The 126202-nt window shown below is 35.9% G+C and overlaps 3 protein-coding genes and 1 long non-coding RNA gene across 6 annotated transcripts; 2 read left to right on the top strand and 2 right to left on the bottom strand.

Moving 5' to 3' along the window:
- Positions 1-4781: 4781 nt before the first annotated feature.
- On the bottom strand, positions 4782-11637 carry CGGBP1 (CGG triplet repeat binding protein 1). The gene is made up of 3 exons (XM_059164433.1): positions 11438-11637; positions 10633-10836; positions 4782-8446 (listed from the first exon to the last, which is right to left on the bottom strand). Exon 3 carries the CDS (start codon positions 8425-8427, stop codon positions 7924-7926), a length of 504 nt encoding a protein of 167 aa, XP_059020416.1. The 5' UTR covers positions 8428-8446; positions 10633-10836; positions 11438-11637; the 3' UTR covers positions 4782-7923.
- A 193-nt stretch (positions 11638-11830) lies between these two features.
- ZNF654 (zinc finger protein 654) lies at positions 11831-92327 on the top strand. Of its 2 annotated transcripts, XM_059164424.1 has the most exons (9): positions 11831-12133; positions 35486-35631; positions 56679-56760; positions 69254-69389; positions 71988-72190; positions 72861-73000; positions 82342-82483; positions 86237-88583; positions 89171-92327. In XM_059164424.1, exons 1-9 carry the CDS (start codon positions 11945-11947, stop codon positions 89176-89178), a joined length of 3393 nt encoding a protein of 1130 aa, XP_059020407.1. In that variant the 5' UTR covers positions 11831-11944; the 3' UTR covers positions 89179-92327. The 2 variants fall into 2 exon arrangements, with proteins under 2 accessions (XP_059020407.1, XP_059020408.1); XM_059164425.1 differs by lacking the exons at positions 11831-12133; positions 35486-35631; positions 69254-69389.
- LOC131825237 (uncharacterized) lies at positions 82480-96593 on the bottom strand. The gene is made up of 4 exons (XR_009351163.1): positions 96455-96593; positions 95212-95322; positions 88532-88613; positions 82480-83685 (listed from the first exon to the last, which is right to left on the bottom strand). It is a non-coding gene; the product is annotated as an uncharacterized LOC131825237 (long non-coding RNA).
- Positions 96594-96823: 230 nt separating this feature from the next.
- On the top strand, positions 96824-110300 carry C2H3orf38 (chromosome 2 C3orf38 homolog). 2 transcript variants are annotated; one of them, XM_059164432.1, is made up of 3 exons: positions 96824-96955; positions 100358-100596; positions 102522-110300. In XM_059164432.1, the coding sequence occupies exons 1-3, from the start codon at positions 96829-96831 to the stop codon at positions 103191-103193; spliced, it is 1038 nt and encodes a 345-aa protein (XP_059020415.1). In that variant the 5' UTR covers positions 96824-96828; the 3' UTR covers positions 103194-110300. The 2 variants fall into 2 exon arrangements, with proteins under 2 accessions (XP_059020415.1, XP_059020414.1); XM_059164431.1 differs by having other exon boundaries at positions 102519-110300.
- The last annotated feature ends 15902 nt before the right edge of the window (positions 110301-126202 follow it).

The following is a 126202-nucleotide window of genomic DNA, read 5'->3' as shown; positions in this document are numbered from 1 at the left end:
AGGCAGGGATACTGATTATAAATCACTTACATTATTGGATTTTTAAATCTATATGTATGTGTTATTTTGAAGAAGATAATAAATTTTAAAAGAACAATACAGAAGCAAAGAATATACCAAAATATGCCGATTATAATTTGAAAACATATTCATGTCTTTCCCAGATGTGGTATGATGTTTGATACTCTACCTACAGTCCCAAGAAAACAATTAGATTCATCAGATATTTATATTATTAGCTTCATTGTTGATACAAGTTAACAAACACAAAAGTCAACGAGATGGGCACATTTACATATACTTAATGAGTTTAAGTTAAGTTTGTTTAACTTAACTTAGTTAAGTTTGCAATTAACTTAAGGTTAATTGCAAAGGCAGGGAATTTTATTGTAAAACCTATAGAAATGTAGAATTTAGTCATTTTTATGTATAGCTCTATGAGGATACATACCAGGATACTGGTTGCAGCATTTTGGCAGTATATGCTTTTTTTTAAAAAAAATTTACCATTTTGGGGCGCCTGGGTGGCTCAGTGGGTTAAGCCGCTGCCTTCGGCTCAGGTCATGATCTCAGGGTCCTGGGATCGAGTCCCGCATCGGGCTCTCTGCTCAGCAGGGAGCCTGCTTCCTTCTCTCTCTCTGCCTGCCTCTCAGTGTACTTGTAATTTCTCTCTGTCAAATAAATAAATAAAATCTTTAAAAAAAAAAAAAAAAAAATAAAAATAAAAAAAAAAAAAAAAAATAAAAAAAATTTACCATTTTAACCATTATTTATTTATTTATTATTTATTTATAATCTCCACCCAATGTGGGGCTTCTGCTCACAACCCTGAGATCAAGAGTCATGTGGTCTACTGAGTGAGCCAGCCAGGCACCCCAGTATTTGCAATTTGAATTACAAAAATCTGCTGCATTTTATGGGGATACCTAAAAAGTGTGGATTAATAACTACATGAATTGTAGACATGAATTTCCTACTTGTGACTCTTGTGATGTCAGTGAGTTGATAATATTTTGTGTTAGCCAAAGATGCTGCATTAAGAATCTACAAGAGGAAGAAATGAAGAAGCATTAGAGAAGAAAGAAGGAAAGAGAGATTAAGAACAGATGACCATTGGTATAAGGAAAGATTGCACCTTGATTATTCTATGCAACTGTGATACTAAATAGTAAAGAAATCACTATTGCGCCAATAAGCAAGGGGATGCTAGGCAATTCGCTGTTAGAAAGGGTTTTCCAAAGACTCTGAATTCCAGAATAACTACATTCATGGAGAGGAATAGAGATAAATTACCAGAAATAGAGTTTCAATCCTGATTTAGTGCTGGTTTTCTGAAACAGAAAAAGCATTTCACAGACATTATAAGTTATAAAGAACTACCTGATGATATATTATGACACTCCTCTTATTCCCATTAACTGACAGATTTTGAAACACATTGATGGGTTTTAGCAGTGATTAAATTAATGTTTATTATAGGCATTATTGAAACACAGTGGAGTAATGTATACAACTTTTGTGAACAACTAGAAAGTTTAGGCTATTTATAAAAGAAAAATAGAGGGATATTAGAGTTGTAGCTTTGAAATTAACTTCCCCAGAACATACATAGTAATGAATAACTTGGGAAAAAGAAAGATGACTTAACTTTGTAAATATGCAACAAAATTTTATGACAGGAAATTTTAAAGAATTGAACAAAAATAAGGTGTTTTAAAATATTTTTTCAATATTCTCATTAATAATCATGTGATATTGCTATTCTTTTTTTAAAAAATATTTTATTTATTTATTCAACAGACAAGAGATCACAAGCAGGCAGAGAGGCAGGCAGAGAAAGAGAAAGGGAAGCAGGCTCCCCACTGAGCAGAGAGCCTGACACATGGGGCTCGATCCCAGGACCCCGGGACCATGACCCCCGCCAAAGGCAGAGGCCTCAACCCACTGAGCCACCAAGGTGCCCATATTGCTATTCTTTAAAGTTGGATATAACTATTGTGTTTGCAGGTTTCAATAACAGTTCACTTCATATTTCTACACACATTTAAGTGTGTGACAAAGATAACTTTGCTTGTTGTAAGTCAGTCAATACACAAGGATGTACAAAAAGCAAGTATTCTCTCTCACTGGGTTCAATATCACCACGTTAGTAATCTTGGCATATGGTGGGTGCTGACCAACTCATATATAGCGCACTTCTACAGCCGTGTTTTTTTTTCTCAAAAGTGAAAAAGTACACTTTATAATTGTTTTTACTTAGTTAATATTATAGATATCTCTTCTGATCCGTACTTTTATATCACTTGAATAGCTCTGTAAAAAGATATGTCATGATTTTTTTCCCCTCTTGCTGGACATTTATAGTATTTGCATTTGTTACTATTATAATATTAAAATGAACTTCCTTTTCATATATCTTTACATATCAGCTATTTGTTCCATAGGATATATTCATAAAAGTGGAATTTGCTAGATCAAAAAGAATTCCTTCAATTATTATTATCATTGAATCGGTACATGAGCAATGTTAGAAAAAAATCAGAGAGGAAAAACGAATGAATATAAAAATAGTATCTTCCATTACACATTGATTCATATGATGCTTAAAAAGAAGTTTGGAGAATCTGTCATCTAATATACATACCAGCTGAAGGGACTGGATTATGATAATCATTTGTTAATATGTGGTTAGGTACACCTTTGAGTATTGATACCAGTATTCAATGGAGCTCTTGATTTCCCACACATATTGCATTAAAATGTGTGGCAGTTTTGTATTTTACAGGTATTTAACTTGGTTAATTCCATTGCTTAATAGATTTTAATCTGAAAATATGTATCACATATTTTCAATTGTATGGATTGCAAAAACTACCAGATTTTCAAAGGATATGCAGACCATTTCGTCCACAAATTTTCAATTTTTACTGCTCTTCTTGTACAAAATAAGACTTTGAGAATCAGAACAAACCAATGATAACGGTTTGGCTAACTAGTCTTATGACAAATGCTTAAAGGAGCTGCTTAGAAAACAGAACAATATGGTCCCTCCACCCCATCACAGTGTTAATGACAATGAATTATGAGACTGTATTATCACTAGAATGTATGCTCCTTGAAGGTATAAATTTATTTTCTCTGATGTGTCCCCAGTAGCGAGGGTAGAATTAGGTATAGGATAGGGAGGGACTCAATAAAACTAGTTGATTGCATATTATGCAAATTTAACTAAGAACTTAAGGACATGGGCTTTTAAATGATCTGATTCCAACATTTAAATGAAGAGAGGTAAGAGACATTCACTGTACAGAGTATGCATATAAAACAATTGAAAGCAAGTAACATATTGAGAAGGAGTCAGATGGAAATCATGCCCTGCATTATCAAATGCACCAGATCACAAGTAGTCCTTTTCTACCACCTAGTTTTAGCTTTCACAGGGCTAGGTTGGTTACTCTGATCCCAGGAGCATCTTTGCATCATGACATACTGTATTACAGGTACATAATGCAGCTCGACTTACACATAGACAGAAAAAAATAGGAAGTTAAGAGACCTAGAGGAACATATTTTCCATTTGTTTGCATTTAATAAGTTTTGATGAGATTCTTTAGGAAAAGTAAAGATAGGCCTTTGATGGTTTCTTTATTAAACTGTAAGCAGAAGTATTGACTGATTTTTTAAGGTTCTTTCTACCATTTTAGTCCCAGGAATTATAGTTAAATACTTTATAAATTCATTAATTTTTTGTCAGACAGAAGTGAATAGGAGAAATATGTGTCCTTAAAACTATTTAAAACTAGTAGAAGGCAAGACAATTTTCAACTTCTTTGCATTTTTTTCACCCCCAGTAGTGAATAAGTATATAGCAAATCTTTGAAAAACCCAATAAAACATATGAAGTACAAATTAGGCCCTGGTCTTTCATAAATATTTCTAGAAGTAGAAAATTAAAATGTTTCCAATTAAAAGCATTTATTAGGTCAATTTAACTATATCACCTATGTGGTTTTTAAGGAAAAAGAGCTATTTGTAGCCATAATGTGTATCTGATTTGACAAAATATATGCTTTTACATTGTCCATAAGGTCTAAGAATCCTATCGTGATATATATAGTTGAAAAATGAAACTCAAATAGTGAAATTCAATATTGGTATTTTGGAACTATGAAATATATGTTACTTTAAAAAATAAAATACAGGACGTTTGGCTGGCTCAGTTGGTAAAGCATGGGACTCCTGATCTTGGGGTCATGAGTTTGAGCCCCACGTTGGGTGCAGAGATTATGTAATTTAAAAAATACAAATGTTACTGACTCACAAAATGTACTTTCAAAAACTTTGAACAATTTTTTTGAAATTTATTTCTGAAAGTCACAGAGACAAAACTTTAAAAGTGACACATTTATACTAAGGATACATGCGTGAGCAAAAAAAAAAAAAAAAAGGTAAGCATGGGAATACAAAAATAAACATAGTAAATTTTAATCAATACAGTGTTCTGGATACAAGTAGAATACCACTAGGTAAGAGTTCTATTTACCTTCCAAGTCTAGGATAGTATGGATTGAGATAAATGGTTTAGGGCAGCTACTTCGCTATTCACAAGTTAATCAGTGCTGACCAGAAACTAAAGCAATTTAAGATTTTCAATGAAATTAGAGGATGGATCTTCTATTTAATGAATATGTTTTAAGGTGATCGGTACTCATTTAAAGGCAGTTGGGGCAAGTCAAACCACAGAGAGCCCTCACAAAGACTAAGCACCAAATGACGAAATGTTTGTGGCTTTCGTTTTGGGCCACTTTAAATTTTATTTTGTTTAAATGTGTTTTCCATTAACATTCACATACAAATTCTTTCAGGCAAAAGTTTTAACATGGAACTTTCTGCTTGGAGATCTTGCCAACTGTTACAATAGTTTTTAAGCAATGAATACTTCACAACAATCCCAAGCCGATACTCATTGGTTACAATTGTAAGATGCAGAGCTTTTTCTTTAAAGTTTTCTGGTCCCCCAAAATTCAGTAGGGCCAAATGCATTAACTGGAAGTAGCATTTGTTTAAAAAAAAAAAAAAAAGTCTTAAAGATGATAATGAATAAAATAACTATTTAGGTTCTCATACACAATCTTTCTAAATTTTCACCCTGTAAGAAATGATTACAATGTCCTTCAGGCTTGCTATATGCCCCACATTATTAAACAAAACAAAACAAAACAAAACAAAACAAGGAATTTAACATTTCAACAAGCTAGTTAACTATTTACTGTAAGCATATAGTGAAATTCTGGAAGACATACTACCATACTTCAAGAAAACACTATTAACAGGTAAGCATATGTTGAAGGCAGTTTATAAATGAAACATTACAAACCTTATGTTTATGCATACAACTTATAAAATAGAAAAAATTGCTATTTTTCCAATAGTATAGCATCACACTAACACTATATAGTTAAGATTGAAAGTTTCTGTACACATGTCCACTACAACTCCACAGCAGCATACGCCTTAGACATTTTCATTTGTTATCCAACATATGCCAGCCATGGTTTCACGGATTTGTACCAGTTTGAGCAGGCTAAAACAATCATTCTGCCTTGTCTATTTAACTATGAGACAAAGTTAACCAGTTTCAGGGAACAAAAAGTTTCATAATCAGTAAACAAACATATTAAACCTCCACAACAGGATGGAAATGCTTCTAAGGACATGATATAATCCTAACAGGAGGTTGGATTATGCCCCTAGATAAAGTGTATGTGGGAATAGTTAGGAGCCTGGAGAAATACATTAAGACATATGGGACCTAAATGATCATCAAATCAGTAATAACTACTAGAAACTCAAATATGAATTATTGGCTTTTCTTGTGCAACGTCATCCAGTTTACTGGTTAGGACTACTCAAAACTGGTCTGCCACTGGGTGTTTGTTGTTAGTGCAAATTAATATTGAAATAGGGAACAGTCTGAATCAATGGGATTTTGAAAAATTAGAATGATTGTATATCTAACCTTATTTTTGTATTCTGAAAAATGCTATAAAACTCAATTATTTTCCTAGCTTCTTACATCTTCTACCATCTTAGATAATTCAAATTAAACATGGTTGCCTGCAAATTCTTTACTAGGGAAAGTAAAAGCACAGTACATTTTGGTTATGTTTTGCTGCTGGTCTCATATATGTGCTTTAGCAATGACAGCACTACTCCAGGCATTTATTGTGCTACTTTACATAACTAAACATGAGGAAAAACTCGTAGTTCGAATTTTGACAAGCAATTTTTTTTTTTTTTTTTTGGTGGCAGGCTTATTTTAAAATAAAAACAAAACCCACATAAAAATCTAAAAATCAGATGGGCATTTTAACAACCTGAACTAGGAACTTAAAAGTCTGTAAAAGAAACAGACATGGGAAGCTGTTTCTAAAAAATATAACCTTTTTACTCACTTTGGCTTTTTTTTAAATGAAGATTTGTGGTAAAATGACCTCAAAGAAAATTCCAAGTCACATAGGGCATTCATGTCACTGCTTTGTAATAGAAATATATTTTATAAGTATTTTAAACTTGAATGTTTTCAAGGAATTTAAGATTCTTTTTTAAAGCTCTAGTCCAAGTCTTCAGCTGTTTAGTTTTTAAAAATAGAATTTGGGTCTCCAATGGGAGAGTACATAACTGGGCTAAGCTACTTTGATGACCTTACAGGACAGTGAGGTTCACACAGAGATCATTTCCTGAACATGGTTGACCTTTAACAGAACTGATTATTTCCTCACCCAAACAGTTATGCAGGATACTGCCAGATCTCCACTACAAAAATCTTGCCAGTCTTTCTGGACAATTGTTTACCATCCATGTTTAAAAACCTTGTACCACCAGAGGCAAAGCACATAAAAGTGAAAATAAGTAAACTTATTTCTAGTCTATTTATCTAAAGCCTTATAAATCATATGAAAAAATTAATGTATAGAAAGTAATTTCCTTATTATCTGATGTCAGCCAAAAAATAATTACTAGTTTTCTGTAAAAACAGGAAACTTAATCATAAAATGTCTGTTTAAATTAAAATGCCAATCTTGAAATCTTTTAACACCAAGACATTAAAAAAAAAAAAAGCTTGCAAATTCAAGAGGATGCTTGAAAAAAGTTATGGTTCAAAATTTGTTTATAGTAAGAGACTAAAATCAAGTCACTGCAAAATTCCCCAGGGCTTTTGGCACCGACACTGCAAGAAAGATTTTAGTCTTTTGGTCACTTGAAGCTGCTACTAAATACAATAACCCTTAAAAAAGGTGAAAAAAGACAGTGAGGAACTGAAGGATAGATAGGTAACTACATCATATACACGCATAGTTTGAAATAAAGACAGTCATTTCTTCAAGGGATCTGAAGATATAAGAACAGTTTCCCACCATCCCTTCCTTTTTGAAGAGGATCCTCTAATCAGAAATAATTCCTTTAAGTTACTGTGAGTGGTGTTGCCTGGCAGCAGCTTCAATTTCCTAGGCTAGTGTTCAATCCAAGTAATTAAGTAATCTCACAAGGAATAATCATATATGGCAACAGGGTAAAAAAGCAGGGCAGTTCTTCCATGCACAAACATTTCAGGAGAAAAACCATCAATTTTAAAGATAACCATCAGGTTTCAGGTATCCTAGCACACTCTAAACCCTAAGTTTTGCTTTACACCATTGGTGACTAAAATTAACAAGTTTTGCAGTGAGGTTTTTTTTTCTTTTTTTTTTTTTTGTTTTTTGTTTTTTTTTTCTTTTTTTTTGCCTGCAACTATATACACATTGCAAAACTATTCTGCATCACATGATTTTAAATGAAATAAATATAAAAATGAACCACACAATCAACACATAACTTTAATACTCCACATTTATCTTGATCACAATGGTGGTAACCTCCTTGTCAACAATCTTGTGAGTTGAGGAGTTGATTCTCATTCTCATATCCATCAGGCAGATATGCTCTCCTCAGCTGGTCTGACTTAGGTATGGAGCCTCCATTCTTTACGTGGCGAGACAGGAAAGCACGGACTGCTGGGTGATCAGCCTTCTCAAGTGGGATGTTGGCTTCCAGGCACATTTTCACAAAGTCCTGGATAACACTGACTTTCTCTGTTTGCGCAGTACTGTTGCACTGAAGGGATGCAGTTAGGGGCCTCTGCTTCTTTCTTACATTCTGCTCTTCAAATTCTGCCTTCCTCTTGGTGTGAGTCTTTGACTTAAGGTGGTCACTAATGGCAGACTTGCGAACATGATTCAGAACCACATTGCAAGAAGTGCAGAAGAGTTTTCCTCCATCTTCGTGCAGCTCACCTCCAAACTCAGTGACTCGATCCAGGGGAGTCACATACAAAGCAGTCTTAGAACGGTTTCGGGCAGGTGGTGCTGTCACTACAAATCTTTCCATTCTGACTCTGAATAAGGTTCTTTCAAGACAAGAGAAACAAAAGTAAGTGTTAGAACAATAGTTCATTTGGGAAGTAATTAAAAAAAAAAAAAAAAACAAACCAAACAGGTATAAACATTTCAAGATTTAAAGACATCAGAAAACTTAATTCAAATTTTGTCCATTAAGTCTTAACTAACTTGAAATATGTAAGGTACTCGTTATTAGTACCAGTAACTAGTTACTAGTAACAACTAGGTCCATTCCTTGAATTTGATGAAATTCAAATAAATTAGAACTATGAAAAATGAATTCCAACTAACTCCAATGTCACTCTCTTTTAGGAAAACCTAACCTGATGTCAATATTTAGGGTATTATATTATTCTCTTCAATTTACATGTGTATTGAAATTTAAAAGATTTTACCTTCACAGTTCTAGGGCAACTGATTTTAGGAACACAATTATAGGCAACTGGGTACAAAGTTAGTTCAAACAGGTGGGCCACTAAACTGGCCTAATTCTATATGAAGATTTGTTCTGAGAAGAAAAAAGGCAAAAACTGAAAAAGAACACAGACCAACTGCAATTAAAAAGCAGCAACAATCACATTAAATGTTAAAGCCAAGGTATAGAGTTCAAAGTCAGTCATTTTTTTATGTATATATGCCTTCACTGAGTTTTCCCAAGCATGATAATCAACATGCAAAGTACTTTTTCTAACTTTTCCCTTTTTTTCATCAAAGGCTAATACATTTGTTAATTATTTATTTCATTTTATTAACTAGTAAATTACAACAAATCTAAGAAGTTAACACAGTGCCTAGTATATATGATAGGCGCTCAATCACAATTTGTTGATGGAAAAAGTAAATGATTATGTTTACTATTTTTCCAAGTATTTAACTCAGAAGCAGCTTAATAATTTCTTAATTTACCCTAATAACAAATTTCTATGATCTTTGCCAAAATCATGACCTTACATTATGAACATTGAAAACTTGAGATACTCAACAAATGTTGTCAGTGACAACCATTTGTTCTCTGGAGCTGTGCCTTTGGGCTAAGCTCTCACATTAACCTCTGTATATGAAATTAAAATGAATTTGATACAATTCAAGATGGAATGCTGTTCTCTATAAATATGTTAGAGAAAAATTCCCAAGTACATTCTCAACAACAATGCTTTAAAAGTGTAATCAGCAATAATGGAGTATTCTTTCAACCCAAACTAGAGAATTCATAATTGGGTTATAGGAAATCTCTCTCAAAAGAACTCTAAATTGCCAAGGTGTTAAGACACCTGTGGACGTAACCTCAGAGACAGACTTAATGTTTCACAGAAATTCTGCAAAGTATGATAAAGTTTAAATACATTTCAATTGTATTTTCTTTTCATTAACAAATTGTTCAGTGCTTGACTCTCATGTGCCAAATACTGTATTAGGCTATAGGTTTTCCTTTTTTTTGAACATTTTATTTATTTATTTGACAGAGAGAGAGATCACAAGTAGGCAGAGAGGCAGGCAGAGAGAGAGAGAGGAGGAAGCAGGCTCCCTGCCAAGCAGAAAGCCCAATGCGGGACTCGATCCCAGGACCCTGAGAGCATGACCTGAGCGAAGGCAGCGGCTTAACCCACTGAGCCACCCAGGCGCCCAGGCTATAGGTTTTCAATAGCAGACAAGACAGGTATGATTCCTGCCCCCCAAATTGTCAGCAACGAATTAACACTACACATGCTTGTACTTTCACTCAATGGTACGAATTTTTTACTCCTATAGCAGAATCAGTCAAAATTATGATTATTTTGTTCTAAGCTAGTTACGAGAAACATTAAATATCTGTGCCCAGGAATACCTAAATCTTTCGATGTGAAAGTCGTCTCTCTTTAAATATTTAGATTTCAAACTTTAAAACAATAAACATGTTCATTATTCTCTGAAGCATAAAATGCTCAATCATTTGTGCTAATGTGAAAGGCCTATACATTCCAAGGTCCTGCAACTTCCAAAAATCTGTGTTACTGCAGAGGCGAATATCCACCCAGTAGAGGATGCTCAACTTTACGGAGACAGGAGTAACAAAAGTGTTTTCAACAGAATGTCAAAATATTTTAAACGAGGAAGTTAAAAAGTTAAGAGCAGGAATTAGTCACCAAAAACGAAGCAGCAAATTATTTACTAGATCGAAATACACCTCGGAAGTTTTCAAGTTTTAAGTGTTTACCCGATCAGTTTCCAGTTTTCTTCGTCTTGATACTCAGTAGTGAAGGGTCTCCAGCGCAAACCCAAAGACGCTTGAAATCCTGGCACTTTCGTTTGTTCACACCCGGAGATGCCTTCAAATCAGTTTTTCAACAAGTGGTGATGGGGAAATAGTTTCTGGGCTTGCACCCTATTTTCCCTGCGGTGCCGGGAAGTCATGCCTTTACTGTAAAACATGAAAAACAAATGGAAAGAAAAAAATGGGGGAGGGGGAGGGAACGAAGGGTAGATAAAAAGACGAGTAAGAACGACACAGCCACCACGGAGGTGTCTTTAAAACCGCTCCCTTTAGGTTAACTCCACACAACAAATCCGGGTTCCGACGTTTACCTCAACACTCAACCCAGTCCTTTCTCAGTTGTCCGCCCCGCTTTGCACCTCTCGCGCGCCCCAGGCCCCAGGGTTCGGGAGGGGGAGGGAAAGGCGGGGCGCGGGACGTTCCCGGCGTCTAGACTCCCTCCTCCCGCGCCCAGCTCAGCACGCTGGCGCCCCACAACCCCTGCCCCGCTAGCTGGGCAGGGCCGAGACCCAGCTGCCGGCCGTGGGCCTGAGAACTCGACAGCAGAGTTGGCGGCAGTCTCAGGGGAGGCGGCGGCAGGCGCCTGGCGGAGGCGTCTGCTGTCAGGCTTCCCGTCTCCTCCCTCTTCCTCCCGCCGACAACGGCGCCCCGGCCCCGCCCCCGGCTCCCGCTTCAGGACGGAAGGCCCCGGGCCCAAAGCCCGCACTAACGGCCGGGCCCACCCTCGGCCTCCCTAGCTCCTCGGTACCGTAGGATCGGGGCCGCCGTTAGGGGAAGTGGACGAGACCCGGCCGAAAAGGAAAGGAGGAGGAAGAAAAAAAGGAGCAAGGGGGTGAGGGAGGAGGAAGACCCGTCGCCGCCGCCGCCGCCGTCGTCGCCGTTGCCCGATCGAGCCCCGCGGCGGCCGCCGTGTCCCCCGCCGCGCCCCGTCCTCTTGCGCCGCCTACGGCAAAGCTCGTAGGCGGTCCCCAGCAACCGCCGAGCAGCATTGACCAACAGACCGCGAGTCTATCAAACCGACGGCTGATTTGGCCAATGGGAATGGAAGGGTGGGCATGTGTATGATTGGCGGCTAGACTTCTCCAATGAAAACTGGGGGCGTGGGTGGGCGGAGCCGGAAGTAGAGCCAGCCGAGAGGCCCCTGTCCGGCTGGGGCGGAGGGAAGGGGGAGGGAACTAGAGGAGGAGGAGGTTAGCCGAGGCAGCTACAGCGGCGGCGGCGTAGGGGCTGGTACGCGCTGGGCGGCGAGAGCCTCATGGCGGAGGAAGAGAGCGATCAAGAGGCCGAACGCCTCGGAGAAGAGCTCGTGGCCATTGTGGAGTCCCCGCCAGGCCCTGTTGGGTTTAGAGCTGCGGGCGACGGTAGAGGTGGCGCTGGCGGCGGCAGCTGCGGTGTCGGCGGCTTTGGGATCAGCAGTCGGGATTACTGCCGACGCTTCTGTCAGGTGAGGCTCCCGTCGGCCGCCCGGACTTGTCACCCGGGTCCTGGGCCTCCTTGCGTCTCCTGCCCTTCTTGTTCTCGAATCAGGGCTGTGTCCGGTGTTCGCTCCCCCAGACCAACAAGGAGAGAGAGTGAAGCTCCCTTCTCCACCTATCCGGCTTGGGGTGGGGGGCAGGGAGCGGGACTGGGATGACCCGCGGGTTTAGGGTTGCTGAGAAAGTGAGAGTTTGTCAGGGGTAGAGGGACTAGAGGGAAGGAGGGTCAGCTGGCAGGAAGGCTGTGTACTGACATGCCTCCTCTGCTCCGAACAGACCCCCCTCTCTGCCCGAGGGTCCCGCCTTCTTGGGTTTCCTACCCAGTTCCTTCTCACCTCATTTGGAATCTCTGGCAACATTTCCTGCCTTCCCTTCTCCGCCCCTTGCCCCCCGTATTCTCCCCTTTTTCGGAGATGGGTGGCATGCCATCTCTCTACCGCCCCCTCTCCTGTCATCGCCACCCCTCCCCCTCTGCCAGGGTCTCCTGTCATCCCCTCACGAGATCCCAGTGGGCCAGTTCTCCAGTCGGTTCAGGTGCTGACCCACTGTTACTTTTTTGGGAGGTGGGGTTAAGGCTGTGTGATTGTCATCTTACCTTGTCTTACCCTGGTTCCCCGACCTACGTACTCCCTTTTCTAATAAACGACTGGTAGAGAAAGTAGTTTTCCTTAAACTATTGCTCGGCTTACCTCACCACCCCCTTCCATGTTTTAAATTACAATGTATTTTATGTAGCTTGTAAAATACAATGTCCGGACGGTGACGGTAAATTATTTACTTGGTAATCTGCCACTACGATTTGATGTAGTTAGGAGTGTTTGACCGTAATCAAATATTAGAACAACAAAGTACTTGTCTAGGGGTAAAATTTGTGTAATTTACATTCACATCTACATGTATATATAGTTTAAAATTTTCGTTCTCGTTCACAACACTCTTGTTTTGCAAACTGTTTTGTAATTTTTTTTAACACTCCTTGAACACTCCATTCCTTTTTTAATTTGTTTGTTATCTTGGAGGTATAGGGTTCAAATCATGGCTCCACCACTTCCTAGTTTTGTTACCCCGTAACCTGAGTAACCTGCAAGTTACTTAATCATTTTGTGCCTTAGTTTCCTCTTCTTCCAAATAGGGAGAGTAATTAAATGAGGGAATATGTAAAGGATTTGAATCTTTTACATATTAATTGAATTTAGCTTCATTTCATTGTGGTAACAAGTAGGAATAAAGTTAACAAGAAGTGGTTATTGTGTTTGCTGAAATTTGATTTTATGCCTTTACAAGCATTGAAAGAAAAAGGACAGAGTTGACATTTTCAGGTAAGTTTTTAACATTTTAGCTTAAATAAAAAAATTTTTTTTTTTACTCCCTCCCACATCCATAGATAAGTTGGTTTGAAGGTGGAAATTGTCTTGGTATAAAGTGTGTCGATTTTCTTTGGCATTGTTCTCTATTTTTCTTGAAAAATTTTTTTCTTTTTTTTTTTTTTTTTTTTGGTATTGGCTTTCACTGGATTTAGAGATCAGTGTCTTTACAGTACTTATTGTCTAACTGTGTATTTTATATGTAGAAACCATGTTACAGGTAGACTTTGTATCTATGGTATTTAAAATTTCTGAAAATTAGGTTACATTTGATTTTTTTAATATATTCAATGGCAGAAGGTCTTTTCATTTTTTTCTGTTTTGCTTTTATATCATTAATGAGCAACTTGGTTTTGGTTACATTTAGCTTTGTTAATTTACTTGATCAGATAACTGTTAATTTCTGTAGAATTTGAAATTTTGAGGGCGAGACATTTTTGTAAAACTTTTAACTACTCTTCTGTATCTTGAAATCAGTTTTAAGAACAAATTAGTAAATTTAGCCTGTGAAATACAGCATCTGAACAATGAAAGTAAATTATTTTAAGAACAAATAAAGTTGATGGTTCTATAAAACTCTCCAGTACCTCCTAAATATCCAAGAAAATAAACTAAACAGGAAATACTTAACAAACTTTTATTTTATATTGCTAAGTTATGAGTTAAGTTATATTGAATACTTTCATGTTACCGACTTTTACCTGAAACCTCATTACATATTTTATAGTACTTCAGATTACCAGTAGATCTGTTCTTAGGGTTCCTGCCCTAGTTCTACCTTGCAGGTGAGCCTTGTGAAATTTTTTTTTGTATTAAGACTTTAAGATGGAATAAAGGATTATCTGTATTAAGTTGAATTTTATCTGTTGATTAATATGATCCTAGTGTAGTAGTTCTGTTTTATTTGCCAGTAAGAGAAGCAGTGGATCATATAACTAATTCCCAAAGATTGTTTCTTTTTAAGCATTTGGTTTCCTAATGTTTACTAAGAATAATATTAAGTAACATATATTCATTAGTAAATTACTTAATCATGGGTAATCTATGAAATGGATAATATACACTTGGGTGGTTGACAGTTAACTAAATACATGAATTATACACAGAGCCTTGTGGTGTTGAGAAGAAAGGCTCCAATTTATCTTCCTTTCAGAGAGAAATATGAATCAAAATGTCTTGGCAGTTAGTTGTGTGGGTGAAGGGAGAGAGGAAGGAGCACTTAAAAAGAGAGCTTCTTGTGTCTTTTACCACAAGGAGAAGTAAAACAGAAGACAGTAGATAATATATGTGATAAATTATGCCTACACTCAGTACTTTAATGATATACTTTTCTATTTGAGAAGCAATACCAGTAATTATAAAATTTTAAACTAAGGGAATAGCCCCTGAGATTTCAGCTAATTTTGAGATGATGAATTTGAGATACTGAAAGTGCTGGTTTCCAAATAGTTACATGGTCTAATGCTGGACTAACTTTTTGTCACATCTCCCTGGGCTCTTATCTGTAGATTCTGAACAAATGCTTAAATAGAATTGGCCCTTAACTGATACTTCATTTGCTTTAAGGAGGGAAGGAGGGGGGAATACAATTTATATCGAGGGCCCACTAACTATTAAATCCTTCATATTGGTCTTATTATGCAAGTTACAAAATAGAAATTGAGGCCTAAACAAGTTAGCTTGTCTTAAGTTCCAGTAAGTGGGCAAGCCAGGATTTGAACCCAGCCTCAATTTCTACTGAAGTGCAAACTGAAATTACAAATAAATCCTCAGGGGACGCCTGGGTGGCTCAATATGTTGTCTCTGCCTTCAGTTCAGGTCATGATCTCAGGGTACTGGGATTGAGCCCCACATGGGGCTCCCTGCTCAGCTTCTCCCTCTCCCACTGCTGCTCCCCTTGGGGCTCCCCCTGCTTCTACTCTCTGTCAAGTAAGTAAATCATCTAAAAATTTTTCAAATAATTATAAAAGGAATTTTTGGGGGCAAGTTGTGTAAAGGGGAAAAGTAGTTACTGAAAGTACTCAGGGAGCATGGATGAAAAATTTTAAAAGTTCTCTTTCATTATGCCACAGTATAAAAAATATTTGAAGAAATAGGTAATTATCATTTCTCTGACTTCTTTGGTACTGTGAATTATTTCTCTAATATATGATGGTTGTAATAATTCAACTTACCTTGTTGTAGGTATATTGAATTGTTTTCATCATAAATTTATATACTAGCAAGTTAAGGTACTTTGTTCTTAGTTTAGTGCCAGAAAGAATATAGTGAGTAATAAAGAAATATTTCTGGAAATACTTTGATATGTTGATTAAAATAGATTTTTTTTTAAAAGATTTTATTTATTTATTTGACAGACAAAGATCACAAGTAGGCAGAGAGGCAGGCAGAGAGAGAGGAGGAAGCAGTCTCCCCGCCTAGTTGAGAGCTCGATGCGGGGGCTCGATCCCAGCAGGACCCTGGGATCATGACCTGAGCTGAAGGCAGAGGCTTTAACCCACTGAGCCACCCAGGCGCTCCTAAAATAGATTTTAAATTGTTTTTTTTTTACTACATTAGGGTTACTAGCCATCCCATGAGGATGTCATGAGTAGAAAAGGAGAGAATGAACCTGAAGTGCTTAGTACTCTGTGTGGCATGTAGATAAGATTAAATAGGTAGAAGCTATTAATATTTCTGTAGTGCAAAATCCTCTGATGGTTTAAGAGGGACAGGAGAGATAATCTAATCTGTAGATCATTTATAGTTTGTATCCCACAATAAAATTTAGAGAAAATTTAGGAATGTTACATTTCTAAAATTCTGTTATTTAACTAGAAGACTCTGATGAAATACTAAATGATGTGCAGAAACAACTACATTTTCTCAGATTTTGTTTCTTCAGGGGACCTTCTTTAAGTCTAGAGTTATTTTTGTCTTCATTGGGGGTTGCTATTGGCATTATGTGGGTAGCGGCCAGGGAGGCTGTTGAACATGCACAGGGCAGCTCCAACAACGAAGAATTATCCGACCCAAAATACCAGTAGTGCCAATGTTGAGAAACCCCACTATAACCTTACTTTGAAACTCAGTGGATACTTTATGTCTGTAATACTGATACAAATGGCAAAAATACATTTTTAAAAATACATGCTAATGTCTCTTTAGAGAAATTAAAATTTAAGCTTTTTTTTTTAAAGTTTTATTTATTTAAGTAATCTCTACACACAACGTGGGGCTTAAACTCATCATGACCCTGAGATCAAGGGTTGTGTGCTCTTCCAACTGAACCAGCCAGGCGCCCCTAGAGAAATTAAAAAATTTAATTGTTTTTGGAAAATATGGTCTTTATTTTTTAGTCTTAATATAGAATTTACATAGTATTTATAGTTGAGTAGTTTCTTAGGGTATAAGAATACATTATTAACAATTCATGATATTAATTGGGATTATTTTTTATTTTGAATTTTTATAAATTTTTATATGTATTTATTTTAAAAGGTCTTAAATATCAGGAATTGAATTTTGCTTCTAATAGAAACCTGACTTAAAGAGCTTAAACAGTTGTATACATTTATTTTTTATGTGAAAAGTCTTGAATGGATAGTATGGAAATGATATGGTGGCTTTATCATCATAGTGCCATCATTTGCTTTTTCTTATCAGTCATTGTTGTCTTATCTCAAGTTTGCCTCGTGACTCTAGATAATTGCTGGAGTTCCAGCCATCACATCTGAGTTCTAAGTAGTAGGAACAGGGTGTGTCTGGGTAAGACATACATTGCCTAAATCCTACTCAGTGACTTCAATTTCTACCTTGTTAGCTATCCCCATTTGAAAAAAAAAAAGTTAGGAATTTTTAATATTTTTTCATATTATTTTTCCTGATAAACACATGTCTTTGATTCTGCTAGTAAGGGAGAAGAAAACAAGGATATTAGGATATTAGGCTACCAGTCGTGTCTTGTCTCCGTGCCCCCCCTCCCCCCCAGTTTATCATAAAAAGCTGCAGTCATACTCTGTCCCATTCTTAATCCACATATTCCCTGGAGGCAGTTACTTACAACTATTTTAGCTCTTAGGATTTTTACCTCCATGTTTATAATTTTTTTCCTCGTTAGGGATATGATCAGTTAGTCTAGTTAATGGTGAGGGTAGGGAGTACCTTACAGACTCACTCTTCAGTTTGTACACTTTGATTTTACTACCGCTCCCGACTTTCCTCTTTATTGCTTCCCTTCCTTCTAACCCCTTCCTCCTCTGCCCATTTCCCGAGCCTCTTAGAGTTCAGCCTCTTCAGAGAATCCCGAGTTTCCATTGATCTGGTAGGGGAAGGGATCTAGGGGGGACTTTGAACATACTGTTTTTCACTCTCACCTCCACTTTTGAAGATACATGGTATTTCAAATTCCTGAGATTTTCTGGTGTTCTTCAGTACAAATTAACTTGTTCCTGAATTCCCTCCCTCCTTTCTAAATAATAGCTATCTGAATGTTGTCATCTTTTCTCTTCATTGTTTTCCTCCTTGTGGGTTTAGGTCTTTTGAAACAAAAATATTTTTACTATTATTTCAGTGGATTTTTCAAGTGGGAACAGAAATAAATGTGTGTTCAATCTGCCATATTTAACTAGAAATCTCAAATTCATTTTTCAGCTCAATAAAGAATAATAGACATGAAAGATGATGAAAAGGGAAAGAACTGAAACTAATTCAAAGTGATTAACTTACTTTTGAAAAGGAGTATCCTACTTCCTGTTGTACTTTGTAGTGAATATTCGGAGCTAGAAATAGTTTCATCACACAGATTTACTTTGTGTGTTCTTTTTGGCAAAATAATTTATATTACTAAATTGCAAATTAAAACTTCAGCTTTTTAAAAATGGTTTTCAAAATTTGACACATTTGGGACATTTGCAGTGTTCATAAAAGGTGAATTCCATGGAAACACATTAATTTATTATAATTAGGAAAAACAAAGCAAAGTGAATCCTAAATCTTGATGGCTATATTTGGGGAGCTAAATGCTTTGGTGCTGTTTTTGTTTAATGTGTTTTAAATTGACTTTCAGAATTGAATGGTACTTATTGTTCCTTATGACATTATTTATGATAGCAAATCCTTGACAATAGCTTTAATGACCAAAGTTAGGGGAATAGTTACATGTAGTGGAATCCTATGTTCTCCTGAGAGACATATTTTTAAATATTTATTCAAATGGGAAACTGTTCATGCTGTAGTATCTACTGAAAAGGCATAGGAAAGGGTAATTCCATTTTTGAAAATAAAAAAGACTGAAAAGAAATATACCAAATTGTTAATAAATGGAGAACTTCTTCATGATAAATTTATAGCTGAATTTGATTATTTTATTTATACTTATTAATTTTTTTATATTTTCTTGATTAAACCAACTATCTTTATAATCAGAGGAAAAATAAAAGTATAAAAAACACTTTATTTTTTACTCTTCCTACCTTCCTGTCTTATTTTCTGTGAATAAATGCTGTAAATGCCAGATTACTTGAGTATGATAAAATGTGAACTCCTTGTTTACTAAGAGTATGTAACTTTAAAAAAAATGAATCGGTTATGTGAACTTACAAAGATCATTTTAGGTTAACCAATGAAACTAAATTTAAATAACTTCTTTTTACACAATCTTGCATTAAAAATATGTCCATATTGCTTTCTAATAACCACCCATCATACTGGCTTAAAAAAAGTTAATCTCAGTTTTAACTTTGTAGATAAAATGGTAGGAGAAAATATTTTTAAATGAAGTTCTTTGCTTTTAAGTATTTTAATGATACCATCATTTGTAGTTCTGCCAAACACAAGTGAGGCACCAGTTGTACTATTATTGTTGGCACTGAATCTTGATTTTTCTGCCAAAAAGTACTAAACTATACCTTAGTGATCACAAACAAAAAGAGAACTTTAATGAATTTAAGAAAGCTATGGTAAAATCAATGTAAGTTATTTGAAAACATAAATAAGATCAGTAAACTATGGTTAATTGGTATACTATTTTAAGTGCATTAATATGCAGTGGTAAGAATAGTAAAACATTTAAAATCTAAACTAGTTTACTTAACGAAATATTAATTCTGGTTACATTGTAGTTATAGTAGTACCTCATCTAAATTAGAGAGTATTTTTAAGTTTTGTAATTTCCAATAAATCTAATACTAGATAGGTTATCTTTAGCCTTCATATAATATATATCACATTGATTTCTTAGCTCCCTATTTCTCTGACAGGTCAGCTCATTATTTCAGCAGTATATTCTATTCACCGTGGGTCTATTCCTAGTATGAGACCCAATCAATGTCACCTGGTTAGAGCCGTGGTGGAATACCGCTGACAAACTCAACGTGAGAGGAGTTCTGTCTGTATAATTTGTCACATACTATCCTAAAGTCTAGTACCCCGCACCAAACACTGTATCAAACACTGGGTACACTCAACTCTTCAAAGCAGAAGTGAGTATGAAAATAGCTGAAAGGCTTTCACATCTAGGCAGTAGGAAAAAAAGTCATTGATATTATAGTTGAAGCTTGTCAGTTATATAAGGCACTAGGTCTGTAGAAGTAAGCAAACAGGCATTGTTTTTGTGTACAATTATAACTTTGATTAGTTCTTCAAAGAATAGGTATATAATACAATAAAATAGGGCTTAATAAGACGCTTGCCTATTTTTGGATTCTTGGGCAAGTTGAGGTTTGCTGGGAGTTTTTGGTTTAGTTGAACATGTTGAATTTAAGATGCCTTTGCCTTAGCCAAGAGGGATCTTAGAGATAGCTGAATTTATAGAATCCAGAGTGCTGAAGTGAGATCTGGTCATCCTAGCTATGTGGATGGATGGTATTTGAAGCCATGTGGATGAATGAATATGGGGAGACAATATGGAATGGCAAAAGAGGGAGGACTTAGAAATGAACCTTCAGCAACTCCACAGTTAAATTTCCTGTTAGAAAAGATTGAGTCTTCAAATGAAATCTGAGAAGGATTAGTTAAAGAGATTGGAGAATACCAAGTAACTATGGTATCAGAGAAGTCAATGGAAGAGAATGTTTCAGGATGGAGTGAATGGTACTTGACATTGAAAGCTATTGAGATCCAACCATTGAATTAACACAGAGAGGTCTTTGGTGATTTTAAGCAGAGCTGTTTTGACACAGTGATAGGAGCAGAAGTCAGAGTGGAGTAGTTTGAGGATGAGGTAAATCTACAAAAGAAAGAAGGGATAATCTATAAAATAAGATTCCAAAAGGGGAAGGAAGATTAAGATTCAAAGTACAAATGGAGGGTTTGCTTTATGTAGGAGCTTTGGGGTAGCAGGAAAAGTGTATCTGTTGAATGTACATGGTGCTGGTTGGAGGTTTAAGGCAAATGGGGGTCTAAAATGGTAGCTTCTTAGAGAGGTAGGTTGAATTGACCTACAGAACCATTTGAATTTGCTGATTATTAATGTGGAGTACCACTAGTCTACACTTTTGTTCAGCAGTGCTTATCTGCATAGGTGAAGGCATGACTAGTTACATGATTAGTTATATTCATTTGAGGTTGAGTGTTGTAATTGATCAGTTAATTAACTTTGAGAAAGAAGGACACAGGCTCATTTTCTGGCTTCATTTGGGGTAAAAAATGGTACAGAGAAGTCAAATGAGGAAAGAGAGAAGGTAGAGAAGCAGTTATGTCAGTATAGTAGCCCCTTTATCCATGGTTTCATTTTCTGTGTTTTCAGTTACCTGAGGTCAGCTGTGGTCCAGAAGCAGATGATCCTCCTTTTGACATATTGTCAAAAAGTCACATTGCCCTTGTCATTCGTCTCACTTCATTTCATGACGTAGGCATTTTATTACCTCACATCATCATAAGAATCCTTTCATTTGTCTTATCACCTAATCCATTACCCTATAGGTTGTGTGGCCCTGTTCCCATTTTACAGATCAGGAAACTTAAGACCGAGAGAGTTAATGGCTTGACTAAAGCACTGTAGATAGTATGTGATTGTCAGAGTGGAATCTGGCCAGCCTGACTGTCCAGAGCCTGTATGTTTTTAGCCATTTCAGTATACACTTACATTATACTGTACCTAGGAATATGCATTTGGTATCGTAACATCTCTGTATATGTATTTAATAAAGCAGTTGTGGACTGAGTAGAAATAGTGATTAAAAAGTCAAGGCAGCAGAAACTAAAGATGTTCATAAATGTAAAAGAGAAAAAAAAATCAAACTTAAGCTATCAGAAATTCCCGTTAAGAAGTGATTCTCAACCCTTTTATTTCTTTTGTTTTTCTAAACCCACCTAAATGGGATATACTTCTCTCAGAAGCAGTGGCTCACTATAGTATTTATTTTTAAAATGCAAGAGTTCTGACTTATTTTATGTTATCATGTTGTTGTTATTGTTTTTCTATTTGGATAATAGGGCATCTTATTTGTGTAACAACTAATACAACATTTTTTTTTATTAACATATAGTGTATTATTGGCCCCAGGGGTACAGGTCTGTGAATTGTCAGGCTTACACACTTCACAGCACTCACCATAGTACATAACCTCCCCAATGCCCTTAATCACCCTCTCTTTAACCCCCCACCCCTCAGTTTGTTTTGTGAGATTAAGAATCTCTTACAGTTTGTCTCCCTCCAGATCCCATATTGTTTCATTTTTTCCTTCCCTACCCCCCAAACCCCCAATGTTTCTTCTCAAATTCCTCATATCAGGGAGATCATATGATAATTGGCTTTCTCTGATTGACTTACTTCCCTCAGCATAATACCCTCTAGTTCCATCCATCTGTTCCATCTATCTTCTAGTTCTGCGTCATTGCAAATTATGTTATTGTGTTTTGAAGGCAGGAGAGTATGGAATGTGTTTCAGATACTTATCTTCAATGGTTAAAGTCTGTACATATTACTTAGCTATAACCTTGTGTAGATGTGGAATTCTTACTAATCTAGGATACAGTGGGTATGTATTTTAGAGCTTAATTATCTTTCCTTTTACCATGTTTTGAAAACTCTTGCCTAAAGGTCTCTCAGGTAAAAAGTTAAGTCTAAAATTCATATTTCATGTTTATGAGGGTTTAGTGAAATGGACAGCTCATTTTCAGCTGTGGGAGTAAATATCACCACAACCTTTCTGGACCACTATTCATCAAAATATATTACAAACATTAAAAATTATTTTTACCTGTTGGCTTAGTATTTTTCCTTAAGCATTAACTTTTGAGGAAATATAAATTTGGATATAAGACTATTTATCATAATATTAATTATAATTAATGAAAGGAATAAATTGAAAATACAAAAGCAGCCAGAACATCTAAAATAGTTGAAAACTTTTTAGCCCCCATAAACTGTTATTTAGCCTTAAAAAATGATGTGTTCGATGACTATATAATGACCTAGGAAAATATAATAATACAAAAAAATTTAGGTAGAAAATTTGTAATAGGATTATATAGCTTGAACGTAGGCTGGTGCGGTCTCACTGTGCTCATATGTATTTTTTAGAGAAGGCAGGAGTGGTGAAGATAATTGAGCCACTTCATTAGAAATAGGATTTTTTTTTTAAGATTTTATTTATTTGACACAGAGAGAGAGATCACAAGTAGAGCAGCAGGCAGAGAGAGAGAGAGAGAGGAAAGCAGGCTCCATGCTGAGCAGAAAGCCGGATGTGGGGCTCCATCCCAGGACCCTGAGATTATGACCTGAGCCGAAGGCAGAGGCTTAACCCACTGAGCCACCCAGGCGCCCCTAGAAATAGGATTTTTTGATGATATAATATAGGACCATTCGTATACTTCAGAAGGTCTGTGAACTCTCTGAAATTGTTTGCAAAAAGCTGTATTTGCCATTTCCTTGTTGAATAAGACTGAAGATATTTTTGGTCTGTTTTTTGTTTATGTCATATTCTCTTTAAGAATTTCAAAACTTGCTAAAAAAACACAACACATCTCAACAACAATCCCCAAACATCAAAAAGTTATGAACCTTTGCTGTAAGCCATTGTGACATAAGCAGTATTGCACATTCATTTTTACATTTCCTATGACTGCTTTCATGATACAACAGCAGGGTTGAGTAGTTGGGATAGAGCATGTATGGTCCATAAGCTGCTTTTTGGCTCTTTAAGAAAAAGTATGTCAGCCCATGTCCTAGATTCTCATTTATTCTTTGCAACAACCCTGTGAGATAGATACTATTTTTAATCTTCATTTTATGAATAGTGCAGGTGAGACTCAGAGAGATTAAGCAACTAACCCCAAGTCACACAGCTTGAAAAGGGAAATACACCATGATGTAGTGGTTATATGTGGACAGTATATATGTATGTGGATGATTTGCTTTCATACATAATCCAAACTCTTCTAGAAAGGAGAAAGTTGTAAAAAAGTAGGTAGAACTAAGTTATGAGGATCTTAAAATTCATTTATCCTTTTATTATTTTGATTTCCTGTGTCATCTTATGCTTATATACTTAGAGTGGATATGCAATTTTTGCTTCTTGGCACTTAGCTCTAACTATGCTGCTCCTTAACTTTTCTTGATTTTTTATGAAAAAAATTACTGTATTTATAGTTTCTTAATTTTCTATATTAGCGGAAGTCATTCTGTTCTTAAACTCTTTAAGAGTTTTTTAGATTCTTTTTTTCTCTTTTATCACTCCCATAAAGTCCCTATACTTTGTTTACAGCTAATCTGCAGTTTCACTGTAGGTCACTGATCTGTTTTCTGTTTTTCTAAATTTGTCTTTTCTGGACATTTCATACGAACGGGATTATCAGATATGTGGTCTTTTGGTCTGTTGTCTTTGATTCAGAATTTTTTTTTTAATTTATTTATTTTTATTTTTATTTATTTGACAGAGATCACAAGTAGGCAGAGAGAGAGGCAGGCAGAGAGAAGGGGGGAAGCAGGCTCCCTGCTTAGCAGAGAGCCCGATGTGGGGCTTGATCCCAAGACCTTGGGATCATGATCTGAGCCAAAGGCAGAGGCTTTATAAACACTGAGCCACCCAGGTGCCCTGTGTTCTCTCTTTTATACTTTGAATTTACTTTCAATTATTAAGTACTCATAAATTAATAGGTGCTTTTAAAATGCTGCATATGTGTCTTTCAGATAGTATATAACTTACTTTTTCTTAATACCAGTAGAATTATCCTTAATTATTTTAGGCATAGATCTAGATAAATAAAGTACCATTGAAGTGTTATAGAAAGTATTCTTAAAAAAATTGTCTGTAAACTATGTGAAAAGCTTCATTTTAATGATTATAGGGGATTTAAGAAGGAAAAAAGTCACAACTTTTGCCTTTAAGGAACTGAAACATCTGATAAGGGAGAAAAGACCTATCTGACAACGCACTGTTATGACCTGGATCTAAACCACAGTTATCTTTTCTCTGGATTATTTTATCTCCTGCTTCCAGTTTTTTTTGTTTATTTTCCACACAACCAAAGTGATCCCTTTAAAGATACGTGAGATCTCTTCTAAACCTTCCATGCTTTCTGTCTCAAAAAGCCAAAATTCTTATAGTGGACTATAGTGCTTCATGATCGGCTCTTGTCTATCTCTTTGACTAGTCTCATAATACTCTTTGCCTCCACTAATTACCTTCAACTGCACTAGCATTTTTGCCCTTCCTTTAACTTGAATACATATGCCCCTGCCCTTGGCCTTGGCAATTGGCTTTTGTTTTGTCTGTCAGAAACACTTTTCGTTTGGATTTCTATATGGTTTGCTCTAGGCCCCTCCTCAAATATCCTTTTATAAGAGATGGAAGCCTTCCTTGAACACCCCACTGAAAGTATAAGGTAGCATCCTATCTCTAGCATTCTCTTTTCCGTTTACCTAGAGTTTTGTTTTCCAAGGTACTTAACACCATCTAATGTATATTTGTGTACCAGTTTTCCTTCTACTAAAAATGAAAGCATGAGAGTACTTGGTACACAGTAAGTACTCAGTAAGTTTAGAATAAATGAATGAGTAAATATAAATAAACCTAAAACAGCGAAATGGTGGCTAGTCCCACTAACACAATGTATATTAAGTCCTCTCCAAGTTCAGCTGGAGAGACTATTTCTAATAGTCGTAATTTGAGAAAGTTTTAGTGGACGAGGTAACATTTGAATTGAGTCTTAAAAAATTGTTAGTATTAAAATGTAGACATGAAAAAGGAAGTGGTATGAGGAGGAGGAAAGTATAAGTAGAGGAGATAATTTGTTAAAAAGTAGATGATATTGATGTATTTATGAATGGGGGTAGTTAATTGTGTAGGGCTGTGGTTCTTGAAAGTGTGATTCCCTAGACCTGCAGTAGAGTGTGAAGACTTATTAGTAATGCACATTCTTGGCCCCACCCCAGACTTAGAGAATCTTGAAACTTGGGCTGGGGCCCAGCAGTCTGTTTTTTCACAAACCTCCCATGATTCTGATGCATACTAAAGTTTGAGAACCACTGGACTAAAACATATATTCAGAAAAGTATTGGTCCATATTAAGATTAAAGAAAAAATGGGTTGGTCTAGATCTTGGCTTAGAATTTGAATTTTAGGTTTAAGGGCACAGTGGTACCATTATTACTCATAAAATACTGTTTTAAAATAAACTTGATGAAGTAATGAATGAAAGCCTAGACAAAAGGAAGCTTTTGGAGTATTTCAGAAAAGGAGTGATTGAGGGCCTGACGTGGCAGTGAAAATGGAGAGACAAGAACAATTTCAGGAAATATGGAAATAAAGTGTTTAGCATCTGGTTAAATGTGGAGACAGGAACAAAGAATTTTATGAACTTGCATTGGGTTTCTAGTTTTAAGTCTCTAGTAATATGGTGGTAATATTAATAGTAAATGGTAGAAGGACCAATTAAGGGATCTAAATGATCAGTACAGTCTGACTACTGGGTCTGAAGAGTTAAGGAACAGAATTGTTAGTCACTAGCCAAAACAGATATTTTTTTTTAATGTTGAGGATATGCATTCTCATTTAAGAACAAGGCATTTTCAGGTAACCGATGATAAAGTTTATTGAAATACAGAACTCAAAATTTCTTTTCTCTTTTTAGTAATACTTTAGTATTTGGAGTAAAGGCTTTTTAATACAGGAGCCTTCTGTGTTTGAGAGTTAACTTACTTGTAGTCATTTTTAAGTTTAAAATTTCTTTCCAGGTTTTAATTTGGGGACAGGGGACCAAATGTCAACTAATAATGTATCAAATTTGATCAAATGAATTGTCTCCCATTATCCAGTTTACCAAGAATCTGAAGAGGGTAAGATCCCAAATTTGTTCCTTTCAGAATATTGCTTAATCAGAGCCAGTGGTATTTCATGTGCCCCTACAGTCAGAGGTGGGGATTTTTCAAGAGCTGTAGCTTGGGTGGTTTTTCTCTGATTGGGAGTAGCTTTTTTCACTTCCCTAAAAGAGGCTTATTTAACTCCCGGTTTCTTTTGTGTCTTAATTTTTTAAAGAATCCAGAAGGTCAGTAGGGCAAAATGTATTCCTCTACTCAGTCCAATATCCATTAAATTTAAAACAGTAATTCCTTCAACTTAGTATATAGTCCAGTTGACTTGCATTAGTTTTTGTTTTTTTAAGATTTTATTTTTTTATTTGACAGAGAGATCACAAGTAGGCAGAGAGGCAGGTGTGTGTGGGGGGTGTGGGGAGCAGGCTCCCTGCTGAGCGGAGAGCCCATGTGGGGCTGGATCCCAGGACTCAGATCATGAGCCAAAGGCAGAGGGTTAACCCACTGAGCCACCCAGGGGCCCTGACATGCATTACTTTTGCCAGTAGACTTAAGTGATATCACAGGAATGATGGGTGCACAGAAAACAGGATATCAAATCAATTTTGGTTTCAACCCTACTAGGGTGCCAGTGAGTTATGCCAACTGCCAGCACCTAGACCTTCTATCTAAGTTTTACTGGGAAAATTCACCAAGTGTTTGAATGTGCCATTTTATGTTTATCATATTTTGGGGGGAGGGTGCAGTGGGAACACTTAATCTGAACATTTCTGCTTCCTTGAAAGTGTATTTGAATTTCTGCCTTGCAAAGTTTGCAATTTCTGTGGAAGGCGGCCCGGGGCACTAGAGTATGTTTGATGTTTCCTCCTTTAAATTTTTTTCATATATTAAAAACTTTTAATTTCCATTTCTTTTGTGTAGTCCTGGTATTCCTGTGCTGTAATAAGTGTGCATTCTGTTTAGTGGCACAGCTTCTATACTATCTTTTGTAAATAGTGTGTCACTTACAGTGTGTAAAGTTCAAGGCACAGTCTCTACAGGACTCCAGCCCTACAATTTCCAAAGCCCAAGTGTTCTGTCCTTATCTCTGGATTTCTTTGTTCCCAGGCTTGTGCCAAGACATTTTTAGTCCCGGGCTACCTTCATCTTCCCTGAAATTCTCAGACCTATTGAGCTAGAACCTTTATAAAAGCACTCCTGATGTGCCCCACATTTTTATTAATTGGGTAATAACCATAAACAGGTACCAGAATGCAGCTGCTTTTGATGTTCCTGATGTCTGTGCTTGAAAGAGCCAGGTGAAAACAATCTCTTTTGCCATTTGCTCCTCTAGACCTTTAATTTACCCTGCTTTTAGCTGTTCTGGGCCTTGCATCATTTGTTCTGTTTCATTGACAGTATAAACATTCCTTTTTGTCACATTTCCTTTTAGCAACAGTAAGTTACACTCTTTCAGATAAACATACCTGGTTTTTGGTTTTGCTTACATTTTAGCCTTTAGTTGGCTTCTCTCGTCTACCTTTTCCTTTCTCTTTGCATTTGGGCTCAGGTTTGAATGTTCTACAATTACCTCTTTTAAGATCTCCCACGACATCCTAGATGAAAGTCAAGGAATTCTGAGTTCATTAAAAAACATTCATTATCGAACAAATTTTGCCCACTCTTCATCTCCCTCACTTAAAGAAAATTTTATCAGCGCAACCTCAGACCTAGGACTGACTTCCTGTTTTTCTTCAGTGTTGCTTTTCCTTATTCACTCTCTGATGCCTAACTTTGAGTCCCTTGGGCCCTTTCCATTGTGGCACCATGCCATACCATATATTACCCTCCATAATAACTAGTAATTTGAAATGTCCATGATGCTTCTGGTATTTTAAGGTAATTTTCCAGGTTTTTTTGTTTGTTTTGTTTTACCTTCAGATCTGTGCAAACTTTATGTTACCTTATGTAATGGCCTTCAAGGTGTGGTTTTTCACTTGCTCTTGTTATGGACTTTCTATTTCTTTAAAAGAACATCTTGCCATAGTTGAATTTCTAGTCTGGTTCACTTAGATTTCCATCCAAAGTTACTTTCCATTCCTCTGTTACGTACCTTTGGAACTAGTCACCCTTCCTCTCTAATGAGGAACAACTAAAATATCCTTTTCCGTTTAATTCTGCTTTTAAGAGCACATAGTTCTGGTATATATGTATTTTCTTTTCCTTTTTTCCTGTCTATCTAGTTGTCTTTTTTTTTTAAGATTTATTTATTTGAGAAAGTGAGAGAGGGAGCAAGGGAAGGAGCAGAGGGACAAGGGGAGGGAGAGAATTTCAAGCAGACTCTCCACTGAGCACAGAGCCTGAAGCAGGACTCCATCTCATGACTTTGAGATCATGACCTGAGCAGAAATCAAGAGTCAGACTGCTTAACTGACTGAACCATGCAGGTGCCCCTATCTAGCCTTTTCTAAGTGTGAACTTATTCTTAAGGTAGTACCTCTCTTTCATCTTTATCAACATAACCTACCTCCTTTTATTTTTTTTTTAACTCCACCACTGTTGTTTTAACTGTATTATTTTTAAGCATATTTAGTTCTTGAGAGTAGGCAAACCTGGTACCTAAAGTTAGTGTTTGATGCATGGACCTTTTAAATTTCTCTTTTGGCCTTTTGAATTTATAATCCATTGAATTTTTCTTCTGTCCCAGTCTAAGAAAATGATTTATGTACTATATAATAAGGAATCTGACTCTTCTTCATCTGTTCACTTGATAAAATCTACTGGTCATCTTTGTTGAACTCAGATAAAATCTTCATATCTGAATCCTTAATTAGATTTATGTACTTATCAATTCCAGAAGTTACTTGAGACCATACTGTGACACTGAGTTTAGAAGCCTTTGGACAAGGTACATGAATCTAAGAGCTGCTGTTTCAGAACAAAATTAAGAAGGAGAGGGACAGAGTTAGTTCAGCTGATCTAGGACTATTTATTTTTCAGTTTTTATCAAATTAAGAAATTTTTTTTTAACATACCATGTTATATTAGTTCTGGATGTACAGTATATGTGATTTGATGGTTCTATAACTTACCTGGTGCTCATCACAGCAAGGGCACGCTTTAATCTCCATTACCTATTTACCCCATCCTTCCAACCCTCTTCTTTTTGGTAACCATCATTTTGCTCTTTATAATTAAGAGTCTCTTTCTTGATTTTTTTTTTCCTTTCTCTTTTTGCCCTTTGTGCATCTTTTTTGTTTCTTAATTCCACATACGAGTGAAATTATACAGTTTTTGTCTTTCTCTGACTGACTTATTTTGCTTGGTTTATTACTCTAGCTCCATCCACCTCATTGCATATAGCAAAATAGCATTCTTTTTTATGGATCAGTAATATTCCACAGGACTAACAATTTAAAGGCTAGAAATTTACATACTAGTGTTGTAAGGTGCGTATGGAATTTAACCAGCTTCTCAGTTTAATCCTCTGGCTTGCAGTTGTTTGAGAAACCAGACAGAAAGAACAAAAAATTGTCAATCTGTTAATATATAAAACCCCTGTATAACTAAAGGGCATTTAAAAAAAATGCAATAATAAAATCACTGCCTCAGCCATACTTGCTAGGCCATGCTGAATTGAAGTCAGATGCAGAGCTCTGCTTAGCCCAAGACAGTTAAGTCATTATTATGTGCAAACATAATCTGTGTATACCACTGGCGTCCTGCATTCTGATTTGATGTTCATATGTGTTTGCTTGTGCATATATTTGGGGGTTCACTTGTTTATTTGCCAGTTATAATGTTTATGAGGGAAGCATTTAATATATTATTCTTCCTAGTGAGTTTGGAATCGAATGAAAAATTGACAAGGATCAAAGTTTGTCTAAAATATTTAAAATGAGGGACACCGGAGTGGTTCATTCAGTTAAGTGTCTGTCTGCCTTCAGCTTGGGTCATGATCCCAGAGTCCTGGAACTGAGTCCCACATCAGATTCCTTACTCAGCAAGAACCTGCTTCTCCCTCTGCCTGCCATTCGTTCTCCCTGCTTGCTTGCTTTCTCTGACAAATAAATAAAATCTTAAAAAAGAAAAAAAAAACTAATGGTGTAATAATCACTAAATTATAGACCTTATTAGAAATTTTAACAGTTTTTCCACTGATGATTTTTCTGTTCCAGGATGTTATTTCTGGATCTCATATTGTATTTAGTTGTTACTTACCCTTAGTCTCTTCCAGTGTGTAACAGTTCTTCAGTTTTTTATCTTTCATGACCTTGACACATTTGAAGAATACTGATTAGTTTTTTTGTAAGACATCCCTCAGTTTGGGTTTGTCTGATGGTTTTTCATGATTGGGATGAGTTTAGGCATTTTTGGCAAAAGTACCACAAAAATGCCATTGTTTCTTTCTTGGTATGCCATCTGAAGAGATTGATGATAATGATAAGTTATATTACTTACTGGTGGTATTTATTTTGATGATTTGGTTAACTTTGTGTCTGGGGGGGTTTCTGCACTCTCTTAAGTTAGTGTCTTTTTATTTTTAGTTGATAAATGTCTTGGGGGAGATAACTTGAGACTGCAAATTCTGCATTGCCTCAAACTTTTTTTTCCCCTAAGATTTTCTTTATTTATTTGAGAGAGAGAGTGAGCAAGAATGGGAGAGAACACATGAGCTTGAGGGGGAGGAGCAGAGGGAGAGAAAGCCGACTCCCTCCTGAGCAGGGAGCCCAACCTGGGGCTCCATTCCAGGACTCTGGGATCATAAGCTGAGCCAAACGCAGGTGGCCTTGCCTGAAACTTTACCCACAAATACTAGCATTGCTCTGTGGCTCTTGTCTGCAGCATTCATTACTGTGTATTTGTCTAATGCTGATTCTCTATCTCTCTTTTCTTCTCTGTTTATTAATTGGGACTTTTCTGTGAGGAAGTGCTGTCTCATCTGTAACATTTACTTAACTGATTATTTGTATCACTGTGGACTCCTCGATATTTATCTTGTTCTATGGATTTAAGTCCAATACTATCTTTTATTTTGTTGCTTAAATTGTTCCAGCTATAGCACTTAGGAGCTCCTTCAGGTTGGCTCCTGTGTTTCTGTACCCCATCATTTTCAGAATTTCATTACTTCGGCACCACAAAATGTTATAGTCTTATCTTGTGTTTTCCCTGCTTCAGGCCTGCTGGTGGAGACCTTGAGGAGTCCAAGTTTCTTTTATGGAGAATAGCGTTCAGAAACCAAGATTTGGTCCCTAAGTGTATGTATTGCTGCTGGGGTGTTACTGCTCTTATTGCCCTCTCAGTTAGTTAGGGGCTTACCCGCTCAGAGTTAGGGGATTACATATGTAGTAGCTATATTACAAATGAATAACATAATCCTACTGAAGGGATGGGGAAAAGACAATGTCTATTACAATGTTTATGTCAGGTATTTTGAAAGTTATTAAATTCATTCAATGCATAGACTGCATATGAATTTAAGGGGGATACTTTTCAGTCCATAGTGATTTGGATTATGTATTTTAATGTTCTTAAATAATGAATGTAATTTTAATTGAATGGGTTTACACTAAGTCTGTCTTTTGGCAGTTTTGCCAAAGAATGAATCTGCTCATTTGCACAACAATTTGCCTTTGTAAATTAAGATATGGCAGTGTATAGTTATATACTGTATCCCTCTTAGGTCAGGATATATGCTCCTGTACATGAGAATGCTGAGAAAGTGCTGTAGGATCATTGCACTATTCCAGCAGTAGCTGTGCCCTTTTCTTCAACTCCCTTTGTATCATGGCATGCTTTTGGCCTTCCTTAGCTGTAACTTCTTTCAGCGGTATTTATGTAGTTTCTATAAATTATAGTAAATTACATTGCAGTATGTTTGTTATGCCCTTCAAAAAAAAGGGGGGGGCTGGGTGGCTCAATGGGTTAAAGCCTCTGCCTACAGTTCAGGTCATGATCTCAGGGTCCTGGGATCCAGCCCGGAGTTGTGCTCTCTGCTCCGCAGGGAACCTGCTTCCTCCCTCTCTCTCTCTGCCTGCCTCTCTGCCTACTCATGATCTCTCTGCCAAGTAAATAAATAAAATCTTTAAAAAAATAATAAAAAAAGTTTTTACGAATCTCTAATGGATGGTTGATCTTGATCCTGTTTCTTAGACCATTTTCTTGAAGAATTTAGAACTATTGCAATGGTTTATTTTAAAGATCCAGGTAAATACTTTGCCTTTGTTTGGGCAACTTGAACATTATTTTGATCATTATGTTAAGATTGTTACTTACTAGAATGCAAAAGAAAAAGGAAAATGGAAGATGTGGTGTTTGCTGTACTTTGGCCTGGTACAGCACATTCAGATTATGATACCATGGTATGCACTCTCATTAACTGGTGCTTATGATAGCACAGGAGAAAAACTTCAAATTAAAGGGCAGTGTAATTTGCAATTTCACATGTTTTAAGGAAAATATTTAAAAGAGAAATAGTGTTATACTGAGTCTTAAAGTGTTAGGTTAATGTTACAGTGTATTAGCAGTGTCTGGTATGATGTTGAATAGTATAAGAAGATATGTAAGTTTCAGTAATTTTGTTTCTGTCCCATCATAGGTATTCTAACAAACCTATTGGAGATGTCCCCCACAAGGACTTTTGTTGTGTTAGGTTTGGGCTCAGCTAGATTAGGCAGAATATCAGTAGCAGAATCTTGTTGAATGAGGGAGGCTCTAAGAAGAACAGAAGCTGAGAAAATAGAAAATTTCCCTTCTAAGGAGATAAACTCATCCCATAAATAGGAAGTGAATAAGGTTATAAGTAGATATGGATTAGGGCAGACTGTTTGGGATGGAGGACAGGAAAATAGGAGACTGTCAGGTACCTATATTTTAGGTGTCATCAGAATGGTGTTACGGTGGCCAAAAAGAGATTAGTAAAGCTGATCAAACACTCTAGTGAAGAGAAAATTTAAAGACAAGTAACCACAGTTTATCCAACTTTTTTTTTCTTTTCTTTTTGCCTTTGGTAGTTTAGAAAAGTCCTATTTGGGGTCATCATAGCAGTAATTTTTACTTCCCAGTTAACTTTCTGGTAATGCAATTTAGAATTGTAAGAGAACCGTGTAAGGTGTAAAATTTTATCTAAGTTAGCCTGCCACAGTTTCATGGATACTGGCAGAAAACATGAAACTCCTGGGTCAGAAACAATGATCTCTATTACTCATGGCACAACAGGCATCATGATGGTGGATCCCTTTGTCCCTCAACTCTCATGAAGGTGATGTAAATGGCATAGGTGGATCCTGCACTCACAGTTCGTTTTCATCATAGCCGAGGAACCCCAAGCTTAGGGAACCCTAATCTTTTATAACGGTCTACAAGTGTAGACGTCTGCCTGTCATTTCTTCCAGAGGGAGATGACATTGCTAAATAGTAAACAGGCTCACTGCTATAGAAGGAAACATCACCTCTATTTTTCAAAGTTTTTGCCTATGAATATCTTTGAAAAGATGAAGGTAGTCAGGCCTTTTTGTTGTTGTTGTTGTTGAAAAACTGTAGAAGTACAAGAAACCATGCAAAATTTGTTTCCTAAGAGGAAGTGATGAGCGTGAAAAGTCCTTGAGCTCTGAGTGTTCTTGGCTTTTGTACTCTGTTCTATTTTTTTCCAGCTTTTAAAACAGAGTTGGCAAACTTTCTCTGTAGTGGGGCCGATATTAAATATTTTAGGCTTTGTGAGCCATATGATTTCTGTCATAACTATGTAACTGGTTGTTATAGCAGGAAAGCAGCCATAGATAGTAAGTAAATGGATGAATCTGGTTATGATCCAGTAAAGCTCTATGGACACTGAAATTTGAATTTCATATGATTTTTAGGCATCATAAAATACTTTTTTTCAACCATTTAAAAATGTAACATACATTCTTAGCTTGTGGGCTATACAGAAACAGGTGGCAGGCCAGATTTGGCCTGCAGGCCATAGTTTGGCAACCTCTGTAAATGAGGTATTTTAAAAATACAATACATTATTTTATTATAGCAGTCTTGTATATGAGAAATCATAAGTAATATTTTATAGCAATTGATGGTTCTAAAATGCTTACTCCTAAATTATTCTAATTTAGCTTCACAGTAAACCTGGAAGATAAGCATTATTATCTCTATTTATAGTGAGGAAACTAATGCATAGAGAAGGAAGATGACCTGTCCAAATTCATAAAGCTAGTAAAGTGTCACAGCCAAGACGAATTGTATTCTGGACTCTTCACTCCATCATATTGTGCAGTTTAAACTTTTATAATCGGAGCATCATGCCACTATAACTTTTTAATACCCATTGGTGCCAGAATGCTTAGAATTTAGTCTATAATAAATAGTAGTGATAATAATCATGTTCATTTCTAATTTTCTTTATTACTATATTCTGCTGCCTAGCTATTTTAATCTTTGATAATTGATGTTTTGACAAAGGCTGGATATGGGAGGTAAAGGACATTTGTTACAGTTTATTAAAGGTTTGGCAGTTGGACAGTATAATTATTCATATCCTATATTTCTTCTCTACATGTTCAAAGGTAATAGTTAATTTTATTTTCAGATGTACACTAGGAAAATAAACAATAAGGTTTTCTTCCCCTAAATCATTTGTATTCACACTAAACTAATGCTTTATTTAGTAGTGTCATCATAATTTTTAAACTCAAGATGTTGAGAACGTTTTCTATAATAATGTACTTCTTGGATTATTTCCTTACCAGGTGGTGGAAGATTATGCTGGAAGATGGCAGGTCCCTTTGCCACAACTTCAGGTTCTTCAGACTGCACTCTGCTGTTTTACATCAGCCAGTGCATCATTCCCAGATGAATGTGAGCACGTACAGTATGTTTTGAGTAGCCTTGCTTTGTAAGTACTTTTTACTTCTTATGAGAATTGGGTTTTGGTTATTTTCTCTGTGAAAGGAGCCTGTCCTAAAGTCTTCCCTCAGAAAGAAATTTCCCAAACCCTGGATGGTTATAAAGAAAAAAAAAGAGAAGCGAAAAAAGAAATTTCCATTTTTTCATTTAAGTATTTAGGTTTAACTTTGGACATATAGCCATTATTTACTTTTAATTTTAGAGTTAAATGGCATTTTTGCATAGATTCTTATGGTCACTACCATCACTTTCCTTTTTTAATTCCCTAGCTCTAATGGTAAGTCCCCAAATACAGCAATTGAGGCCATCAGAGTTAGCAGAGGGATCTTAAATCAGGCCAGAAAGAGCTTAGGAAACTCCTGGTTTTTGAAAATACTTTAGAAGAATTCAAAACCCAGGAGTTTCCAGTTTTTTTTTTTCCTTGAGTACTTGTATTTATTTATTTTTTTTGCTCTGGCAGATCCTACTAAAGTTATTGTAAAGACATAAAAGAGAGAAATACATTGAAAATAAAGTAGAGAAGAGCCACCAGTGAATGAAAGATTTCAAAAATTTTTTAGGGCACAGAACACAGAAGAGTGAGTGGTCACAAACATGACAGAACAAGTCACAACTTCACTTTTTGTTTTGTGCGCGTGCCTCTGATCACACATCACAGTAACATGTTGTAAAATCATTTATCAGCATTAGAAAATACAATAGAGAATATCAGAGAATGTCTTACAGGATCAGTATTACTTAGTGAAATTCTTGTTTTATATGTTTATTTTTATGTTTGTATGTATACTTGATTATTTGTAAAACATTTAAAAAACCTGTAGCAATTAAAACAGAGTTATCCTCTGTCTTATAAGATAGAAGGTCTAGTTTGTCCTGCGCTCCCCCTCCCCCACCAGCCCCCAGAATCCTAGAGAGGTGTAGAATTTGAATATGCAAGGCATGAAATAGAGAGCAGGGAATTAGATACTTTGGGAGAATGGAGATAAAGGAGTTAATTACAGTTTTTCCATTCTGGCCAATCACCAAACCCTAGGGCCAAGTTGGGGTAGGGAAACAGTTGCTTTTTTCCCCCCTCTAAAGAATTAAATGACTTTGGAGCAATGACCTTTGCATTCTGGCAGTTAAAGTTTCCTTTTTGAGAGAGCTAGTTAATCACTTAACTACTCTAAAGAAAAACTTGTCATTCACCAAAGTCTAGACATGCTACTAGACCTCCCAATTAATCTGTTAATGGCCTTATTCTTACATACTAGTGGGGATTTGGGAATCCTGAGACAGTTGAGGAATGCCTTCAATATTAAAAAAATACAGTGAAAAATTTGGAAGAAAATAAAAGAATAACAGAAAATAAATGAAAAATATAAAATCTATAACATACAATTTCAGGGAGAGTTAAGATGATATGTGTAACATTAAAACACCAACATACCAAGCTATGTGAATGGAATAATGAGATACCAAATATGAGTTTGTGTAAATTAAATCTGATGATGGTTAAAATTTAAAGTTCTGTAGGAGGAAATTTGGAGGGTAAAGTTGGAGAAATAATCCAGGATGTAAAATAGAACCAAAGAGAAGGAATGTATTTAAAAAAAAAAAATGATTTGGTGCCTTTATGTAGGAGGTTCATTATCTCACTAGTTGGAGTTCCAGAAAAAGAACTTAAAATATATTGGAGGAAAATTTTAAAGAAAAAAATAAAAGAATTTTCTAGAACTGAAAGTCATGAACTTCCAGACTGAAAGAGCTCAAGAAGTGCTCAAGACAGTAAATATAAAAGATTTTCAGCTAAATACATCATTTTATGATTTCAAAATACCAAGAATGAAAAAACAGATACAAACACCTTGTAACAAGGAAAAACTAGGTTACCTATAAAGGAACAAACATCAAATTGGTATCAGTCTTCGTACAACTCATACAACTAACTGTGGGTAGTAGAATATAATGAATCAATGTCTTGAAAGAATGGAGGAGAAATTATTTTCAATGTAGGATTTTATATTTATCCAAACTGTAAGTGAAGTGTGAGAGTTAGAACATTTCTAGGTATGTAAGGATATAGAATATTGACTTGTTGATATACCCTTTCTTTTAGGAAGTTATTAGAGAATGTGCTCTAGAAAATAATAGTGGATGTAGAAAATAGTGGCTTTTTTTACATGAGGTAGAGGGAAGAGAAGACCTAGGATCACTGTTAAGTAGTAGGTCTTAACTGATATATCACCTTGAAGAGGGAAATATTCAGTAAACATGGAGATTTGAGAGTAACCTTGAGAATTTAGAACCATTTAAGGTAGGGATAAAAGGCAAAGAATTAAATACTCCAGGAAAATTAAAAATAATATGAACGAGAAAAAACACAGAATTATAGCAAACTACTTTAATATGTAATGAATGTTATTTACACAGTTTTTTTTAATGTAAATGATGTTTACTGGCTTTAAACTTTTAGTAGAGTACAAAAATAATTATAGTTACAGATCAAAAAATTATTAACCATTCAATATAAGATTATTTGATGGAAGTTACAGTTGAAAGTAAAGAATACGGTCACTAAAAAATATCCTTTGATTCTTATTTTACAAAATGGAGTATCAGTAGTACATGAAACCATAAATAAATGTGTAAGTTACAAAGATCAATAATAGAGGAAACAATAACTAATGTGAATGTGGAATTGGTTGTGTGAGGAATTAAATTCTCTTCTCCCACAGTAGGAAGTTAAGAGGTAATATTTAAAATTGGTAAATAAGAAAGTACTGACAAAGCTTATTATCAACAGCTATTAAAAATTTGGAAAGCTGTTAATTCTAGGGTGTTGGACTAGTGAGAGAGAAGACTGAATTCTTTCTGTACAGTTAGCATTTTTAAATCTTGAAGATGTATTAATTTCATATATATGAACTATATAATTTTTGCTTTATATATGTATACAAAATTTAAAAGAGTGCATGTACATTGTGTATTTTTACAAGTTTATTTATAGATACTTAAAATTATAGGTGAGAACTGTGTGAGGTGATAGATATGTTAACTAGCTTGATTATAGTGATAATTTCACTGTTACTTGTATATCAAAACATGAAGTTGTATACCTTAAATACATACAATTTCTGTTTGTCAGTTATACCCCAATGAAGTTGAAAAAAAAAAATGGAGGAGGAAGGAGAGTTGAGAATATAACCTTATAGAATCAATTTGTAAGAGCAATGCAGTATTAAAAAAACCTGTATTATTTGAAAATATGTATTTCTTTTATTTATTTTTTTATGATACTCAAGTGAATATGGGAGATGTATTAGGACTTTTTGATTAAAACTGACAAACAGTCAAGCTAGCTTAAGCAAAAAAAGAAGGGTATGGGGGATTTATTAGATGACTATACACTGTGGAACAGCAAGGACTAGAACTAGTTTCAGGATTTTCTGAATCCAGAGAATAAAATATCACCTAGAACCGTTCTCCCCCTTTCTTATCCTCATTCACTCAGGGATCCTGACAGTTCTGCAGTTAAGCCTAATTAAAACCAAGAGGTTTGTCCCTACCCCATTTGTAATCCTCAAAATATTTTTGGAAACCTGAGGCCAGCCAACGTTATGTGCCTCCTGCTTTGACTAATAGCTGTGTTAAGGAGAGTATAGTAAGATTTTTGGCTCAGTCTGATGATCAGCTCACCCCATGGCTGGGGGGAATAAGGATAACTAAATTGACAGCCCAATGAGAACCATAGAAATGTTGGAGGGTTAAGGGGTTCCCTCAAGAAGTAAATGAGGTAGTGTGAAACAGAGCTGCTAGGTAAACAATCATAACAGATATCCACTACAAATAATTTTATGTGTCATTTTGAAAGCTACCAAAATAGTTTTAGTTATTTTCTAATGATTTCTGAGGAGAATAAAATAAGTATTAAAAGAAGTACATTATTTATAAACAAGATATATTAATCTTGTTTCACCTGTTTTCATCCCCCCCTTTCACCTGTACAAGCTTTGTTAATATTTTGTGTCATAATGGGAAATGCTTTTAAGGTTTTCAGAAGCACTTTATTATTTTTTAATTTAACTAATTTGTTAGTTTTTGTTTCATTGCTTCCTATCTTTTTTATTACTGCTAATGAAAAAATAATGTATTAAGCAGAAGCAAATCTTCTTGAGATGGACAGTGTTAGGGGGGAAAAAGTAAACTATCTTAGTAGTTTGTCAAAGAATAATGTTTCTTGTAAGGAAAACTTCCTGCATTATTAGAGTTTACTTTAACAGAAAAGTTATTTGTAATACCAGATACAAATACAAATACAAATACAAAAGTATTTGTAATACCAGAAGAAAAATGAGGAAATAAAAACATGGTGATACTAGTAAGAGAATAAAGAGTCTGTAACAGTGTTCAGCTTACTTAAATAAATATATAAACTGGAAAATTCTAATTCCATAATCATTCATTCATTCAGTAAATCTCTTGTGCTTGGTTCTAGGCTAAACATTTTAGAAAATAAGAGAGAACCCCTGGGGATAAAAATATATGTTTATAAAAAATAAAAAATTATTTTAAAAAAAGGAAAAGAAAATAAGAGAGAGAAACCCTTGTTATTAAAGACCTTACAAAGCTAAAAAATATTAAACAAGCAGTCACAAGTCACACTGTTATGTAATTATAATTATGAAGGAATTACAGGGTACCATGAGAGAGTATAACAGGGGCTTGACTTGGTTTGGGAGGTCAGGGAAAATTTGTTGGGTAAGCTAACAACTCGAGCTGAACTCCGAACAAATGATAACAATTAGATGAAGGAGCAGGAGAGCCTCCCAGGGATGGCAAATAGAATGTACAAGGTGACTGGACAAGATGTCAGAATATTAATGGATTTCATTATAATTCATATCTGTTTGTTGAATTCTTGTTTGTGATCTGTATCATGTACGTAATGTTTTTTATTCCCTTGACATACTAAAAAGTTATAGGTGAGCCAAAGAGTTAACTTAAGTAATACCTACGAGATTTTGTTTTATGTAAATATATATATTGTAAGAGTGTGTGTGTGTGTGTGTGTGTGTGTGTGTGTATAAAACATGTTAAACATATAAGTTACTATATTCTGTGACAGTATTATCTGGTCCATATATCCATCTTCATAAAAGCCTGTTCTATCTTATAAATTACACGTATGTGAAGATGTGCCTTCTATAAACTGGGAGACCACAAAAACTACAGTTTTATGAAGGTCTTATTTACAGGGAAGGAAGATGGATTCTGTTTTTATTTATATTTGAGGTTTTTTTCTTTTTTTTTTTAATTTTGTGGCAATGAATATAGTCCTGGAGAGAACGGTCTTAAGTTGGCTAATTATGATTTTACCTAGGTTGACTCTTTTTATAAGCATATTTTCTAAAGAAATGAAGATTTAGCTGTGTGTGTATGTATTTGCACTAAAAAGGACCTCAGGTTAAGTCTCTTTTATAGATAAGAAAACTTAGGCCTGAGCTGGTTTAGGGGACTTTTGTAAGTCTGAGTTAAGGTCCCCCCCTCCCCCGTTGTTTTCTTATTTTAAATTGGTTAAACACTGGTTTCTGTTTTACTGGTAAAACTGAGCCAAACACCCTGAAACTAAGTGGATCTTTAGGCAGAGAACTTAGACTTTACCAGTTTTATATAAAATAAAAGCAAACTTCAATGCTGCCTTCTCAGCCACCTTTAACCCAACAGAAAGTAAATGTTCATAGATTTTAGCATTCCACACAGGGTTCCATGATGGAAAGTGCATATTTGCCTGGGATCCATTAGGTCCACAAAAATCTGTATGATCCACTGGAGAGGGAACTAGTTCAGCTAGTAATGTTTATTATGTGTAGTGTCAAGTACTAAAAATGTATGCCCTAATATGCCAAGTTGCCTGTAAGAGAAGACCAAAAAGCCTTCTCTTTCATGGAATTAAATGGGAAATGGGTACAATCAGCATCTCATTTAGAGTGGCTAGACATCATATGTTAGGCCACACATGTAATGATAATCAGTAACCCTTTCTGACTATATTGCTGAGTTGGATTATATTTGAAACATAGAATTTGTGCCTATCTTCTATTCAAGTTTAATTGGTTGTATATAACTTGGGAATAGGCTTCAACTAACTTAGGAAATAGAAATAGCCTAGAAATTAAAGGAAGAAAGGATAATTATAAGGGCTGATTTTTGGGGTGGGGCCAAGCCCCACCAAATGTGTTTATCTTATGGCCCCATCCATATATTCTTTGTCTGCAACATGTAGCACTCTTTTTGCTTCTTGACTTTTTATTTATTATTTTGACCAACACTTACTCAAAACTTTCTCCAATTTTATATCTGTTATCTTTACTAATCATTTGTGGCAGGTGATCTCATTTATTTTTAATAGAGAAATCTAGGCTGGCTAGCCTGTTTCCTTGTTTTCGCTCTTTAAAGTAATGATTTCTGGAGCTCCTGGTTGGCTCAGTTGGTAGAGCATGTGACTCAGTCTCAGGGTCACGAGTTGAAGCCCCACACTGGGCATGGAGCCTACTTAAAAATTAATTAAATAGGGATGCCTGGGTGGCTCAGTTGGTTAAGCAGCTGCCTTCGGCTCAGGTCATGATCCAAGCATCCTGGGATTGAGTCCCACGTCGGGCTCCTTGCTCAGCAGGGAGCCTGCTTCTCCTTCTGCCTCTGCCTGCCATTCTGTCTGCCTGTGCTCGCTCTCTCTCCCCTCTCTCTCTGATAAATAAATAAAATCTTTAAAAAAAAATTAATCAAATAACTAAAAAAAGAAATAATTTCCTTTTTGTGGCAATTGGTGGTCTTAATTTAATTCCCATACTAAATTCCCTTGGCATTGCTTTTTCTTTACCTTTACATTAGAATACTTTGTTTTCAGGATTTGTTGTAGCTAAAGTCAACATTAGACAAACCTGCATGCATTTGTTTATACTGGCTATGTTTAGAAACTCAGCATTTCATTTGGTTCTAGTTAGTAGTGCCTACAATCATTTTTCCTTATAATTTTGGCCTGTATTGCTCCATTTGTTAATTTTGGGTTGAAGCAGTTGAGACTTGGCAGAGATAGAGAGGGATTATTAACTGGTATATTTATGTTGACAGAGATGAAAAGTGATCAGGTGATGACATACCCTATTCCCATCTGTGTTGGTATATATCAGAACCGAGAGGTATATATATGTATAGTTTTACAGCATGGTATTTATGGCTTTTTGAATATAATTGAAGGAAGACTTGATAATTCTTGGTCAGTTGAGATACACAAAAACTAAAGAGGAAAAGCAGTAGACTAAAAGCTGTTACTATTTCACTGCTATTAGGAAAGATTATTTATTCTTTAGAAGAAGATGTATATAGTCATTATGAATGGTGTAAATACATGTTTGAGTTTTTCTGAATTTGAATGTCTTTACTTTGGGCTAAGCCAGATTCCTGAAAAACTAGAGATTTGAACCTTTCAACTTTTCCTCCCTTCCTCCTGATAGCTTTGGTCTGTAAAACTGGATCATAATAGTGGAATAATACAAGAAGAAGAAGAAAAAAGAAATGCTTCTGAAATTGTTGGGAAAATGACAAAGTTTTGCCCATTGCTCCTTACACAGAAATCTTGAGAACATTCCTTTAGATGCACCTAAATTACATAAAAGCAAATATTAAGAGATCTAAAGGGAGAAATAGACAGCAATATAATAATAGTAGGAAACTTTAATATCCCACTTTTCATCAGTAGTTAAGATCATGCAGATAAAAATTAAGGAAACATTGGCCTTAACACATTAGACCTGATGGACTAAACAGACATATATAGAATATTCTCTCCAAAAGAAACAATATACATTCTTCTCATGTGCACAGGATAGATCATTTATTAAGCCACAAAAAGGTCTTAATACGTTTAAGAAGATTGAAATAATAGTAAGCATCTTTTCTGACCATAGAGGCATAAAAATAAATCCATTACAACAAGAAAACTAGAAAAACTACCAATATGTGAAGATTAAACAGCATTCTATTGAACAGATGGGTCAAAAAAGAAGTCAAAGAGAGACCAAAACAACCTTGAGACAAATGAAAATTGATATATATACAACATACCAAAACTTATAGGATGCAGCAAAAGCGGTACTAAAAGGAAAGTTCAGGAGGGTAAATGCCTACTTAAGAAGCAGGAAAGAGCTCAAATAAATAACCTAACTTTACATTCCAAGGAACTAGGGAAAAAAAAAACAAAAACAAATGAAGCCCAAAGTTAATAGAAGGAAATAAATAAAGATCAGAATGGAAATGAATGACTAACCAAAAGAAAAGATCGATAAAACTAAGAGCTGGTTCTTTGGAAAGAAAAGTAAAATTGAGAAACCTTTATTTAGATTCATCAATAGAAAAAGAAGACACAAAATCAGAAATACAAGATAGTACACCTGATACCACAGAAATACAAAAGGTAAGAGACAACTATGTATAGTTATACACCATTAAATTTGACAACCTAAAAGAAACAAATTCCTAGAAGCACACAATCTACCAAGACTGCATCATGAAGAAATAGAAACCTAAACAGGCTAATTACTAGAAAGGAGATCGACTCAGTAGTCAGAAAGAAACCTCCCAACAAACAAAAGTCCAGGACCAGACGACTTCACCTATGAATTCCAGCCAATATTCAAAGAAGAATTAATATCAATCCTTTTCAAACTCTTTGAAAAAATTGAAGAGGTGGGAATACTTTCCAAACTCATTTTAGAAGGCCAGCATTACTTGGATACCAAAACCAGACAGGGACACCACAATAAAAGAAAAACTACAGGTCGGTGTCCCTGAGGAGCATAGTTAGAAAAATAGTCAACAAAATATCAGTAAACTGTATACAACAGCCCATTAAAAGGATCATGCACTGTGATTAAGTGGGGTTTCTCAGGGGATGCAAAAATGGTTCAGGCATCCACAAATCAATGTGATATACTGCATTAACAAAATAAAGGATAAAAATCATTACGATTCTCTCAATAGATGCAGGAAATGATTTAAGAAAGTTGAATATCCATTTATGATAATAACTCTTTAACAAAGTGGGTATAGAGGGAGCATTCATCGGCATCATAAACATGACATTTATCACAGGCCCACAGCTAACTTACACTCAGTGGTGAAAAGCTGAAAGTTTTCCCTCTAAGGATGCCCATTCTTGCCACTTCTGTTCATATAGTAATGGAAGTCCTTGCCAGAGCAATCATGCAAAAAAAAAAAAAAAAAAAGTCTTCTAAATCAGAGAAGTAGTAAAACTGTTTTGGCAGATGATATGATATTTTGCATAGGAAACTATAAAGAAACCTGTTAGAACTACTAAAAAAAATATAAATAAATAAGTCAATAAATTTGCAAGACCCAAAATCAGTGTATGAAAATATTACATGTCTGTGTGCTAATAATGCACTGCCAGAGAAATTTAAAAAAAGTCCTATTTACAGCTGTATCAAAAAGAATAAAATATCTAGAAGTTTGTTTCACCAAGGAAATGAAAGACCTGTATACTGAAAACTACATGGCACTAATGAAAGAAATTGAAGAAGACAGAAATAAATGGAAAGATATTCCATGCTCATGGATTGGGAGAATTAGTGTTGTTAAAATGTCCATTACCACCCAAAGCAATTTACAGATTTAGTGCAATCTCTATCAAAAATCCAATGGCATTTTTCACAGAAATAGAACAGATAATTCCTAAGATTTGATTCTAACCACAGAAGATTCCATATAGCCAAGGTAATCTTGAGAAGGAAGAAAAAAGCTGGAGGCATCATGTGACCTGAATTCAAATTATATTACAAAGCTGTAGTAATCAAAACAGTATGGTATTTAAAACACAACAACAACAGTATGGTCTTGGTATAAAACCAAATACATAGATTAATGTAACAGAATAGAGAGCCCCCAAATAAATTCATGTATATGTGGTCAGTTAATTTACATCAAAGGAGCCAAGATTATATATTGGGAAATGGACTGGCTCTTTAATAAATGGTGCTGCGAAAACTGGATAGCTACATGTAAAGGAATGGAACTAGACCCCTCTCTTACACTATACACAAAAAAATCAACTCAAGATGGGTTGAAGACTTGACCTTAAGACTTAAAGCATAAAACTCCCAGTAGAAAATGTAGGTGCTAAGGTCCTTGACATTAGGCTTGGCAGTGATAGTTTTGGATTTGACACCAAAAGCAAAGTCATCAAAAGCACAATAAACAAGGGAGCTTACATCAAACTAAAAAGCTTACGCACAACAAAGGAAACCACCAACAAAATGAAAAGCAGCCTATTAGATGGGAGAAAATATTTGCAAATCATGTATCTGATGAGGTGGTTAAATACCCCAAAGATACGAAGAATTCATATAACTCAATAGTTTAAAAAAAAAAAAATCTAATTAAAAAATGGGCAGAGAATCTGAATAGACATTTTCCCAAAGAAGATAATACATTTGGCTAGCAGGTATATGAAAAGATGCTTATCACTAATCATCAGGGAAATGCAAATCAAATCACAGTGAGTCACCACCTCACACTTGTTAGAATGGCTAGTATCAAAAATACAATAGTAAGTGTTGGTAGGGGTGTGAGAAAATGGAACTCTTGTGCCCTGTTTGTGGAAATGTAAATTGTTGCAGCCACTATGAAAAAAGGTGTGTTGTACCTCAGAGAACTGAGAGTAGAAGTACTATATGATCTAGCAATTCTTCTGGGTATTTATCCAAAGAAAGTAAAACCAGTATCTTGCAAAGATATTGATACCCAAGTTCATTATAGTATTTCTTACAAAAGCTGAGACATGGAAAGAACCTCAGCATCCATAGATGGATAAATGGATAAAGAATATGTAATTGATATATATATATTACATAATATGTATGTATCTCATATATATACCACAAAAAAAGAAGATATCACGTTATTTGTGACAACATGGATGGACCTTGAAGGCATTTTGCTAACTGAAAGAAGTTAGAGAAAGGGTGCAGAGTTTGATAAGATCTTTATAGATCTTAGATACTAGCCCTTTATCTGATAAGACATTTGCAGATATTTTCTCCTGTTCTATAGATTGTCTTTTGGTTTCATCAACTGTCTCTTTTGCTGCCAGCAGTTTAAGAGTACCTTTTTCCCTATACCTTTGTCAATATGTGATTTAAAAATTTTTTTAATTAATGACCATTGTCAAACCTATTAACAAGTAGAAAGAATATTATAATGAACTGTCCTGCCCATCACCAGTTTCAACATTTATCAGCATATCATCAGTCTTGTTTTCTCTGTACATTCCCACTCCTTCCCATTTCTAGGTATCTGATCTTTTTTTTTTTTAATTTATAACTTTATTGAGATAAAATTTCATATTATTCATGCTTTGTTAGGTGTATAATTTGATAATTTTTAGTAAATGTATAGAGTTGTGCAGTTATCATCACAGTCCAGTTTTACATTTTCATCACACCAGAAAGTTCCCTCTTGCTCATTTACAGCCGATCCCCCGTCCCCTCCTCAGCCCAAGGCAACCCCTGATCTATTTAGTCTTTTTTATTATAGCCATTCTCATAGTTGTGTGGTGGTATCTCAATTTGGCTTTAATTTGTATTTTCTCAGTGCTGTTGATGGCAACCATCTTTTTGAGTACTTACTTGCTATTGCTTATCTTCTTTGGTAATGTGTCTATTCAGATCTTCTGTCCATTTTTCAGTTGGATTTTTTGCCTTATTGAGTTGTAGGATTTTTTTTTTTTTCTGTATTCTGTTTATACATTCAGTATCAGATAAGTGATAGTAAATACTTATACTCTATGGCCTGTCTTCATTTTCTTACTGGTACCTTTTGAAATTTATTCCTGGTTTTAAGAAATTTGATTATAATTTGCCTTGTATAGTTTCCTTCATGTTTATTGACCTTAAACTTTTTGGTTCTTTGGATTTATGATTTTAACCTAACTTGGGAAATTTCTTTATAAAAATAAAAAGATTTTTATTTTTGAGTAATCTTTATACCCAATGTGGGGCTCAAACCACAATCCTGAGATCAAGAATTGCATGTTCTACCGACTGAGCCAGCCAAGCATTCTCAAAAATTATTTTAGAAAGCATCATTATGTGTTCTTTTATTTTTTTATTTCTTTAAAATATTTTCTTTATTTATTTGACAGACAGAGAGACAGTGAAAGAAGGAACAAGCTGGGGGGCAGGGAGTGAGAGAGAGAGAAGCAGGGAGCCTGATTCGGGGCTCGATCCCAGAGGCTTTAACCCACTGAGCCACCCAGGTGCCCCAGGATAATTTTAAACATATACACCTTGGCCTACCACCCAGATCACCAAGATACATCAAATTCAAACTCTGAAAATCAGAGAGGAAATTTTGAAGGCCACCAGAGTAAGGCATTACCTGATTTAGAAGACTAAAGAAATACAGCAGACATCGCAGATACTATGCCAGTCAGAATACAATGAAGTGACATCTTTTAAGTGCTGAAAGAAAAAATAACTCTCCAATTAAGAAAGAAAATTAAATATGTTTTCAGGGAAGCAGAAGCTGAAACTACTCATTCTCAGAAGACCCGAACTATCAAAAGATAATAGTACTGATATGATGCCAGACAGAAAAATCTACCCCCAAAAATGAAGAGAGCTGGTAATGATAAAAACTGAAGATAAATATAAAAATGAACTTTCTTACTTTTAATGACTGTAAAATGTAACCATCTAAAGCAGAGGTTGGCAAATACTGTTTTAAAGGGCCTTTTTTTTTTTTTTTTTAAGATTTTATTTACTTACCTGACAGATCACAAGTAGGCAGAGAGAGGGGGAAGCAGGCTCCCCACTAAGCACAGAGCCCAACGCGGTGCTCCATCCCAGGACTCCAAGACCATGACCTAAGCAGAAGGGAGAGGCCCCAATCCACTGAGCCACCCAGGTGCCCCAGGGCTGGGTTTTTTTTTTTTAAGATCTGCAGACTGTAGGGTGTAGTAACTACTCAACTCTGCTCTTACAGCACCAATGCAGCCATAGACAGTACATAAAAGAATGCATGTAACTGTGTCTCAGTCCAACTTAACAGAAACTGGCAGCCAGTTTCTAAATGCCATTTTCTAAATGCCGAGACTTAAAACAAGAACTGTAGTGAAGCACTGTTGGTTTATAGCATATTTAAAATGAAAATGAATGACAAGAGTAGCACAAAGATTATTATATCATACCTAAAGCAGCATAATATTTGAAGGCATGCCGGGATTTGTTAAAGATACATATTGTAAATTCTGGGGTAATCATGAAAAACATTGAATATAGCATGGCTATATTAAGCCTAAGTAGAGATAAAATGGAATTACAAATGCACTCAATCCAAAAATAGATGGAAGAGGTCACTGCAATAGTGAACCAGACAGAACAAATAGAAAACAATTATGAAGAGAAGAGGTTTTAGTCCAAGCACATAAAAAATCATATTACATGTAAATGGTCTAAATCTATTAAAAAGACAAGTTGGTTGGGTTGGATAGAAAAACAAGATTCACTAACAGATACATAAACATACTCCTATGCACTTTTAATGTATACTTTGTTTACTCTTTACACACTTTACCCCCCCCCCCTTTTTTTTTAACTTAAAGAGATTACTCTTTGGAGATAAAGATTCAGTTCAAGGGGCGCCTGGGTGATTCAGTTGGTTAAGCTGCTGCTTTCTGCTGAGGTCATGATCCCAGGGTCCTGGGATTGAGCCCCATTTTGGGCTCCCTGTTCAGCAGGGAGCCTGCTTTTCCCTCTCCCTCTGCCTGCTGCTTTGCCTAGTTGTACTCCCTATCTCTGTGTCAAATAAATAAAAACCTTTAAAAAAAAATTTAATTCAAGTCCCTGTATTACCTCCTAGTATTCTATTGGGTAGATGTACCAGTTTATTCAATCATATCTTCTAATATATATTTGGATCGTTTCCTTTATTTTCCTGTTATAGTGCTATGATTAATATCCTTTTGCATGTACTTTGTTTTTGCTGGTAGATTTTTGGCGTGGATTCCTAGAATCTGTGTCAAAGAATAAATAGGTGAGGTAAATTTCCTAAGTAGTCCAAAGTTCTTTCTATAACAGCTCATACCATTTTGCATTCGTACCCACAAAATTAGTCCTTGTTTACGTTCGACCTCACCAATATTATTTTATCAATATTGTGTGAAATTTTCATTAATCTAACAAAGGAGAAATGGCGTTTTAGTATATTTTTTAAAAAGATTTATTTATTTTAGAAAGAGAGAGCACAGCAGGAGGGGCGAGGGAAAGAGAGAGTCTCCTTAGCAAACTACATGCTGAGTGTAGAGCCCAATGCAGGGCTTGATCTTACAACTCTGAGATCAGGACCTGAGCCCAAATCCAGAGTTGGATGCTCAACCAGCTTAACCTGGGACGCATCACCCAGACATCCTTCAGTGTAGTTTTAATTTGTATTTTTAACATGTGTTTTTTCTTTTCCCTTCCTTCCTTCCTTCCAAGATTTTTCATTTATTTGAGAGAGCAAGAGAGCAAGAGCAGAGGGAGGGATAGAGGGAGAGGGACAAGCAGACTCCACACTGAACAGAGCCCGACATGGGGCTCAGTCTCTCAACCCTGAGATCATGAACCGAGTGGAAACCAACAGTCGGTTGCTTAACTGACTGAGCCACCCACGTGCCCCTTAATCTGAATTTTTCTTATTGTGAGTGAAGTTGAACATCTGTTTGCATATCCTTACAAACCATTATTTTTTCATTTATCTTTTGATTTTGTTTATGTTGTTTGTATTGTTAGACATTCAAAAATGTAATTAAAATCTGTCATTATTCTCTATTGCTCTTGCTACTTGAATCATAGTTAAGAATAATTTAAAGGAAAATGATTTGTCTATAATCAGTCTGTATGGGAATTATTTCCTGATATTTGTAATGTTTAATTTTTTATATTTAAGTTTTGATCCACTTGGAATTTTTTCTTAATTTGGAAGCAAGAGAGAATCAGTTTTGTCTTATAACATTTGACTATTCAATTTGAAGAAATCAACTTTTTCCCTACTAATTTGAGATGCTGCTTTTGTCCTGTACGTGCTTTTCACATGCAATTTGTCTATTTTTGGATTTTTCATTTCATTAGGCTATTTGTTCACTTGTCAGTACAGTGATGGTTCAGTTATGGAGGCTTTACAAAATGTTTTCATATTGGCTAGCTCCTTTTCATTGCTCTTGCTGTTTCATGGTTTTTCTACCAGCTTTCTAGATAGTAAACTCGCCTACCTCCACAAAAATTTGCAAGTACTTTAATTGTATGTAAATTTTTAAATTAAGGAGAATTCAGTGCTGAACTTATTCAAGTGTATACTTTATGTGTTCTTTACCTTCCTCCAGTCCAAGGACACTGAACACTAATGCTAAAACTTCTCTTTCTAGCTTAAGTGCTGTGTATGTCATATTTTTTGCTGTATTTTAAAGCCCAGATGAGATTATTTCTTCATGGTGTCAAAATTTGTAACCTGTATATTTACTAATCTTCATCCTGATCCTTCTTGATAATTTAATTTCCTATCTGAAAGCAGTTTCTATTTTTCTGTGGCTGTTTATACTTTTTTTTTTTTTTGGTATTTGATGGTTTATAGTTTACTGTGATTAGCTAGGTATAGACTTATTTTTATTAATCCTTATGGGATTTCCTCAGCTTTCTAGATCTGAGGATTGGTATTTTTCATCAATTTGAAAAAGTCTTATCTTGTTTTTGTCTTTATCCCATTTCTCTCTTTTTGTGTGTGCAAGTATATAATTAGACATATACACATTCCATTCCTTGTATCTCCAGTTCTTGCTTTTGTTTTCTATTTCTTTGTCTTTCTACATTGTATTCTATATTAGTAAGTGGATTTCTTGCATTTGGAAAGTTAAGCATCATACTTAAATGGAATTTTCCTGTGGTAGATAAACACATAAATCCACATTTGTGTATTGCAGGATGAAAATTATGTACATGCTTTGGAGACCCAAAAAAGAACAGTAATTCTCATTATAACTCCCAGATAATCTACTATATATATCCTATTTTGAGGAAACCTGGTATCTTCTTATTACTATTTGTAATAGATGAGAAAATATAGTCTGACTTCCAAGCTCCTGATGGCAGAATAGTTTGTTTCATAAATAGGGACTGTACCAATACTCTAGTTATTTAAACTTGCATAATTCATAACAGTATACTGATTGATGCAAGTCAAGTAAGTATGATTATATATGGTATAATTTTTTAAATTCAGAGGCATGCAATTTATCATGTATTTGTCTCAGTATAATTTATGTTTTTATAGAAATCATTTCATTTAAGTGATTCTACTTTGAATAATAATTTTAATTTACGTAAATGAACTTTAGTTAACTCATAACTTGGACTAAGGTTAATTATAAATTGATTAGTATATAGACTGGTAATATTAAGTATTATATTAAATATATTATACAAACATTAAACATTGTATTAATCATATTCAAAATTAAAAATGGATATAGACATACAATGATAAATTTTTAGAAACCCTTCAATGATATTTAGCCAATATCTTGAAAATCTGCATAATCTAAGTGAAGAAAAAATTAATGTTTCAACAAAATTGACAGTACATACCAAAGAACGTATCTATGAAGATCTTATGTTTGCTCTTAGATTATTATTATTTTAAAAAAGATTTTATTTATTTATGACAGAGAGAAATAGCGAGAGAGGGAACACAAGCTCAGGAGAGCTGGAGAGGGAGAAGCAGTCTTCCTGCTGAGCAGGGAGTCTGATACAGGGCTCTATCCCAGGACACTGGGATCATGACCTGATGAGCCACCCAGGTGTCCCTCCTCTTAGATTATTGAAGGAAGAACTTTGATGGCAGTCTTAATAATAAAAATTAACAGTATTATATTATTAGCAAGCATCAGTAGCACTACCAGAGATTGTTCTAAGTGCTTTCCAAAAGGTAGTTATTATTATTGTTTCTGTTTTATAAACAAATAAATTGAGGCACTGAGCCATTAGGTGACTTGCCCAGGGTTACATATCAAGAAGGCGGTGGAACTGAGATTGAAACCCAAACACTGTGGCTGTAGACCATGGGCGAGTAAAGGGCCAGACAGTAAATATTTCAGGCTTAGCTCATAAGTTTTCTATTACTACTACTCAGTTCTGTCATTGTAGTATGCAAGCAGCCACAGCCAATATGTAAATGGATGGGTATGGTTGTTTTCTTATAATACCTTATTTATTGATAGGATATTTGAATTTCATATAATTTTTAGTTGTCACAAAAAGTTACTCCACATTTTTCTTTCCTTCTTTCCCTTCCCCTTCTTCCTCTTCCTCCTCCTCTTCTTCTTAACAATTTAAATATGGCTAACTATTCTTATCATGCATTATTCAGTAGGCTATCACTGGGTCAGATTTAGCCTGTGGGTGGACAGTCCTCTGCCAGCCCTCCTCTAGACTGCCACGTATATTTTCGGGTCCTCTGTTCTGTTCTAGACTCCTCCTCCACTATACAGTTCTTCCATGAGGGTTAGGTAACTTGATCTCTAAACATTTAGTTGATCCTTTATTCCAGTCAATGGGAAATACAACAGATTTAAAACTTGAAGTTTCTACTTCTATGTATAACTAGATTTTTTTCCCCTAGTGATTTCACTACCACATAAATACTTGTTTACTTCCCTGAAGCCCTAAGGCAGAGCTAGCTAGATTTGTTTTTATTTACTCTTACTTTGCATGTAATTTTAACATTTTAATATCATTATCATGGAGTTGGGCCTTGTTACTGAGGTAGCTGATAGTGGGGCATACACAGATCTCTCTTTTGTAATGTTGGCTCCTCTTTCATGTTCACATAATTCAGACATATAATTCTGCATATTTTTTTGGATTCTGTACAAGGTCACATTGCGTCTGCATACTGATATCTAAATATATTTCATAGCACATTTTATTTCTGCTAAAAGCCTTTATTATCTCTCTCCCTCTTTTGATATGACTAATTGCCCTACCAGTCAGTACTCTTCTACTCAACATAATGATACAATCCCTTTCCCTTCTACTTAGTGCAAATTTATAATGCCTCTGTTTCATCAGGTTATAATATGTATGTGAAGTACAATACTATGATAGTACAGAATTAGCTATATATTTGGAGAGAAGGAAGGGCATTTTAGACCAGATTCTTAGGTAAAATTGTGTAAATTGGTCTGGAGGAAGCAACAGATCCAAAGACCTTAAAAGCATAGAAGTTAAGGAAATGGGAAGAACCTTGCTGTGATTGGAGAGCATGAAATTTCTCATAAAAGCTCTGTGTGTAAGTATAGTTTTGAGTCAGACATAAAAGTTCTTATTTCATGACAAGGAATTTGTATTTCCTGTTGTAGATTAACAATCTCAAATACCTAAATGGAATGGGAAGGGAATGATAGTAAAAAAAAAAAAAAAGCAGCTAGTATGTGGGAGAGGTGGATGGAGACTGGTGGGTTGGAAAGGAGGTTCATGTTCTGTGTAAAGGCAGTTATTGCTCAGCTTATTTTATCATAGAGAGATGCAAACCCTGTGGTATAGGGGTTCCTGTTTGTTAGGAGCCCAGAGAAACCTAGATTTAATCTGAAGTAGCAAAGTTTTTATATATTAGCAACTAATTAAAATTTTTTTTCAAAATATTTTATCCATACAAATAAGTGTGTCAGTCCAAACAGCAGTTTGTGAAGTCTGTTAAGTAGTCAAACCATTCTGTGTTTTAGGATGATAACAATGGCAGCTGTATAAAACATGTACTTTTAAGTAAGTGTGGAATAGCAAGACTGGAGATAGGAAGAGTCTGTTAAAGTTTAAAGATGATGTAGATGTGAATTTTAATGGCTTAATACGGATAGAGAAGATTCCAGAGGTACATTGATGGGGCTTTTTTCATATTCATTGATAGTAAAATAAATAATTGCAGAAGGGTTAAAAATGACAAATAATTCTTTACATTCTTGGCTCCCAAGTTCTGTTTTACTCATGTGGACTCAACTGTTTTACCAGTTTATTGCATATCCATCTAGATAGTTTGACAATATGCATTGATATTCTTGTGTCCTCTATCCTTTCCATTCTATCACACAAATGATAATGTAATTAATATATTTCTGCATTTTTTCTTAACAGTATATCTTAGAGTTTTCCCATTATCTGTTCATATAGATTTAAGTGTATTCTAATATTCTCATTAACATTTGCATTATATTTCATTGTCTGGGTGTATTGTAATTTATTTTCCCAGTCCCCTGTGGTAGACAATTAGCATGTTTCTATTCTTTTGCTATTACAAATCATTTGTGGATGCATGTCCCTCAATGTCTTTGAGCTGATTTGTGTATATTTGGCTGATTTGCTTTTGTAAGTGGAATTGCTAAGTCAAATGATTATGTGCGTATTGTAAATTTTCTGATGACTACTACTGTGTTGCCCTTTAAGAGAGGTAGTACCTCTTACCATCCCTCCAACAAGATATCAGAGCCTGTTTCTCTACATCAGAGCCATTGTAAAATATATCAACATTTTCATTTTTGTAAATACGATAGAAAATGTATTTCATCACTTACTTGAGTAAAGTCGCACATCTTTTCATATTTGAAAAAAAAAATCACTTGTGGTTTTTTGTGTGTGTGTGTGAGGTAGTCTTCTCTTAGTATTTTACCAGGTGGTTAGCTTTTTAAAAAATTAATTCTTCAGGGGTGTCTGGGTGGCTTATTGGGTTGTGTCCAACTCTTGATCTTAGCGACTGTTGATCTTAGCTCAGGTCTTTTTCTCAGAGTCATGAGTTCAAGCCCTGCATTGGGCTCCATGCCCAGTATAGATCCTATTACTTGTTTTAGCTTTTAAACAGAGATTCTCACTGTATCATTTTGCTTTGATTGCTTTTGTAGTTTTTGGTCTGTTGACACTTAAAAATTTTAAGTAAAGTTTTATAAAATATGGGGCATGGTTATTATGTTATATTTAGAAGTCTTTCTAATTACTGTGTAATACTTGGGGCTCATACATAATTTTTAAAAACTATATAGTCTCATAATATGTTTGCATTCTAAAAAACTTCATTCTTAGAGATTAGTTTGGATTAAAGGCAAAAAGTGAGTAAAAAAATGGGTATTCCTAGTTGAAGATCTTGTAGGTAATTAAAATCTAAAGATTCCGAGTTATTTGTCACTTGTTCTACTTTAGGACTGCTAAGTAATACTAAATAATTTCCATAGTTTTTCATGTTCGTGGTTAGGAAATAAGTCATATATCTTCTTATATGAAGTATAAATTATTAAAAACACAAAGTATTTAGTAACAGTGTTTTCCAAAAACAATTATTTAAAAAGGAGGAACCACAGATTTTTGGGCAGTCTGTTATGAGTGGGATAATCAAGGTAAGCCCAGAATTTGAGAACCCATGTGTTGTTTATTAGATACCTAATTGGTGATACTACTATAATATAAATGTTGCATGAGTGACTTTCTAATTTTCTTATACTTTCATGTTAATTTTCCATCCTTTATATCCATCTGAAGAAAATTAGATTTTGAATTTTCTAAGGGGCCCATTGTACCAGGGTGAAACTGGACCCATTTAAAATCATCTTGACATGTGTAGCAACATTTTTGCCACCTGATACAACATTGCTTTTTTTCTTTTTTTTGCATTGTGAACACTGGTAGGCATGAGTAATGTAATTGTTCATTTTATAGTTCTAGAACTTCAGTATACTTCTTTGTATTTTCTTTGAGGACATTTAAAAGTTTACTAAAAACTTAACATGAATCTTAAATGATCAGTGTTATGATTCAAATCTGGCTATTTAAAAACTAAATATCTGATATTACATAGTTTTTAATCTCTTGAGAATATTTTAAATTGGGGCCAAACAAACAAACAAACAACAACAACAAAACCCAAACCGTAAAGAAACAATGGAAGTTATTATTCACTTGTTCTTTCTAGGAGCTTCTTTGAGTTGCTGCTGTTCTTTGGAAGAGATGAGTTTTATGAAGAGCCCTTAAAGGATATTCTTGGATCATTCCAGGTAAAAAAACTTAGCATTTTGTGTACATTTAACATATGCCTTATTCTTCCCCTAAACATGGTATATTGATTATTTATTGCTTTTAAGTTTTTATATTTACTAAGATGGCAATGGTTAGGATCCTATGTATTTTACTAGCAGAAAAAGAAGGTTCTTAAAATTAACTTTCAGCTCTATTTCTAAAAGCAGTTCAAATTAACATTCCAGTTCCACATTTGCTAGACCAGAGCTTGCTGCTACCACCCTAAGCACATCTTGCACATACACTCACGTGTTTTATTGCTATAGGCTTTGGTTTCAAAGCCCCATGTAGAACTCAGCCCTAGTAATAAAGGACTCTTCTTGCCTAGCCTAAAAGCAGGCTGCTTGTCCCATGTCCCTTTTCCCTTTGGATGTATCCTGATTTTCTCATATATTTATTTATTTTCTCAATAGCCTTCCCAAGATCGGAAGCATTTTTTTTTTTTTTTTTAAAACACATGCTATATGGGAGGAGAAAGTAAATCCGGAAGAGCATGACAAAGATCCAAAGACCTGTAGATGCAAAAAAGCAAAAACAAACAAAACAAATACCTGTAGATGCAAAAAAACAAAAACAAACAAAACAAATACCTGTAGATGCAAAAAAACAAAAACAAACAAAACAAAGACCTGTAGATGCAAGAACATTTGATATGTGATCTTTTTAATTTTAATTTTTGTTTTTATTTTTTTTTTTGGACAGACAGAGATCACAAGTAGGCAGAGAGGCAGGCTGGGGGTGGGGGGAAGCAGGCTCCCTGCCAAGCAGAGACCCAGTGTGGGACTCCATCCCAGGACCCTGTGATCAAGACCTGAGCCGAAGGCAGAGGCTTTAACCCACTGAGCCACTCAGGCGCCCTGATCATTTGATCTTTTTACCATATACTTGGGAAGCAGTATCTAGTACTCTGGCAACTAATATGTCCTTGTAATTCCATCATCATTCTCTGGGGTGGAATAAAGGAAGATGTAGTTTGAGCTCCCTCTAGGGGTGAAGTTTTTAGACATTTTAAACTTATTCCTGCCATGTGTTTAATAAGAGAGGCTTTAAGTCAACTAGGAGTATTGTCCATCTTTAGGAAGGAGATCAGCATAGTAACAGAAGAGTCATGCAGTGTTTTCTCTCATCTAGAATATTTATTTTGTACTTTTGAAATAAATCTTTTAGGCTGCATTAAAATAGATTTATGATTGCCCACTCTGGTGCATACATAGACATAGGAAAATTAGAAGCAGATTTAATTGGCTAAGATATATCTAAACTTCTTCACGTTCAGAATCTGACTCTAGATTTGTTTTTTCCACTCAGTCACTCTCTTTTTCTCTACCATTTTGTCTTCAGTGGCATCAAACGTGTTGATGAGGAAGCATTTCCGAAAATAGTTGATAAATGAGCTAAAAGCTATTGGCACTGGGCTTTTAAAAGCTTAAGCTGGTTTTATGGTTCTTTTAACCAGCCAGCTTTTGACTTCTGCTTCAGAGTATTGTTAAATTATATGAATTGCTCTATACCCTTCTCTTACTGTTTGCTTCCCACAAATTCAAAGAGTGCTAGTCCCTTGGATCTTATTGAGTCACCAGTATACCTTTTTGCCAGTTTTCAGGATGTCTCTTTGAATGTGCATGGATATAGAATGACAACAACATTGTGATCATTACCAGGCTGACTTGGATTCTAAGACAGCATTGACTATAAAGCATATTCTGATTTTAGAGTTGTAGAAATAGGGAAAAAATGTATCTTAGAATCAGTAAAACAAAGTATATTATATTAAACACTATACTTTATCCATTCTTATATTTAGCAAAAGAAGTAAAAATACCTATTTTCATGGAGCTTTTTTTTTTTAAGTTTATTTTTTTTCTTAGTAATCTCTATACTCTTGTGTGGGGCTTGAACTCATGACCTCAAGATCAAGAGTTCTGTGCTTTTCCAGCTGAACCATCCAGGTGCCCCATTATGAAGTTTACACTCTGAAGTCTATATTCAGTATTTAAAACTTTTGTAATTTTCCATTCCACTTTTCCTTGACACTTGTGTTTTTGGCATTCCATTCTTGAATTTTTACTAGGCAAATACTTACTTGGTTACCAGTATATAGGCATTAAGCCCTGGGAAAAATAGTAGTAAGCAAAACCAGAAAAAAACCCCTCCTATTGTGGAATTTAATTCTAGTATAAAGAGAGAAAGACAATAAATCAAATCTTCATATATTTGAGAGTATTTTGAAAGTGACAAATGACTCATAGGAAAATGAAGCAGGGCAGGGAGATAGGGAATGCTGGCAGGTTTTATTGGGGAAGGAAAATTTCAGTTTTAAATGAGATAGTCAAGAAATGCCTCATGAAGATGTTAACTGAGCACTGATAATGGGAACAGCTGAAGTGTTTGTAAAGTAGGTGAAAGACAATATTTGAATTATGTTTTAAATGTGTGAAATCATAACATCTGTGAAGGAATTTTTTTTTTTTTTTAAGCAGGGTTTTCAATTCATTTTCAGAATAATTCCTCAGGGAAGAGTTCTTGTTTTTGTACTGTTTCCTGTCTCCTACTCAATTGCTAAACCCACCCCTCCTTTTGTTCTCTTTCGTTTTTTAAAATCTTTGTGCCACTTCTGCCATGCTATGACTTCTTACTTCCACCTTCTTTCTTCCTATTCTGAATTTTCTTAAGCCTCTAACTCCTCCTTCCCAGGAGAGATTGCATCATCTTTCATCCTCCATTTTCTGAACTGAGCTGTGGCTACTTGGTGTTTTCTGGCCTGTGCCTTTAGCGATGCACAAAGGGCCAACATGTAGTTCATCATGTACACTTACTGAAACTTTTGCATTTGCTAAGCTCTGTAAATTCCCCACGCTTTTGACTTACCTCTGCTAGTCCAGTGATAATCCCAATGTCACTTTTTGGAATGTTTTTATATTTTCTAATGCAAACCCTATTTCCCCAAGGGGTTCATTACTGTCCATCTTTCATAAAGATTTGTACAAGCTTAAGAGCTTGCGCTTTCTCTTCTACTGTAAGTAGGACAAACATAATGTTGCTCCTACTTTAATATACCTGGGAATCTTGCTAAAATGCAGATACTGATTCAGTAGTTCTGGAGTGGGGAGCCTGAGAGTCTGCATTTCTATCACTCAGAAATGATGACTCTGGTGCTTATCCCCACACCACAATTTTGAGTTAACAAGGAATTAGCAATCTTTGCTGGATTTGAGTTAATTATCTCTCCTGTCAGGGTATGGGCTCTGAAGTCATACTACCTGGATTTCCGTTTTCACAGTAAAACCAAAACCTGGCCCTTAGTTTATTTTTAAGATACTCTTTTCTTTAATGAATTTCTGATCTCCTAAAATCTGAGTTTCTCAAGTAGAAATTTTAAATCTTGTTACTGATTGACTTTAAGTTTTCCTCTACCTTATTCCAAGAGAAAGTTTCATTCTTAGAGCCAGGTGTTCCATTTGCTAACTTCCTAAAACTTGATTTCTTAATTTTTATCTTCAGTAGTTTTTCTTTACCTCAAAGATGATGATACATTTCTTACATGGTGAGCCTACCAGCTTATTATCTTTAATCTGTTCATTGGTGAGCTTTCCATAGGCTTGTGATTGAATTCATACACTGGGTCTCCAAAACCCATTAATGTAATTAAATTTAGATTCCAAGTGAAATGACAAAAATAACATGAGAACAGAATTCCTAATGAATGTTGGAAACTAGGATCAGGATCTATATCAAGCCCTCAGGGATAAATCCATCTCAAGTGATAAACCAAACAGTACTTGTTTAACTGAATGTGATTAAAAAGGGGAGAGGGGAGGCCTTCTGAATGCTTTCCAGTAATGCCCCATACCCCTATCAGCTTGTAACAGTGGAAACTGAAGAAATATCAGATGGTGGGCCATTAGGTATATGGCCAATCTCATTCTTGTTGGTCCTTCCTAAAAGTGCACCAGGTATGCAGAAGAGCCCACAGGGCAGGAATACTGATACGTCTAAGCTATCAGTATTCAAAATAGGATGTATGGCTCTCCACGAAAGCATTCCTTCCATTGAGAAAATGACCCAAACTAAATGCAGCCTGCCCCAATACCCAGAGGTTAGAAAGTTTTTCAAAGAGCTATGGTTGTCTCCCATTGTAGCTTTCTCTTTACTGCCTGATGGGCCATTGATCTAACAAATAACAAAGTAAACTTAACCCTTTCTCTTCTGTCTTGGTTGAGCTTAAAGGAGTCAGAGAGACCTATTTACCCATGAGTAAAACAGCTCTCTGTTCTAGATATTCTAGGTAAAGATGAATAAAGAGATTAATGCCAGTTACCATCAGTACATGGTTTAGGTAATAAGACCATTAAAGGATCAATTTTGTTCTTTCTGTGGTTGAGTTCAGGGTACCCTCCATGAAACTGGAAGTGAAATTGTAAAGAAGAGACCATCCCAGAGAATGTATGGAGTTAAAATACTGTATGGAGATGAAACTTCTAAATTAAAAGTAGGTGATCAACAGCAGATTAGCTCCAGAAAAAAACTCAATCAGTGAAGGAAACAGATCTCTAAAAATATATTTTCATTCCATAGTTACATGCAGTCATATCTTATTGTACAATGTCTTCAATTTTTAGGATAAAGGAAAGTTCTACAAATGAGAACTCATGTAAAACAGGATTCTCACAAGGGAAAAAATAAAACGAGGCTGGCAGTGAACTTCTCCACTCTCCACTGTAACAAACACTGGAATAAATAAATAATGTCTGTGGAGTTTTTGAAGGGAAAAAATATTACATAATAATCTGCCAAGCCCTGTAGTTTATGAGAGAGGGCAACAGAAATAAATAGCTCAAATACTAGAAAAACAAAGCAACTGTAAGACTTTTATCAGGAAAAAAAAAAAAAGTATGCCAGCTGATTTAGAAATGGTCAAAACAAAGAATTTATAAATACAGTTGTTATAGAATTAAAAAAAATGGGACTGATGTGAGGAAACTAAACTTGTAGATTATTGTTAATATGGCTTTAATGAAAATTCTTTATGTTAGAAATGATTCTGGAAAAGAATATATAAGCACACACATGATAACAGAACCAAAATCTCAGATTATGGTATTGATTGGATAGAGGTAAGGAAGGTAGGAAGAATCAGGTATATTTGGGGGGCACTTAAGCTGATATAACCATATAGAGTAGTGCCATACACTAACTAGACTACTTGGAATAAATTGCCCAAAGACTTAATTTGGTTAAATCCTAATCCTGGTATTTAAACCATCTTTGTAGTACTGGTTAAAATGCTTTTAGAGAATATGATCATACCAACTTAATATCAAGACATTTTGAAGAGCAGTTTCAGAATTGTGTTCACATATTCTTCTCTTCTCTGATAGAAGTTCTCTCCTGTCTCTGCTTAATTCCATTTTGACTGCATATGATGCCACCCTACTCCCCCCACCACAAGCTTTTCTACTGTTACTGAAACACTAATCCCTTTCTATTCTGTTTTGGTTTGATAAGTCTCTCCAACTATGCTGTTAGAGCTCATGGGCAGCGGCTACTTTCACTCCTCTGTCTCCAGCATTTAGTAGTCGTAGCCCTTAGTATGAATATATTTGCCAGTACAAATGAAGGATAAATAAGTCCATAGGCATTTCTTTCTTTTAAAAAAAAATCCCTCTTAGACATGTATCATCATTGCTGAACTCTGAAAAACAAGAAACAATGAGGTGTATTTTCTGAAATTTACAACATGGTCCATTGATTACTACTATAAGTAAGATGGGGGACAGATCAACAAATGCATTCATGAGATGAAACCACTGAATATTTACTTGTGGATTCTACTTTAACAGTGTATAGAAAAATAAATTGAAGTCTGCTTAAGTGTGAGAAAGATATAAGGGAAAAGATTTCACTATCTGTGAGAGAAACATGCTTGACAAGTATTCCACATATTCAACACTGGGAATGAAAAAGACTGGTGTTAAAATTAAAGTTTCAGATTCTGAAATCATTTTATAAAAAATGTATTCCTTAGATAAATTTTGTGTTGAAATGGGTAAAGCGTTGATATTTTTTCACTGTCATTTATATGTTTGAAATTGTTACTCCTATTAATAATTCTTATATTTTACTACCTCAGAAATATTTTCACTTTCTCTATAATTTTTTTAATAATCTGAGAAGGAAACAATACATCAACTGTTGAAGTTCTGTGATCACTTTGAAGAGATTTAAGAGCCAGAGTTATTTCAAGCATAATACAATAAATAAACTTGAGACAGTTAAGCTCAAGGGACCAAGAGCAAGCCTCCAAAAGATAAGGCTGTCAGCATACATAAGTTGTGTATCTCAGGAAAGGCCAGTATACCCTGACACATGGAATGACAGTCATCTCAAAAGCAGGTACTAGACACTGCATTGATAGTTATTCATACCACAGGATGCAACTATAAACAAAGATCTTATATTCTGAGCATCTTAAAATTTTGTGTTGTCAGGAGCAGGCATGTAAGTGCCTTCAAAATCAATGATAAGATTAATAGTTTGAAAATAGCTCTGAAAGTGCATTAGGATCGTCAAAGCATTCATTGATCAGTGAAAGATGATTCTGTAGTGTCCGAATACATAACTAGAATTGTGAGCATATTAGTGCTTGAAGTACTAATTTTATGTTTTTCCATAGAAATCATAGAAAATTTAGCTGTAAAGAACTGTTAAAGGTCATTAAATCCAGTCTAACAAACACATGATGAAATGAAAGACACAGAGATTCATTCATTCATCCATCCATTCAGTAATGTTTATTGGAGATTAACTTGCCCAATTTGTAGCATTTCCAGTATTGTGACCTGTTCTTGACTAAGTCTGCTGGCTCTTTTCTGCTGACAGATTTTATATTTCTCTCTTTGTGTGAGAACCTGTACTCAAGGAAATCTTGCATACACCTTAATTCTGCATCAGGGTCTATCTTACAGGTTAGAATCATTACAGTAGCACTTCTCTGTTGGCCATATTAGTTTCTTACCAATTTAAAAATGTTAGTAGTAGTGTTGTGCTTTTATTAGCATGGCAGTCACCAATTCTGAAATTTGGTTATGCTCTCAGTTAAAGGTTGTGCTGTACTTACTATTGACTTCCCCTTCAGGTAAAACTCCCAATTGCTAATTTGTGACATTTACATTTACTACTTAAGATTTTTAAAATGTATAAAAATGTAATTATGTATTACACAGGGAACAATTACATACATTTAAATATCCATTTAAATTGAATTGATATAATCATGTATTTGCAGCAGTGTAGATGTCAAAACAACAGGTCTAAAGAAATTTTTTAAAAAATTTTATTTATTTAAGTAATCTCTGGACCAAACATGGGGCTTGAACTCATGACCCTGAGATCAAGGGTTATATGCTCTTCCAAATGAGCCAGCCATGTGCCCCTAAAGAAGTGTTTTATTTATACTGAACTGCTTTGTGACCTAACATTTTGAGACCTTCCAAAGATTTATTGAGAAGAGAGAAGAAGAAGAAATTAATGTGGTTATCTAAATGATAGCAGATAAAGGTCTACACTAGGGTGTAAACAGTAGAAATAACAGGAAGAAGTACATCAGATAATAAAGAAAATTGATATAATAGTAGGATCAGTAGAAGACAGTGAGTTTTATGTTAGATTCCAAACCCAATGTGAGAACAAATAATATGTAAAACCAGGACTCTCTAGACTTCTGATAGGACAGCCATCTAGGTTTTAAAAATATATATACATATCAGTACATGTGTTATTTGTTTTTTTGCATACATTTACTAACATTCTATACATTATGAAACAAACATTTTTAAAAGATAAAAGTAAAATAATGTTAGTGTAAAAACTAATGACAGAAGTGTGACTGAATATGTTTTTATTTTGAAAAATTTTAACACTTGGTCATATAATAATTCAGTCTGATTTTGGTTCAGTTTACTCTGATACTTGGTTTTAATAGCTGTCATAGGTGAAAAAGACACCTTTTGGTAGATCTAAGCAAAATCTTGTAAACTATGATACTCAGTTTTAAATTCGTTCCACTAAATTTAGAATTGTTGAAATGTGACTTAGTAAATTTCTGTTGTTATGGAAATCAGTGTTTTCTTGATACCATTTTTAACATATGAATTGAAAACCTATTAAAATGCTGCAGTTGAAAGATTTTTTAATTAAAAACTCTAGTTTAAGTTTTTTAAGGTCACATATACAAACATAGGTGACATGCTGATTTTTGGTAACAGCAAACATGTAAAAATGCAGACAACTTCCAAACATTCATTTTAAATCATTTTCTCCATATGAACTTTCTTTTGAAAAGCAGTAACCTTTCCACTGTTACACTGTCTTCTTTCTATGGACAAACTCAGAATGATTATTTTTTAAAAACATGAGGTAAATATTCCTTAGGAACTTACCACAGAAAAGAACAGCACATGTGTGACGTTGTCTTTTGCTGAAAGAAAACTACATAACATCTTTAAATTTTGCAACTTTTTAAAATGCTTTGCCATAAGATAACCAAATACAGTGTGATAAATAAAAGATATGATCATATCTTATTTCAAAGTATTGTAAAGATTTTACTTTATTTTAAAAGCTCTGTTTCTACAACATTGACCACATTGAAGACCTTTTTAATATATTTTTGCTTTTGATTTGCTATAATAGCTTATTTTATGAATGAATTTAACATGGTATTCTATAATTTTACTCTGGAACATGCATTTCATTCAAAATAAGACAAATACTGCAGAGTGCTTCTGATTCCATGGATTCCATAATTAAAAAGTTAATTATTGAGAATATATCTTCTCTGATATACCTTTCCTTTCTTGGCTCTGTTTGAAGATGCTTTTAATTACCTAAGAAGTAAGATGTCAACCTTTAATAATTCAGGGCCTCTTTTTACGTGGTAATTACTAGAAGAGTGGACTGGTACGCATTTTCAGTACCGCAGGAGAAGGAATTAAGTTTATTATGGATTGAGGTAGCTAGTAGAGGCTTCTCAGGGAAAAGTAGGACTATGAGAGGATAGGAAGGTATTTGGAATGGTTTATGGGAAGGTTTAGATAAGGTTTATAGGAAGTTGAAGGAGAAAGAGAATGATAATGAGAAAAAGTGTAAGCAAGACAGTGCATGATGAATCTAAGAGACATGGATGAGATGAAGCTGGAGGAAAGGATTCATATACAATATGTGAATGAGTTAGGAAGGTACATCCAGAGTTCCTTAATTATGAAGTTGGGCATTAAGAATTTTATGCTATTAAAAAAAAGGAATGTAATCACTATAAGCTGCCAGAGAAGAGTTCAGATCAGGTATATGGTATGGCCAGACAACTGCTGCCAGTTCTAAAGAGGCAGCAAGTTCAGGGAAGAAAATTCTTCTGAACAAAACATTAAGCCCATACATTAAGCAATAGATTCTGAAGGAAGAGTCAGGGAAGGAGTTGTGTTTTCTCTCTACCTTTGGCAAAAACAAGGTTGAAAGGAAGTTTCTGAGGGAATTACATTTAGCACTGTGTGGTGGATATCAACAATAGTAGACAGATGAATAAATAAAGGATTAGGTTAATATATAGGTGCACGTTTTTAATTAAACATTCTAAAAAATATATAATATGTATATATAGGAAAGATAAGTTGTGAATGCTATAGTGATTTAAGTGCTTCCTTTTTTTTTTTTTTTTTTTTTTACTTTCAAGGCTTTTAAATTACATTTCATCCATAGAAGCCACCGTATTATTTAAGGAATGGGGAGCCAAAAGATAGATACAGACTTACTTGTTCTCTTGTATTCCATGTCTTTTTAAATACACCAAAATGAAATCTTCATTTCATCCCTGTTTCCTGTCCAGAGCTATTTCTCATAAAAGTGGCCTCCAAAATATGGTGCACTTGACTTAAGATGTGCACATACACAAAGAAACAAAACTCTACCTTATAATCTTTATCTTAGAAAAATGAACTTAAGCTAATTGACTGATTTTTAATAGAAGGGTTGGTAGGAATACAAGTGTGTAATTTCTAGTATTAGCATTTATGAAAATATACTCTAAATGTAGGTACAATTAAAAAGTATGCCAAAGCTGATGTTGGGGTGGGGCTTTTTAAATATACAGTTTATCAGGACTTTCTCTAGAAATTTTGATTTAGTATGTTTGAATTGGTGCTTGGTAATCTGATTTTATTTTTTTTTTTTTAACAAGACCTCCAAGTATTTCTTACTTGTCAGCCATATGTAGGAAATTAGCAATAGACCTACTGTACCTTATCTTGACGTAGCCCAATTCCGGGTATAGGTCCCATAGTGCTAATGGCTGTATGATTGGTATCTTACCTACTATAAGATAGCTAGAAAGATGGGCTGTCCAAGAGCTCAGAAGCAAAGCTAAAGCTCAGCAGTGATACAGGGGCTAGCATCCAGCTCACCTTATCTCTTGTGCTTTTATCCCAAAGCCAGCTTAACAGTAATTGAATTTTAGGAGTAGCAATATGTGTGTCTAGAGTAATTTAGAAGTTTGTTTACCTTTAGGTTTGAAATTGATGATTGTTTTAAATTATAAATTGTTACCACAGATTTTTACTATGTTCCATGTGTTTAAAACATATCATTGCTGATCAAAAACTTCATACCTTATTTTTATGAATACTATAACATGCTGACACATGGAAATGCAGAAAATAATTTTATGCTAAGGCATTTGGGTATGCAGAATACTAGAAGAAATACTATTAAGTCCTTACTATGTGCCAGGCACTGTACTAAGCACTTATCAGTACTGTATATTTAAACCTCACAACAATCCTGTGAAGTAGGTGTTTTTAGTATATGTTCTGCAGATGAGTTAACTGAAGGAGCACAGAGAGGTTAAGTAACTTGCCCATTACTTACACAGTTTTTGTTTGCTTGCTTGCTTGCTCATTTTAATTTGGAAATACTCTAACTTTTAGAACATAAACTTACTTTCATGTTATGACTTAATGATCCTTTGACTTCTTTGACTAAATGATTCTTTATCTTGAAACTTGTTATTTCTTCTACTGCCTTATTGTCTTATAAAACATATAAAAGCTCTTTTTGTTTAGTTTAACAAGGAATAAAAAGTGGCATGTAGTTACCACTTTGTAACAGTCAGATGATGAAAGAACATGACATATAAAAGCAAAGTATTTATTGCCACTTTGAATATGTAGCCTGGTAAGATTTGTAATGTCGTATTGTTTTATACTGAAGCTTTGCTTTGTAACTGTTACTATGTTTTTAGCGTCTGAGGGATTTTTTGAGCACAGAAAGAAATTTTGGCAATTGTATTGTAATTGATGTGCAGTTTATTCGGATTTTAACATTGCCAATTTCAATATCTTATTCTTTTCTAAGGCTATAAGCCCAGTTTATGCACTTAAAAAAAAATAAATCTAGTCATACCTTCCTTAGGCTTTCAGTTAATCTTTTAAAATTATCGAATTAAATTCCTTGAAACATTTTCAAAAACAACAACCAGGGTGTATAATGAATTTAAAAAGCTTAATCAAACAATTAAATTTTATAAATCTAAATCTAATAAGTCATATTTTTAAATTCAGTTGGCCAAATTCTCCTAAATATTAAGATTTGTTTACAAATTAAACTTGTTACATAATTCATAATATAGTCATGAGTCTAATATAATGGATTCTCTAAAAATATTTCAAACATCTTTTTAAAAAATCCCAGAAAATGTATAGACAAATTATCAGTCAATGCCCAATTTATCAGTGCATCTTTATCGTAAAATGAATGCAAAGTTTTGTATTATATGTTGGATTCATTCCTTCAGTCTGCCATTTATTTGTTCATCCCAAGACTACAGATCTGCTAACACAACAAAATGCAATAGACTTTCCATCTTCCAGCCTTCCAGCATAACTCAAGAGTATACATTTGCGATCAGAGCAGGGGATCTGTGTCTACGTGCCAACCACAGTCTGTATTGCACAGGGACCCTCTACCTCCTTTTTATAGTCAGGCTCTTGCTTGCCATTGTTAACAGAAGCTTTAAGAGCCCTCACATAAGTTTAACTCAACATTTAAGTTTTACGTTTTTGCAACCTGGTTCTTTTCCTAGAAATGATGCATCCTGTAAGTTTTCCCCTTACATTTCGCAACCTGATTCTTTTCCCAGAAATGATGCATCCCTTAAGTTTTTCCCTTGGGTTACACTTCATCCCTATTATAATTGGATTTTCTAAGTCCAATTATGTAAAAACTCCCCGTAACCTTTGGCATTAAAGCCTATTTGTGTACTGATGGGGTTTTGACACCCTACTTAGGTTACTATAGCAACCCTTTCTCTTTTATAATTTAATAGTCGCCTCATTGACCATCAGTCATTTTATTGACAAGGATGATCAAGTTTAGTTTTTAACCCCTTAAATTCACAAAGCCAAAATGATTTTTCTCTCCTAGGAATGCCAGAATCACCTCCGCAGATATGGAAATGTGAATCTGGAACTGGTGACTCGAATCATTAGAGATGGTGGCCCATGGGAAGATCCAGTGTTGCAAGCTGTTCTTAAAGCCCAGCCAGCATCTCAGGAGATAGGTACTTCAGGAGACTCAAAATCCAAACCAACATTTGTGAGAAGCAAGCGCAACTTATTTCTAATTAGAGCAGTAATAGTGATTTTTCTTTATCTTCTAATACTGAATAAGAGTAATGTATTTTCACATGAAGTGTGTTTAAATTGTTACACTAACCTGGCCCAAGAATGACTTTTGACACCAGACTAGGTACATTTATTTCCAGTAGTTTCCCGTTTATTCTAATGGGAATTCAGAGTGTTAACACTTTTACTATCCAGATGTTACTTATAGTTTGTTTTTGCCACTTGTTATATTTTAAAAATCTATTTAAGTAGGAACAAACACCCTTAAAAAATCACCCTGCTTAATTAAGCACATGGAATCTCCCTTATACAGGAAACTCTGTGAGGGCTGGAACTCCACCAGTTTTTATCACCACTACTGCATATCCTCTACCCAGCCCAGAGTAGGTGGGACAGAGTAGGTGCTCAATATAAATATTTGTTAACTGAATGAATGACCACATGATGAATGCATTAAATGAATGCGTGACTATTTGAATGAATAAGTAAATTTCAATTCCAAACACTCTGGAGCAGTATTTCCCAAACTTCATCCATTAATTGAAGTTCCCCTTAATGCCCTGCATACTTCTTTGACATCACCTCCTCTTCAACCTAGATCCGCAGTATTTCCTGTGGGCCAAAATTTCCTTTGAGACAATAGGCTCTGTCAATTACTTCCAGTTTATTCTTTTTAAAAATGTTTGCCATATTATTCCTGAGCCCCAGAACATTTTGGTCACCAAATTTAGAATGTAAACTCAGCAGTAGTATAAGCAAAAATGTATGGAGAACATTTGAAGGCATGGAGAGCCCATGAAGTGCAATTATAAGATGGCCAGAGGGAAAAGACAAGACTTCCTAGCCTTGGAACCATTCAGACCTTGGTCTGGACCTTATTCCACATCACATTTTATGCTAAGCAGGTTAGGATCTTTCCATTTGTCTCAGGTTGGGGGGGTGGGGGAGAAGGGGCTATGCTTGTGCAGCTTAAGAGCAAGCCAACCCCAGATACAAATGTGGAGGACTGTGACAGATATGGGAGAAGATGAAGAAAGAGAGAAGACCAGAAATAGTGCAAAGTGGTGGGTAAGGAGGCTACGGTAGATATGATACTGGTTTAGTGGTAAATACCCAGGGGATACAAAGGAGACTGGAACTTGATGGGAGGGTTTCAGAAAGGAATAAAAAACTGAGGAGGGAAGAAGTTGGAACTGAAGAGAAAGAGTTGGACCACTGAGGAAAAGTATTGAGTCCATATAGGAAAGGCAAGGGTGACAGACTGAGGAAAACTATGAGGAGACTGGGAAATGTGGCCAGAGCAGACAGGAGCGAGACAGAGTTTCAAAAGGAGTGAGAACAGAGGAGAGGTTGTTTGGACTTTTAGGGTAGCTTTGAGGTTTCTCTGACAGAGCTGGAACATTTCTGTTGTTGGTTGGTATAAGGGCTTTTGGCATCTGTCTCTCTCTAGTCCTTATGTACATACTTCCATACTTTGTACATACCTTATGTACATACTTTCATACTTCCACTAACATACTTCACTTTGGGAAAAGCTGCTCTAGAGTCTGATAAATATGGATGACTCTCCTCTAGTTGGTGACTTTAGGGTAAAGACCAGTCTGAAATTTATCTTTGCATTAATTAGACAAATCACTGTCTGCTTATATCATATACAGTAAACAGAACTGCAAGGCAAATGTTGAAGCCCAAATAAAACATTACTCATAGGCATTTTAGGAGCTACTGATTAAACATCACGACTAATAAAAATACTTTGGATTTGAAATATGGATCCCTGTTCTACCCCTTATTCTTTGTCCTTGGGCAAGTCATTTGACCTCTCTGAGACTCAGTTTTGTGATCTGTTAAAGAAGTACTATGATATGATACCTGTCATAGGTTGTTGTTAGGTCTAAATAAACTTAGTTTATAGATTATAGATAAAAGGTGTTTATAGATTTTTAAATTGTGTAAAAAAAAAGTATTAGTAATTATTCTTAGTGACACATGAGCATATATTAATAAGCAGTTCTATTTGGCACTACTGTCGAGTTAATTTTTTGTTAAAAAGTAATAAAATATATTACATTTTCATTAATTCAAATTACTGTTCTCTGTAATTAATCTAAATCAATGTGGTTTTAATGATAGGAGTCAGCCTTTTAATCTTACAGTAGTGAAAATATTAGGCAGTAAAAAAAAATTAAGTACATAATAGACTTGAAATTCCAGATCCGATGTTATCTGAAACATTTTAACATATTAGTGAACTGAAAAAAGAATATTTCATTTTATTTTCTTTTTAATTTTTTTTTTTCACTTTTTAGACCGAAAAGAAATTAATAGTTCTTAAGCACTGTTTTGGTGTTCCTCTTCTTTCTGTTTTTCCAATTATATAACTGAGTATTCTTGTCACAAATAAACTCCTACTAAGGAATATGCTATTTAATTAAATAACTACTTACTACTTAGATACCACATGTTAGTGGTAAAGTTTCAGACAACCTTGAGAATCTCAAGAGTAATAAGTCTCTGTTTTCTTTTTAATATAGTGAACAAATATTTAAGTTCTGAAAATCCACTGTTCTTTGAACTACGTGCCAGATACCTAATTGCTTGTGAACGCATACCTGAAGCAATGGCTCTTATTAAATCTTGTATAAATCACCCAGAAATCAGCAAAGATTTGTACTTCCATCAAGCGCTCTTCACATGTCTGTTTATGTCACCTGTAGAAGATCAGCTATTCCGGGAGGTAATGTTTGAGATTATGTTTGCCTATTACTATTTTAACCTTATCAAAAATAAGAAAAGTAGCCCTTTCTTGTTAAATTCCTTTTGCAGTAACACCAGAGATTGTAAGATTATGTTATCTAGATGTGTTCTCATTGGCACCATTCTTTAAGCTCCTGTTGAATTAGATAATTTGATATTAACAAATGATGCAATTAACAAAACATTCATCAGTGCTTATTATTCATGGTGAGCTTCTTGTGATAGATAAGAGGTTAAATAAAAATCGAGGATTTTTAATAAAAATTTGTTAATCTTGTTTTTTTTTCAGCACTTTTAAAAATAATTTTTATGAAGTATTTTGCCTTTTAAATACTAAGAAATTAAATGCTCCTGTCTGTATTTTGTTTATTTTTTAAAGATGAAAGAATTAATCTTTTCCTAATAATAGAACTTATTTATCTACAAGCTGTGGACATTAATGAGATTTAAAAAATGAGATAAAATAGTCATAAAATTGTAGGTTCTATATAATGAAACTATGAAAATATTTCTGTGTAATTCATCATTGTCTTTGTAGAAGAAAACCAGAAATTTAATTTTTTTCCTGAATATTAACTCTACACATTTAATGCAATTAGCTTTTTAGATATTTTTAATGATATGAACTGCTTTTTCTTTTCTTTTTATAGCATTTATTAAAAACTGATTGTAAAAGTGGGATTGATATCATCTGTAACACTGAAAAAGAAGGCAAGACTATGTTAGCCTTGCAACTCTGTGAATCCTTTCTTATTCCACAACTCCAGAATGGAGATATGTACTGTATCTGGTAAGTGTTCCCAATATGGAAGCTGAGATGGGGAACAGAAGGAGAATGGTTAGCCGAGTCTTGACTTTGTCTTTCAAAAAGTTAGGTGAAAATGTAAAGTCACTTTTTAAAAATTTATTGTGTGAGAAACAACAGTTTGTTGTAAGACCTAAAAAAGACAATGACCATGTACCAGTAATTGACACTGTAAATGTTTAAAGTATGTATTATAATGAAAGAATTGTATTTTAAATTATATGTGGAGTGTTAGTTTTTTAGGACTTTTTTTTTTTTTAGAACTGTTTTAGGTTCACAGCAAGATTGAGGGGGGAGTACTGACATTTCTCATTACATCCCCATCCCCATCCATGCAGTTCCCCCATTATCAGCATTACTCAAAAACCGTTACTCACCAGAAAAATATTTTATTTTTTTTTTAAATCAGGGATGAACCTACAGTGGTATATCATAACCACCCAAAGTCCATAGTTTATCTTAGAGTTCACCATTCCTGTTATATAATCTATGGGTTTGGATAAATGTCTAATGAAATATATCATTTTAATATACAGAGTATTTTCATTATCCCCAAATCCTCTGTGCTTGACCTATTCATTTCTTACCTTCCTTCCCCTCCCTCACCTCTGGAAACCACTGATCTTTTTACTATTGTCATTGTTTTGCCTTTTCCCCAGTATCATATAGTTGGAATTATATAGTATATAGCCTTTACAGATTGGCTTTTTTCATTTAGTAATATGCATTTAAGGTTCTACCATGTCTTTTAATAGCTTGATAGCTAATTTCTTTTTAGCCCTGAATAATATTCCATTATGTGGATGTGCCACAGTTTATGCATACATTCAGCTACTGAAGGACATATTGGTTGCTTCCGAGTTTTGGCAACTACAAAGAAATAAAGCAGCTATAAATATCCTTGTGCAGGTTTTTGTGTGGACATAAGTTTTCAGATCCTTCGGGTAAATACCAAGGAGCATGATTACTGAAATGTGTGATAAAAACAGGTTTAGTTTTGTAAGAAAAAGCCTAACTTGTCTTCCAAAGTGGCTGTACTGTTTTGTGTTCCCACCAGCAATGTATGAGAACTGTCAGTGTTCCAGAATTTGGCCATTCTGATAGGTGTATAGTGGCATCCTGTTTTAATCTGTATTTCCCTGATGATATATGATATGGAGCATCTTTTCATGTGCTTGTTTTTTATTACCTATATATCTTCTTTGGTGAGGTGTTAAGTTTTTTGGCCCATTTTAAATCAAATTATTAATAAGTTTTCTTTTTGCTGAGTTCTGAAAGGTCTTTTTCTCTATTATGGATAGTAGCCCTTTATCAGATATGTCTTTTACAAACATTTTCTCCCAATCTGTGGTCTGTTTTTATTTCTCTTTTTAATTTTTGAACAAAGTCTAGCAGATCAATTATTTCCTTAGTGGATCATGACTGTGATGTTTTAAAAAAGCATCACCATACCCAGGGTCATCTAGGTGTTCTCTTACATTATCTTCTAGGAGTTTGATAGTTTCGCATTTTATTTTTAGGTCTGTGACCCATTTTGACTTAATCTTTGTGAAAGGTATAAAGTGTGTTTCTAGATTCATTTTTTTTTTTGTATGTAGATGTCCAGTTCCAGCACCATTTGTTGATGAGACTGTCGTCAACTTCCATTGTATTGCCTTTGCTCATTTATCAAAGATCGGTTGACTGTATTTATGTGGGCCTATTTCTGGGCTCTCTGTTCTGTTCTCTTGATATATTAGTCTTTTCTTTCACCAATACAACATTGTCTTTATTATGTTTGGCTTTTTTTAAAAAAAAAAGTGGGTATCATCAGTCCTTCTACTTTGTTCTTCAATATTCTACTGGTTATTCTGGTTTTTTTTTTACCTCATTATAAACCTTAGAATCTGTTTGTTGATACCCACAAAATAACCTCGTGGGATTTTGATTGGGTTTGCACTGAATTTGTAGATAAGTTGGAACTGATATGACAACACTGTTTCCTATCCAGGGAAACATGGAATAGCTATCCATTTATTTAGTTCTTTGATTTCACTTACTAGTTTTATAGTTTTCATCTGAGATGACCTGAGCCAAAATCAAGAGTGGGACCTTACTCAGTCACCTAGGCATCCCAGCTATGGGCATTTTTTGATCAGTACTTTTGAATTTTAAATTCTGAAATACATATTTTTCATTAACCTTCTCTTTAATAGGTAATATTAGTAAATTTTAATTAGAAAATTTTAATAGAGTACAAAGCCTTTATTATATATTGTCTATATCTAAAGTTTATTTTTCTGAAGAGAGAAATTCCAGTACTAATGTCATTGAAGATAAGAAATTTAAGAAATAAAATAAACTGCTGGTTTATTTAAATTGTTTAACCTGGTGGTTACAGCTTGTTAAGTTAAAGTTATAGATTGGTTTGAGAGTGATTGGTAGTGATAAAAAATACCCAGAATAGTGAGTCAAGAGATATTTGGGCTTTAAAAGGATACCATACTCCTAAAAACATCAATTTCTATCTTTCAGGAATCAGTCAAATTTAAATACATTTTGCATTTTATGCTTCAGTCTAGTTTATTTCTTACAATAGTTTTTGAAAACTATCACCATAACAAGTTTACTTCACAGACCGAGTTAGGTAGTGAACCACAGTCACCAAGCACCATAAACAAGACATTTCATTTACCAGTGCTTGTTTATATATCTTCCCTCTACTCTCCTGGTAGCCACACTCTCTACCTCAAGAAAATTAGTCATTTTCATAACTAGTGCCCAGACAACCAGGGCACTGGTAGTCATATGTTAGCACTCTTTGACCCCATCCATTGCTCCTCAACCCACCATTTACACAATTATAAATAGGTACATGCACTAAGCAACCTTAAGGAATTTAAAATCTGTCATTCTAGTATCAAGTAGCTCTTTAAAAACTTTAGTAAACATAAAGTCACACAGAGGGCTTGTTATTTAAAGCAGGTTGTCTTGCCTACTCTCAGAGCTTTTAATTGCATGGTTCTGGGTAAGGAACTGTACGTTTTTATCTTCCTCTTTGACATTTTAATTATTATGTGTAGTGGTGTGGACCTCCTTGGGTTCGTCTTGTTTCAAACTCTGTGCCTCCTGAACCTGGATGTTGTCAGCTATTATTTCTTCATGTAAGTTCTCTGCCCCTTTCTCTCCTCCTTCTGGGACTCCTAAAATGTAAATGTTTGCTGGGTGTTATCTAAGACATCCCTTATCCTTGTTTTTCAAAACTCTTTTTTCTTTTTGCTATTCAGCTTGGGTGCTTTCTATCCAGACTGCTGCTCTGTTCTGCATTCACTAATCTGTTGATTTCTTCCGATGTAGTTTACACTTCAGTTTTTATACTTTCTAAGACTGATTGGTTCTTCTTTTATATTTTCTATTTTTTTGATGAAATTCTCACTGAGTTCATCCACTCCTCTCTCCATTCTGGTGAGCAGATTTATACCATTACTTTGAACTCTTTATCAGCCGGGATCACTTATCTGTTTCATTTAGTTCTTTTTCTGAGGTTTTTTTTTTTTTTTTTTTCCCCTTGTTCTTTCATTTGGAGCATATTCCTCTGTCTCCTCATTTGCTTGACATTCTGTTTTTGTTTCTATGAATTAAGTGGAACAGCTGCTTCTACACTTGAAGGAATGATCTTGTGTCTGGTCATCTCTTATATAGATTGTGTGTGCCTGGTGTCTTTGACTAGCTAGCTAGAGCTGTGGCTGGCCCCGTGTACTGGGGCCATGCTAGTGGGAAGTGCGGAGCTGAAGTGGCTATAGACTGGGGTGATACTGGGGTTCTCTGCACAGAAGGTACACTGGCAGAACAGCTGAAGCTGAAGTGGGTGCAGGGTAGTCCCAGGGCTCTCCTGTATTGAGGGTGACAGTAGATGGTAAAGTCGGTACAAGCTGGGGTGTCCTGGGATACTCTGTGTAGGGGGTTGCCCTCCTGGGGCATCTGGAGCAAAAGCGGGTTCTACAGTGCCCTGGGATGCTGTGCTCCAGGGGTGCCTTGGCAAGTTGTCTGGAGCTGTAGTGGTACAGGCTGGAGTATTTCATGGTGCTTTGTGCCTGTGTTACCTTGTCAGGTAGTCTGGAGCTATAGTGAACACCGACAACAGGTGTCCTGGTGGGCACTACATGGAGCTGCCAGTGGGACAGTTGGGGCTGGTGTGTGTAGAGGTGGTAGAGGGCCTGGACCATGTTCCTATCCATGCTGTCAAGGTGCTTGGGGAATGTAAACTGTGGTGCTTGACAGCCCCACTGACCTAGAGAGAGTGTTCCAGCCATCTCCTGACATTTGGCAGAGTTCTAGGGATAGATCCCTTATATTCTTCTTACCCTTTTAAACTGCAGCTCTGTGTGTGTGTGTGTGTGTGTGTGCGCACACGCGTGTGCATGTGCACGCACGTAAATGAATCTGTTCACAGACCCTCAGTACTACTCCCCACTGCAGTGCACAGGGTTGGGAGTGGTAGTTCCCTTTGTTAAGTGTCTCTATTTTTCTTGCTATTCTCTATGTGGTTTCCCTATCTTTTGTTGTGCAGAAGTTGTCGAGTCACTCCTTGGTTCTTCAAGAGGAATTGCTCTGTAAGTGGGTATAGATTTGGTATGTCCCTGGAGAAGCTGAGTTCAGGGTCTCCCTCCGTCGCCATCTTGGACCTAAATTCTTAAATATTTAAAACAGTAGCTTGAAGATGGATTTAAATGATAAACTCACTTAATATTCTTTATAGATTAAAATCTTCAGACTCAGAAATACGGAGTCTAGAAACTAGTGGGCTTATCTTCTAGGGGAGTATATTTTTAATTGATCATGCAAATTAGTATTAAAAAGTTTACCATATAAAGTAGAATTCCAGATAGAGGGGATCAGGAGACAGCGGTAGGACATATAATTTGAAATAGTTTTTGAAGTCTTACTCTTCCTTTCCTTTCCTTTCCTTCCTATCTATTAGAAAAGGGGAGGTAGGAGGGGGAACGGGAAGAGAATCTCAAACAGGCCCCACACCAACCCATGGTTCAGCCTCACAACCCTGAGATCATGACCTGGGCCAAAATGAAGAGTCAGGGCGTTTAATCAACTGAACCACCCCAGGCACCCCTAAAGTATTATTATTTCTTGATATGTAGTTAGAAACAGAATATAGTCATGACTATTATAGTAGATCTTTTCCTATGGGGAAAGGAGGAACGGAATGTTCTGGCTCTGGCTATATTAAGCTACTTAAATGGGATATCTTTAGCCTTTTCATTTTAAAAAACTCATAAGTAAATTGGAATCTCAAGTATATAAAACAAACAGAAAGACCAAGAAGATACTCTGTTTTCTTCTCTTGGCTAACCATTTTACTCTGTAAAAACAGAAGAGTACCTATCTTTCCTGCCTCTGGCACTCTTTAAGAATAGAGCTGGGTATGCAACTCCCAGCTGCCTACCTGTTCCTTTTTCCTTCCTTCGGAGTAGGCAGAGTTCTGATTCCCAGCTCTCTTATTTCTTCTGCTTCTCCTCTATATTTCTGAATTACTTGGGTCCTTTTTTGATGCTTCTTAAAATTGATTTCTTACCATAATTGAAGAGCAGGATTCTTTCCAGCCTATAAGGTCTGTGTGGTCTATTTCATTTTGGCCTTTCCTACAAACCAGCTTAACCTCATCTCCCGTCTCTGTGGACAGAACCTGATCCACAGTTCAGTTTTGCTCTATATGAAGCCAGTGGAGCAAGCTACCAACCCCATTTCTCTCACCACAGCTGACAGCAACTACTAGTAATAGTAACAGCAGCTACTCATATATACTGAGTGCTTTCTATAGTCTATACTTTGTATATGCATTCCTTCTTTATTCCAGTAATCTTATGGAGTAGATACTATTATGTCCAAGCCATACAACTAGTAAATAATGAAGCCAGGATTCATACCCAGACAGCCTGACTCACAGCCTCTTCTATTAAATACTACTTACTACACACAGATCAATATATATATAAAAGCATCTATGTTTTAAGAGTGACTGGAGATACTGATATACCCTGCATTCTCTGCAACTTGTCGATGATTTTATTAGTAGTTAGCTACCTGGGAAATGTGTTTGAACACTATATAGGTGCTGTGTTTTCTATAGGACCCTCTGTTTGAAAAGAAAATGTAAGCTTCATAAACAGTGTTTGCTTATAAACAAAGAAGACTATCACTGGTTTTCAGGATGTTAATTTTCCTTCAGAATCCACTGTATAAGTAAAACCTGAGAACCCTTTGTAAATTCAGTCAAAATGGAGCTTCATAACCATATCCTGAGATACCTGCTTTGCTTGCTAGAAAGCTAAAATCCATATTGGTAGCCCTTTCCTGTAAATTTACTAGGATCTTGAGATTACATTTTATTCACCAAGTTTCATCTGAATTAATAGAAACAAAGGGAAATAACATCTCCCTTTTCAAAAAAGAAAACTAATAATAATATTGTATTCTAAAGATGTCTGTTAGGAGTCTCCAACTTATTTTTTGGAGTAAGTTGGAGAATAAATACATACATTTCTAATATGTTAAATATCCATCTGTGCAAAATTGAATGCAATGGAATACTCTCCCATAACTTCCAACTATCGTTTTTTTATTTTTTCTCTTTAAATCTGTTGCAGAGATACGGCATGTCTTTTTTTTTTTTTTTTTTTTTTTTTTTAAGATTTTATTTATTTGACAGAGATCACAAGTAGGCAGAGAGGCAGGCAGGGGTGGGGGGAAGCAGGCTCCCTGCTGAGCAGAGAGCCCAATGCGGGGCTCGTTCCCAGGACCCTGAGATCATGACCTGAGCCGAAGGCAGAGGCTTAACCCACTGAGCCACCCATGCACCCATGGTATGTCTTCTTAAACAGTTAATGTGCTTGCCTTCTACCTCTTCCCTTTTCTCATAAAATACCTCTTATTTAGAGTGTCCACCATCATCTCATTCTATGTCTACAATTTCCCTTAATACAGTTCTTTAAGAGACTCCCTCTAAATGCTCTTAGCATTTAGGAATACTTTTTTTGTTGTTGTTGTTACCAGTTTCTTAACTACCAAATATTTATTGCATAAATCTCACAGCCTGGTACTACTAAGACTATAAAAATTAGGAAAGAATATAGGAAATTAGTGATTTATTAAACATATATACTAGACATTTAGACATTTTATCTAGGTGTTTTCACTTACCTCTCTCAGTTCTTTTTATGTATAAGAAAACTGTGGATAAAAGAGATAAAAGCCACATAGGTAGTAACAAAATGGAGTTGGGATATATACTAGTCAGTTTGCAAGTGAGAGCATCCTGTGTCTAATTAGTTTAGGGAAAGGGTATAGTGCATGGAAAAAATACTGAGGTATGACCAAAAAAGGGGGGGCCGGAATATAGTAGATCCCTAAATATAACTGCTACCAGGGACACTGATTTTTCTTCTCTCCGACTGAGTACATTCCAGGGACTCTGGCCTAACTGGGGTCAGTTTCCTACCCCTGACTTAGTATCTTAAGGATGGTGAGGAGGTTCATATAGGAAACATGGCTACTGGAATTCCAACCTTGTTTAGTAGGACTGCTTCCAGAGAAAGGTGGCTCACTGAGAACTGGGTAGTATCACACTGGTTAGTATACAATGTCCTCTTAAGAACTCTTTTATTCCCAGTCTTATGTTCTTGCCACTACTTCCCCTATATAATGTGTTACTGAACTTTACAATGTAGTAATAGTTGGGGGAATAGGACCTACAAAATAGCAATGAGGAACTATAAGAAAGGTATGAGATCAATAAGAGAGATAAGATCTGTTCTGAAGTACTTAACCACTTCAGTTTGGGGTATTCATGAAGGCATTCCTGAAGAAGTTACATGATCAGGACTTTGAAAGATAAGCTCATCTTAGAAATGAGGTACTTTCCAAGTACAGTAAACTACCATAAACAAAATGAGAATAAACAGAGCACATTAACTAATTAACCTTGAAGAGTGCACAGGATTAAAATCGTATCCTTCTGACCCCAAAACCTGTTTTTGTTGCTGTTAATAGTACGTGACATATGGAATACACTGAATGAAATCTTTTGAAAGTCCATTTATCAACCTCTGCAGAAGTCTGTGAGATTAGAGAAGCTAAGGTAGTAGCACTGAGAGAGCGTGGTATGGTTGTGGGCAAAAATATAATTGAAATACATAGGCTGTGGGAAATAGATAGATTAGAACCAAACAGGTTTGAGTAAGGTTCCGTGTCATTGACTGACCTAGGAAAAGATAATCTGTTTTGCGGGAGTATTATTTGTTCTTGGTGGATTCTGGTGATACAAAGCAATTTAAATTGAAATACCCAGGCATGTAAATAGGGAGAGAAGCCAGAGCTAGACATTTGAGAGCAAGGTGTGAAAACTGGTGAGATTTTATGTATGCAAAAAAAGTGGGGTTGTGGACTGAAACTCGAGAACACCCACATTGCTAGAAGGAAATGGAAGTAGAATTTTGGTTTTGTCTTCTACGTTGCTTGCTATCATTTTCACTTTTGTGCTTTCTGTATTGTCTAAGTAGACAATGTGCACCTTCATGATAGTAGTTAAGCTGTCCTTACTTAGATTTAATAGCTATATGTGTTGGGCTCAAAGTATACTACTCAGTAAATCACTTAAAAAAATTCATCGGTTATTTTAATACTCTTTAGAATATGATGCTTTATGTCACTTGATACATTTTAAAGAGTTATAATTTACTAGCGTATGATATCTAAATATATCAGTTATATCTTACGAATTCCTTTGTCCCAAACTCCTGCCTTGTCTATATAATAGTGGCCATATTTTAGAAAAGAATCTATCTGTGAAATACTATAAACATAAAATTTCAGAGTCCAACCTATAATATTTTACAATTTAACCTATAGTACTTTGGGTATCTTCACAAATTGAAAATGAAAAATAATGAACATTTCTTTGCAGAAAGTGTACAAAATTGATCTCTGAATTTACAAGTAGGTATTAAAGACCAAAGTTTATTTTTTTAAAGTAGTATCATTAATATTGGTACACAGGGATTAGAATTTATCATGTACTAGAGGTGCAGGTTTGTCAGCATATGAGGAGGATTCATTCCTTACCACTGTGTTACAGTTTCTGATCTCTGTTTTCTTCTAGATTCTTCTAGTCCCACCCAGGCAGCAGAAGTAGCTTGGAGATTAACATAATACCCATTTACACCCACTTTGTATACACTCCAGCCAGGGTACTTAATAGAACTAGCAAAAGATCGCTAATACCTATATTTGAATAAACTGTGTTTTTGATATTTCTCTTTTTTTCTCATTTACAGGGAGTTGATTTTCATATGGAGTAAACTTCAGCTTAAGTCTAATCCTTCAAAACAAGTTTTTGTAGATCAATGCTACCAGCTTTTAAGAACAGCAACTAATGTGAGAGTCATATTTCCTTTCATGAAAATCATTAAAGATGAGGTAAATAGGATATATTTATCCCTTAATTTTAAATGAATTTTAAATGACGGTTCACCAAATCTTGAATCTTTTATGATAAAATTTATTTGAAGGGAAGGAGGATTTTAAGGCTACATTCTCCATGTATTAGGTCTTTCCTTTCCCCCAACCTCAAACTTCCAACATGGTACTAAGGGTATACATAAGTAAAAATAACTGAAAAAAAGACAGAAAAACTGCCAGTTTGGTGTTACTTAAAATTTAATATGGGAACAGCTGCTTCCATAAGAAGCTGTTCCCTCTTTTCTTAAATAAGTTTATCACTTTTAAAACTATTCTAAGTCCTGTTTGCAAACTCTTATTTGCAAATGAATTTTGTATAACCATAGGTAATACCTGCTCACTTTCACAGAAAAATACAGTTCATAGTTTTAAGTTTGGTGTTCAGATAAAAAGGAACAGTGAATTTTGAGGCATTTCTGAAACCTGACACATTTTCAGAGTATTTGTTTAAAGTAATTGTGAAATCCATTACCTGTTTTTAAAAATAATCCTGAAGTAAGTTCTTCATGGTTCACTTAAAAGTGGGTACAGTTGTACATAAGATTCTTACATAAACATGAAATGGGATCCTGCAGATCTTTTAACTTTTTCCCCTCAAATATTAACAGAACTTTGAATACAAAGATGAGAAAGATAAAGCTACCATACACTTTAGGTAGCTCCATTTAGCTGAATCTCTGTGTGGGTTACTTTTAAATATATAAGAGGCACCCATTAAATAATATATTTAAAATTTTTTAATCTAATTATGCATTTATCACATTATCATGTCACTCATTAGGTGTATGACCATGTAGTGATTATATCCCTCTGATATAAAGTTAGCAGCATTGTATTCAAAGTTTTATACATTTCCTATTTACTAACTGGATTCATAGCTTCATTATTAAATAGTAGAATGTCATTCAAATGCATTGTCAAAGTTAACCTCTATCCCCCTCAAAAAGGGGAAAACAAAAGTATGCTATAGAATCCTTTTCAACATTTGAAGTGCACCAGAATCACCTGTAAAACTTAAAAAAAAAAAAAAAAGTATCATACGTAATTTTTACATAGGATTCTGATTTGCACCACAAGTTGTAAGATTGTTATAAAAAGTTCATAACATAGGTGAAGTTCATAGTTACCATAAAGTTTTCTTTTTTTCATGTCTAGTCAACCTGAGAATATAAGAGGAAAAATTCAAAGATGAAATAAATATTGAAATGTACTTAGCTATACTAAAAACATCTCTACTCATGGAATAAATCATTTGTGTGCTCCAGTACTGCGTAAAGAGTCACAAACAATGACGTGTGAGTTCAGAAGAATGAGACATTACAGATGGCATATCTGAAAAGGCTTCACAGAGGAAGATCCTTTAAGTTGGGTTTTGAATGACAGAGAAGGGTAATACTAACATGTAGAGGATTTTGTAGTTTACAGAGCATTTTTGCTTCTTTGTATTACTTGTTTTTCTCACAACTCTCCATCAGCATTAATGTGGGGAGCTGTGTGGGAGATGAGGCTACTCAGACTGGAGGAAGGTGTGGAGTGGCGAATGGTTGGTAGAAATCCTTAAGGGGCTTGCATGTTGCACTGAAAATGAGAACTTAACTCTATAAATATACTGGAATTGTTGAAGGATTTCAGGTAAGGAAGTAGTCTGTTGTTGTTTGTGATCTTAAAATTTTAGACTTGGGCAACTGGGTACATGATAATTCATGAGTTAAGACAGAAGATATAGATAGAACTTAGAAGATAAGGAGTTTTGTTTTGAAGCAGACCAGAATTCCCTATATCTGGAAAATCTAGATGGAAATATCTGATTGTAATAGATAATCAGAAATAAGAAATCTGAATTCAGAAGAGGATTCCAAGGTGAAATGATGGATTTATAGGAGGAAGCCAAAGTCAGTATAACAGATCTGATCCCATTTACATTTGCATACTTTATTCAGAGGTCACTATAAGCCAGCTTCTATGCTAATGATAGGAGAATATAAAAAAAATGAGATACTATTCCTGTGGTTTAAGAATTCAAAGTCGGGGTAGGGGTATACACAGTTACAAAACAATTATGTATGTGCTTTTTATAAATAAGTATTTGCTTTTTATAAACAATATTCTTAGTGGAAAGACTAGGGTATGTTTAACTCTGTGGGACCAGAATGAATGGGGAGAAAAACTTTCAAGAGTAAAACTGATTCTCAAAGAATGAACAGGAAATAGATAGGAATTTACTAGCTAGATAAAGTGGGATTATGATGTGCAAAATTAAGGTCTGCTTATAGAACTGAAGTAATTAAGTAGGGTTAGACAGCATGTAAGGGACGATGAAGACATGAGGCTGGTGGCAGGGTAGTGTTCCTCCCTGTCATCTATATTATACCAAATGCAGGCAGTTCACACACACACTTTTAAAAGTCATACTATTATTGTCTTTTTCTATTCACAGAAGTATTTATGTCATTCCAAATCTATTTATCATTTGAGTTGGCAATAAATTCAAGTGTAGTTATCTTTGAGTCATCAGTACAAGTTTCAAAGCTTGAATAATTTTCAGATCATTTTCAAGTAGGTTCATTATTCTGATTTTTATTAGATTTTTAAAGATTGTAATTGCCCTGTTCATGTGGGCCATGCTTTTCCTCTTATGTGGATAAATAATAATATTTAATAAGTAATATTTTTATTTTTTATTTATTTATTTTTTTAAAGATTTTATTTATTTATTTGACAGACAGAGATCACAAGTAGGCAGAGAGGCAGGCAGAGAGAGAGAGGGAAGCAGGCTTCCTGCGGAGCAGGGAGCCCGATGTGGGGCTCGATCCCAGGACCCTGAGATCATGACCCGAGCCGAAGGCAGCAGCCCAAACCACTGAGCCACCCAGGCGCCCCGTAATAAGTAATATTTTTAATGCAGACTTACAAGTTTCTGTAAGCAGTTATTTAAAAAATATAGTTCTTTTTAACATTGACAAAGTTAAAATTGATGAATGGTTTAAATACATTTAATTCAGCCTTCTGCCTCAAAATATGAGATGGGTACCTAAAATAAATGGGGCTGGATCTGTTATGAGGCATTTTGTATAATGGTTAGTAAGAATTGTCAAATTTGAAAATTAAATAAATTGGAAGCTAAAATGCTGTCTCTTTCAGATTATTCTCAAGTTTAAAAAGAAAGATTTTACTTAAATATTAAAAATTGCACATTTGTAATACAGTGTTTATTCAGTTTTCATTTCAGAGTTGTATTTTTTTTTTTAAGATTTTATTTATTTATCAGAGAGAGGAGGAGAGAGCGAGCACAGGCAGAGGGAGAAGCAGGCTCCCTACTGAGCAAGGAGCCCGATGTGGGACTCGATCCCAGGACGCTGGGATCATGACCTGAGCCGAAGGCAGCTGCTTAACCAACTGAGCCACCCAGGCGTCCCTCAGAGTTGTATTTTATTTTATTTTTTTAAAAGATTTTATGTATTTATTTGTCAGAGAGAGAGAGAGAGCACAAGCAGGGGGAGCTGCTGGCAGAGGGAGAAGCAGGCTACCTGCTGAGCAAGGAGCCCAAAGTGGGACTCTTCCCAGGACCTTCAAAAGGAGTAACCTGAGCTGAAGGCAGACACTTAATGGACTGAGCCACCCAGATGTCCTAGAGAGTTGTATTTTAAAAGGATAAAAGTATAATAGCTTTTTTTTTTACAAAGGTACTTAGTAATATTTTTCCTTTTCTAGGTTGAAGAAGATGGCCTACAGATCTGTGTGGAAATATGCGGTTGTGCTCTACAACTAGATCTTCATGATGATCCCAAAACTAAATGTTTAATTTATAAAACAATTGCACATTTTTTGCCAAATGATTTGGAGATCCTCAGGATTTGTGCACTCTCAATATTTTTTCTTGAGCGCTCCTTGGAAGCTTATCATACTGTTGAAGAGCTTTACAAACGTCCAGATGAGGAATATAATGAAGGCACAAGTAGTGTTCAAAATCGTGTTCGTTTTGAATTGCTTCCAATTTTGAAAAAGGGATTGTTTTTTGATCCCGAATTCTGGAACTTTGTAATGATTAAGAAAAACTGTGTAGCATTATTGAGTGATAAATCAGCAGTTAGATTTCTAAATGAAAGTACACTGGAAAACTCCATAGGTAATCTAAAGAAGGCAGTGGAACAGCAAGGTTTAGATGAAGGGCTGGACTTTCTTACAGACCAGAGCACTGGAGAGCTTGATCCTGATGATATACCTAGAGTGCAACCTAAGGGTCACATTAATACGAAGAAAAATCTTATGGCTCTTAATGTTTCCAAAGTAGATCACAATGTCCCAAGGCATCGGTGTATGTTATGTAACAAAGAATTTCTAGGTGGTCACATTGTAAGACATGCCCAGGCTCATCAGAAAAAGGGCAGTTTTTCTTGTGTAATATGTGGTAGGAAATTTAGAAACAGAGGACTTATGCAGAAGCATTTAAAGAATCATGTTAAAAAAATACAAAGACAGCAAATTGCTGCAGCCCAACAAGAGGATCAGGAAATCCCTGCTTTGGAAGAAGTAAATTGTTCAGATACTTTCATTTCATTTGAAAATGGGAATTCTGGTAGTAAAGATTTGGAAATAGAGACAATTACTGCTTCCAGTGATGGAAACAAAGAAGTCATTCCTGCACATGTGGCTGAGTTCATTGAAATTCCCGTAAGTGTCTCGGAAGAGGTTATTGAAAACATGATTGAGAATGGAAGTCCTGAGACTTCTTTAAATAACGTTTCAGAGCCTTTGCCTGTATGTGAGGATGACTGTGAGGAGGAAGAAGATGAAGAAGGTGATTATGAAGATGACGATTATGACCTGAATCAAGAAACTTCAGTACTCCATAAAATCAATGGAACTGTGTGCCATCCAAAAGACATATATGCTACAGATCAAGAAGGAAACTTTAAGTGCCCTGCTCTTGGTTGTGTCAGGATATTTAAAAGAATTGGCTTTCTAAATAAACACGCAAGGACTGTACATCCAACGGATTTAAATGTGCGGCAAACAGTAATGAAGTGGAGCAAAGGGAAATGCAAATTCTGTCAGAGGCAATTTGAAGATTCTCAACATTTTATCGATCACCTTAATCGACACAGCTATCCAAATGTGTATTTTTGTTTGCATTTTAATTGCAATGAGTCGTTTAAGTTGCCGGTCCAGCTTGCTCAGCACACAAAAAGTCATAGGATATTTCAAGCTCAGTGTAGTTTTCCAGAATGCCATGAGCTTTTTGAAGATCTTCCTCTCCTATATGAACATGAGGCTCAGCACTATTTAAGTAAAACACCAGAATCATCTGCACAACCAAGTGAAACAATTCTTTGGGATGTTCTTACAGACTCAAATCCTAATCATCAGGAAAAAGACTCATCTAGTAATGAGAAACAAACTGTTAGTCTGCCAGTTTCTACTAGCAAATCAAGGAAAGATTCCACAGAACCAAAGACATGTACAGAAAGTATGGAAAAGAAAACAGATGGTTTAGTTCAGAATGGAAATGAACATTCTGATGACACTGTTTCTGATATAAGCTTGACAGACCAAAAGATGCCTGACAGAGAGCCAAATTCTGAAAATAATTGTAGTATTAGTGATTTAGTCAATGGACACAGTGGAATAGAGCAGACACCTTTAGTTTCGTCAGTTCCTGCTTTGAAAATGGATACAAATAGAATCAGGACAGAAAACGGTTCCATTTTACCCAGTGTCGTACCACAGGAACATAGTACCCCGCCAGTATCTCAGGCACCTTCCAAAACAAATCTGACGAGTGAACACACTTCATATGGCTTAATTTTAACAAAGCCGTATGTCAGACCACTGCCTCCCAGTTACCTTGATGAACGGTACCTTAGTATGCCAAAACGCAGAAAATTTCTGACTGATAGAGTAGATGCCTGTTCTGATCAAGATAATGTTTGTAAAAAATCCGTGAAAAGATTAAGATGTGGCAAATGCCTGACCACCTACTGTAATGCAGAAGCACTTGAGGCTCACCTTGCACAAAAGAAATGTCAGACACTCTTTGGATTTGATTCAGATGATGAAAGTAAGTCTTCTATCTTCTCAATAGATCTATCTGTAGAAATAGAAAATGCCATAGATCTTTATGAGGTTAAGAAGTTAACATTTGTATTGCACAGATGATAAAGCACCACCCCATACATTATTTCTTTTAATTCATACAGACGCTTGTTAGGTGATGTTACTAATCTGTTTTATAGATCAGGCAACTGACATTTCACAAGTTAAGTAATTTGCATAGGTATAGTCTATGAACTTGTGGATGTCAGAACTTGAACACAGTTTTTCATACTTCTTGATCATACGCATTCACTGTGTCTAAGGCACTTCTTCAATCCTAGTTTCATGTGATAAAAGTTTTAGAAACAGAGTAATTGTGATGGACATCTTTTCATTTGCATGCCAGAATATAAACCAAGTGAAGTTGAGCTGCTTTACAGAAACATATGTGAAAAAGAACCAGAAAATAATTGAAAGACAAAACTGAGCAAAACAAGATCTTGCCTTTCTACTAATATCAGTATTTTTTGAATAAGAGCATAAAGAGAAATCTGACTTAGAATTCCAGTTAAACTATAAAATTTGAATTAACAGACATGTTCTGTTTTACAGGTGCCTGATAAAAATGTTTCAGAAAGATCTGTCGATCAAGCAGTAGTGTGAAAAAAGCACTGCAAGAAATTGCATCATCATTTTGCTATTTTCCTGATGGCCTTAATTTTCAAGCGGTCTTGGATTACTAAAGATAAAGACAAAAGCACATTTTCTAGAATGAACTCAGAGAGGAGATGTGCTGGTTTAGACTCCAAAAGGGTTATTACAAAACTCCCAAAGTACCAGTTATCCAGAAAACCACATTTTTTAAAAAAAGTTGATGACTATTATTGCAGCATGTTCGGTTTCACTTATATGAGAAACGTGTTCAGGCAACTAGTCAGAAAGAAATACCAGCTATGGCCTTACAGAAAGGGAAAAGTTAATCCATTATTAAAAAAGAAGGGGGGAGGGGTTGGTTTACAATAAACAACTTAAAAGTATTCTACAAATGAGATTTGTTTTCTTGTCATACATAATCAGATTATGTCCTCCCTTTTCAAACATGGTTTAAAGAACTCTTGCTATTTGGTTTATTATAATTTAGAAAATGATACATGAAAATAAAACTTGATTCACCGCCATGCTATCCATGGAAGATTGTAACTTATTTCCAAGTTGGTTGATCAGACAGAACAGAGTTCAATGAATGTTATGCCAGCATTGAAAATTAAAAAAAAAAAACAAAAGAAACAAAACACTTTGCTAATAAACTCTTAATAGAACCTTCCACTTTCCATTTTTGTAATACCAGTGAATTGTTTTTAAAGGCAGCACTGTCAGTTAAATAGAAAAAGTACCATCAGTAACTTTGGGGAGAGCTGGGAGGAATCTAAGACCATAAAGGCTATCTAATTGAAGGAAAACACTGAATTGCAAATAACTCAATGTGAATAATGGTATAAGCACACTGGGATATTTCTATTTGTATATAGAGTAGTGTTACTAGGACATTGCTTGATGATTCATAGTAAGGTCCTTTTAGACATTAATGTGAGTTATCTAAGTACAGTCCTATCAAAATAACTGGCTGTAAAAAAAAAAAATATGTCAGCTAAAATCAGGTCAAGAATTCATTGGTTTTATTCAGTTAGGAGAGTTAATTCTAAAATAAGCCATACTACTCATGCTTTCTTAATTTATTAGTGATGAATTTGGTCCGAATAGTAATTTTTACATATAAAAGGAAATATTTACACAAAAATTTGCACAGCAGGAACACAGTTAAGATATATTAATGCTTTTATTTTCCTTGATGACCAGTAATTTTCCTAAGGAAGATTTTAACTTACTAGGCAATGAATTGTTAAAACACAAAACGTTTTTTAAAATACCCACTCAGATGTGTTCCATTTGTACATTCTCTAGAAGACGAAGCTTAAAAAGACCCTTCTTTTACCTGTTAGTGTGTTAATCTATAGCAGGGATAAAATGAATAAAAATGCAAAGGCAGATTCTTAAAAAATGGAGCTACTAATGCACCATGGTCAACAACATATTCCAGTTTTTCCAACTCATATATTTTTGTTCAAAGCATATAATCTTATTGGATTCTACTATTACAAATTTTTGGATATTAAACTTCTTGAATGAAGTCACTAAGGAAGGGGATATTTTTTTCCAACACAGCATCCCGACTTTATTAAATTGGGATTTCCAGGTCGTGAAAGATCTCAAAAAAAAAAAAGCCCAATTTTATTATTTATTCATTCACTACTATGCAATTGATAGTCACGAGTCCATTTCAATCAAATTAAGGTTTTTGTTCTGTTTGTGTAGCCTACATTAGGCTGTGGAATTTACATTTAAACAACAGATAAGTAAATACAACTCAATCAGATTTTTTAATCCTTTAGGGTCAGTTCAAAGGAAGAGGAAAAAAACAAAACAAAACAAAACACTTTCTGTACTTCCTGATCCTGAAAATGCAATACTTGAGTTTTATTCCAGTTCAGTATAAAATTCATCATGTAATAAAGAGTCTGTTTGGAAACTAGTTCATTTGGACCATGAAGTTTTTTTGAAATATAATTTCTGCTTTGTACATTTTCCAGAAGTTTAAAATTTACAACTTAATATTTTATCACATTTTTTAACTTTTTATTTTTTATAAGTTGTATCTGTTGACAAATCCATGCTGCAAATTAGTTTCATTCATTCTGGAGTTCATACCAAGATATTTTAAACATATTTCACTTGTTAATCTTTTCTTTGAGTATTTAGTTCTACTTTGGTGTTGCTAAGGGAAAACTGTTTCTGAAACACTTAGATCAAATCGGTTTATACATAATTAAATCAAGGAATGTTTTACAAAAATCTATTTGGCCAAGCTGTTCTAAATCTCTTTATATACTTCTCAAATAATTGCTATTGAAAGTATGTGTACATTTCATTATTTATGTCTTATAAAGCATAAACTTAAATCATTTTGCTTTTGTGGGGTGCATAAACTTCCAACAGTTCTAATTTGGGATTCAGAAGAAAAGCTTTCTTATTCCTCAGATTCTTCTCTTTTACTTTCTATTCCTTCTGTTTTGAGGATATGCTTATCTTACATGGACCAAGTTTCAATCCTTATTTTTTTTAATAAAAATTTCCTTCAAATCATTAACTATAAACTTCTGCTGTTTCAGTAAGGTCAACAAAAAAGCAAATGTGAATTTTTGCTGCTCAGATATTACAGAAAAGCGGGATCTTCGTGGACAAGGACACTGGTACTTTGGGCTTTAGCCATATTCATTTTTTAAAACCATCGATTATATAATGAGTAGGTAACTTAAAACACTGAACTTGTGATTCTTTTTAAATCACACTTGAAGGTTCAGCCGTACTCCTTTCATGTTTGGTTTAAACTGTTGTATGGATGAAAAAACCTAAAAGGGATGATAGTGTTTATCTTTTAATTTATTTGGTACTGTAAAAACACCTTTTCAGAATGCCTAAATGCTGCATATGCATTTTGGAATTGTTAATATGTGAAAGATATTACAGATTCAGCAAGAAAGGAAATTTGTGCTTCCTTGTTGAACATTAAATTATTTTACTTTGCATTTTATAAGAGTACAAATTAAAACTGAGCCATTGAACTGCAATAATACAACAATAGCGTCTCATTTCAAGAAATTTTTTGTACTGTACATAGACTTGTTCAATAAAACATTGTCCTTGTTGGTAATGAAGTGTTCAGTTTTATGTAGCATACTGCTTCAAAAGAAATTAGGCTTAAGGTATGCAGTAAATAAGAAAATTTCTATTATGTCCCATAAGAATAAATTATTTCAGTTCATACTACCATACTCAGATGATTTTCAAAAACATTTTTAAAATAGAAACATCAAGAAGCTTACATAAAACATTTTAGACATTATTTTAACTAATGTCCACATGCAGGAATTAAAAGTTGACAATGCTGGTTATTAACGTTTTTGGGTACCCTCTGCAAACTTAGTAGGTACCTAAATATCAGAACTCTCTAAGTGAAAGATAGTGCACGGATTTATCTGTGTTGGTAAATCAAAGATGAAGTGCATCTGGTGGAACTCAAAACAGAGAAGTCATTTTGAAACAAGGAGTGAATATTGATGAAAATGACTTTCTAAAAACATTTCAGTGGGAAAATGTGTAAACCAATTAATCTGTACTTTAAAGTGAGATCTTGGGCATTGAGGGCTCCTATTTTTTTGGTTGAGAAACAGGAAAACCCCCTACAACCTTTGCTATAACTTGAAACTAGAAAAAAGTGAGGGCTTAAGTAGAAAAAGACTGGATAGGATTTGTTTGATAGGATGATAGCAATGCAAATGAAAGGATGGTGCTAGTCCAGTGATTTGCACGTATTGCAAACATGCTTTGAAAAACACTGCAAAAGTTACTGAAGCATTCTAGAGCTGAGATCTGAAATTCTCAGTCTATGCTTTTGGTCATACGATTTTAGACTATTATATGTATTGAGGTATTTAGATAAAGGTATTGGCATTAATCTAGACTTTTTATTTTTCTTTTCTGAGATATGAGGAATTCTGGAAAGTAATCGAATACTACTATGTATGCTTCCAAGATAAACGAGGTTGCTTTTCAGAGCTTAATATAAATTCCATACCAGTTTCAAGAATCAACTAATAAAAGGTCAGAAGTTTGGGCTCTATATGAAGATGTCAAATGGAGCAGCAATCCAATACTATATGGAATTAAAGTGGGAGAGCTTAATGCCTTATTTATGAGTGCTACACACTGGAGAAGAAATGTCTCCTGTTTTACTAAGTTATTACATAATAGCTAATTTATTTATGCTACCCCTAGTTGTTAAAAGACACGAACACTGTGTTTTAAAACCAAGGGTCAAGGGGCGCCTGGGTGGCTCAGTGGGTTAAGCCACTTCCTTCGGCTCAGGTCATGATCTCAGGGTCCTGGGATCAAGTCCCACATCGGGCTCTCTGCTCGGCAGGGAGCCTGCTTCCTCCTCTCTCTCTGCCTGCCTCTCTGCCTGCTTGTGATCTCTGTCTGTCAAATAAATAAATAAAATCTTTAAAAAAAAAAATAAAAATAAAAATAAAACCAAGGGTCAAAAACAAGTAACTTGACTGAAGTAACACAGGAGAGATGGGATTGAAAAATCAGATGTGGGGGCACCTGGGTGGCTCAGTGGGTAAAGGCCTCTGCTTTCGGCTCAGGTCATGATCCCAGGGTCCTGGGATAGAGCCCCACATCAGGCTCTCTGCTCAGCGGGGAGCCTGCTCCCCGCCCCCCCCGCCTGTCTCTCTGCCTACTTGTAATCTCTCTCTGTCAAATAAATAAATAAAATCTTGAAAAAGAAAAAAAAAAAAAAATCAGATGTGTCCTCCTAAAACCATAATGCCATGAAGTTTTCATTCTGCCATGCAGTTTTTCCTGCAAATACAGAGCATGAGTGGCTGGCTCTAATACATCCAAACAGAGAGTGTCAGACTTGCCCAAGGATCAGTGATTTCAGAGACAAAGGATGAAGTCTTAGGTGGCTGATGTTTCATTTTCTTCTATTAGCAGTGATTGTTAAAGTGTGGTCCCCAGAGCAGCAAAATAAACATCACCCAAGAACTTGTTAGAAATGCTAACTTGGGTTGGAGGAGGCGCCTGGATGGTTCACAGTTAAGTGTCTGCCTTTGGCTCAGGGTATGATCCTAGGGTCCTGGGGTGGAGCCTCCAGTTCTTGGGCTCCCTGCTCAAAGAGGAGTCTGCTTTCTCCCTCTCCCTCTGCCCTTCCCTCAGCCCCATGATCTCTCTCTTGCTTGCTCTCTCTCAAGTAAATAAAAGCAAGAGGCAAGTTTAAGGAACAAATAGCAAGGGGCCCATTGTGGCTAGTCTGGAGTAAGAGACCAAGAGAATAATAGAAAATGAAGACAGGAGGTAAAAAAGCGAAAGTCTTCACAATGGCCTGCAAGGGCTTAGATGTGCAATGTTTTTTTAAACCCAGTTATTTCACTTAATTTGCTAGCTTTACGGAAGAGGTGCTAGGTGCTATTGGCATCTAGTGGGTAGAGGCAAGGGATGCTGTCAAACATCCTGCAATACATATAGCCCCCAAACAAGGAATTATCCTGCCCAAAATGTTAATAGTGCCTCCCCTGAGAAACCCTGCTCTAGATCAATCTTGACGGCAACACTAACCTCACTGCCGCCGCCTCGAGCAGGCTGCTCTGGTCTCCTTCCTGCATGTCAAGCACTCTGCTGCTTCCTTGGAACCTCTACTGTTGTTTGTTCCTACAACACTCTTCTGTGCTTCACTCACTTTCATCAGGTCTTTCTTCCAATATTATTTAGAGGAGAAGTCTTTTCTTGACAGTCTGTGTAAAAATAGCAACATCGACTCCATCCCCCTGCTTCTGATTTATTTTTCTTCATAGCCTTTCCTGGCACAGTATATAGTTTCTTATATGTTTATTGTCTGTGTACTCTCACTAAACTGACAGCTCCAAAGAAACTTATTTGTTCCCAACACAGCAATGTCTGGCAAATAGGTGCTCAATAAATACTCCCCCCACCTTTGTAAATGAAAGAATGAATGAAAGAAAGGTTGGGTATACCTTCCACATAGTCCACACCAGCATGATGAGCACTTGCCATCTCTGTACTTGCAGCACTCTCAAAGCGTTCTTGAAAGGAGGTTCTATGTCATTTCTCTGAATCTTCAATACCTAGCATAGTAGGTACTCATTAATACTTCATGGAAAATGCAGAATTTTAATCTGTTGAGCAAATGAGACCCCAAATAACATCCACTGGCAAATTAGTAATAACCATGCTTTGAATGTCTACGCTACATTTACAGTTTATTTTATAGCTCATATTTAGCTGTGGTATTTTTTAAAAAAGTTAAATTTGCTCACCTGTATCTGAAGATATGTACATTTTAACTAGAAAATGGCAATACCCTAATTAAATGTTAGCAAATCTGAAACATGTCGAAAATGTGGAGGAGGCTGGAGGCAAGTGACGTGTTTAAGTCTGATTCCTTCATCGATCTCGGTCGAGCAGAGCATGACTTTTCCATTGGTGAATACGAGTTGCTGCCACACTAACAGTAGCAGCTAACATGCACCAAGTTTTTCCAGGTGCCAGGCACTATGACCCGCACCGCCATCCCCTCTCCATAACCCTATGAGGTAGCTAACTCTACCAAGTCCATTTTGAGATTGGAAACTGAGGGACAAAAAGGCTAAGAGGCATGTCCACGACCACTGTTAGTGAATGGCAGAGTTAAACCCTGGTATTTGGGCTTCCGGAGTCCCCAACCCTGAATTGCTCATGATAAAACATCGTCTAAAACCTAGGCCGCCAACTCGAATGCAAGCAACAGCCGATCCTAAATTAAGAAATGAAAGCAAGGGGCGCCTGGGTGGCTCAGTGGGTTAAGCCTCTGCCTTTGGCTCAGGACATGATCCCAGGGTCCTGGGATGGAGCCCCGCATCGGGCTCTCTGCTCAGCGGGGAACCTGCTTCCCTCTCTCTCTGCTTGTGACCTCTCTGTCAAATAAATAAAATCTTAAAAAAAAAAAAAAAGAAATTAAGAAGGCAGGGTATAGGTGACTTTTTTAAAAAAAACTTGTCATAGTCTAATGCTAAGCAAAACCAAATTATTTGAACACTGTACTACGTAATTTAAGAATACCAAACTACAGGTGCACCCAAGTTCGAACTGGCCGCAGAGGACGTTCAAGCGCTCCCGGGAGTCAGGCCCACGGGCGGGGAACAGGCGCCTCCATTGGCCGGCCCCGCGGCATCGCGGGAGCTCGCCGTGCGCAGCGACCGCCACCCGCTCTCCTCGCACCTGCATCTGCGCAGCCCTCCCAGGCGCGTTGTGGGAGGCCGGACTCTCGAGGGTTCGGGGGTTCACTTTCCGGAACCAGGTCCCTTGTGGGAGATCGCTGTTCTCGTTGCAAACGCAGTACTTTCCAAAAGTGAGATCGGTTGGATTCCCCTCCGTCCTGTCCAGCCCGGAACGACAAGCCGGAGCACCGCGTTTCCTGATTGACCTTGTTGGCAATCACTTCCGCCCAGGGGTTTGGAATACCCGAGGCCCTTGGGCGGCGAACAACAGGAAAGGCACTTCCGGTGTATGTTGCCTAGGCGCCGGCTTGGTGGGCCAGCGGGGCGACATAAGTGGGTCGTCCTCTTCCCCCCACCCCCCTTTTGGGGGTCGAGATGTCGGGGCTCAGCGCTCCGGAGACGGAGGGCTGTCGTAACCTGCTCGGCCTACTAGACAACGATGATATCATGGCCCTGTGCGACACCATCACCAACCGCCTGGTGCAACCTGAGGACCGCCAAGGTAAGTGTTGACTTTTCTCTGCAAGGGCGGACGCCCCTCCCAAGGCCTCACTCGGGCCCCAGGTTACCAGGACGTGGGGGTAGAGGAGGTGCAAGAGGTCGCCCCGCTAAGGCGCCCGGCGGTGCTGGGGCGGAACTCTCGAGACGGACAAACTCTCAAGAGGGCCGCTGCTCCGCGGCATGGAAACCACCTTCAGGCGGCACTGAAGCGTCACGTCCTCGGGGCGATGGGGACGCTGGCAGCGGCGCGGCTTCCAGGTTTTATCTGGAATGTGGATGTGGGGGCAAATGCTTATTTTTTCGACAATTTAGAGTATGTGAATAGTGATTTCAGAATTTCCGGGAAGCCAGGGTGTTTTTCATTTTCAGTTTCGTCTGAGCCGAGGAGTCAGCTGCTGCTCAGGTGTTTCTCTTCAAGCCCCGAGGAGGATATCATAAACGCTTTGAAGCCTCGTAGATAAAACAACTATCGTGGGGCGCCTGGGTGGCTCAGTGGGTTAAAGCCTCTGCCTTCGGCTTAGGTCTTGATCCCAGGGTCGTGGGATCGAGCCCCTCATCAGGCTCTCTGCACAGCAGGGAGCCTGCTTCCCTTCCTATCTCTGCTTGCCTCTAAAAAAAAAAAAAAACCAACAACACCACAAAAAACAACGACAGAGATGACAGTAGACAGTTTGATTCCATGTCTCTTTGGATCCAGTTTTTTTTCTGAGACGATTTTGTGTAGGAGGAATACGTTACTTTCAGAGCCAAATAAACATTTCGGTAGAGTAGATTTAAAGGGTTATTAATATTTAGCCTGGTTATAGCTACTTCATATAAAAATATAATCAAGAAGCGTCTGTGTTTATTTCACTTGGCATATCATCTGCACAGTCTTACTTTAAATTTGCTGAATTTTACTTTAAAATGGGGAAACTCCAGGGACGCCTGGGTGGCTCAGTTGGTTGGACGACTGCCTTCGGCTCAGGTCATGATCCCGGAGTCCCGGGATCGAGTCCCGCATCAGGCTCCCAACTCCGGGGAGTCTGCTTCTCCCTCTGACCTTCTCCTCGCTCATGCTCTCTCTCACTATCTCTCTCTCAAGTAAATAAATAAAATACTTTAAAAAAAAAAAAAAAAGAGCTTTTAAAAAAAAAAAAAAAATGGGGAAACTCCAGACTTCTATGTTAGTGTGACTTAAATAACTACGAAAGCATAGTCTATTTCTCTGCTTTTAAATTGAATTTACGTTTTTGCCATTTAAGAAAATAATTTGAAACTTCAAATTTAATGTTTCCTCAGACATTAAAAGAAGAAATTCCTAGGAATTTAGAATGCACATAGTTTTAGACTTAATAGAGTTCTTAAGCTTTTATGTATTTCACACAATCACCACCTAACAGTCCTTGAGTTTGAGTTTAAAAGTATAATAGATAAAAATGTTGCATTTAATTGATGGTGGATCTCAAAGCAAATGAAAAGAAACTTCCCAGTACAGAAATGTTAAATGATTTGGAGAGATAATTCTCAAAGAGGAAGAAAATAATCCTCTATAAGAATATAAAAAGGTAACTATTTATTTATTATGGAAAGATATATAAATCTTTCCATATATATATGGAAAGATAATCTCTTTGAAAAGCAATGAAATGAAAACCAAAACCAAAAGTGTTTTCCCTTTCTACCAGATTGGCAAAAAACTAAGCGTGGTGATCATGCAAAGCAGCTCTTTGACATTCTTTGAAGGAGTGTAAATTAGAACTTGGGTAAACAGGTTTGACATCATCTCCTAAATGGAATTATTTGCTTACTTCGGGGTTCATATTCTGCACCTGAGCTTCTCAAGCTTGAATGTGCTTGTGAATCAGTCCCTCCAGATTCTTGTGAGAAATGCAGATTCTGATTCAATAGTTTTGTTGTTTTAAGATTTTTATTTATTTGTCAGAAAGAAGAGAAAAGAGAGAGAGGCAGAGGGAGAAGCAGGCTCCCAGCCAAGCAAGGAGCCCAATGCAGGACTCCATCGGGGATAATGGCAGATGCTTAACTGACTGAGCCACCCAGGCGTCCCTGATTCAGTAGTTTTGAAGTGAGCCCAGAAATTCAGCGTTTCTAGCAAGTTCTCAGATGATACTTGTGCTGCCTGCCTCTCTGTGCCCTGGGAGACATTTATGAAAATGTTCAAAGTGATGGTGTTTGTAATTGAACATACCCAGTAAAAATCTATGACCGAGGGTGTCTGGGTGTCTCAGTCAGATGGGCGTCTGCCTTCTGCTCAGGTCATGATCCTGAAGTCCTGGGGTCGAGCCCGGCATCAGACTCCTGCTTGGTGGGGAGCCTGCTTCTCCCTCTCCGTCTGCCTGCAGCTGCCCTGCTTGTGGGTGCACAGATGAGCTCGCTCTCCTTCTCTCTCTCTCTGTCAAATAAATAAATAAAAATCTTGAAAAAATAAATTTTAACCAGAAGGATAGATGCCTTGTGATGTAATCATATAATTTACTGTAGTATAGTAAAATGAATAATTAAAAAATTAGAGCTACATATATCTACAGATTTATGTCAGAAACAACATTAAGTGAAAAGCTGAGTGTGAAAGACCATCTATATACATATATTTATGGATTGGATTTATAGAGTGTTCCAAAACTACCAAACTGTATTGTTTAGAAGTTCACAGTTATGCTGAACAACAAAAAGAAAAACAAGGGAATAAACAGCATTTAGGATAGCAGCTACCTCTAAGGTGGATGAGTAGAGAAAAAAATAGTGTTAAGTAGGGAGGGTTAAAATGAAGGCCTCAAAGATACTAGTAACATCTTATGTCTTAAGCTATGTGGTATGTACATGGGAGTTCATTTTTTTGCTATTCTGTATTCTTCATGTTAAAAAACAATCTTTGATCTGTTGTTTAATAAAACATTTTTTAATTAAAAAAGAATACAAGTTTTAGTTCTGCCACTTCTTAGAAGCATGATTGTTGATACCTTTTATATCCTCAACTTTTATTGTCTATAGAATAAGAAGTTTAAAAATCCTTGCAGATCTAAAATATTGTAATTTTACTGATGTTAGGGGTTATAAATGAATTTGGTCCATTGGCCTTCTTAGAAAAGAATTTTTTCTCTGGCTCAATTTTTTTTCTTAAAACATGTCATTGTTTAAAAAAAAATGTAAAACTTCTACTGTCTTAAGAGAAGTGAAAGGAAGAGGTAAGTATAGGTTGGGAAGTTTAAATCATAAAGAAAAATTTTTTTAAACCCAAAATCTGATAGCCCACTTCCTGGTTTTTAAAAAATTACCATCTTGTACAAAAGGAGTAATACCATGACAAGAATTTGTAAATACTATTTGATACGGTTTCTGCTCACCCTGAACAGATTAACAGATGACTTGCGATTTTCTACTAATCTTTATAATTTCCTTCTAGATGCCATTCGTGCAATATTAGTGTACAGTCAAAACGTAGAAGAACTTTTGAGGCGTAAGAAAGTCCACCGAGAAGTCATATTTAAGTACTTGGCAACGCAGGGGGTTATTGTACCTCCAGCTACTGAAAAGCACAATCTTATTCAGCATGCAAAGGATTATTGGCAAAAGCAGTCACATCTGAAATTGAAGGAGACACCAGAGCCAGTTAAGACAGAGGACATTAGACTGTTTCAACAGGTAAAAATAGATATTATAGTTATACCTTAAATTTTAGTTCTGTCTAAACTCTTTAGATAATCCTAGATCTGTGGGGACATGGTTAATAATATTTTCGCTTTTATAATTTAGCTTCACTCCATATCCTTTGCATTCTAAAGAAAGACCAGTAAAGCACCTAAAAGAAAGAAAATATCTCTGACATTTAATAATGTATATAAAATGCTATATTGATTTTTGAGGGAAAAAATGTTTTATCACTTCATCAAACGAGTACTATTGGATTTGTAAAGAGAATGGATAGACTGCAGGATCAATTTAATTTTAAGTTAGCTTCATGTTCTCTGTAATATTCTTGTCTGCTTAAAAAAGAATGCTGGTGTTAGCTCTTTCTCATTTTGAAGACTAACTTAGTATTAAATTGTAAAAATTCCATGAGAGAAACTTAAATAATTTTTAACATTTGATTTTTTTTTTTAAGTTAGAAAAAATTCTCTTGTAATAATTTCCTCCAGCTGACCTTGTCTGTTCCTATTTCTTTGTATCCACTGGACATTTTAGATGCTGTGAGAATATTTAAATGTTGATTGTATGAACTCTAGGTAATTTGCAAACTTTATTTTTTTAAACAAAGCACAAAAAGACAACCCCCTTTCCAAATCAAATATATAGATTAATAAATGTCCATAAAGCAGAAACATTTGTAATGACCGTGCTGGCCAGGAAATAGAAATTTGCCACCCACTCCAGAAGCCTCTTCCATGAATCTGCAAATTTTAAACTACATACTTTGAATTAGCAAGGTTTTACAGTAAGAGGCATTTGCTTTCTCCTTAGGAAAGGACCTTCTAAGAGCTTTCTTAGTATGCTAAAGAGAATGTTTACTCTGAAATCATACAGATGTGACTTCAAATAGAGTCTGCATTGTGCTAGGTGTGAATTTGAGCAAGTAACTTGACTTTCCTGAGTCTTTTTAACTTTATCTATAAAGCAGGCATAATAATGATGGTATCTGTGTAATTAAGCTTGTGAAGATAAAAGGAAATAGTCCATAAGTGCCAAGCACAGAGCCAAACATATTCAGTCATGGGTGCTCTGTCAGTAAAAGATTTCTTACCATCAAAATGAAGTACTGTGCTCTGAAATATTCTCATCTACTCACATAGATAGGAAAATCAAGCTTCTCAGGTATATTTTTGCAATAACATTACTTGTAACAAACAGAAATAACAGTATAAAATTAATCCCAATAATAAAAAGTAATGTATTTCAGTTGTATTAGAACTCTGTTTAAAGATAGTAAAAAATGCTTATTTGTTACCAACTTATTTAAGTATAGTTTATATTCAACAAATCAACAAACTGTATCCATTTAAAGCATACAATTTGAAGGTTTTGACAGACTTTGAAATCACTGCCACAATCAAGAGAAAATACTTAATGTAAATTATTGTTGACTCTTCATGCTGATTTTTTGAGAGGCTTTAATTTCTTAGCTGAATTTTCAGATGTTTAAGCTGGTAAATTCTAAAATGATTTTTCCTCTTTTGGGAAAAACAGTTTACTGTGCATGATGGGTTCGATGAGTTCACCTGTAGTTCATTTAGCTTCTGCTATACTCAACATATGACAACTTAGCTCTAAAAGAGACTAGATAGAAAAAAGATATGATATGAGGGCGCCTGGGTGGCTCAGTGGGTTAAGCCGCTGCCTTCGGCTCAGGTCATGATCTCAGGGTCCTGGGATCGAGTCCCACATCGGGCTCTCTGCTCAGCAGGGAGCCTGCTTCCTCCTCTCTCTCCACCTGCCTCTCTGCCTACTTGTGATCTCTGTCTGTCAAATAAATAAATAAAATCTTTAAAAAAAAAAAGAAAAGAAAAGAAAAAAGATATGATATGAGAACTGACCTTGGTTATATTTTATATTTTATTTATCTTAATCAGCAGGAAAAAGAAGATAAAAAAGCTGAAAAAGTTGATTTTCGTCGATTAGGAGAAGAATTTTGTCAGTGGTTCTTTGAACTTCTTAATTCTCAGAATCCTTTTCTGGGTCCACCTCAAGATGAATGGGGGCCACAGCACTTCTGGCACGATGTCAAGCTTAGGTTTTATTACAAGACCTCTGAACAAAACGTGATAGACTACTATGGAGCAGAAATTGTGAGCCTTCGTCTGCTGTCACTAGTGAAAGAAGAATATCTTTTTCTCAGTCCCAACCTAGATTCCCATGGACTGAAATGTGCTTCTTCTCCCCATGGTCTGGTTATGGTTGGAGTTGCTGGGACTGTCCACCGAGGGAACACTTGTTTGGGCATTTTTGAACAAATTTTTGGACTCATACGCTGCCCTTTTGTGGAAAATACATGGAAAATCAAATTTATCAACTTGAGAATTATTGGAGAGGGTTCTCTTGCTCCTGGGACATCAATGAAACCAGCTATTACATTTGAACCTAGTGATTTAGAGGCCTTTTATAATGTAATTAGTTTATGTAGTACAAACGAAGTACAACTTAATGTAAGGCAGACATTGGATAGTGGAACTGGAGACCAAGCTTTATGCAGTGGAGATGAGGCATTGTTGAACAAAAGAGAACTTAATTTTTACCCAACCCTCTAAAGCACTGAACATTGTATGTCAGTCTCAAAAACTCTCTATACAAAAACACCTCTAAATACCCCATCAGTAATGTCTAAGTGATTTCAGGTGTGAGGATTGACATTTTAGTTGAAATATCTGTCTTGATAACAGACTGACATACTATGTGAATACTTGACTCTTTCTACCTGAGTTGCAGCAAATGGTCAAAGAGCTAATGCAGTTCATCAAATAAATCCCTTTTAGATGGTATAACTAACGGTGTGCCTTAGAAACCAGGTAATACTTTCATTTTACTTAGTGAATATTCTGCTAATATTTGTACTTTCATGTGGGAAAGGTTTAATGTAAACTCAAAGTTTTCATTTTAGAAAACTTGAGTGACATTCTCACGCAAAAAGTCCAATAATTTAGCAGGTGGAGAAAAATACACTGCCTTTTTAAAATTTGAGGAACATTTTTCAGTTATCTATTAGTAGACCAAGCTAAATATCTTAAAATCTGCAACATTTTCTGAACTCTTTTGGGCAATGATAAATGCTATTCTCTAAACAGACCTAATTCTTATCTAAGGCTTCAGCTAACATTTTTAAAGAACATTTATTGTAATATCATATAAAGGAAACATACCATTGAAATTTTTTAAAAGGTATGCCCAGTTCTAACTTAAATGAATTACTATTTGCCTCTTGATTGATCTCAGAAGAGGTGACCAAAACCACCCCCCACCCAAAATAAACACACACACAAATTTATAATGTGGGCATATCTATATACAGATATGGATATACTCCTACATCATAAATAAAAATTATTAGGATTTTTCACCTCTAAATTGTTCTACTAGGTTTGACTTAAAAGGTTAAGTTGCTTTAGGGTTTAAATTCTTCATCACTTGGCAACTACTTGCTGATCTGGGACTTAGTAATTTTAATTTACAAAAATGCCCTATAGAAAAAATTCAGCAGGGAATTGTGATGATGTGTTATACATGTTATTTTACCTTTAACTCTTCTTGTGATCATCTAAGATAACAAGAATTTTGGAAGCAGGGGGAAAAAACTCATCATTTTTGGTTTTTTAATGCCATACCTTTTACGAGGAGTACAAATTGATACATCCTAAAATAAGAACTTAATAAAGGAGGGAAATTCCTACTGTCTGCTCTAAGAATAGTGTATTGTTTAGATTTAAAACCAGATTATCATTTTCATCTTTAAGTATCATTATAACATGTACTCAATAAATATCAGTAAAGGATAAAATTAAAAACTCTTCCCATCTGTATTCTTTGTGGTATTAATGACAAGTACTGCAGAAATACTACTACAGATAGATGCTCAGGATGGGCAGAAGTTGCCTCTAGCTATCTTCAGTATGGACTTTTTGAATTCGTGTAATGCTCAAGTAAGGCTGCAATCTTTGCATGTTCTTTTAATCAGCATTAGAAATTTGAAATCTTACTGATAGAACCTCTCGAGAATTGGAACTGTGTTTTACTTTCTGTGAATCCCCACAGCTGGACAACACGGTAGGACCTAATGTTTAACTGGATGAAAGAATGAGAAAAAGAAATTTACATACTGTATAATTACATACTGTATATACACTGTATCTAGATGCATTTACTGCATCTAGCCTTTGTCTTTGGTTCTTATCAGTGATGGGTTGGTTTGTTTGATCATTTCATCCGTTTGAATTTCATATGTGGATACACAGAAACTTTTAGGCTCCAAGCCAACAGATAGAAATTTCTTTTAAAATTTACTAAATTTAAAAAGCCCACGGGTGAGAATGGGATAAACTGAAAGGCTATAAATTATAGGAGAAGTATATATTTTTATGCTCAGAGGAAGAATACCTGGAGGAATTGAAAATTATTCATGAAGTTTAAAGCTTGTTCAAGCCTTTGAGAAGGTCCAGAAGCACACTGCAGATTGAACTCTGCTTTTCTACCATCCCTTTGTTTTTTGTGTATTAAAGAATGGCAGAGACCCCAGCTTTAGGTCCCTTTAGCTTCATTTCACCCTCAACTGATATTTTGAGAGTTGTTGGGAGTCACGTAGTAGAGAGTACAACACTATACAATTCACAGTGATTGAATGGTCAAACCAGGGGGGCAGCTGGGCTTTATTTACTATAGACTGATTTGCAGTAGCCTAATAGGGCATACATGAAGTATCTGTTCTTGTTAAAATAAAAAAATCTTAAAGTAATAGTTACATTGGGATATCTTAGTATCTAGAATGCCAAAAACAAATTTCATGAGTCTTATTAACTAAATACCAAATAATAGGAAAAAAGCCATCTCTGTTTTATGAAATCACTTGCAAATGGCCAACACAGGAAAACTTCATTCCTATGTTTTCACAGAGATAGTATTCTTAAGCTAAAGGAAGGCTAAGTACCCACTGCCGTAAGAAATTATAATAGCACCAGAAAAGGGTTTAAAGAATAGTGGCTTAATTTTAAAAGTCAGCAGTTTTGTGTTTCAACAAAATGGCTCTTATGGCCAAATAAATGATAAACAGAATAAAATACAATAAAAATATATAAATAACATAAAAACATGCTCTGATATTTTTTATTAGTATCTGTATTCACAAATTTAGATGCCCTTTTCTTCACTGGTTCTTAATTTGGGCTGTGGGGAGTGATCATGGATTTTTTGAAAAATGAGAGCTGTGTTCTTTCTCCCCAGAAAAAGTGTTTGCATTTAGTATTACAATTTTTGCATTATTTCACTGAGTTTATGGACTTCTCTAAAGCACATCTGTGCCTCCTACAAGCATCCTTATACTTCTCATGTTAAAATCCTGTCATAATAGTTAACATTTCCTCCAAACTACTACTCAATATTAAAATTATTTTTAAGAAAATTTTGTGCCCTTGCTGGAGCCCATAAGCTAGAGGATTCAATCTTATGAATGAAAGGATAATCTCTGGGAAGTATATTAGTTTATGATAGTTGTTAATTTGTGGATTTTGTTTTTCAAGACATGCTAAGATAAAACCTACTGAAATAGCTAAGTGAAACAAAAATGTTCAGCATTCATTTTATTTTGGCAAGATAAATTTATGAACAATAACATGCGCTGGAGAAAGTGTGACAGAAAAATCTGAAGAGAAAAAGTATGAAAAAAATTCTTAGGGTGGCTCAGTCGTTTAAGTGTCTGCCTTCTGCCCAGGCCACGATCTCAGGACTGTGGGAACATCCTGGGAACTAGCCCTACCGGTGGATTTTGTCCTGTCTCTCCCTTTCCCTCTGCCCCTCTCCTGCTCCTGCTTGCTCCCTTACTCTCTCAGTTAATAAGTAAAATCTTAAAAAAAGATTTCTCTAGATCTTTACAAAAACTTTATCCTGAGATGTTCTTTAGTAATGTATACTGCTAATTTTGAAGGATTTTAAACATAGGATCATTTCCTCTGAAGGTTTGTGTTTGTGGCCTCACAACATTCCTTCTCACCTCCCCTCACCCATGCTCTTTATAACGTTTGTATATACTCAAGTTTGAATGCAGATAGTACAAATCCAAGTGCTGGGAAAATAGGACTTTTCTGCATCTGGGTTCTCTTCAGGTTTATTTGTTATATATTAATGGAGCATCTACAATTTAAGTCACTGAATCAAGCACAAGATAATATTCAATAGGTTATTTACCTAAATTTTCTATGTTAAGTTTCAGTTTCCTAGTTTACATGTCTTAAGATGAGAACTGCTTTAGCCCCCCCCCCTTTTTTTAAATTTAGGGTGTGGTTATATCTTTTTTGTATGGGTCAGGAAAGAAGAACACTTAATTGAAATTTTAGATAGCTGTGTGGCCCTACCTATGCTATGTTGATTGTATCAATGCAGAATATAAGATATTTTGACAGCCTATTTAGAGTTGGAAGGAAAATAATTTCAGAACTGTATGAGAGTGCACTAAATCTTTTTAACTTTATTTTTTCTAGTTTGAAACTTTTCCAGTAGTCCTTCAGTAAAACATTAATATTATAGTGGAGTATTATTTACTATGAGATAGAATACACTCTAAAATATTAAATCATAGACTCCAGAAATGTGTTACTCATGAAATGTTAATCACTGACCGACCTCAAATTTGATACCTCCTAATTTCTATTGCTAGTACTGCCCAGTATTTCCCTTCATAGTCATTTACTGAGATTTCTTTGGTTAGCAGTTTTCATCTTCAGTTTTTAGACACCCTAAATTTCAAGAATGAAATTTAGTTATGTTTGAATTAATGAATTTAAGAATTGAAGGCTCCTCTGCTGCACAGTGCCAACTGTGTTACTTAATCCGTTTTCTGAAGAAAAGTTAAAATCAGTAACTATTTAGGAAAGCCTTTTTTCTTGAAGCATTTAGTTTCACAAGCTTGTGTTAATATTTCCCATCTCTTAAAATACTGATGGTTAGTATTTATTTAATTGTTCTCAGATTGTTACATGTAACTTACTATTGCCTCCCTAAATAGATGGTAAATTACTAGAACTGGTGACTCTTTTCTAAAAGATTTTTTTAAGTTGGAGTTAATTAACATACAGTGTTATGATAGTTTCAGAGGTCCTATATAGTGGTTTGACAGTTCTATATATTACTCAGTGCTCATCCTGGTAAGTGTATTCTTAACCCCTTTCCGCTATTTCACCCATCAGTTTTTGATGAATTCTTCTGTCTTCAGTATCAAAGGTCATTTGCTAGCTCTGATTTCCAAAGCATAGGTGCCTTTAGTCTCTATTGTTTATCTAAGTACAGTCTAGGAGTGTTAGTGCATGCCATATGCTTGGAATTATACTTCTTAAATTGCTTGGTAATTTAAAACCACTTGAAAAGATATAGAATGCTCATGTATGATATTATAAAAAGGAATAGAGATAATTGGGATATATAGAAATAGATGTAAAAATTTACGTGCAATTTCCTGAACTTAGTGTGTCATCACAATCTAGTCCTCTTCCCTTCCTATTGTACTTTCAGTGTGAGAAATAGTCTGTTCCACACATTTAATTTCTTGCCATGTCTGGATGCAGTGTATCTACAGTATTGCTTTTTATTTCAGCTGCTACTATAATTAGAATTTCTTTACCTAAACATTGACTTAATTATGTCTTTGCTTTAATGTTTTTTACATATTTATAACATTAAAATTTCCTTAAAGTATAGCTTCCATTTCTTCCATGCTCAGAACTTTCAGTGTGTATTGCATTACCTCCAAAATAAAATCCAGATTTTAGGGTGCCTGGGTGGCTCAGTGGGTTGAGCCTCTGCCTTCAGCTCTGGTCATGATCTCAGGGTGCTGGGATCGAGTCCTGCATCGGGTTTTCTGCTTGGCAGGGAGCCTGCTTCCTCCTCACTCTCTCTGCCTGCCTCTCTGCCTACTCATGATTTCTCTCTGTCAAATAAATAAATAAAATCTTAAAAAAATAAAATCCAGATTTTATAATCTGGTTTTCGTCACCATCTATGTTTGATTTCCCTCATTTTCATGCATTGTTTGGTCCAGCCAACATTTGCTATTAAGTAATCTTAGTATTTACCCCGTGCTTACTTAGCCCCTGCTTTTATTGGAAAGTATAGACAGCCCTTGATTTATAGTGGTTCAATTTAGGATTTTTCAGTGTTACAAAGGTGTGAAATTGAAATGCATTCAGTAGGAATCATACTTTGTTGTTGTTGTTGTTTTATTTAAGTAATCTCTACACCCCATGTGGGGCTTGGACTCATGACCCTAAGATCAGGAGTCACATGCTCTGACCTATCCAGCCAGACACCCCAGTAGAAACTGTACTTTGAATTTTGGCCTTTTCCCAGGCTAGAGGAGGGGTACAACACTCTCTGTCAGTGCTGGGCAGCAGCAGGTTGCACCATGTCCCAGTCAGCCATGCAGTCACAAGGGTGACCAGCCAGTACACTTAAAATCATTTTGTATCCATACAGTCATTCTGCTTTTCAATTTCTTTACAGTATTCAGTAAGTTACAGGAGATATTTAGCACCTTATTTATCATAAAATAAGTTTTGTATTAGATGATTTTGTCCTACTGTAGATTAATTTAAGTGTTCTGAACACATTTAAGGTAGGCTAGGCAAAGATCAGGTGTTCAGTAGGTCCTAACCTATTAAATACATTATCAACCTAATGATATTTTCAACTTCTGTTGGGTTTATTGGGATGTAACCCATTGTAAGTCAAAGTAGGTCTGTATATAAAATAGTGAAAGTTAATTTTTTTGTTGTTGCAGATAGTCTGATAATATAAAATTAAAAGGGCTATAATTGAAATGGTTTAAAAATAGAAATGTCTTTAAGTGAAACATTTTTTTCTCTTGAGGTTTTTTGTGTCTGTTATCTGTCTAAAATTTTCCTAGCTTTTTGCATGGCTGCTTAATTTTTATCTTTTAGGGTTTGTCTTAAATGTTTTCTCTCTTCTGTACGTAGACCCCGTTTTTAATATTTATAAGAGTTCCTGTTTATTTCGGTCCTAGCATTTTAAATATTAATTTACTAACTTGTTAATCTCCCCCACTAGATTTTAAACTGAGAGCTGAGGCTATAGCTGTTTGTCTTTCATTTTTGTTCATTACCTTGTGAAGACTAAGTATTCAAGTTGATATTTATTAAAGCTATAAATAAGGGAACAAATGATATTTTTTCAGAGCCTTTTATATTCCTAGCCCTTTACCTGTCTGCTAAAGACAATGCCTAGCATATGTATTAGGTCCTCAATAAATATCTGTTTAATGAATAAAGCCAAAGTTATCTTCCTGAATAATGAAATGTTAGCTCTAATACAATCAACAATAATTTGGTAATTAGAAGTAATAAAGTTTTATTATGCTTTTGTGAAAGATGAAGAAATTGAAGCCGCAAAAGTTAAGTAATGTTCTGAAGTTCACATACTTTTGTTATGGGTATTTTTTTCCTGTTGTTTTTTGTTTTGTGTGGGATGGGGGGGCATGGGTGGAGTGATGATTTAATTTTTAAACTACAAAGCCTGATTTTTTTTCTTGCACTTTATTTTTAGTCTGACTACTGCTACTACCTTATTGTGAAAGAATTTAAACTCTAATTCTCATTTTCTTCATATGTAAAAATAAACATGATTTCTGAACTATTTTGAAGTTACATGATTTTGTGAATGTATGCTTTCTTACCAACTCAGTATTTTAAAGGAATTTGTAGTTCATTGAAGTTAAAGAAATTATTTTGCTTCCTCATAAATTTTGCTCATTGGAAAACACTTTTTATTCTTTTTTTCTAACAGATATGCATTTATAAATACATATGTGTAGTATGTGTATTTCTGTTTACAGAGGGAAAAACAAGAAGATGAAAGTGTTACACATCGTTGCTAGAAAAAAGTATGAAGACTTTCAAATAGTTTTCTCTTTTCTATCACTAGAAATGCTGAAGTTTTTTGGAACTACTCTTGTATAGAACTTTTTTGCTTTTTTATGTATATGTTCAAAATATATTTTCTTTTTTTTTAATAATTTTTTTAAAGATTTTATTTATTTATTTGACAGAGAGAAATCACAAGTAGATGGAGAGGCAGGCAGAGAGAGAGAGAGGGAAGCAGGCTCTCTGCTCAGCAGAGAGCCTGATGCGGGCGGGACTCGATCCCAGGACCCTGAGATCATGACCTGAGCCGAAGGCAGCGGCTTAACCCACTGAGCCACCCAGGAGCCCTCAAAATATATTTTCATGTTTTAGTTGATAAGTGCAATTTGTTGACAGAAGGCTAAATTATAGACTGCAGTTAACCTATAGTAAAAATTCAGATGTTAATAAAATAATCAAGTACTGGATAGATGATTTCTTCAAAGAGACTGAGTAATAGGAGTTGACATGCATTTAAGAGTGACACTGGAGATGAGTGGCAGATTTGGGATGGGATTTTTCTGTAGGAAGTATGGCCCTGGATGAGTGTGCTTATAAGGTCATTAGAAGTTATTCTAGGAAGTTTAACGGAAAATACTTGTTTAGCAAAGACAGGAGGTTTTACTGCCCTGACTGCACTGATTTGAGTAGATTAGCTTTACAATAGAATGAGCTTAGAGCACAGAAACAAGATAGTGATAGAAAAATTAAGCATGTCAGCGGCTTAATGCTGGAATAGCAGTAGAACAATCAAAATTGAACCCACAGGAACTAAGGGAACTTCAGAATAAGCCATAATTTTAACTCTAAATCAACCTTAAGCCAGAGCAACAGTTTAGGACTAAGAAAAAAGTTGATTTTAAATAATATATCAGTGTTTTCCCTTAAACAGTCTTCTCTCAGCTTGGTAAACCATTTATCAAGCACTTATTACATACCAGGTACCTTAATAGAAGACACTTGGTACTTAAAATACTTGTTCTAGTTTCTTAATGGGTTTCTCACTTTAACTTACATCAAGTAACATTTACTGTGTAATAAAAGTTTATTTTAGGGGTGCCTGGGTGGCTCAGTGGGTTAAAGCCTCTGCCTTCGGCCCAGGTCATGATCCCAGGGTCCTGGAATTGAGTCCACAATCAGGCTCTCTGCTCAGCGGGGAGCCTGCTTCCCCCACCCTCTCTCTCTGCCTGCCTCTCTGCCTCCTTGTGATCTCTGTCAAATAAATTAAAAAAAAAAAAAAAGAAAAGAAATCTTTACAAAAAAGACTTACAAAGTTTATTAGGAAGTGCATCTCTCTAAACTCTCACTGATGCCCCACTTACTACTTTAACCATTGTCATCTTTTGGTCCTTACTGAGAATTGTAGGTAAATCCCTACCTTTGGATTAGAACAATGCCCCAAAAGGATGATGACCCTTGATAACTAGTTTGTCAGTTTCAGAGGGGGGAAAAATGGGCTGAAACATCTTTTTCCATATCACATATATTTTGGAAATTTTATGCAGGAAATTCACATGTTTAGCAGGTTTTATAGGTAAAATCTCATGTAATTTTTAATAGTGTTATGTCTTTAGTGTACAATCATTAGATGCATATGTAATAACACGGACTATGTTGGTCAGTTTAGCACAGCCAACATGAAGTCAACAGTATTTAGTTTCACCAATGTACTTCCCTATGAATTTTAATGCTTGTTAAATTTGCATTTTCTGGTTGATACTCTTATCTCCAATTCACAAAATGATCATTTATGGTTGATACTCTCATCTCCAATTCACAAAATGAAAAGGGATGTCATAATACTGTGATGTCATAATGGGAATGCAGAATTAAAATCTATGTGCTGTCCCAAGAGTTTCTGTGAGTATGATGTTTTTAAAATTCCAGATGGACTATATAAGGAAGAACAGATGAATATCTGAAATGAGGCCTACAGTCCATTCACCACTGGTAAATAGTACACGGCCAGATATTTGCATCACCATCACATGTCTCACAACATTTATTCTGAAGCACATTGGTTTCTCTCGTAAATGAATTTGGGTAATTCTATTTTTCCTCAACAAGTGTAAAATACCATCCCAGTTTAAAATTTGTCATTCAAGATGAAGAGTTGAGAATTACAGAAGTATCATTCAGAGTTGCATTTCTTAAAATGAATGCAAGTTTTTGTCCCAGACACCTGGCACACACGTAAGCCACTCAGTGTTTGGTGGCAGAAAGCCAGCTCACTTTAGGTTGTCGCCAGAGTTCCTCCCTCTGTAGGGTCCTGCCTTAGATCTATCACTTGGACACTAAACCATATTTTAGCATCTCATGTCTTAATGATTATACCCATTTTTCCAATTGTTTTCTGCATCATGTCTTTGGATATAATCCTCAGGAAGAATGCTTGCTAGCCTCTGACAACCATAAAACAGTCGTCACCTGTGGGTTTGAACTTGAAGTCTCAGTTCAAATATCAAACAAATCTGACAGGAAGTAATATTTTTTTTTTTTAAAGCATTGCTGAGTAGCTGGTAAAAACTGTCTCAACATTAATGTAATCAGATTACAGAAGAGCTATTGGAAAAATTCTGCCAGAAAATCTCAATTCAGGGAAAACGTGAAAGAGCAATTTCTGTCACGTGTTGAGAGGATATTGTATTTTGCAGGCAGAACCACTGATGTGCAGTGTCTGAGTCATTTGGCATATATGGGTGTTACATATAAGAGTGAGAAGTCCCTAGCAATTTCTTGTTCTCTTCAACCCTGAAGACTCTTCAATATAGAGAACAAGATTACCCTGGGCAGTAAGCTTTGGTGAGGATTAGACAGGTGTATTATGATCATTAATGATGGAACATACACTAGCTATTTGGGCAGCAATGTAGGTGTTTAGGTGAATAAAAGGGTTATTAAAAAGCCAATCAACTCCTCCCTTTCTTAAGAGAGCAGTTAGTTATCAACAATAAACCATCAATGTGAACACTTGAGTCTGTATTGTTTTTATAATGCTCAACATTATGAAAAACTGAGGAGGAAGTTGCAAATTTATTTCTTCCGATACTTCCTGTGTGGAGGAAGAGTGTTCACATGGGTTTTTGAGATAAAAACAGAAATGTAAAACATTTCTTTGAGACATTGTTAATATCAGGAAAGGACATTTCTTTGATTTTTAGGTGCCTTCCCTAAGTGGCATATCAACCAGTCTGCCCACTGTCTTGGAGACATCCCTCCAGATTCATAAGGTGAATTGTAATGGCAAGGAAATCAGATTATGTTAAGATTACACAACTTGGGCAAATGGCTCAGTTCTGAAGCGCTTCATCCGCACCCCCACCACAATCTTATTTTCCTGGCTTACTGCGGAAGTGTGTTTGGGTACATATTTAAAACCATGTCCAGGGGCGCCTGGGTGGCTCAGCGGGTTAAAGCCTCTGCCTTCAGCTCAGGTCATGATCCCAGAGTCCTGGGATCGAGCCCCACGTCGGGCTCTCTGCTCAGCGGGGAGCCTGCTTCCTCCTCTCTCTCTGCCTGTCTCTCTGCCTACTTGTGATCTCTCTCTGTCAAATAAATAAATAAAATCTTTAAAAAAAATAAAAATAAAACCATGTCCAAATACTGCAACATAACATGAAAGAATACTTCTCCTGAGCTGAATGCAAAGGACAGATGAGAAACCCCTTTAACATCATCTGCAGGTAGATATTTCTTTTGGTGACTCTAGGTGAGAAGATTATTGTGATAGTATGTGATTAAAAAAGAATTTTATTTTATGTGGATCAGTAAGAAAAACAAGTTTTTTAAATCGCATACCTATTCTTAGAATACTAGACTAGTGACAAGCTTCCTCTTTCTGTATGACCACAAGAATGTAGAACAGGATTGTGGGAAAAAATAAAAATGCTAGAATATCTGTCATTGTTACAGAGTGTACAAATGTAGTGTATACATTGTACACTAAAAGTTTGTGCTGATCTGACTTTACTGTGTTTTGCTTTTAAGCAGTAATCAAATTTTCACCCAAATAATTTAACTGATAACATCACCTTGATTTTTTTTTTTTTTTTTTTTTTTTAGCGGCCATTCAATGCCCTTACTTTCTGTCCTTTCCTAATCCAGGTAATCTGGCAATTTGTTAGAGATCATTCCACTAACTCCCTTCACTCTCCACCCAAATAAGGCTTAGCTGGAAACATTTTCAGTACTGGAGTGAAAAAACTTGAAACGATTTTCTTTCGTTCACATTCTTTAAATTTCAAATGTCATTTATCAGTAGGCTTTTAGAAGCATGTAGAGCATGGACATGTTTTTGCACAATATATTGGAGGGAGGTGAGATTTTCATCAAATGATTTTTATATTATTTGTTATTTCTACCAAAATAAAGCTTTTATTCATTATCATAATTATTAAATGGGTAAATATGTCTTATTTCTATACTTAACTTGACATGGCTTGCTGTGATGTCTTTATTTTAGAGGTTAGTCTTTGTAAAACTGTGTATTTCGAAGTTCTTGGATTTGCACATTGGGGAATGTCCCAAGAGTTGTACACAGGTGCCTTTAAAACACTTCTGGTCCCAACTGCTTAACTTTACATAATCTTGTTTTTAACTTTTACCTATAATAAATGTAGCATACGAATAAACAAGTTCTCAAGATACATAAAATATAGTGAGTATTCTAAATATATACCACTCTTTAAAAAAATCACTCTTGAATAACTAAGCAATAGCTAATTTTTTCAAGGCTAAGTGAATTTGAATTATAAAATGTTTAAAGCCTGCACAGAACTATGTAGATGAATGAACAGGTACATTTTTTTGGGGTACATTTCATTTTCTAAGGTAAATTTTTTTAATGGTTAAATTTTTTTTAGCCACAAAATGTGCTTTCCAAGGACGTTAATAAAGTGTTTTTTATAAGTCATCCCATTTTAGAGTACCTACTTTAAATTATTAAGTGTTATTTCCATTTAAACGTATTTATTGGGTTACCTTTTGCTAGAAACAAATTTGTGAAGGCCCAGATAGCATCTGATAATATTCCCAAACTACCTTGCCTTTCTTCATCATCCTTTCTTTCCCCATCACATTTTTTCTTTTAAAATTAAGGAATCAAAGGTGCTTTATCCTTCTTTTGTTTAGATCTCAAATGCTGCTGTTGATTTTTTAGAAGCAAAGAAGCTTGCAATAGCGTCTTCAAGTGTAACATAGAATTTTAGTGACATCTTGTGGCTAAGGCTTTTCTTCAAGTCTGTCTATGTCCTAGAATTGGCTTTGTACTCATGGACTTCCAACTGGAAAACATGTACTTCTGAACACACCTGAAGACTCCGAAAAACTTAAGCTGACTTGCAGACTTTGAAGGCAATCCATTTCCTTATCCTCATTCTCCTGCCCTCTCTCCACTACTTGACTGTGGCTGTGAGTCTGAACATTATACCACTTCCCTTTTTTCAACTTCTTCTTTTTTTTTTTAAACAGTTACCATTCTTGCACTTCACAAAAGAAAGATCTATTTCTCAGCCCTCCTGAGCCTCATTATGTTGCACTGCCCTATGGTATCAAAACTTTTGGGTGCTAAACACAGAGAATTTTGAATTACTCACATAAGGAGTAGGTGTAGGAAAAGGGAATCACCACAATGATTCTTCAACTAAAGTTTTGGAAGTCAGATGGTGCAAAAGTGGAGAAAAAAGACCTACCTGGAGGCACTGTGGAATTCAGGATCTGCTGGACAGTTTTCAGTTTGCTCAGAGGTAGTTGGCTAATCAGTGATGTCTAATCTTGGATTCAATGTGGACTATAAAGATCTTTATGACCAAGAGTCAGGAAAACTTTGTTAATGCTGTTTGATATCATTAATTCTCACCTTTTGAGCCTAAAAAAGAGTTCTGGATTGATTCAATGGCCACAATAAACTTGCCATTTGAGTTTGATCATTTGCTTATTTTATCAAGATCTATGTCAAACCCGTGGCCATGCTATATGTGTGTTGTTTATTTACTCTTTGTACAAATAAATATACTAGAGACTCCAAAAAGTTTTGCAGGTCAGGTGGCTGTTAAACTTCCCTTAAAATTGTTTGGTTTCAACAAAATTAAAAGGAAAACCAAATTAAGTTTTTATGTGATCATTTAGTAAAAATAAATGTTGGCAATAAATCGCTATCTGATTTTTTTTCCATTTGCTTTAAAATTTACATACACTAAAATGTATAAATCTCATTTAGGAATATATTCAAAATATTGACTGACATTATAATTTCATTCCTCTCTACTTGTTAATATATTCATGATTTCTTATGCTTATATACCGAAACAACAACAACAAAAAAGAAATAAAATTGAGGATGAACTCTGACTTATACAAGCAGTAAACCTATCTCATTAAATTATGGGTCTCCAGTAAAATGTGTGAGTTGTGTTGTTTTGATCAATTTTATGATACTAAAAATTATGGCAATCCAACCCAGAAGAAATGTTAGCACTTAAAACATAGAGAAATTAAAAAAAATAAGATCATGTTTTTGTCAGGTAGAAGTGCTGTACAGTGATCAATAAGTCTTTGAAGCAGAAAATACATCGCATTGGGGTAAAATGCTGAGGAGACAACTGGACAGATCAGAGGAGTACAAGTAAAGTCTCTAACTATAAACAGGAGTTTATTTGTAAATATTTAAGTAGATATCCATGGGTATAAAATTCAGTGAAGTTGCTTACATCTTAAAGAGTTATTTAATGCTTTTATTTATAAAAAAAAATGGAGATTACTTGTGTGTGTGTTTTTATTTAAATTCAATTAGCCAGCATATACATCATTAGTTTCAGATGTAGAGTTCAGTAATTCATTGCTTGCATATAACACCCAGTGTTACATGGGTCACATCTCACCTGCCCTACTTAATGCTTGTCACCCGGTTACCCCATCCCCTGACCCAAGATTATTTCTTTTCAACTATTTAATAACACAATAAAACATTTCAGGTGTGTTGACTCAACATTTGTGAAGTCATATAGTTTGTAAAAATCCGTTTACGGAATATGAGAGCAAAACAAGTTTGAAACGCAGGACTTTGTATCGTTTAACTTGGCCTTCAGTTCTTTGAACCACATAGATGTTTAGAAGGAAAATCACTTTTACTTGTGCTTTAGGTTCATGGTAATGTTTTCTAAAATTATTCCATTGGTTATAAGCTGCGCCATTGATTCAATTACTTTTTAGTGCTAAAAATTTGCATCACATTCAGTGGATATATACAGGTAAAGAAAACAAAACAAAACAAAAAAGCCAAAAATGTTAAAATAAGAGTATGTGGGGTGTGCTGAATGTCTCTTATTGCATGGCCTTGTGCTGGGCACTGACGTTACATGGAAGTGTAGACTATGACCAATTTTTTTTTTTTTTTTATAAACAAGAAAATTTAATAATGAAAAGACAGCACAGTTGGTACTAACAGTGTGGAAACACTCATAGATCCCAGAAAACCCTGAACTGTAAACAAAGAGCAGGACTTAAGTCCATGCAAAACAGCTGGTTTTGTTCCCTAGGGCCAAGTTGAGCACTTATGACAGAGACCACATGGGTTGTGAAAGGGTTCAGGACAAGCCACCCCAAAATGTCCCACTTTACCATGTAGATTATATTGAGCTGAAGTGAACCAAGGTCCAAAAGACTCAGGAAGAGATTTTTATCTCCCCCTTCACTGCCTGAAAAAACTTAGAAGTGATATAGGCCCGCCAGGACCCAGAGGGGGTCCTTGGCTATGTGCGGGATAGAAATCAAATGCGAGCCAACAGGAATGAGAGCAGAATTTATTTCAGATATAGAAAGAGTACAGGTACAGAGTATCCAGGAGCCTCAGAAGGGAAAGGAGAGTCTTGTCCTTGCTTGGGGTCTGGGGTTTTTACTGGGGATGGTGGTCTGATGTATATGTCCTCTCTGGCATCCAGGAAGCAGTTAGAATGAGAAAACATGTCCAGGTGTCCTGCATAAGTCACTTATTCCTTGGAAGCAGGGGTCTTGGCATCAAGATGTCTAGCCCTGCTAGTCTGGAATACCCACGGGATGGCCCCGACAGGTCCTTCTCACCAGTCCTTCCTTCCTCCAGTGCTATCTAGTGTGCTGGAAGACTCTAAAGAAATCATCCAATCCTTGACCTGTACAAGGAAGATATACTACAAGGCATGTGTGAGGTGGGGACGCAGATACCCGGCCAGAACAGAAGCAGGATAAAGGACCAGAGAGCAGATTTGTAGGGAATCCTTCAGTTGCCCTACCTCCGAAGCTCCGAAGTCCTGGCCTAGGACGAGAACTGTCACCAGACGTTACGGAAAGAATTTGGGCTAGGAGTGCTCAGCTGGGGGAAAGCTCCACAGGGCCTAGAGATCAACTTCTGCTCCCATGTCTCGTTGTCTCTGCACAGCAGGGCAGACATTTGTTCACTGAACATTTGGTCTTCCCCTTTCAAGTCTCAGACACCTACCCCCTGCTCCTGAGCCCCGGATGGCGCATGAATGTCAGCTGCCTTAGTGCCTGTGGGTCTCCTACTCTCACGGAGCTCTCATACATACATGATTCAATTTGCTTTTCTCTTTTTTTTTCTTATGTTCATTTAATTAATAGACCAGCCAAAGTACCTAGAAGGAAAGAAGGGAAAAGTTTTCTTCCCCTACACTTGCAAAGCCTAAAATATTTGTTACCTGATCTTTTTTTTTTTCTCTTAAAAATTTTGTTTGAGAGAGACCAAGATAGCAACAGAGATAGACCCTGAGCCCAAAAGGCAGGAGGGGCATGGCTCAGACTTGATCCCCTGTCCCTGGGATCATGACCTGAGCCAAAGGCAGACGTTTAACCTACTGAGCCACCCAGGTGCCCCTTGTTACCTGATCTTTAATCCCAAATTTTGCCTGTCTCTGATGTAACGAGCAACTTTATAGGCAGGACTGGTGATGCCCACAAAGACTCCTACTAGGTAGGAATACAGGATGGTGAAGTAGAAGTAGTAGAAAAGTCAGTAGAAGTGGGTTAGGGCCAGCTTGAGAGATTTTATGTCAGACACTGAGATGCCACAGCAATTTTCTGAGCCAGGGAATGACTGTCATGTTGCTCTTTAGATAAAGATTAATTTGGCAGCCATATGTAAAATAGATTACAATGCAGTATTAATAACTCAGGGAGAGAAGCGAGTTAGAAGATTATAGCAATGATAAATACATAAGGCAGCATGTATCTGTTGCTTGGCAGTGGCTTAGGAATGAAAAGGATGGAAGAAAAACATTAGGTCTAATATTTATTAGTAATACCAATATGACTTTAAAAGATATTTTAATCTGAACTTTATTCCAGGGTCAGTAAACATGATTTGACTCAAAAATGTTATACAGAACCAGATGCATAATAAGATGCTACCCCAGGACCACCTGGGTGGCCCGTCGGTGAAGCATCCCACTCTTGGTTTAGGCTCGGGTCATGATCTCAGGCTCGTGAGATTGAGCCTCAAGTCACACTTAACTCCACACTCAGTGGGAATCTGCTTGAGACTCTCTCTCCCTTTCCATGGGCCCCTCCTGCTCATGCTTCCCATCTCTGTCTCTATCAAGTAAATAAATGGATCAAAAAAAGAAAAAAGAAAGTTGATACTCCAAACATGAAATTAATCAACCAACCACAAAATCCCCTCTCGAATGCAATATTGTTAACTTACGCATCTATTAAATCATTTGATTTACTAAAAATTTAGTCTGTGCCTACTTTTTTCTAAGTGCTATTCTTGGTGAATGAAGGAGCAGTGAACAAAAGAGACAAACAAGTTTCTGTCCCCAGACAGCTTATATTCTAGTAGGAAAGGTAAAGAAAGAAACATGTAGAATAGGGGCGCCTGGGTGGCTCAGTAGTTAAGCATCTACCTTTGGCTCAGGTCATGATCCCAGGGTCCTGGGATTGAGTCCCGCATCGGGCTCCTTGCTCAGCGGGGAGCCTGCTTCTCCCTCTCCATCTGTCTGCTTGTGTGTGTGCATGCTCTCTCTCTCTCGATAAATAAATAAACAAATAAAATTTTTTTTATAAAGAAAAGAGAAACATGTTAAATATAACAGAGTTAGATGGTAGTGCTATTGGTAAACAAAACAAAAACAGACAAGCAAGGTAAGTTGTAAAGGACAGAGCTTATTTAAACATGAGTTATTATTTTTTTTCTAGAATGGTGAGGAAATCTTCCCTAAGAAGACAACATTTAAGCAGAGTAGGCAGCAGTGCAGGAGTGACCCATGGGACTCTCCAGGTAGAGAGAACACCAAGTATAAAAGTCTGGAGTGGGAATGTGATTAACAGGTTTGAGGAACCTCAGGGAGACCAATAAAGCCGGAATGAATCAGTGAGAGAGAGAGGCAGAATAGTGAAAACTAGAAGTAGCAAGAAGGCACAAATTCAAGGCCTTCTTGTTCATTATAGGAATCGTGGTTTGTCCCCTTTTTATTATTAAAAAGCCACTGGCGGATTCTGAATAGAGTGGTATGATCTGATATTTTGAAAGGATCCTGGCCATGAGAATGAGCGAGGATACAAGGGTGGGTGGAGGCAGTGAGACCATTCAGGAAGTTCTTTGCAGGAAACCAGGTGACAGAAGATGGTAGCTTAGACCCAGAGCAGCAGCGGTGGGGCTTGTAAGAACCAGTCAGACTCAAGATCTTTCAGGAAGAGAGAGCTAGCAGAATTTCCTGACGACAAGACAAAGAGAAGAGCGAATGATGGCTCCAGAGTTTCTGGCCTGAACACCTGGAAGGATGCAGCTGTGATGAGTTAAGATGCAAGAAATCGGAGGAGGAGCACAGCTGGGGCAGGAGTGATGTGGACAAAGACTAGGAGTTTGTTTGGATGTGCTTTGAGCTGTTTATTACAGATCTACATGGAGGTGTCAAGTTTGCAGCTGATGATGACATAATGAGATACCCCTTGAGTTTCTCAGGTAGCATCTGAAAGCTGTCAAGAATGCATAAGGTTTGTGTTTGGGGAACAGACTCCAATTAAAAGTATAAACTTGGAAATCATTAGCACGAGGATGTTATCTAGTACCATGATAATGGCTGAGACCATCAAGGGATGAATGTAGGACATGTGAAGACTGACTTCTGGGTCCCTCTAATGTTGACAGGTCAGGGAAATGAGGAGTCAGTAAGAGAAATAGAGAAACAGTGGCCGGTTAAACGGAAAACCAAAGGAGGATGGTTTTCTAAAAGCCCATTGAAGAATTATTTCAAGGAGGAAGGAGTGAGTGAACGTTTAAGTGGTAAGTCATCGACTGGGGCCAGTGTAGTTTAGTGTGGTGACTGTAGGAGCCTGGATTGAATGAGTTCAACAGAGTACTCAAGATATTGGAGTAATGAACACTCTTTTATAAGAATGACGATCTAGGGGCACCTGGGTGGCTCAGTCGCCTACTTGCGATCTCTGTCTGTCAAATAAATAAATAAACTCTTTTTTTTTTTTTAAAGATTTTATTTATTTATTTGTCAGAAAGAGAGCGAGCGAGAACGAGCACAGGCAGACAGAGTGGAAGGCAGAGTCAGAGGGAGAAGCAGGCTCCCTGCGGAGCAAGGAGCCCAATGTGGGACTCGATCCCAGGACGCTGGGATCATGACCTGAGCCAAAGGCAGCTGCTTAACCAACTGAGCCACCCAGGCATCCCAAGTAAGTAAACTCTTAAAAAAAAAAAAAGAATTATGATCTAAAAGGGACCACAGACATGAGGTAGTGGTTTGAGAGTGATGTGGGGTCATGGGAGGGTTTTTGAAGATGAGAGAAAATTTCTATCCTTATGATAATGATCCAGGAGCGATCAGGAGAATGGGGTGACAATGTCCCAGAACAGTCAAGTGGGGATGGGATATAGAGCATAGGGGTGGGATTGGTCTTCGAGAGGAGCCCAGACAGTTCATTCATAGAAATGGAGGAGCCCAAGAAGGACTATAGTGAAGGCCACGAGAGAACAAGCCTGCCTGGTCACTGGCTTTGTGACCAGGGGCCGAGCTCATTGAACTCTCTCTGCCTTGGGTCTCTCATTTGAGAAATGAGGGCACCAATGGTCCCTGGCTTACAGGGTTGTCATGGAGGGTACGTGAGTTTACTTCTGTAAAGTGTTTACGATAATTTCTAGCAAATAGGGCTGTGTGCATGCCAGTTACTGTGCTCCTAGCGAGAGGCAGGAAGGTATGAGTATGTAAGTGCGGAAGGCATAGGGGGTGTTATGGTGTGGGAAAATGAAGACATTCTTTTTTGATTGATTTTATTCATTTATTTGTCTTTTATTAAAATAGGAAGTAAGGTCATCAGTTGGCAGTGAAGATGGGAGTCAGTGTTAGATCTTTGAAAAGAGGGAAGAGATGTGGGATAGTTGCCTGGGAGAGGAGAAATGTACTTGGATTAGGGGAATGCTATAGAATTTCTTGGTAATATTTTATGCCCACTTGAGGTTCGTGAAGAGAAATTCAAAGTGAGAGATGATGATACTTTTCTCATTCCATGTTCCTCTTCTTGAGTGCAGGTGAAGCATATGCTCATAGAGTTTAATTTAACTGGGGTTGGGTTTTGCTAGAATAGTACATGAAGGGAAAGGTAAGAGACTTGATTTATATAAGAGTGATTATATCATGACAGACAATGGACATTTGATTAGTTGCAAGGAAGGAAGTAAGGGCTTAAAACCAAACCTGACAGTGAAAGGCTGTAGAATTTATGGACTATGGGCCTGAGGATTTGGGGAATCATAGCATTGAAAGGAGTGAGATGGAATTATAAGAGGCAGTAGTTGGAAAATGGGGTACCCAACATTTGTTATTTAGCAATGGCTGTAGTCCTGGGTAATAAAGTGTAAGGTATACTGTGTAAGGTACGATGGGAGCAGATGGCACCTTAGTTCGGCCCGCCATAACCAAATACCGCTTCAACAGCAGGAATTTATTTCTCATAGTTCTGGAAACTGGAAGGCCAAGATCACAATACCAGCAGGGTCAGGGCAGATGGCCACCATCTTGCTGTGTTCTCACACAGCCTTTCCTTGATGCATGTGGGTTGTGAAAGAGAGGAAGCAAGCTTTCTGGTTTCTTCTTCTAAAGGCACCCATCCCATCATGGAAACCTGAAACCATCTAAACCTGATAATCTCCTAAGTGACTCAATACCATCGCCTTAGGGGTGTGCTTCAGTATTTGAATTCATGAGGGACACACCTCAGCCCCAAGCATTTGAAGAGGGAGGGTGCGATCCAGTCCCTAGAGAAGAGAAGAACAGGGAACTGTGTAGCTATTGGTTATCGGAGTGAGTATGAAATCCCAGGAGCGATGTTGATGTTAGTGCAACAACTGTGAACTAGGATTTAAAATCCTTAAAGAACTGGAGTGACCTAGGATCTGTAGGTACTCGCAACAAGGATGGTGTTGGTTGGCATTGTGCAATGACAGAAGGCTCAGAACTGAGTGTTTTCAGGAAGGAGTGAAGAAGAATGGTTAGCTTCACGCCAACTGGTAAGAGAAGTATGGGTGAGGAAGTGGCTTCTATCTGAGGAAGCTGCAGAGAAAGCAAAATCCTCAAGTTAGACTTCAAACAAGAAAATGAAGAGAGAATGTTCATAGCACAGACCCAGTGGGACATTTACAAAAATGGATCTTCTATGTACCTAAGTATAAAAAGCTTCACTGGCTTTGAGGGACCAGTCAACCTTGATTGGAAAAGCCTTGGCCTTGCTTTTACCATGATGTAAGAATTGCCTTATTGTCCGATTTCTCATTTATGAATGTGAGTTCCTGGGAATTGTGTCTAATTAGTAAGTAAAATAAGACCTTTTTATAAAGGATTTTACTTATTTATTTGACAGAGAGGGAGAGAGAGAGAGCGCACAAGTAGGAGGAGCGGCAGGCAGGGGGAGAGGGAGAAGGTCCCCTGCGGAGCAAGGAGCCCAATGCGAGACTCGATTCCAGGACGCTGGGATCATGACCAGAGCTGAAGGCAGATGCTTAGTGGACTGAGCCACCCAGGCACGCCTAAAATAAGATGTTGAGTGCACTAGAAGAATCTGTTTCTTTAAAGAAGCACAGTGGTAGATTGTGTTGGGGAGATCATCACTGCCAGCAAGATTAGTGTGCAGGACGGGGCAGGGTGTGTGTGTGTGGGGGGGGTGGTTGTGGGTGGATGCCAGTATGGGGAGTTAACAGCTGTAATGATGGCTGCTTCCCAGGAGAGTTTTACCCACCACTCAGGAGGGCAACATTAGACCCAGACAGGGATTGGACAATGAATCAGCATTTCTTTTTTCTTTCTTTCCTTTTCTTTCTCCCCCCCACCCAGCCCCACACCATTGTTATTCACATAATTCCGGTTTCTCCTTTCCAAATTAATGTTTTCTGGGTTGACCTTGTATTCCCTCTACATTAATATTCTATTGATGATGGATGTGGCTATCTGTGAAAGGAAGTTCTGGAGTGTCACACTGTCTTACGCAAATCTGAACAAAAGTGATCTTGCCTACCAAAAAGAAGCATTACTCTGCTGGAAGATAAATTCTGGAAGAATGGCTAGCAATTTAAATATGAACTAGTAGTGATTTTTTAGCTAGTCAAGTTGGTGGAAGTGGGGGGAAAAGGTTTGCAGAATGCAAATGTTTAAAGGTCTAAAATGCATTGGAAAATACTTGATTCCAAACCCTCTGTCCTTCACCACCAAACCACCGCAGACACCAGTAATCAATCTTCTCATTCTTTCCCACTGAGCTCAAAGCAGGTCACACATTCTTGAATACATTTTTCCAGGTACCATTCCTAATCAATTGGCATTAGAAAAACAGGTAAAATCCAACCATCATCTCAGGTCTATATATTTTCTGTGTTTCATGGGAAATGCAGTATCCTTGTTATGTTCTTATGTGCATCCTTGAACCACAAAGTGAGCATTTGTAAATATCATCGATTTATTCAATAACACTTATTTTATGTTTTGACTATGAATTTTTTTAATGTTCCACGAATGTGGCATATATTTTTCAACATTATGTAATGCAGATATCTAGTGCCTCTGATATTGAAAGATGATTATTGTGCAGTAAATTCTCTGTAGTAACTATAGTGATTATATATAAGATTTGATTTAATAATTTGAAACCTGTATGTCTAATGTAAAATTATAATATCTAAATACTAGTTAGTGACATTATTTATGTCTAGCATTTATATATTGAATAGATATTTGTTAATTTTTCTCTACTACTTGTGATCTCAGTGAGAAATTTATCTTGGTAATTTAAACATCTTTAATTAAAATTCCATTGAATATAAGTAATGCATTTTATCATACAATTATATAGTTTAGCATTTGGAGAGATCTTAAAGATCATGTATTCTATCCGAAAAGGTAATGCAGAAATTACTTCTACAGCATTTCATAGGGATTGTCATTCAAATTTCTCAGAGTATATTTGGTAAAAGGGAGGTCACTGTCTTCCTAGCTGGGTTCCCTCATCAAATATATAATCAACCATTATCGATGTTAGATGTAGAATCCGTAAAGATGAAAAGACATGACTTTCATGATAACAGCAGGTAAGCCAGATATAATATGTATAAAAGTAACTTTAAATTATTTTCTCTGCTCAGAGACTTCCACAAAAGATGCTGA

The sequence above is a fragment of the Mustela lutreola genome, chromosome 2 (genome assembly GCF_030435805.1).
Source record: "Mustela lutreola isolate mMusLut2 chromosome 2, mMusLut2.pri, whole genome shotgun sequence".
Taxonomy (NCBI): Eukaryota; Metazoa; Chordata; class Mammalia; order Carnivora; family Mustelidae; genus Mustela; species Mustela lutreola.
Note: the sequence above shows the minus strand (reverse complement) of the source record. Positions and strands in the feature narration are given on the sequence as shown.

Excerpts from the sequence above, each read along its gene's own strand:
- CGGBP1 (XM_059164433.1), bottom strand. The coding sequence starts at position 8,427 with ATGGAAAGATTTGTAGTGACAGCACCACCTGCCCGAAACCGTTCTAAG.
- ZNF654 (XM_059164424.1), top strand. The coding sequence starts at position 11,945 with ATGGCGGAGGAAGAGAGCGATCAAGAGGCCGAACGCCTCGGAGAAGAG. Across the intron at positions 35,632-56,678 it reads GTTTTGAGTAGCCTTGCTTT|GAGCTTCTTTGAGTTGCTGC; the intron begins GTAAGTACTTTT and ends TGTTCTTTCTAG. Across the intron at positions 73,001-82,341 it reads GGAGATATGTACTGTATCTG|GGAGTTGATTTTCATATGGA; the intron begins GTAAGTGTTCCC and ends TCTCATTTACAG.
- C2H3orf38 (XM_059164431.1), top strand. The coding sequence starts at position 96,829 with ATGTCGGGGCTCAGCGCTCCGGAGACGGAGGGCTGTCGTAACCTGCTC. Across the intron at positions 96,956-100,357 it reads GCAACCTGAGGACCGCCAAG|ATGCCATTCGTGCAATATTA; the intron begins GTAAGTGTTGAC and ends ATTTCCTTCTAG. Across the intron at positions 100,597-102,518 it reads ACATTAGACTGTTTCAACAG|CAGGAAAAAGAAGATAAAAA; the intron begins GTAAAAATAGAT and ends TATCTTAATCAG.